General features: G+C 37.0%; 1 protein-coding gene across 2 annotated transcripts; it reads left to right on the top strand.

The window, feature by feature from the left end:
- The first annotated feature begins 39,564 nt into the window (after positions 1 to 39,564).
- On the top strand, positions 39,565 to 116,005 carry LOC106061613 (5-hydroxytryptamine receptor 4-like). Of its 2 annotated transcripts, none has more exons than XM_056018804.1 (2): positions 39,565 to 39,852; positions 112,753 to 116,005. In XM_056018804.1, exon 2 carries the CDS (start codon positions 113,019 to 113,021, stop codon positions 114,156 to 114,158), a length of 1,140 nt encoding a protein of 379 aa, XP_055874779.1. In that variant the 5' UTR covers positions 39,565 to 39,852; positions 112,753 to 113,018; the 3' UTR covers positions 114,159 to 116,005. The 2 variants fall into 2 exon arrangements, with proteins under 2 accessions (XP_055874779.1, XP_013075251.2); XM_013219797.2 differs by lacking the exon at positions 39,565 to 39,852 and adding an exon at positions 112,387 to 112,502.
- The last annotated feature ends 20,536 nt before the right edge of the window (positions 116,006 to 136,541 follow it).

Below are 136,541 nucleotides of genomic sequence, written 5' to 3'. Positions count from 1 at the left end.
TCATCTCTCCACCCCCACCGTTTTTTTTTTCTAAAGGTTATACATTGCGAGTTCCTTCATTCTCCCGTCATACAATATTGACATTCTTAAATGTACATTCTTAAATGGACATTCTTAAATTGACATGCTTAAATGGACATGCTTAAATGGACATTCTTAAATGGGCATTCTTAAATGGACATTCTTAAATGTACATTCTTAAATGGACATTCTTAAATTGACATTCTTAAATGGACATTCTTAAATTGACATTCTTAAATGGACGTTCTTAAATGGACGTTCTTAAATGGACATTCGTAAATGGACATTCGTAAATGGACATTCTTAAATGGACTTCAGTCTTTGCCCACTATTTCCTTGCCACTAGTTACCTTTTAGCTGCACTCCTCACTGCTCCCTTCAGTGCTTGCCTCATTGCGTGAATTCTTTGCCTCTTTACATTCACTTGCCAGGAACTTTCTATTTCTATTGGAATAAAATGTTCTACTTTTGAATATATATTTACTTTTGTTTTCACATTATGTATGAAGTCTCTCTACACACATGTCAAGACCTTCTTCCTTTACATCAGGACCCACCTCGCTTATATCATGACCAACCTTCCATATATCAAGACCCTTCACGCTAATGCCTTATAGACATTTCACCAAAATATTAAGACATTTCTTGCAAATAGCAAACCCTTTCTCTCTTATATGAAGATCTTCCACTCTTATAGGAAGACCTTTCTCTCTTATATGAAGACCTTCCTCTCTTATATGAAGACCTTCCACTCTTATATGAAGACCTCCCTCTCTTATATGAAGACCTTCCTCTCTTATAGGAAGACCTTCCACTCTTATATGAAGACCTTCCTCTCTTATATGAAGACCTTCCTCTCTTATATGAAGACCTTCCACGCTAATATCTTCGTTATTTAAAGACCTTATAGACATTTCACCAAAATATTAAGACATTTCTTGCAAATAGCAAACCCTTTCTCTCTTTTATGAAGACCTTCCTCTCTTATATGAAGACCTTCCACTCTTATATGAAGACCTCCCTCTCTTATATGAAGACCTTCCACTCTTATATGAAGACCTTCCTCTCTTATATGAAGACCTTCCTCTCTTATAGGAAGACCTTCCACTCTTATATGAAGACCTTCCTCTCTTATATGAAGACCTTCCTCTCTTATATGAAGACCTACCTCTCTTATATGAAGACCTTCCTCTCTTATATGAAGACCTTCCTCTCTTATATGAAGACCTTCCTCTCTTATATGAAGACCTTCCACTCTTATATGAAGACCTTTCTCTCTTATATGAAGACATTCCTCTCTTATATGAAGACCTCCCTCTCTTATATGAAGACCTCCCTCTCATAAGAGAGGGAAGACCTCCCTCTCTTATATGAAGACCTTCCTCTCTTATCTCATGACCTACTTTCCATATATTTAGACCTCCCTCGCTTATATCGTATATCATAACCTACCTTCCTGATATATCAACTTTTTACCTTTATAGTAAACCTTTTCTTTTGTATATCATGATCTTCATTTAAATCAAAATCTTGTTTAATATCAATACCTTTCTTAACATCAAGACCTCTCTATATATAAAGATATTCCTTTATATCAATACTTTCCATTATATGAAGACCTTTCTTTTTTTATATCAAGACTTTTTTGTTTTCATATCAAGACCTCCGAAAGTGTAATTTATCATTCACTCCGGTATTTCGCTTCCTGTACTCAAGAGTTTTACAAAACATACAAACGCATACACAATCTGACCTGCAAGCTAGTTTCATCTCTTCCCACGCGAATCTCTCAAACCCCTCCCCCCCCCGCCCCCTTGCTCCAGACCTATCCCTTGTCTATCCCTCAATCCTTCCAAAGTACTTTGTTGTGGCTCCATTGATTGCCGAGTTGTCAATGACTCCTTCTGTGTCCAGACTTTGACCCTATTCTGGCGCGTGTGTGTGTGTCTGTGTCCAGACATAAAGAAACTAGAACAGACACAAAATAGAGCAGTGAGATTTATAACAAACGAATATTCCAATTTGATTAGAGTAGCACCATTAGTAAAATCACTTAACTTAGACACACTTTAGGACAGAAGAATAAAAAGTAAAGCAGCTATTATACATAGAACCCAAAACCATAATTTACAAATAGAAAAACAAAACTTAATGAAATACTCAGAAAGACACAAAGATGGAAATGCATTACATATTCCTTATGCTAGAACAAATTTTTACAGGCACTCCTTTTTCCTTATGCCATTAGAGAATGGAATGGGTTGCCTGAATCAGCCAGGAAAACCAACGACTTAGCAGAGTTTAAGTCATTGATTAACATGCATGACTAGATTGACACATGAAATGCGTAGGACGTAATTATCTTTTTTTTTTTTTTGGAAGTAACGTCTGTAATATATAAGACTTAGACCCTGTGTTTGCACATGTGTGTATAGAGAGTGAGAGGTATAGATTACCGTGAGTTTTGTTTAGGAGTAATTGATGACTTTTTTTTACTTGTTTTATATTTGTGTAACATCGTGAGAATCTTTTCAGAACTAATTACAATACTACTTATTAGCTTTATGGGTGGACACGGTTTTCAAAAACGGCTCCAACCATCTTCGCTGAAATGTGACAGCTTATGTATATCTTTGGGAAAACAATTACTAGCTAATTGGCCACACAGTGAAATCTCTCATTCGTTATAATTTTTTCAAAATAAAAAAAATATATGCAATATTAAATTTGTCAACACTGTTTCAGCTGGTATTTCCGCACTTGACTGCAGTGTTATATTTGAATTTCGAACATGTTTCAGCGGAAATTCCCGCTCTCGGCGCGTAAACGTTTCTTTGTATTCAGTTAGGAGTTGATTAAATAAATAGACTTAATTAACGTTTTGCGCACCGTCTTATTTAGGAATTAGCTGGTCTGTACTGGAAAGACTCCTCGCAATGTAGAAGAAACAAGAAGTAACTAGAACGAGATAGTATAGACCACCATGAGCCTCGTAAAGTAGAGTTTGAGTTTTGAGTTTTGAGTTTAGACACATCGGCACAATTTAACCCATGTCGTGCCCGTAATCCTTTAAGGATCACTCTCCCTTTACATAACAAGGGCTAACTTCTATACAGTAGAAACAGATTTAAAAAAAAAATTATGTTACATGTTTTTATACTTTAGTTGGCAACACTTCTCTTTCGAATTAGCGTCCTTGACATTGTTTAGTCTATTTATATCAAACTCTCTCAATATCATTCTGGCTTTATGTCCTTACATTTTTCTTTAGCTTACCTTATATCGACCTAAATAGTTGTTTTTTTTCCATATTACTATTTACTGTAGTTTATTGCTTTAATAATGTAAACCTATCTTAAAAATAGAAAATTTAATATTTAAAAAAAAAAAGAACAACAAAAAAACAGATTTCGTTGTTTAAAATTTATATTAAAATTTCCAGATTAACAAACCGTTTGCATCTACGCATTTATACATCTTCTTATCTATCTAGCCAGCTTTTTTTTTTATTTCTGCTGAGAGTAGGCTCTTTAGCGGCCTGTGCCAAGGAAAAGTAGAAGGCTGTTGTTGTCAGCTTATAGCTATATTTAAATAGGCATACGAGGAAATGAATTCTTTGATTATACTTTGATAAGACATTGATGTAAGAAGAAATAATCTGCACTTATGGGGAAATTAATTCTTTGATTAGGCAATGGTGTTAGTGGGGGGGGGGGGGGTCGACCGAGTGGGGATTTATCACCCCTACCGCCCCCCCCTCCCTCCCTGGATCCGCCAGTGCTTTGATAGGACATTGATGTTAGAAGAAATACTCTGCACATTTTTTGTTAACTTATTAGTAAATCATCGTCCTTTTAGACACGATTTTACTTCGACATCATACATCTCTTCTGGTTACTGTTCCTCTTTCAATGTTTCGTAGCTTGTAATTAAAGTACTTTTGGCCACTTGAAAAAAAAAAGATTATAAAATAATGGTGACAGAAGTGGACCAAGAAATGAAGAGGGGAGGGATGCGGGTGTCCAGTGGCTGGGTCATGTCTTCAACTGGCTTCATGCCATGACATAAAATTGTGGAGTAAATGGTCGGACTCAGCAGTTAGCTGGAGCAGGGCCTTCCAAGAAACTGGATTAAGCCGGCCTCTCTCTCCCATTCAGAGTGAAAAGAGGGACACGGTCATAATTGGAGTCTACCATGAGAGAGATGATCAGAAAGAAGAAGAGGTGAGGAAGAAAAGGGGGTGGGGGGGGGGCTTTATGAGGAGGGAGGGTTGAAAGTGTGAGCTTTCTGACAGAAGAACTCACTAGACGTGAGTCTGGACAATCTAAATGTACTTCAGATGGCGCTCTGTCTTTCCCTCTCCCTTGTTCTCTCTGTATCAATTCTCTTTTCTCTTTCACGCTCTGTTTCTTGACCTCACAGTGGGGTAGATAGGGATTTGGGGGCCCCTGCATTTTGACATTCTCCCCTCAAGTAGGGCCCCGGAGGGAGGGATTTTCAAATTGGGATCCACCCTCCCCTAGCTACGCCACTAATCTCACTCTTACAAATGTTTTATTACCCTTTTTAAACGTTTTATCATCTTTCTCCTCTATTCTTTCAGCCCAGCTGGTTCTCTCTCTTTCTCCCTCTCTCTTTCTTTTTCTCTCTATCTCTCCCTCTCCCTCTCTCAATCTCATATTTCCTCTTTTTCTCTCTTCTTTTCCCATTTGTCTTTCTCAGTCTCATTTTCTCTCTATTATTCTGTTTCTTTCTCCCTCTCTACCTTACTATCCTCCTCCTCCTCTCTCTCTCTCTTTTGTTCGAACTGTATATTTTTCTGTTTCTTTTTCTCACTTTCTCACTTTCTCCCCTTTTTCAAAATTGTATTTTTTTTTAATTCGCCTTTGTTTTGTATATCCATTTCTCTCTCTCTCTTTCTCTCTATCAGTATCAATCTCTTCAAGCTCTCTTCTTTTCTATTTCTCACTGGCCATTTTTTTCTTCCCCTCTCTCTCTCTCTCTTTCTCTCTTTCCATCTCTCTTATCATCTAATTCATGTATCGATGTAAATAGGTCACGTGACGCAGACTTCACGGTTTTGTACTTGTGACTTGAATGTTATGTTGAATGTTATGTTGAATGTTATGTTGAATGTTATGTTGAATGTTATGTTGCTATATTTAAACTCTCCCTGCCAACTTGCACGGGAATTTCGCCAACACAGGAAAGGATCTTCCGGAATTCTACTGTCACATCTTTTAAGATCTCTCTCTTTCTCTCTCTCTCTCTCTCTCTCTCTCTCTTTCTCTCCTAGGGCTCTCAACTCTTCCAATATCCAACATCGAGCTCACGCTGAGACAAGCCATTAACTTTCACACACTGTCCTCTTTCCATGAGGCTGAGGGTGATGTGTAAAGGGTAGGGAGAGGGGGTGGGGAAAGGAGATGTAAAGCTGCTAGAGGGGGGGGGGGTGTGCGAACAAAACAGGGCAGAATTCATTGGGCTATTTCCACTAGCGGGTCCAATTAGTTCTCGCCTTTAACGTTGCTTAAGGCCCAAAGGGAATGACATAAATAAAATATTAAGGCTGCAGTGTTGCAGAGAGAGTTTGATATTATTTTTAGTCTCAGTTTCATATTGGCGTAAGAAGAGAGATAACTTTTGTTGAAACATTTAGACCATTGATTGATTGGAATGTAATATTAATTATATAAATATTAACCCGCACAATTCCAAAATTTAAAGTTTTTTAATTGAAAACTTGAGAGTCCAGTAAGTAGGTAAGTAGATGATCACAACTTTGTTTCCGGAACCTACATTCATCGACCTACTCACACACTTTTAACATCCATCCAGACGCAAGCATTTAATATACATTTAACACACACATGCATTTAACATCTATCCGGCCACATAAACATTTAATTAACATTCATTAACAAACACAACCATTTCAAATCCCTCAAAAACACACACTTTTAACATTCATACACACAAACGTTTAACATATATTAAAACACACAAACAATTAACATCTGTAATTACACACAATTATTTAACATCTGTAAACACACACAATTATTTAACATCCATCTACACACAAACATTTAACATCTGTAAACACACATACATAAACATTTAACATCTGTAAACACAAACATTTCACATATGTAAAAACACATAGACATTTAACATCTGTAATCACACGCAAACATTTAATATCCATTCAATCAGAAAGTCGACATCCGTGTACAATGCTACACACACACACACAAATGCACAAAAAAAACAATTTTCCTACTTAAAACCCAGATACTACTTTCGACTTTTACATACTCATATCGGACAGTCGTATTCTTTCTGAACCAATTACAAATTTAATCAGTTCTTGAGAGGCGGCTAAACCAGCAAGGAATATATGTATAATTATGCAAAAAAAGGGGAATAAAAGAAATAACTCTCTAACCGTTGGCCAAAGACACGGATGACCTTAACATCATCTGCCACCATAGATCGCAAGGTCTGAAAGGGGGAATTTTACTTGCTGAACGAGACGAGGTGACTTTATATTTGTTAGTGGAATATCAAAGTCGCTATTTTAAGTGTTGAAAATTATGTCGCAAACGAATAGGCCAACGCAAGGGGCCGTGGCTTATATCACATCAAATTGCTCATTCTGTCTGGAGCAGCTAGCGTCGACGAGATAATCTGGAGAGCGTTAAGAAGCATTGTCTCCCAGACGTTTTTCTTTCACGGGACACTTTGAACATTCTGAGTATTTAGAGGAACAGTTTGCTTATGTCTTTTACAAAGCTTATACCAACTCACTCTGTCTGTAAGTCTGTCGTATAGTAAATAGTCTGGACATGTTATTTCTCCTACACACAATCTCAGATTAAGCTGAAATTGTGCACAATTATTTCTTTGACTTTACAACACAAGAATCGATAAAAAAATAATAACCAATGATTTAATTAACTATTGGTAATTTATTATTTTGTTTACTATCTTGAACAAGGGAAAGAAATCGTATTTGACAAAGTAACCGCATTATACATAAAAAAAATTTTTAAGCATTTATCTTTAAATTCAACCTTGTTTATTTGAGGATTATATCAGAGGCGGCCTTTGGGGATGGCGAGTAGGGCAACTTTCTCAGTACGCGCGCCCAGGGGGGAACCCACAATAGGGAAATTCTTTTGACGCTGGTCTGGACCCCGAGTGCTGCTAAGTGTGCATCAGCTTGTATGGAGGTGTGAACTTATTATCATTGCAAGGGGAATAGAGCCTATGAAACAGAGAAAGCAGACGACACAGGGGGACTAACGAAATTGGAAAGGAGTTTGGTCCACAGAACACAAACGTATTTTACAGAAGATAAGCCAAAAAAAAATATTTTTTTTTTCATTTTAAATATAGAAGCTTTCTTTTTTTTTTTTTTGTCTTCTCCCACAAGTCTAATTGAAGGAATCACGCGTGTTTGTCACGTGACAGGATCTTGATGAAAAACAACAACATTAAAATGTTAACGAAACAAAACAATTCTGCTGATAAAGAAAATAAAAAAAAGTTGTATCTTTTCTTCCAACCCGAGTCAATTAACGAGAGGGGAAGTCGCACCTCGTCACCTTCCAGAGACATGTTTAGTCCAGCTTTTGTTGAGGCGTGGGTGGACTTGGACTAGACATACAGTGTTCACTTCCTTTCGTCTGAACACAAACATTTACTGTAAACATTCTTTTGTCCCACTTCTCCTTGAGGAAAAACAAAATGTTGCCATTTTCTTGTGGTTGTTTTTTCCTCGTTTAGTTGTTTTAAACTTTAATTACCGGAGAGTTACAGATGTTACATGTAATAACAATCGAAATATTTTTTTGTTTATATTTTTTTTAAAGAACAGCGCTTATATTTAAGGAAATAGCATCAATTAGTTTAAATCAAATATGTATTTAGTTGTTAGTAGATTTAGACTAACAAGAATAAATTGGTGGCATTGGAAATATTTTTTAAAAATTGTTTTTGGTTAGCGCAACTTTCAGGCTTATGGCATGATTAGTCAACTATGGCTCAATCACTTTTGTGCTCCCAAGGGCGGTTGGGGGGGGGGGGGTCCGTGCTCCCTTTTCTAGAACAATTCTCGAGTCTACATTTGAACTGGAGCCTCCACGGTGGAAGGTTGCCTTGTCAGCCACTGAGCCATCTCAACCTTAACGTCTACTTCATACTTATGTCAAAGTAAAGTCAAGTTCCCCCTTTCAGACCTTGCGATCTAAAGGGCAGATGATGTAAAGGTCATCAGATTCTGTGACCTACGGTTAACGAGGGTGTCATGTGGCCACCACAACGACCAACCGCCTTTACTTTTCCCCAACTAATGTCAGGTACCCATAAGAGCTGATTGGGCGTCCAAGGATCCCGAAAATACAAAAACCCTGTCTTCACCGGGATTCGAACCCGGGACCCCAGGTTCAGAAGCCAAGCGCTTTACTGCTCAGCAACCGCGTCTCCTCATACTTTTGTGATGTATCTATTATAGCTAGCCCCCTCTCCCCTTTTCTACTGTGTGATGCAAGCTGTCTAAGAAGCAGCTTCAGATTTTACCTTACAGTCGACTCTCAATGCTTTTAAGTCTTTCCCATGGCAGTGAAGGTTTGGATTCAGAGATTTCCTTCTCAGCCAGGAAACTTGATTAAATGTTGATTGCAGACTTGGCTACTTAAGAAACTATACTGAAGTGTACATTTTGTTACTTTTTATAAATTACAGACGTTTGGTCAAAGAGATAATTATGAATGCGCGTATCTATATGTTAATCTAATCCTACGAGTTAATTCCAGAATTAAACTCGGCTCAGTCACAGGTCTTACTGACACCGGGACTATTTCTTCTGTTCTGTTACTAGTATCTTCTTACTAAGGCCGCGGGATACACATTTGAGACAAAAAAAAAATCCGCTGCCGAGGACAGACGTAGACGCGAAAAGAAAATCTTAATCGACCACCAGCGGACAATGGTTCTGCTTGCCCTGGATGGGGCAAAATATGTAGGTCACATGTGATTTATTTCCACGTTCTGAAAGAATAGTTCTTTTTTCAACTTTGTACATTCTACCCTGTTATGATAAAACTTTAATAACATCTTTGTTTGTAATCAGGAAACGTTACTTTTGGTATAGAATTATAGGAGAATGCATGCTCTTTTTATGAAACACAAAATTAAGGTTAATAAAAATAAAAAAAATTATTGACTTTCATGGGTTCAAATCAATGATAGTATCGTTAATTAGGAGAGAAAGAGTTTGTCTTCGGACTCGAAGACATGCCTTAGCTATAAATAAGAGTTGTCAAATAAAAACTGTCATTTCCATTGATTGATATCTAGACAATAGTTCAGTTTGTTTGGACACTTCCGCCTGTTAATTAAAAAGACGAATTTAAAAAAATGTCGAAATAAAAGTCAAGTTCAAAAATAGCATTCTATCGGCGACTTTCATACATGGGGGAAATGTTATAAATAGATTCCTTTTTTTCTGGTGTATCCGGTGTTCAAAATGAAAGAAGTGCTGCTAAGCTAGGTGTTTTTTTAAAGATAGGTGTATGAACATTTTTGTGTACGTTTCAGGACAGCAGAATCATATTTTCTGAACTCTTTTGTTTGTAGCATGAAATAATCTTACAGCGAGGTAAGCAACAAACTTTTAACTTGATAATGTACAAATAATGTCGAAACTAGCGATGGCTATTGGAACAAAGATGAATGGTCGCGCTTTGAGATATTGTTAAAGTTAAATCTTGTTTTCTTTTGTAATTTAGTTGGCAGCAGTGAAGCTCAATTTGACGCCCTTGACATTGCTAGTTTATAGTAAAAAATCTCCCAATACTTGTATATTTATTTATTCCAAATAAAGGGAAGTAATTAACCCAAGCAAAAAAATATATTGTCCCCTTTTGTAAATACAAATAATGTTCTATAATATTAAGAAGACCACACAAAACAGCTGACTATAGTGCATTCCCATCATTCCTGGACTCTTACAGCGCATTCTCTTCTTCGTCATTTCCTTGAAGATAAGAACAGAGTGCTAAGAACAACAACGCCATCATTCCACTGCTGCAACACCTGCGTTCGTCTCTTTCAGACAATTGCTTGGCCAGGGTGGCGTTCAAGGCTGACACATAATATAGGTCTGCACAAAAATTGTTATGACTGTAACATTCATAACAAAGTTAGTTATAATCTTTAATAGAATGGGTAGAGTGCACTAAATTAAGAGAATATCGCTAAGCTAATGGGTCCTGATGAATTAAACTCTAAAATGGTAGTTGAGTACTTGTTTACTGAGATGGTTTGAACTCACTCCCCATTCATCTCAGACAGATAACATGCTACATTTACTGCTACAAGAAGAACATTGAGACCTATCTGTTAAAAACATTTTTAGATTAGTTGTTCATTCTAGCTCTCATGTTTATGTTTGTAATGTTATCACAGGCCCTCAAGCCTACATTTTGTTTGCTAGCAGCGCTTTATAAATTGAATTATTATTATTATGAGAAAAAAAAGCTGCCCTATGAGATTACCATAAAATAGATGCATTCACATGCACAAACTGAGACAAGCTTTGCCTCTCCACAATTGGCTGGTTAAATCCCATCATATTCTTCCGGAACTCAAAGAAACCAAAAAAAAAACCAGAGAATCATCTGGGCGTATCCATTGTCTTTATTGTCTATAGAGACAGAAGTAGCCTTAGAATGTAAAGAGATATAGTTCCACACTGCTCACTGATCCAACCACACATTGTAAGAGCATGTATTGATTTGTCACGTAAGCTTGAAATTGAATGAACTTTGAACTCCTCTTTATAAATGAAATAAGCTTCTATTTTATCAACAAATACATTCATGCTTTCGTTATCTGGGTAGGAGTATACAAAGTACACATTGCATCACAAGATGTTAAAAGATTTTAAAAATATATCTCTCAACTGTCTTGGAACCTACTTCTTCTCGCCATTTTGTTTCCATACGCATTTCCGTTTCCGTCCTGGCCCCTCCTCCACCAGCCGCCCCCTCTTCTTTTATACCAGGCACATTTAATCCAGTCAGGGCCTGCTTTAGGTAATTTGGAACGAGACCAATAGTTATAGAAGGCCTGAACAACCTACAACGTCACAACGTTTGGGCAGGTTAGACCAATAGCAGGTTGCCACGTCAAATGTCTGTACGACGTAGCAACGAGCTATTGGTCTAAACTACCCATAAGTCGCGCAGCTATAACGAATGGTCTCAATTAAAGGCCATAAGCGAAGTGAATAGGGTGGCCCGAATTGTAATTTTAAAAATTAAGACCGAAAAAATATGCAGTGAATTAAAAGCCTTCCAGTATCTATATCTAAATCTACAAATAAGTTAAATTCATATAGCGCTTTTTCCATGGCTTTCAATTAGTGTTCCGTAATCTACTTAACACATATTCCTACAGATGTCACAAACAGGTTCTCAGCTCAAACCAAGCAGCGATAGCATGAATGTGCTTCATGGAAGATTCACGATCACTAAACTAGAAATCACCTTTTGACATGTCACCAAAAGGATGAAGCAATGGTCTTGCAACATCTGTAGTCTAACAAGTAGGTCAAAACATTCGGGAATAAACATCGAAGCATAAGAGAGACTACGAACCAGGCTAGTGGACATAGAGCAATAGAGTTCTGCTATGGTGAAATTCTATCAATGTTTTGCATTTTTTCTCTAAACAAAAATTGAGTCCTTACGGAGGTCCCACCATTCGGAGGCTCTATGCGGCTGCCTAGTTTGTCTCTGCTTAAGACCGGCCCTGATCCAGTCAATCTTATCATTTAAATTACAGAAGTTACTTCAAAAAGAGAAGATTATTACGTCCTACGCATTTCATGTGTCAATCTAGTCATACATGTTAAACAATGACTTAAACTCTGCTAAGTCGTTGGTTTTCCTGGCTGATTCAGGCAACACATTCCATTCTCTAATGATATAGGGAAAAAGGAGTACTTGTGAAAATTTGTTCTAGCGTATGGAATAAGAAATGTGCCTCTATCTTTGTGTCTTTCTGGGTATTTCATTTGCGTTTCGTGAAAAAACATATAACCTTGAACATTTTTTCTAAATGTCAAAAGTAATCTTGAGCTATTTTTCTATTTTGGGTAAATGTCAATAGTGTGACATGTGTTGCTGAAATGTCAGAGACAAGACGTCCCAATTCCGTTTCATTCATTTTTAATCATTTCGCTAATTACAACTAATGAACCCACTTCCTGTGAAGGTGCAAGGCAGTTAATCATTTAATCTACTCCACAGACATTGGACTGAACAAGACACACACACACACTTTCTTTGAATGCCCTAAAAGATGAAGTGGCCACTAGAGTGCGCTGTTACGCAGCAGGACTAACAAATTGAATGACACGAGAGTTGGACGATTAGCCAATCAAGTGACACAACAGAAAACTTGAGAGTTACTGTTCTTGTTCAAGCACGTGTTTGTTCATGTCAACTGTTGCTTGGTAACGTGTTTAGTGTAGATGTCTCTAGTTGAAGCTTGCTACCTAATTTCTTAGTTGAAGCTTGCCGCCTTGTTTCATACAGATGTTTAGTTTAAGCTTGCCGCCTTGTTTCATGCAGATGTTTAGTTAAAGATTGATACCTTGTTTTTTCATGCAGATGTTTAGTTAAAGATTGATACGTTGTTTTTTCATTCAGATGTTTAGTTAAAGATTGATACCTTGTTTTTTCATTCAGATGTTTAGTTAAAGATTGATACCTTGTTTTTTCATTCAGATGTTTAGTTAAAGATTGATACCTTGTTTTTTCATTCAGATGTTTAGTTAAAGATTGATACCTTATTTTTTCATTCAGATGTTTAGTTAAAGATTGATACCTTGTTTTTTCATTCAGATGTTTAGTTAAAGATTGATACCTTGTTTTTTCATGCAGATGTTTAGTTAAAGATTGATACCTTGTTTTTCATTGAGATGTTTAGTTAAAGATTGATACCTTGTTTTTTCATTCAGATGTTTAGTTAAAGATTGATACCTTGTTTTTTCATGCAGATGTTTAGTTAAAGATTGATACCTTGTTTTTTTCATGCAGATGTTTAGTTCAAGATTGATACCTTGTTTTTTCATGCAGATGTTTAGTTAAAGATTGATACCTTGTTTTCTCATTCAGATGTTTAGTTAAAGATTGATACCTTGTTTTTTCATTCAGATGTTTAGTTAAAGATTGATACCTTGTTTTTTCATTTAGATGTTTAGTTAAAGATTGATACCTTGTTTTTTCATTCAGATGTTTAGTTAAAGATTGATACCTTGTTTTTTCATTCAGATTTTTAGTTAAAGATTGATACCTTGTTTTTTCATGCAGATGTTTAGTTAAAGATTGATACCTTGTTTTTTCATGCAGATGTTTAGTTAAAGATTGATACCTTGTTTTTTCATGCAGATGTTTAGTTAAAGATTGATACCTTGTTTTCTCATTCAGATGTTTAGTTAAAGATTGATACCTTGTTTTTTCATTCAGATGTTTAGTTAAAGATTGATACCTTGTTTTTTCATTCAGATGTTTAGTTAAAGATTGATACCTTGTTTTTTCATTCAGATGTTTAGTTTAAGCTGCTAGCGGGGTTTGAACAAGGAGCCACCGAGTTGACAGGTCGAAGCGTGTACCAACAAAACACTATTTTTTTTATTTATACATTTCAGGGCTGTCTTTAGAATGTAAATATAATATTTCACAACTTAAATTTCTTTTATTCCGGCTTGGGGCGACGACGGGGAAGGTTCGAATCATTGTGACGACTGATCAAAACGCATATCACACGACCATGGAGCCATTTTAAATGGGGCGCCACTTGAGCTTTTGTCTTGTAACGCTACTTTCGCTCGAGTTTTGGAGGAGGTCTACCACACTGTTCTGAAACAGCCAGAATAGGGCGATAAGCTTAGAATGTAGATATACAAAGTGAAAGACAAGACGTGGAAGAGAGAGAGAGAGAGAGAGAGAGAGAGAGAGAAGGAAATAGGAGAAAGTGAAAGAGGGAAATGAAGAGAATGAGAGAGAACACTTAGAGCGCGAGGCTATGAGAGAAATAAAGGAATTGCAAAAAATGTCTTGATCTTATTGATGTGTGATTTATTATTGGTTTGCACTTCGAGAGAGACAGGTTCAAATAGTATTCTGGAGTCAACGACAATTTTTAAAAGCACTTATATGCTTTTCTTGTCGTTTGTGCAGAACGGTAATAGATGTGTTAAATTATGTAGGTCAGAGCTGGGTCTTCGCATCCGAGAAATGCTGCACGCTTCATTAATGGTCCTACTGATAAACAATGTTTTTGTTTTATTGTTTTGACAAAGTGTGAATTAACAGTAGGAATAGAAAGAGAATCATTGTAGTATTGGGCACCTTGCACTGACAATATGCGCTTTCTACAGTTCTGACAGGATAATCTAGAATACATCAAATCACCTGAATATTTCTAGGAGGCTCTCTGTCACCAGCTCAATTGTGGACGATCATATTTATGTGTTAGTACACTTTCATCACAATGTGATATAATCATAATAAGACTTGTATTTTGCCACATCTAGCGTAGGCATAACCATTGTCCCCCGATGGTCGATTTAGATTTTCTTTTCGCTGTCTACGTCTGTCCTCGTCAGCGGATTTTCTTTTGGTCTCAAATGTGTATCCCGCGGCCTTTGTAATGCAACATGATATATGATTACATTATTCAAATTTGATTAAAAAGCAATTAAATATGCATGTCTTTTGACACCCAAACAATGTTTATTGTTTTGGATATTTTTACGCGAAAATTTTAACTTCGGTGGTAGCTCGGAAGCTGTGACTGTTATTAAAAATTTCGGTTCACAATGGCGCAGGCCTTTTAAACAACGTGATAATGACTGAGTGATGTACACGAAGAGCCTTAAGCATACATTTTTGGACATAAAATCATTTACAATAGGTATTCATGCTTTTCAGCTGGTAAAGCAGTTAAACACACCAGCAAAAACATTGAGCATTATGTTTCTCAGAACCTTTGGGCTTCCGAAGAAACTAAAGATAGTTCCTTTCGAAAGAATCTCAAAGTCATGTGCACGTATTTGTGTCTACAACAGAGAACAATAGACAATCTAATAATCATCAACAATTAGCAATGTTAACCTTAACTGTTGTGAAAACATGGAACTTACGGTTTGGTTTTGTCTTATGTGTTTTCGGCAATGTAATCTTCTGATTAAAAAAAAAGAGTAGAATACAGTAACATACAAATAGAAGGAAAAAAAACAATAGGGAAATGTGTGGGTATACTAGAACCTAAAGAAATTTTTTTAGAAAATAAAAGTTGAATATTGGGAAAGGTTTTTGACTTAGTTAAACTAAAAAGTCAAGTATGCAATATTATAACATCACTATCTCTATATATAACTTTCTTCGTAGCCCAACCATACAGGACACCACGATGAAAATGTCATGGAAAGAAAACTATTTTATTTCTGCAAGTCGGACTTGAGTTACCCCACGTAACTAGAGTTACCCCACGTAACTTTCGCGGTGACAGAGAGCGAGGCTCAGCCGCGTATTCTCGACGCCATTAATAGGCTAGAGCAGTGATTCCCAAAGTGGTCTATATAGACCCCCAGGGGTCTACGAAGACCTCCAAGGGGTCTACGAAAGTAAAAAACTAAATTGGGGGTCCATGAGATGCCCACGGGGGTCTACGATAATAGATTTCATTTAAGCACATTTAATATTCACATTCCACTAATGTAATTATTGCATACACTAATATATGATTTGTACCTTTGTTAATCCTTTAAATATTTATCCTGCTATTCAAATGAAAAATTGTTGTAATCAATTTCAATACTTATTTAAATAGCTTAATTTTGTCTACATCTACATGTAACTAATATTTAGAACAAAAAAAAAGAAAAGAACTGTAGACAGTACAGCATTAATAATTTAAAATTGGGATTCATTCCATCCTTGTCGAACAAGCCTACGTGACTTTTTTATGACGATATGAACCAGGTTCGCTGGAAGATCATCTGAGACTATGCTACCCTGACAAAAATAAAGATTTTAAACACTTTCGAACACTCAAAGTTCAAAATAGACCCGCAAAATCATAGTTCGACATCATATAGAGAAGATGATGTTCTTACAAGATTTCTTTTCTTATAGCAAAATACGGAAAACAGCAAAGGTCAAACATTGATTCTATCAGCCGTTTTGCACAAACCTACATCTGTTATTATTAAAAGAATTTCTTTAAGCAACAATACAGGTCAAGGTCGCTTCGGTGGCATGAGTTATAAAATTAAAAGCTTCTTATGCAAATCTTTGCAAAATACATAAATACAGTTTGGTCTGACAAGGTGTAGCGCTGTGTGCTACAAACTGTCTAATGGTCACCATCTCATCTCATCTATGCCTGTAGTCCCTTCTGGGCATAGGTTACCAACCAGCTTCCTCCAGGCATCTCGATTCTGGGCGAATCTCTCCAACTGTCGCCACGTCTTGCCCATCTGCTTCCAGATCGCGGAGACCTGGAGAACCACCATCACCACCATGAAAAAAATCCAGCTATTCATCAATACCTGCCTGATGAAAATTCTTATGATCCGCTGGCCAGACAAGATCTTGAATGAGGAACTGTGGCAAAGAACAGCCCACTGAAGTAGATATCCTTCAGAGACGCTGGAGATGGATAGTTCACAGCCTTCGCAAGCCTGCATCCAACATAACAAGGCAAGCCCTAACCTGGAACCCCCAAGGAAAGAGAAAGAGGGGACAGCCCAGAAATACATGGCGCTAATGGTCACCATCTCCTTATATTTCCTTAGGGACCTTTCCCATGTTTGGGTATAGTAGCAAGGCAGCAGAGGTTTGAATTCAGTTTTCCTTCTTCTAGGTGGGTAGCAAGCCAAGGCTAATGAGCCCTTCCTGCTCGAAGTTTACTGGTTTAGGCTCCAGTTACTCGCCTTTGACCCATCTCCTGTTAATGAAAACAGTTCAGCAGATTCAACATTTGAGCCACACGTGAAAGATCAAGAAATACACGAGAAACTGCTCTATGCGAAACCTTTTACAATGATACTTAAGGCATATTAATTAATTAATGTATTAATATTTAATGTTGGAAAGACTACTTCATAAAATTCGTATATTAAACATAATATCCTAAGTTGTATAGTTTTAAATTACTTTTTCACTCCTCAACTCACTACAGTTAGAAATTTGTTAAAAAAATGTTAATGAATTTGCAAAAATGTGCAAGTTGAGCAGGGGGTCTACCGAAAACCAGAAAACATGGCAAGGGGTCTACGAGACAAAAAAGTTTGGGAACCACTGGGCTAGAGGCTAGACAAAGACACTTTGTGCTACAGACCAAGGAGATGAAAAAAAAATCAACAACAATGAAGTGCTAAAGACTGCACAGAATTATTATATAATGTGAGAAGCGTGGTCAAGTACGCTTGAACTTGGCTTGTCTTGGCTTCCTATCAAGAGGGATCGAGGTGCAACATCCGACGCGAACAGAGTTGTGTTTACTGAGCGCCTAAAGGCAGCACGGAAAACCTTCTCCATGATACCCCCTCCCCTCCAAAGGTTTACTAGCATTCAGCATTGTAGATTGTACCATAGCGCTCTGAACATGCTATAAGCATGAAAAGTAGCGCTGTATAAAAGCTATAATTATGATTGTACCAAAAAACAAAAACAGATTTTTGAACTGTAATCTGTACACCACATAGTAGCCAGGCTGCCTGCTTATTGTAATCCTTCATGATTGAAAATCTCTAATTAATGTACTTATGTTCCACGATGATTTTTTTTTATTGTTTGTTGATAGTAATTATTCCCCTTTTAACAAACTAGCCTAATGGACAACATTATCTCCCTTGTTCTATTTTCGAAAGATTCTTTCAAGGCTAGAGGGGTACTTAATATTCAAAGAGAATGGTAGGCCCTGGGAGATGGGAGGGTGCTCACATTAAATCGAGTCTAGAGACCATTAAGCTATTGGCAGATGGTGGGCATTAATGGACTTAGGGCCGGCACTGGAAGTCGTACAGCAGAAGAGCAGCGGACCAGAGATTACATATCGCTTGAATGGTCGAAGTAGAGACAGAGCTATTTAACCATTACTTAGAGCCAGAGGTTCTCACGTTATTACGGAATAAACAGCTCCTTAACGGAGAAGAGATTGAGTTGAAGCTAAGTACATTAAGAAAGACAATCATGAATTTAAAAATTCGGTTGTTTTTACAAATTCCTGTATTCAGGTCTCATAGTCATAGTCAAAACCCAGGTGGACACTGCTCTCGAAAACGGCTCTAACGATTTCTCTAGAAGTTTGAAAGTAGATGTAATCGTCGGGAAAAGAATGACTACCTTGTTGGCCACACTGGGAAACCTCTTTGTTTGACCGTGAACAGACTATAACGTCGCATGCAGGTTTCATTAATTCCATTTTTTCTTGAGGGGGAGGGGGCGTTGCGGGGGTTACAAAATAATCTTTTTTTTTTTTAAGTTACTCATTAAGAACAAAATAATCGCTGTATAATTTGTATAAGGAGGTATTGTTTTTGTTTTTTGTTAAAGTATTTTTTATATTTCTCTTGTATATTTGGAATTTTCGGAAGTTTGAATTTGCCGTTGCGGGTTCCAAGAATGTATGTATTAATATGCTTTTTTTTTGGGTGCATTTTTTAATAAATGCAGAAAATAATTTTGTTTAACTCTTTTACATAAAGCATCCATCCATCCATCCATCAATCCATCTATCCCAGAAGCGCTACAAACTATGGAGGGCCCTGGCCTGCTTTAGCGCAACTCTACATTCTGATCTATCCTGGGCTTTACGTCTCCATGCCTGGACTTTGAGCTGTTGTAGATCTGCCTCTACGTCATCAAGCCATCGTACTCGTGGTCTGTCGGAGCATTGAAATGTCCTTGACATTGTTTATTTTCTCGGTTTATTTTAAAATCTTTGCCAGAAAACTTCACGCTCGCACGACAAGGATCACCCACAGACACTCTCAGGATCACCCACAGACACTCTCAGGATCACCCACAGACACTCTCAGGATCACCCACAGACACTCTCAGGATCACCCACAGACACTCTCAGGATCACACACAGACACTCTCAGGATCACCCACAGACACTCTCAGGATTGTCAGGTGGGTTTAGTCGCTTAAGTAGGGTATGATATGATGGTCCCGTATCCTCAGCCTGAACAGAGTAACACAAGAACCTAAAGGTAATGGCATGTAAAATACGAACATCGAATAACAGTTCTTCAACTGAACAGTTAGTGAATAACAACAGTTGTCAACATGAACAATATTTAATAATACGTAATTATAATTTTCAAACATATTTACATATACATCACTATCATTGAAGTCATCATTGAATTAATAGTTAATCTAATATCACGCCAATAAGTTTCCATAACACACCTTCACGCTCACACTCCATCTCGGCGCCCAACGTAACCTCACTCCCTACACCTCAACAACAATAATTACTGCACAACTCCAAGGGCGGAAAGACGACACACTTTCCCATAGCCCAAAGCCTAACACCCTGAAACGAAAAGAAAACCTAGATCTAGCGATGCCGCTACAAGAAAAAACTTTTCAATAGCGACACCGTATGGAAAGATCAGCTTACTTAATAAACTATGTACTTACGTACCCTTACAAGGGGGAAACAAACAACCCGCTACCTAGCTGACAAAAGAAGCTCTCTCTCTCTCTCTCTCTCTCTCTCTCTTGCGGGAACTTAGGATGACGTAAACACACACACACACACAATATTCTAGGCAACAAAACGCACTTAAAAGAAACTACTTCCTATACGCTAAAACACCAATATTAGATGCAAAGAAAACTTCACGCTCGCACGACAAGGATCACCCACAGACACTCTCAGGATCACCCACAGACACTCTCAGGATCACCCACAGACACTCTCAGGATCACCCACAGACACTCTCAGAATCACCCACAGACACTCTCAGGATCACCCACAGACACTCTCAGGATCACCCACAGACACTCTCAGGATCACTCAGACAACGTTCACGTTCACAAAGACACTCATACACACGACACACAGAAGATACAGATCACATTCACGTCACACACACACACACACACACACACACAGACACGTGTACATACACGTAGGTTTGAACGCATCAGACACAGTTCCAGAAGTGATTGCAATGTTCTAGATCTCGACATGGATGCCTCGGAATTGAAATTATTTCAGGCGAGTCATCTAACAGTGGACGAGAAAAAGTGCACTGGCTTCTTAAGATTCACAAGACAGCCAACAAACAGATGAGACAGCTGCAAGCCGAGACATCAATCTTGAATAAAGTAGCTCCTTCAGACAAGGACAGAGGCTGTAACCTTGTTATTTTATTGTCTCTTTGGTCCTAAAGTGTGGACTTTTCAGCTCTACGTACAGATAAGCTTGTCTATACAACCGAGCATATGCATATGTAAATGAGTTCCGTAACAAACAAAAAATAGGCCAAACCAAAAATGTAACAGATTTTAATTTTTTTGAGGCCGAAAATGATCGATTTCAAAGACTCATTTTCATAGATTAGATGCTATTGATTCTGTGAAACGGTTTGATTCAACCGATAATTTATCATACTCTTTTGCATTCTCATTTCATTAAAACTCATTTAAATACATCTATTTAATTAAAAAATCATTGTTTTAAATTGGCTTTAAGAAAATTCAGTCATTAATGTAGGAATAACGTAACTGCGGTTAAATTATTGAACCTTTTTTTTTTTTACAAAGCCTCTTTTTCAATTTTAAACTTCTGGCTGGGCTCAAAAACCTGGATTGGATTGACACGGACTTCGTAAACGGCTCTAACGATTTTCCTATAAATTCGACAGTTGAAATACTAAATCGTTTATCCCTCTGGGAAAACTCTAGTTTGACCGTCACTGTTTTTTTTAAAATGATGAAAAGAAATTAATTTAAATTCGACTGGAGAACTAGAAATATTAATCTTCAACAGATTATACATTTCGGGTATTTCCGCATGTAGGCCCTATTTAGTCAAGAGTTTAATAAATTAAAGTTCATGAACATTTCGCGCACCGTATTCTAGGTCTAGATCTAAAAGCCTATCATTAGAATATTATAAAGTGTAGTAGATCTATACATTCGCTTATTTAGAATTCTTTCTCGGGAGGAAAAAAGGGGAGGGGCGAATGGGTGGGGTAAAAAAATGTTCCATTTATTGAGTCTAACATTCATTAGATGTTATGAGAAAAACAAATTGCTCTATTAGCTGTATAGGAGGTTTTGTCTTTTTAAAAAGGTATCTTTAATTTTAATGTTTTTTCTAGTTTTAAAATAAAGTATTTTTAATTTTAATGTTTTTTTAGTTTTAAAAAAAAAGTATGTTTACTTTTTCTCGTTGATGTCTGTGAAAGGTCTTGAGAATGTGTTGGCAGCCTTGATTTAGTGTCTTGTTGTCTGGTTAGTGTAGACTGTCACGATCAACTCCACAATGTCAAGGACGATAGATTGCATTTCACTGTTGCCAACTAAATAAAAAGGATTCGAGCTATACTTTTAATAATATCTAAGGAAATACACAAACTGAAACTCTTAGGCCTTATTAAAAGGTCTTCGGGACTCGCAAATGTCTTCCTTACGGGAACAATACCAGGAAAAAAGAAGAAGAGGCAGACATAGAAAGCGATGGAAAGACAACATTGAATAATGGACGGCCTGCCATTGAAAGAGTTTCTATCCAAGACAAAAGACAGAGGGGAATGGAGAAAGACGGTCGACAGATGATGTGTGGTGCCCCAACGGTCCAACAGACTAAGGGATAGGTGAAGGATATGTATAATGAATAAGGTCTACATGCGGAAATAACCGAAAAACGTATAGTCCTCTAGCCAAATTTAGATTAATTCCTTCTTAGAATTTTCCTATTTTGGCCAAAGAGCTAGTAATTCTTTACCCAACGAAATACACCAACTTTCAAATTTCTAGGGAAATCGTTAGAGCCGTTTTTGAGAGCTTTGTCCACACAGGCTTAGCCACCCCGAATGTATGACCTGAATAGAGGTATTGTAATATATATACGTATGTCCCGCATAGTAATCAAAACCGTTTGACCAAACTTGATAAACCTTGGCATAAATGTCCCTTGGACACTAACTGGAACCGTAACGTATGTATAGTAGCTCTAAAACAAACGTAAGACCCTCAAAAAAAAAGTTGCCCAACTCATTGAAAGTATAACTATTTCATTGATCTAGCAATGTTTACATGACACAAGATAGAATGGATCTAGATCTAGATCAAATTTTAAGAGCTACACTTTGACACATGAAAACATAAAATATAGTCTATTGATTTCATTATTTAATCACATTAATCATTCAAATTTGTGTTTCAATAGCATTTTACATAAATTCGTTCCTTATATCTGCATATTTAGACATCCGGACGTACTTTATAATCCCATTCATCTAACAAATCGGGTAAACCCGTTTTAATTGTTCTTTATATTCCATTCATCTCGCGCTTCTTTCATTTTAATAGCTAGATGCATCTCTATTATATGGCCTTCTTCAGTCGCGAAGCGACTATGGATCATCTCATTGAGATGAGATGAATGCCTGGGCATTAGTTGTGGTCAGAACGATGTCGTCCACACATCAGTCCCCCCCCCCGCTCCACGCAGCTGATGTATCATAAGGAACGGCAGTGCTGATACAGCATGGGGTCAGCGGCGTCGCAGGTTCTACCAGGGTGTAGCACTGGGTGCTGCAAACTGCCTTAGGGTCGCCAGCTCCTGATTTTTCCTCAAGGTTGACTCCCGAAGCCTTTGCCATGATTGGGTATAGCTGCAAGGCAACAGAAGTTTGAATTAAAAGTTTTCCTTCTCCTAGGTGGGTAGCCAGCCGTGGGTAACGAGCCGCTCCTGCCCGAAGCTTACTGGTTAAGGCGCCAGTGACTCGTCTTTTCCCCTTCTCTGTTATTGAGAACAGTTCCGCCAGACTCAATATGTGAGCCGAAGGCCAGGAGTTGGACTGGTTGTCTGGGGCCATCTCTATTACAGACGCTTTTGACAAATACCATAGTATTTTATATTTGAAATGGGTGTATCGGCTTAACAGGTAAACCTTTTTTCGCAAAACGACTTTTATTTTCGTGGCGAATGAGAAAAACTTGAACAAAAACAACATTTGCTAATTTTGAAATAGATCTAAATCCAATCCACTAGATTAGTAATACACAAACTAAGACCCGCAGGCCGCGGGTAATGCACGGCTAGTACTCAATATAACATTCTGTAAATACGGCTATAAACTTAAGGGAAGTAACTCAATGAAAGGGAAACGTGAAGTTTCTTGATGTCTCTTTCTATAATGAAGTTGAAAGGTTAAACACACAAACACAATGGTTTTCTTTCTGCCCACAGCTTACTTCTTGGTAACCATTACTTTATTCAGGGATCTTATATAATACAGACGTTACTTCAAAAAATAAGACGATTACGTCCTACGCGTCATGCATTTAGTCATGCATATTAACCAATGACTTAAATTCTGCCAAGTCACTGGTTTTCCTGGCTAGCTCAGGCAACCCATTCCATGCTCTAATAGCGCTAGGGAAGAAGGAGTATTTGTACAAATTTGTCCTAGCATATGGGATTAGGAATACGCCTTTATCTTTGTGTCTTTCAGAGTATTTTATTAAATTTTGTTTTTGTATTTGAAGATTATGGTTCAGTGTTTTATGTATAATTGCTACTTTACTTTTGAGTCTTCTGTCCTGAAGGCTTTCTAAATTTGGTGATTTTACTAAAGGTGTTACTCTAGTCAAATGTGAATATTCGTTTGTTATGAATCTCACTGCTCTAGTTTGTGTCTGTTCCAGTTTCTTAGTGTTTTCTTGAGTTGAGGGGTCCCAAACGGAGGATGCATATTCTATTATTGGCCTTACCAAGGTTAAATAACATTTTCTTGGTCGGAACTCCTTTGAAACTCCAAACATAAAGCGAACAAGATAGTGCGCACCTTCTGTGGGTGATGATGTGCATGGCGGGTTTAAAAACTATACGCCCATATTATATTTTTCTTTAAAGCGCAATGGACCTCATTCACCACATAAACACATTTAGCCACGTCATAATATTGATAAAACAATGAAAAATACGTATCACGTGACTGCCTTTATGAATTACATAATTTGTATAGTAGATATATAAAATCACGTGGCTAAATGTTGTTTGTTTACGATTGGTGAATGAGGTCCGTTCGGAAACTCTTTATTTTGAAAAATTTGACAAACAAATAAATCATGCGCCTTGTTATCAAGCTCTTGAAGACAAGAAATGAAGAAAATATGTTTCTAGGTTAAAAACACCTTTGTTGTCAACTAAACAGACGGGATCGATTGCTGTCAGGCTGAAATATAGTTCTTTAAATGGGAAGAAACCACTGAAGTGATCGATAGTTATTAAGGTAGAGACATCAGTTTAAGGTAGAGACATCAGTTTAAGGTAGAGACATCAGTTTAAGGTAGAGACATCAGTTTAAGGTAGAGACATCAGTTTAAGGTAGAGATATCAGTTTAAGGTAGAGACATCAGTTTAAGGTAGAGACATCAGTTTAAGGTAGAGACATCAGTTTAAGGTAGAGACATCAGTTTAAGGTAGAGACATCAGTTTAAGGTAGAGACATCATTTTAAGAGAGAGACATCATTTTAAGGGAGAGACATCAGTTTAAGGTAGAGACATCAGTTTAAGGTAGAGACATCAGTTTAAGGTAGAGACATCAATTTAAGGTTGAGACATCGGTTTAAGGTAGAGACATCAATTTAAGGTAGAGACATCAGTTATAGGTAGAGACATCAGTTTAATGTAAAGACATCAGTTTAAGGTAGAGACATCAATTTAAGGAAGAGTCATCAGTTTAAGGTAGAGACATCAATTTAAGGTAGAGACATCAGTTTAAGGTAGAAACATCAGTTTACGGTAGAGACATCAGTTTAAGGTAGAGACATCAGTTTAAGGTAGAAACATCAGTTTAAGGTAGAGACATCAATTTAAGGTAGAGTCATCAATTTAAGGTAGAGTCATCAGTTTAAGGTAGAGTCATCAGTTTAAGGTAGAGTCATCAGTTTAAGGTAGAGACATCAGTTTAAGGTAGAGACATCAGTTATAGGGAGAGACATCAGTTTAAGGTAGAGACATCAGTTTAAGGTAGAGACATCAATTTAAGGTAGAGTCATCAGTTTAAGGTAGAGTCATCAGTTTAAGGTAGAAACATCAGTTTAAGGTAGAGACATCAGTTTAAGGTAGAGACATCAATTTAAGGTAGAGACATCAGTTATAGGTAGAGACATCAGTTTAAGGTAAAGACATCAGTTTAAGGTAGAGACATCAATTTAAGGAAGAGTCATCAGTTTAAGGTAGAGACATCAATTTAAGGTAGAGACATCAGTTTAAGGTAGAGACATCAATTTAAGGTAGAGACATCAATTTAAGGAAGAGTCATCAGTTTAAGGTAGAGACATCAGTTTAAGGTAGAGACATCAGTTTAAGGTAGAAACATCAGTTTAAGGTAGAGACATCAGTTTAAGGTAGAGACATCAATTTAAGGTAGAGTCATCAGTTTAAGGTAGAGACATCAGTTTAAGGTAGAAACATCAGTTTAAGGTAGAGACATCAATTTAATGTTGAGACATCAGCTAAGGTAGAGACATCAGTTTAAGGTAGAGACATCAGTTTAAGGTAGAGTCATCAGTTTAAGGTAGAGACATCAGTTTAATGTTGAGACATCAGTTTAAGGTAGAGACATCAGTTTAAGGTAGAGACATCCGTTTAAGGTAGAAACATCAGTTTAAGGTAGAGAGTCCATGTTAACACCTTGGTCGCAGAAACGAGTTGATAGTAAAAATACGCCAAAGACGTAGGAAGTTTGAGCAGGAAGAACAGTTTCAATGATAGACTCTGAAAAGCGTCTTGACACATAACACTTGCAAGGTTTAATGTTTAATACTTTTGATAAAACAGAACACACTACAATACCCTTGATAAAACAGAACCCACTACAATACTTTTGATAAAACAGAACACACTACAATACCCTTGTTAAAACAGAACCCACTACAATACTTTTGATAAAACAGAACACACTACAATACCCTTGATAAAACAGAACCCACTACAATACTTTTGATAAAACAGAACACACTACAATACCCTTGATAAAACAGAACCCACTACAATACTTTTGATAAAACAGAACACACTACAATACCCTTGATAAAACAGAACCCACTACAATACTTTTGATAAAACAGAACACACTACAATACCCTTGATAAAACAGAACCCACTACAATACTTTTGATAAAACAGAACACACTACAATACCCTTGATAAAACAGAACCCATTACAATACTTTTGATAAAACAGAACACACTACAATACCCTTGATAAAACAGAACCCACTACAATACTTTTGATAAAACAGAACACACTACAATACCCTTGATAAAACAGAACCCACTACAATACTTTTGATAAAACAGAACACACTACAATACCCTTGATAAAACAGAACCCACTACAATACTTTTGATAAAACAGAACACACTACAATACCCTTGATAAAACAGAACCCACTACAATACTTTTGATAAAACAGAACACACTACAATACCCTTGATAAAACAGAACCCACTACAATACTTTTGATAAAACAGAACACACTACAATACCCTTGATAAAACAGAACCCACTACAATACTTTTGATAAAACAGAACACACTACAATACCCTTGATAAAACAGAACCCACTACAATACTTTTGATAAAACAGAACACACTACAATACCCTTGATAAAACAGAACCCACTACAATACTTTTGATAAAACAGAACACACTACAATACCCTTGATAAAACAGAACCCACTACAATACTTTTGATAAAACAGAACACACTACAATACCCTTGATAAAACAGAACCCACTACAATACTTTTGATAAAACAGAACACACTACAATACCCTTGATAAAACAGAACCCACTACAATACTTTTGATAAAACAGAACACACTACAATACCCTTGATAAAACAGAACCCACTACAATACTTTTGATAAAACAGAACACACTACAATACCCTTGATAAAACAGAACCCACTACAATACTTTTGATAAAACAGAACACACTACAATACCCTTGATAAAACAGAACCCACTACAATACTTTTGATAAAACAGAACCCACTACAATACTTTTGATAAAACAGAACCCACTACAATACCCTTGATAAAACAGAACCCACTACAATACTTTTGATAAAACAGAACCCACTACAATACTTTTGATAAAACAGAACACACTACTGTCTGTCTGGTAAAACGTCATTGTCCCATCACCCAATCTCGAATTAATCTGAAATGTTGCACAATTATTTCTTTTACCTGACAACACAACAATCAAGAAAATATATTAACCAATTTTGTTTTGTATCGAACAAGGGAAAGAAATTGTACTGGGGAGATGTTGTATAAGTTTAATCAGTCCCCATGAGGAAGCTTGATCACCCAAACTTGAATTCAAATCGTACAACTTTTTTGTATAAAAACATTCCACCCATATAACTCCTTCTCTCCCCCCCCCCCCCCTTTTCCCAACTGGTCTTGACCAGTGGCGCATTAAGAGAGCTAAAAGCCGGAAATGACCTTAAGCAAAAACAATTGGGAAAAAAATGCTAATCACACAGTTTTATTTATGGTTAGTCTAGGTCTATAACAAATTTATTTACTAATGATCCAAACTAATTGATAGAATTACACTTAATATAAGCTTTGTTTATTAAAAAAAAGTGTTTTTATCTTTTTCTTGTTAGCTTACTAGGTCGCAATTTGTTTTTTTTTAAAGCGGGCCTCTGGCGCTTCAGACACACACACGTGAAAAAAGAAAACAACTTATTAAACATTTCAAATACCGAAAAAGTTCAGTGTAGGTAGGGGATATTCTTCTTCTAGCCAGTTTATTGCTGCAGAGCTGTGAGCTCTTTTGCAGGCTGTGCCAAGGAAAAATAGTGTGCTGTTCCTATCAGTTGTTAAGCCTTGTTAAGTCTGATGTTCTTTCTGAAAGAACTTCAAATCTGCCTTTTTAACTGCCTAGGTGGACCCTTCCGGGGCCGATTTTGAGTTTGTGTTTCCACACAAACTGTCTTTGTAACCTTGTTTTTTTTTATTTTTTACTGTCCCTCTCAATTGCAGACGACAGCAAATGACCGAGTACCCTTACGTTGTGCATATACACAGATACACACACACGCACAAAGTAACAGTCTTATTGTGATGAATGATTACCCAAGCTTTTTAAAATTTGCATAAAACGTTTTGCCAAATCAGAGAGAATACAAAAGTCTGTTAAATGGACAAAGTTTCGTTACTATCAAATTACTTGCACATTTCGTTATATACAGCCCCAATGCATTTATTTGTATTTTCAATATGTATCACTTATAGCCTATTCCGAAATAAAAATATTCATAAATAGAAGTAATATTTAAGTCTTTTCTGACCTAAAAAATATCGGAAATTTTATTTTTTTAAAACCTGTAGACTCACCTTTTCTATTGTACCATGTTTGAATACATGGCTTATACTTATGGTTAATATCAATTTTCAGTCTCTAGTGGTGTCATTAAATAATATTACTATTATTATATTTTTAAGGATAATCACTTTTCAATTGTTTATGATGTTTATGATTTAATACTTGTGAATTATTAGAACTTACAAATAAAAACCTATTAAAAAAAAAAGACCACAAAAGAAGCAAATGATCCATAAAAGAGGCACATAAAGCCCAAAAAAAGAGGTAAAGAAAAGAGGCCCGAGGATTCCTATGATGATAAAGCTAAAATTGAATAGCGCAAATTCTGAGGTTTCCTTTAAAAAAAAAAAAAGAGAGAAAAAAAAATATGTCTAGTATTAGAAATTATAAAATTTAGAAATCATAAAATTTTGAAATCTGGTTATCTCCCAATAATCAATTCAAGCTGATCTGTTTCTGACTACTTGCTAATACTCCTATATTTACGATGATAAATTTATAACCTATGAGCTGCGGCGTATCTATTACAATAAACAGTGTAAATGTTGATTAACTTTTAAAAGAATATATGCAATGAACTGTCGACATTTGTGCCTGAGTAACCCTTGTCCCCTGTGAAGTGGAGATTTTAGACACTCAGTCAGAATTACAACGCCCTTAGAAGTCCTTATCGCACTGTTCATTGTCCTCAGTGTTGAGTATAACAATGCTAATTTTCCTGGGGAAAACGAAAAGGCAGTTGGACTTCACATTATTAGCTCTACAATAAAAATAAAAATAAATTTGGCTCCTGTAAAGCACATCTTGACGAACAATCAACTATGATGACTGCGCCCTCAGAAGCCCTTATCGCTTTGTTTTGTTTTCCCTTGTGTATAAGATATTGATGTCATATGGCCTCCTTCAGTCGCGAAGCGACTATGGTTCATCTCATTTCCATGGAAATGAGATGAATGCCTGGGCATAAGTTGTGGTCGGAACGATGTCGCCCACACATTAGTTCCCCCCCCCCCACTCCACGCAGCTGATCTATCCAAAGGAACGGCAGTACCGATACAGTTTGGGGTCAGCGGCGTCGCAGGTTCTGCCAGAGTGTAGCACTGGGTGCTGCAAACTGCCTTAGAGTCTCCAGCTCCTGATTTTTCCTCAGGGTTGACTCCCGAAGCCTCTGACAACCAGTCCAACTCCTGGCCTTCATGTGTGGCTCAGATATTGAGTCCGGCGGAACTGTTCTCACTAACAGGAGAAGGGGCAAAGGCGAGTAACTAGCCTCTTAACCAGTAACCTTTGGACAGGAGGGGGCTCGTTAGCCATGGCTGGCTACCCACCTAGGAGATGGAAAACTCTGAATTCAAACCTCTTTTGCCTTGCAGCTATACCCAATCATGGGAAGATATTGATGTAACTAAGAAAAAAAATACTGAATATGAAAATAAAAAAAACCCACTCTGGTATGTACATACTTTAATACGTTGTAGATTCACATACGAAAATTGAGGAATATTGAGTCTTTACGGAATATGGACAATATTAAAAACGCTTCCATCACAGCGCAATAGCGCACTATAGAAATAAAAAGCACCGGAAAACATTTCCACAAAGATTTTCTTAGATTTGTTACACTGCATCTGTAGGCTGTCCTTACCACTTATGAAGAAATCTCTAAACTTCGTAAGCACGCTACGACACACGAGACAGGCGCCTCGAATGATATGCACTCCACGCCATGTTTGAAAGGGCGCTTCAGTTTGTATGTACCCTTTGAAGCATTTCATTATAAACCTACTTCTGCCCGGGCTAAAAGGCGTATATTTATTCTCCACCCAAATAAAAATCTTTTTTGAACTTTTGGTGACCTTTTACATCCCAGAATTCCCTCTCAGACCTAACTTCCGTCCACGTGACACACATCTTTAAACCCCTTCTCCAAACTTTTTTCCTCGTCCTACCTTTTCTGTCACTCTTTTTTTTTTTTTTTAATCAGCGGCAGACAAGCACGTACAAAGAAGCACTTGTAGTTCTTCTTACTTCCCCCTGGGCCGTGTTTCAGTCTAATTCTAGACATTTTCCCGGGCCGACCAGAAAAAGACTAAAATGTCTTCGTATGAAAGATGTCACACCTAGTTTCTGTTTGACTTTTTATCTTCAATTTGGGAAAACCCGTTCTAGATTTTGGGTCGTATAAAAGTTAGGAAGACGGAGACCAAAAAAATTCACCATAATGATACAATATAACACCATTAGAAATAATTTTTTTAATATCAAATAGCAGCACATAGAATGATAAAGTGGTAGAGATTCTGGCCTACGAATTGGAAGGTCTGAGGATCAAATCTCGGTGAAAGCTGTTATTTTGAATTTCTGGATTCCAAAGTCGCCCCTGAGTCCACCCAACTCCAATGACCCGATATTAGTTGGGACAATATAGTTATCAATCATCGGCCAATTTAAAGTCTCTTGGTCAAATTAGCGATTATGATAGCATGATGCTTAAGGGGTGATTGTAAGAAAAAAGTATCTAATAGAGAGGAACAGGAAAGGGAAACAATTCACGAAATTTTGAATGAAATAGAAAAAAAGTAATAATATTTAACACGACAATAGTTAGGGACACAAACTCAAGGGCGGACCCTGAGGGTTAGTCACATTACGTTATAAACAGACCCATTAAATCGCAGCAAAACAAGTTGAGGATTAATGTGGACTTATTTAAATTATTTTCTCTAAATAAAGTTTATATTTATTTGCATTAAACATAAATGTTTAGCGTTTTAGTAATAATAACTAAAAATATGGCACAATATATTGCGAAATTATAATATCAAACTTGACTCTTTTTCCAAACTCCGCCTATATACTTCTGAGGTATTTTATACTTCCAACAATACCCAAAACCGTTCTCTGGGTGAAGGAGTTTTTTTTTTGAGTGTTTTCGTAATTCGACTAGTTTTGCTTTGTTTTTTTTGTTTTTTTTGTTGTTTTTTTTATTAGGACAATTTTTTCAAAAACCTCTACTGCTTTTTACAACTATATTGCTGCTAAAGAAAAAGCACAGTGACTTTCCAGTGACTAACACTTCATAGCAGTATGTCCAGCCTGTCCCCTCTCAGAAAGCCAGTGTCCCTTTAATGGAACTCTCCTAACCGTTCGCTCAAATTCTAACTAGCTTAGTTCCAGATAAACAACTTCTCTCCCAAACTCCCCAAACGATTTTTTCCCGCCACTTTATTCTACTCTCTACTCCGTAATCTCTGTTTAAGGTCAGACCATCACTTCCTGGGCAGAATCGATCTGACCACTGGTCAATGAATAGGATCTCGGAATGAGTTAATGCGATTAGAGCCCCCAGTCTGCTTGCTTCATTTTCCGCTACTGTTTTTTTTTGTCTAAATATCTTTATTTTTTTCCCCTAAAACGAAATAGCGCCTAAATATTACATGTTGCTTCCCCCCCCCTCTCCCAGCAGAAACAGAGGGACAATATTTTCTAGCGTTATATCGATACTAAACTAAAATTAGTTGGTCGAATTGTCAGGCCGGGAGATGCTTTTGATGGCCCTTTTAATATCGATGTGAGTGGATGGAATGATTGTAATCGATACCAGACAGGTTTTTGCTGCTTTAAGTCACGGGATTTGCCCAGATTTTGTTGTTGAAGATTGGGCAGCGGTTCAGAGACCAATTTAGGGGAGAGATGGTGGTGGAATCGTTTCCTTTTATTGTTTTAATGTTTACTTTGAAGGTACAGATTAATGGAAGCGGCAGACATCTGGGTAAAAATGGTAGCAAAAAAAACATTTTACTTCGATTTTCAATTTTTTTTCACCTAAATAGTTGGGGGCTTTTTTCAGACAAGTTTGATGTCATCTTCTTTTCTTTTTTGTCGCCCCATACGTGCCAATGATTAAGTTACAACAATGACAAATTACAACAATGATAAAGCTACACCAATGATTACGTTACATCAATGATAACACCATAACAATGAATAAGGCACATGAATGATTGAGTTACACCAATGATAAAATTACAGCAATGATTAAGGTACACCGATGATTAAGTTACACCAATAATTAAACCACACAAATGATGAAGTTACAGTAATGATTTATCCGTACCAATGATTAAGTTAAACCAATGATTAAGTAACACTAGTGATTAAGTTATGCAAATGATTAAGTTAAACCGATGATTAAGTTACAGAGTATCTGTCAGAAGTGTGTTGAGTCTGCCATCTATCTATATATATATATATAGTTCAATCAAACTTCAATCCCAAATGATATACAAATCAATAAGTTCAGAAATCCTCTTCCGTTTTATTCAAAGTAGTTTTTTTTTTCTCCAGTTTTGTTTTGATTCGTGAAGGCAATACCATCTGTTTCCTTTTTCTCGCTCCCTACCAAAACATAAATTAGATACCATATCAAAACCAATGGCTTAAACTGAATGACCGAGAAAAAAAAAAACCTTTCGGCTGAATCAAACGACCAAAACGGATCGTAAAGTTCAATAAACTCGACGTGAAGAAATCTAACATTAAGTTCAGTCTAATTTAATTTGTTCCCACCCGACGTTTAATTAAATACTGGGATGTCGAACAAAAGATTTTTTACACTGACTGTACAAGGAAATGGTCTCATTCACACCACGGCTGTTGTTCTGATATGTTCTCCGTGTTGTAAGTGGATAATAATAGTGGGGGGAGGGGGGTTATGGAAAGGAGTATAATCACAAGAATCTTTGGTCCTGCTGAGCATCATAGGCATGGATAAAGCGTGGTAACGGTTCATTGATTATCGATGACTTTTTTTTTTTAGATTAAAGGTGGAGAAATTGATTATTTATGACATTAGATGAAGAAATAATTGACAATAATCGATTCTACAAGATGGGTTGTAAATAAAATATTGTGAATATGACGCTTTGGTGCCTTGAGCTGCGACCTGGTTATAGTGTCTTACTGTTTGCATTGTGGCAGTGTGTTCTATTAGACGCCATAAATTTAATTGTTTTGTTTTAGATTCATTGTCGGTAGTTTACGTTATGCATAAATTAAAATAAACTGGATATAAAATAACGCCATTTTTAAAAACATTCTAGTTCTTAAGATCTAAACGTGACAGATGGACAGACACACAACCGAAAACTAATAGCTGCTTCTCTCCCCTTCACGGACGCTGAAAAATCTCAAATACTTCTAAGAAAACAATTTGAGCGAATAGGCCATCTATACACACACAGACACACACACACACACACACCTACAAACACACACACACACCCGCGCACACGCACAGCCTGACCCAGAATCTGAATATAATTCGATATTGATATTTACAGAAAAAAACAAACAAAAAGTTACGCCAATAATTAAAATTGAGGAAATGGAACAAACATTTTTCTAATATTCTACGGTTTCAGATAATTAACTTTTTTTTTTGTTTCTCTACAACTTGAAGCGCAATGATTCGTTCCAATACAAGAAATACGCGGGATGGAAGAAATGTGAGCGAGTGAACTAACGGAATGAAGCCTTCAATGAAATGACCACCAGAACGTGAACAGCGTCCAGGAAATTGGGGGGGGGGGGGGGGGGGGGCTGGGAGAGTAAGGAAACGTCAAGTGCTATAAGGTTAGGCATTAATGATGGCTGAGTGTTAAGCGCTTGCTTCCAAACCCAAGGTCCTGGGTTCGAATCTCGGTGAAGGCTGGGATTTTGAATTCGGGATTTATGGGCGCCCCTGAGGTCGCCCAACTCTAGTGGTTACCTGTGTTGGCCACGTGACACCCTGCTTGTTACTTTACTATATCTTAAAAGCTAACAACATCACCGTAAACATCAGCTGTGTAAACAGCATCACTGTAAACAGCATCGACATAAGCAACATCAACAGAAACAAAATCTTGAATCAAAGCTTACTGTATGCTGTGTAAGCTCAACTTGAGTGAGGCTCTTGTACAAATGTACATTTTGTTTGGATTGTCATAAGATATATGTGTTTCTAAGATGTATGTATGTTTGTATGTATGTGTATACATGCATGCAGGCTATGTAGGTATGTACGTATGCATGAATGTATGTATTTATAATGTATGTATGTATGTATGTATAGTATGTATGTATGTATTTATGCTATTGTTACGACTTTGGAGTAGACTTAAGAAAGTTAACTCACCGATTGTCAGGTCGCCGATATCCTTCTGGCTGCAGAAGCACAATCCACTACGAACAGTCAATAATCCAAGTCATAGAAATAATTTCACAGTTCTCCTAATCAAATGTACATACAACTATCCACAAAAACCGACTCAAGAAAAACAATCCTCCATTGAAAAATCCGCGATCATGACTCCAGTTACTTTACACATCAACACACTCGCTCAGGTCAGTTTCGCCTCCAAACATAAACAAAATTTAAAAAATTCTCACGTGGGAACAAATGGTCAGTCGGGGGGGGGGGGGGGACAAGTTTACAACATATGTATGTATGTATATATGTATGTATATATGTATGCATGTATGTATGTATGTATGTATGTATGTATTTAGGCTGTGAACGTATGTACGTATGTATGTTTGTATGTATGTATGTATTTAGGATATGTACTTATGTATGTATGTATGTATGTATGTTTGTATGTATGCATGTGTATATATATGTATGTATGTATGTATGTATGTATGTTTGTATGTATGTATACAGCATCACTTAATTAAAAATAGAAGTATATTCTTACAACTTCCGGAACCGTGATGCAGCTAATTATCATTGTGAAGAAACAAGTCCTTTATGTTTAAAGTGCCTTTTTAAGTGTGTAACATTTCAACATAACATATATACACGATATATACACATCCCCAACTATACTAGCTGGGTTCCTCTCTTCTTGTTTACACACTCGTCACTTCCCGCAAGTCCCCTAACTCTCGATACTCAACACTTGACCGTGTGTCACGTTTGACCACAAAGTAACCGTGTCACAACATGCATGTATGTATGTATGTATGTATGTTTGTATGTGTATGTATGTATGTATGTATGTATGTATGTATGTATGTATGTATGTATGTATAAATGTATGTATGTATGTATGTATGTATGTATGTATGTATGTATGTATGTATGTGTGTATATGTGTATGCATGTATGTTTGTATGTATGTATCGGATCACTGATATCAATGTAAATGTATGAACACGGCCCAGCTCACATGCCTGAGTGCAGAAATTATCCTTTCATTTCTCAACATGTCACTGTAACCCCCAGACACATCCCATTACGCCCTAATTTAAACAATCTGACTTTATTGGGAGTTCTCACATTGTGGTGGCAAGTCACCGACCATTACAACCTTCTCATTTCAAGCTTAGTCAAATCCAGCGCATCCATATTTTCACAACTACCAGTTTCCAAAAATAGAAGTAGACTTTTTATGGTTGATTTATCTCAGTTCAATATTATGAGCCACTCAAACGACTAAGATCTACTGGCATGGTAAAAAGTAGGTGCAATGATCATCCTTGAATTATTCATTCACTTGAATAAGCATTTATAATTTATGCAATTCATTTAAGAAAAATAGAAATAAGTAACATTGTCAAAACGGGAATTCCTCAAAATTAAAAATAGAAGCATATTCTTACAACTTCCGGAACCGTGATGCAGCTAATTATCTTTTTTTTTTCTTGGGGGGGGGGGGGGGGGGGAGGGGTCGAGAAAGAAGCCCCCCAAAAAGTTCGGGTTTTGATTTCGTTTGTAGTCTAAAAATACATGCTGTTCTTTAAATAAATACACTGTAATGACATTTATATTTTTTTCCACTTGGATAATCAGCTGTGGACTCTGTGACAGTCTGTGCTTGTCTGTATTATAGATGTATTATTAAACTAATTAGAAAATCAAATATTTTTTTTCTTCTACCGGACTTCCTGTTTCTTTTTTTTTTAACCAGCACCGTCTTCAAGCGAGGAAGATGTCCCACATAATCTCTTCCCACGCAATGTGTTATTAATTAAAAAGGCTATATTTAATTATAAATAAAAGGTTATTGTTTTTTTTAAACTATACCAGGGGTAGTAGAGTGGACACCAATTGTGTCACCAAGACTGTGTTGAAAAGAAAGTTGTTTAAATAGGAAAGGACCCATATACTTTAAACATGACCTAATTCTGATTTCGTCATTATAATATTAATTATAGATAATATTAATTATAATAAAGAAAGATAATCGCGAATTATTCACATGTCACTCACAAGAATAGAAGTTGTGAGTATGGACTGTTTAGCAGAAGACACTTTGTGGACTAAGAATATTACTAATGTATTGATTCTAATAAGAATACAGATTTACTTGACATCCGTCTGCTGTATGAAGTCGAATTCTCCGTCCGGAAAGTTTCGGCCTGAAATGTGTAAATGTCCGGCTGTGCTGTTTACTGAATAGTAATAAAACAAAACAATAAAATATAATACTTTAGATCTTCTGGTTTAAACACACCCACAAAATATCAACTTAGGAATGATATTTTGACATTATATGACAGCATTTAAAGAAATGATGTATTGATGTAAATGATGTTTAGCTGTTGGACTGCAGCATCAAATCAGTTGCGGGACTAAAAGATGACACATTTATTTATTTAAGCATTTCGTGTAAAACCTTTTTCAAAACTCCTAAATATCTGTACATTTTTCTTTGAAAAAAAAGATTTCGTTCATGAGCCCCAAGCTTGTGGCACAGAGAACAAAAGAGCACAGCAAACGACACATTCTAAGAGCGTGGTCCAGAGGCTAAGTACGCCTAAACTTGGCTTGGCTTGGCTTGGCTATTTATGAAGGGGGCTCGAGGTGCGACACCCGACTCGAGCAGAGTTGTGTTTACTGAGCGCCTAAAGGCAGCACGGAAAACCTTCTCCCATATACCCCCTCCCCCCCACATGTCCACAAATAAGATTGGACCGTAGGGCTCTGAGCATGCTATAAGCATGAAAGTAGCGCTATATAAAAGTTATAATTTATTTTAAAGAAAGAAAGAGAGAGAAAGAAAGAAAGAAAGAGAGAGAGAGAATGGAAGAGAGAAAGAGAAATTTGAGAAAGAGAGAGAGAGGAAGAAAGAAAGAAAGAGAGAGAAAGAATGGAAGAGAGAAAGAGAAATTTGAGAAAGAGAGAGAGAGAAAAAAAAAGAACACGGAGAAAAAGAGAAAGAGAGAGAATAAGGGAAGGTATGAAAAAGACAAATGGAAAGAGGAAAAGAGTGAAAGAGAAAGGAAGAGAAAAAAGAATGATAAAAAGAGCGATAAAAAGGAAGAAAGAAAGAAAGAAAAAAAAAGGAAAGAAAGAGAATAAGAGAGGGAGAGAGGGTAATGATGAGAGTATGAAATGGAAAAAAATAGTAAGACAGAAAAAGAGAGTGAAGGAAAGAGAGAGAACGATAGAAAAAGAAAAAGGCATAGAATATTGAAAGTGATCAAAGTTAACTTTACAGATCTTATGATATAGTGAAAGAAACCAAACTCGCTTACAATTCAAGGACAGGCACAGTTACACAAAGACACACAGAGACAAAGACACACAGAGACAAAGACACACAGAGGCATAGACACCAAGGAATGAATCGTCGTTTCTTTTCAGCTTGATTAAACAAGTTTCCCTTTTCAAAGGTTGCTGGTGCACTTGCTTTGAGAACCACTCATCTAAACATATCAGCTTCTGAAGTAACTAGCCATGAGTAACTCACTCTAACGCTAGATAAAACCAAGCAGAAATTTTTGCTCCAGGCGGGACAACCAAATTGAATAGGAACTCTCTTGCGTCAAAACACAAACTCCTTTTGTTGTCTTTTTATTTCTCATCCTTTTAAACATCATGTCACTGACCCCAATATAAAGGCCCGTCTTTATGACCTTGACGTTATGAAAACGTGTGCATTGCTTTTGTTTAGGGTGGATGATCTGTGACGTGGCAACGAGATATTGGTCCAAACTGCCCACAGGAAGTGACGTTGCAGGGCAGTGTTCAAGCCGCCTATAACGATTGGTCTCGCTTCAATAGACCATACGTCGTTGATTTTCCAATGTACAGGCGGACGAACGGACATACAAAATGAGGAAAACCAGAAACAGTTTTTTTTTTGCACGTTCGTTAGCCGCTAAAAATTCGGAAACAGCTTTTTTGTACGTTCGTTAGCCGCTAAAAATTCGGATCTCTTTTCCTCTCGCAGGTCAGCGGGGAATGGCGGCGGACAGAGCTTGAACCCAGGACCATTAATATTTTTAAATACTGTATTCACTTTGTTTCGTTGCGTTTTCTAATACGACTAATGAGTAGTGGTTTTTCATTGTCAGGCTTAGGTCACCGGTAACATTGGCACCGACCACTTCCTTGCCCTGCCCACTCTATCATCTGGCTACAGCCACGGCCTGTCCACTCTGTCAACTGGCGATTCCATGGACGTACTCCACCACCCGCTACTTCAAGCTCGCTGTAAGCCCAGTTTTGGCGGTGGCGCGTGCCAAAAAAACAAAACATTCCATATAAACACCCACATTAGCATTCTGGGGGAGCCTACAATTCTCTGCCCCATCTACCCCACTCTCCTTAAAAAAAAAAGATGAACAAAGTAAAATGTAGATCTAGATCTATTCGTCTGCTATCTTCTCTCAGCCGTAGTAAAAATTGTAGCGAGGCAGACGTGGAGTTGTCTGCACGCTTATGTGCCCCTGCTACCAACACCACAACACGAGCAGACGATCTCTCGTTTCTATATTTTCATCTCTCTCTTTTTGTCTGTCTTTTATTCTCCCCCCTTCTCACCTCTCTCTTTCTCTCTCTCTCTTTCTCTCTTCCTCTCTCTCGCTCTCTCTCTCTCTCTCTCTCTCCTTTTTTTCTAGTTTCAATTCTTCTTAGTCAAAAATAGGGTTTCTCTGTCAACTAACTGGCAGTGCTGAATAAATCTGGCACAAGATCTATAGTGGAAATTTTTTTTTTTTTTTGGAAATGGTGTTTTAGTGTTTCTATTCTATGCACCCTATATCTTTCTGTAAGGATACATTTTGATAAACTCACCCCCAAGAAATGGATTTAGGGATTTAAATATGTGATATTCTAAGTGGACATGACAGCAGACGTGAGCAGGTAAGACTTAGAAGAAGAAAAAAAAACATGAGTAAAATAAAAGATTGAAGGGAACATGTTTTCGAAACGAAATAAAATTAATGATGCGATATAGTGGAACTATAAAGAAATACACGCGTGTACATTGGCGTAGCAAACATGGGGGGGGGGTGTCATTTCACCCAGCACGCGACCATTAGGGGCCCAGGGGAGCCTTTATAGAAAAAAATAAAAAATATTTTTCTCTGTAAGAATTTTACTATATTTATATTGTATATATTGCCATGACACAAATACTAGTTAATGAAGGTACATATACACAGGAATGTCTTTTTACTCAAAGGCGGCGATATATTGTCATAGAGTGTGTGAATATGTATATGTGTGTGTTTCTATGCCTCTATGGTGATGGTGGGAAGAGGTTAGCTATGCAATGTGAATGATGCAAGATAGAACAGACGACTCCAGAATGCCAGACTGAAAAGATGTGTTTTTGTAGTGAATAACATTTTGTTCAGAATTCCATTTTAAATTATTTCTTAAGTCTAGTACATTTATTTCATTTTGTCTCATGTTGAATCTGTCTACATTGTAATAATTTTAAATTTAGTATTTTTCACAAAGAAGTTATTCAAGTTATTTCAAATTTTGCAATTTAAAAATATGATACCCCTACACCGGTTAAGTTGTCTACCAACAGTCTGGTGCTACAAGTCAACGACCGTCCACAAAATAGATGCAGAATGACTGGTTTTTTTTTATTATACTCGAACTACAGAAGGAGGGGGGAGCCCTTTCTTTAGGACAGTGGCATTAGCAGTGCGCGGAGCCCTAGGCGAATGTCATATGCGGGGCTCTAAACCATAAAGGAAGTTTATATTTATCATACCACATCACGCTAACGGGATTGTCCGCCTCTAACGCTGAAGACTTTATATTTGTTACAACACATACTACCTTACGTAAGTACTGAACTATTGGCCCTTATACTACAGCAATTGAAAGTGTTCTCCACCTTAACTTCTGGATCTGATACGTCCATAAAACACTATGTAAAAGACATCTGTTCTTTGTGGCTAACATCAAGCGTGCAGTCAAGGATGACCGGAAAATCTGCCATCAGGTCTTTGCGTTCGTTTTAAATTGGTCGTGAGCCACGGCGTTCTTAATTCGCCGAAGATGTTCTTTCTGCATGGTTGGGCCGAATTTGTCTCAACCAAGCCTAAAAACTGACCATTGTTTGGCGCATACAGTTTCTCTGCTCTCCTACGAAATGCGCTATTTTTTTAAATTTATTTATTTGCACAGACAGACAGACAGACAGACAGAAAGATAGATAGATAGATAGATAGATAGATAGATAGATAGATAGATAGATAGATAGATAGATAGATAGATAGATAGATAGATAGATAGATAGATAGATAGATAGGAAGGTAGATAGATAGATAGATAGATAGATAGATAGATAGATAGAGAGATAGAGAGATAGATAGATAGATAGATAGATAGATAGATAGATAGATAGATAGATAGATAGATAGATCCACCGTTTTGGGTTTTATGACTTTTTGTGTGCATTTTGTTAACACTGCGGAATCAAATTGTCTAAGCACTTCTGTTTGAAGCTTTGATTTATTTTTGTAAGATGCAGGTGTCTATTTGGCGTCCTTGACTTTGGGTACTTTATAGTGAAAATCTCCTATTCTAAATAAACTTATCTTATCTGCTTATCTAAAATATAAAACAGACTTTACTTCAAAAGAAGATAATTACGTCCTATGCATTTCATGTGTCAATCTAATTATGCATGTTAAATCAATGACTTGAACTCTGTCAAACTCTACCAAGTCGTTGGTTTTCCTAGCTGTTTCAGGCAACCCATTTCGTCCTCTAATGGCACTAGGGAAGAAGAAGTACTTATACGAATTAGTTCTAGCGTATGAAATAAGATATGTGCCTTTAACTATCTGTATTTCTGAGTATTTCGTTAGGTTTTGTTTTTTTTATTGGTAAATTATGGTTCAATGTTTTATGTGGTATTATTTACTAAAGTTGCTTTACCTTTTAATTCTTCTGTCCTGAAATGTCTATAAGTTCAGTGATTTTACTAATGGTGCTACTCTAATCAAATTTGAATATTCGTTTTTTATAAATCTCACTGCTCTATTTTGTATTTGTTCTAGTTTCTTTATGTTTTTTAGAGTTGAGGGATCCCAGACAGAGGATGCATATTCTAATATTGACTAGCGAAAGTTAAATAGCATTTTAGTTTTATGTTCTTTTTGATTTGTAAATGTTTTGCTTGATTTTTTATTAATTTAATATAAAATTATTTCAATTTGTATGTACGAATTCAGTGCATAATACAAAAAAAAAAAAAAAAAAAATTATTAATGTCATCAATTGTTATTCTATTTTAGGTATTAGGTATTATGTATAAATACCATGTCATTATTGACGTAGCTGTCATCTTTTAATGTTCACCTCTTAATATAACATAATTTAGAAATGTAAATAATGTTTTTAACAAAGCTTACATTAACTGACATAATTTATCCATCTGTCTGTCTGTCTGGTCATAAGGTTGTACACGTTATTTCTCACACACCCAATTTCGGATCAAGCTAAACTTTTTCACAATTATTTTGTTTTACCTGACAACAATCAATAAAAATAAATTACCATTTAGTTGATTAGCTATTGGTAATTTGATTTTTTTGTTTGGTATCTCGAACAAGTGAAAGAAATAGTGCTTGACTTGACTGAAGTGGTAGTATAAGCTGAATAAGTCCCCTGTATAGGTCGCCCATAAGTATCTCACTAGCAGAGTGGTTAGCACGTCGGCCGGAGGAGACGTGAGCCACGAGTTTGAATTCAGGTCGTTCCCCCCGCATACACACACACCATTTTTTTTTTTTGTAAATGCTTTTAAAAGCCGGTAACGGAAAAAACAACAGATCTTTCTCTCCCCCCCCCCCTCCCATTTTCCCAACTTGTCCAGATCAGTGATAGGATCATAGCGTATTGAGAAAGCTAAAGGCAGGAAATAGCGCTAAACAAGAACAATTGGTGGCTTATTAATTGCACAGATCTATTGTTGTTGATTTAGATCTATTACAAATTTAATTACATGACAGGTCCAAACTAATTGATACAATTACACTTCACATAAGCTTTTTTTTTTTTTTAAAAGTATTTTCTATATTTTTCTTGTTTATGTATTACTAACGTACATTGTATTTAGGAACTTTTCACTTGATTAGAAACCAATGTCCGTACACAACACCTGTCACATGGTGTACGCTGTTCAGTGTTGTGATTGTACCTGCGACGCATCTCTTTATTTACTTACCTCCCCTTTCCACCAATATCTATTTCTAGCTAATCATGACCTTTATTTGCTTTGAAGGTACGCACTATTTGGCGCTTATTTGGCAAGTCGTCTGATTGATTTCCTCCAGCAGACGTGAGAGCGAAGTCAATATGTGGCTATAAATAGACTGTAAATGTAGACATTCTATAGATATAGACTAGGAAAGTCGGCGAAGTACTCATTACATACCCAGAACGTTTGTTACAGCGGCGGAGCTCTTTATTCTATTCTAGTCGAAACGAAATTGGCGGGAAAGTTCAATAGCCGCCAGAAATGTGATTCAAACTATGTCGTCGGGAATATTGATTGTGATTTTCGATAAATCTGGTTTGTTGTTAAAGTTTGAAATCGTATTGAACTAAAAATGTTGACTTGACTTAATCCTTCAGACTCTAGTTGGATCATAGGACTGCATCAGTACTTCGCCATTGGATTCTGTTTGTGGGCCATTCCCCTCAGTTGGATCCGTGTCAATCCTGCCGTCTTTGCTTCTTTTGTGTTTTTTTTAATTGAGTTCTGAGCCTTTTCTCTATTCTGAACCTGTTTTGTTATATATTCTGTGTGTTGTACTCTCCATGTTATGTCCAATCCATCTCTCCATTGGCGTCATTGGAGTTTTTGGCTCTATTTCAAACTACAGTCAGTATGGGAGCAACTCAACAAATACCCAATAAAGCAAAAAAAATAAACAAAATAATTTTCAAAACAAAAAGTTAAAAAAAAAAAAACTGGTATATATCTCAATACTGCAAGATTTAACTCCATTTTTCTTTATGTAAAATATATATAAAACTAATTAATAAACACTTTTTGATTAACTAATTTGGTTTTTTTTTAGATTGATTCGTATATACTATATTGTCATCGGCTAAGGATAATTCTGCTAAATTTGCTAAATGGAAGAAACAACATGTAAAATATGTTGTACCAACCAATCAGACTGAGTTCATATAAAATTAAGGCTTGTCTTCGAGTCCGGAGATCAACGAGGAATGACTGAGTTCATATAATATTAAGGCTTGTCTTCGAGTCCGGAGATCAAAGAGGAATGACTGAATTTATATAATAATAAAGCTTGTCTTCGAGTCCGAAGATCAACGAGGAATGAGTCCGTTAATATAAGCTTTGTAAAAAATTTTATTACTATTCTAGGGCCCACCTAACTTGTCTGAGCACTCTAAAATAATGGGCATCGAGGCGCGTCCTTTGGTAGGACTACGATAACTAATAATATAAAGTGCTGGATTTACTATATGCAATATTAGGTAATTGGTTCCAGAGATATTTTCAACAATTTTGAAGAAAAAAGAAAGGAAAAACCGCGTTAGGTTGATTACAATGGGCCCCAAATCTCAAATTTCCTTTGAGTCTTATCAAGCCTAAATCCAGTCCAAATATTTTACCAAGGAAGCATTTCTACACATGACACGTGATTTAAGACCATTGAGGGGAGGGAGAACAAGAATTAGAAAATCCGGAGCCCCCACTAGAAGGGGGCCCCCAAATGAATGTTCGAATTTTTTTTTTACATTAAATATTACGCAAATTGCAAGGGCCCCCAAAGAGGTCAAGCCCCCCGGTCCCCCAAAATAATGGCGAATTCCTAGCCACGCTACTGTTTAAGAGGAACAAGAAAAAAAATTCGAATTAAATTCGAATGTAAACATGTCAAGTTTTAAACTGGTGTGGGACATGTCACAATAAGGACACTGCCTTGTAAACAAATGTAAAATTAAGAAAAGGGGGTGGGGGGTGAGTTGTGTATGTTTTATTCTGTTTCACGTGACTTCTGATTGGGTAAGTACTTCCTGCTGTCTAGTTCATGGACTCGTGGTAGCTGCAAATGCTTTGTATGTCTAAGTAGCTTTTTTAAATATATGCTTATATAAAGTGGGACAAAAAGAGAAAGTTGTAATATTGCTGGCAAGCTACTGGTTGTGGTTGGAAAGCGAGCGCATTTTTTCCAATATTTTGTGGTATTCTGGTGTTTATTTAGTCTGCTGTTCTCCCCCCCCCCCCCATGCACACGCCGGCACTTTTGTTTTGTCCCAGCAATGATAGAATCTGATTATTTGTGCAATGCGCTAGTCATTTATGTTGATCTCAGCTAAGTTATAAACTTCCATTCACAAACTCTATGGCTACTGAACTGGTCGCACTATAGCAAAATAAGCCGTTGGTATTAGAATCGTCAGTACAAAATGCAATGTCATGTCGATTTGCTCACTATGACAAATCTTGCTGAAATAAGTGCTAAATTGTTTTTATGTTGGGGCGAGGTGGCCGAGTGATAGGGCGCTCAGCTTTTGAGAGGTCTCGAGTTCGAATCCTGATGAAGACAGGGGTTTCCGAACGTCGGGATTTTTCTGAGTTTCTCTCATCTCTAATGGGTACCTGACACCCCTGAGTCTATTCATATCTAATGGGTACCTGACACCCCTGAGTCTACTCATATCTAATGGGTACCTGACACCCCTGAGTCTACTCATATCTAATGGGAACCTGACACCCCTGAGTCTACTCATATCTAATGGGTACCTGACACCCCTGAGTCTACTCATATCTAATGGGTACCTGACACCCCTGAGTCTACTCATATCTAATGGGTACCTGACACCCCTGAGTCTACTAATGGCATGGGCGTAGCCAGGGGGGGGTTCTTGGGGTTCAAACCCCCCCCGAAATGAAATCCCCCCCCCCCGCAGGGTGGGAAAAGGAAATAAGTGACTGATTTTTGCTTTCATTTTGTTTATTATAGGTGATATTTTAATACTAAATCATCACTTACCACAGCTCAGCCGAGGGGGTTTTGAGTTAAAAACCCTCTACCAAGGGGTTTTGAGATTGAAAAAAACAACCTATCAGGGGGTTTTGAGATACAAATCCCTATACCAGGGGGTTTTGAGTTTAAAACCCCCTACCAGGGGGTTTTGAGTTTTAAACCCCCCACCAGAGGTTTTTGCAGTTAAATCCCCCTCTTCTATAAAACAAAACAAAAAAAATGCAAACAACAATCCCCAAATTCCAACAGCACAGTTAAGGAAGATTTTGATTTTAAAACCCCCTCCAAAATTTACGATAAACCCCCTCTTCAATATAAAACAAGGTTACAAAAGACAGTTTGTGTGGAAACACAAACTCAAAATCGGCCCCCGAAAAGGTCCATCCAGGCAGGCTCAATATTTTCAGAAAGAACATGCAAATGAAATTATATCAAAGACAAATGAGAGATAAGAATGGAGAAAGAAGGTTAAAAGATCTTGTGTAGTGTCCCAACGGTCCCACAGATCAAAGGATAGGTAAAAGTGAATGTAAAGTTAGATGTGAACCTGGCCTAACTAGTTCCCCTTTTAGACCTTGTGGTCTATATGACAGATGATGTAAAGTTCATCTGTTTTTGTGGCCTACGATTAGCGAGGGTGTCATGTAGCCAGCACAACGACCAACCGCCTATACTTTTCCTCAACTATTGTCAGGTACCCATTAGAGCTGAGTGGACTCAGATTCCAAAGTTGAAAATCCCAGTCTTCACCAGGATTTGAACCCGGACCCCCAGTTCGGAAGCCAAGCGCTTTACCGCTCAGCCACCGGTCCTCCCTTGGCCTAACTGATGTCTGTCTTATAATTGATCTCCAAAAAAAAAAAAAATCCTCAATAAAAAAAATGTTCATAAAAATGATGTTTATAAGATTACTATTTATTTTAAATTAGGTCTAACTTAAAATGCATACTAATTAGCTTTTTCTCTTTAAAAAACTGCTTGCGTAAGTGATTTTAAAAATTAGATTTTTCGCTTTCAGAAAAAAAAAAGTAGCCGTTGCATCAGAACTTTGAATGGTCTAAAATATTGTGATGTCGGATTTTCAATATCTTTTCTAGTTTACGAGATCTAAACGGGACGGAAGGACAGACGGTCAGACGGACAGACGGACAGACATTTCGCACAAAACTAATAGCGTCTTTTCCCCTTTCGGGGGCCGCTAAAAAGCAAATTACACATTCAAAATTCTATGAGCGTAGCCAACGGGGCTTTGAGTTTTAACCCCCCCCCCCTTCCATTTGGGGTTTGAAGCTAAAAAGTACCTCTTCAATATAAAAAAAAAAGCAAATTACACACTATAAAATCTATGAGCGTAGCCATAGGGGTTTTGAGTTGATGGCTTTTTCTTTAAAGTTTAAACCCCTCCAGATGGTTTTGAGATTGAAATTCCCCTACAGAGCGTTTAGAGTTGAAAACCTCTCTCTTCAATATTATTTTAAAGCAAACTAGTCACCAAATTCTATGATCGTATCTAAATGGGGTTTTGAATTAAAAAAAAAACAACAAAAAAAAATCCAGAGATTTTTTAGTTTAAACTCCTCAACAGATGATTTGACGAAAAAACTTTCCTTTTCGATATAAAATCTAAAGGGAAATACAGGCATGTAATTCCAAGAGCGCAGTCAAGAAAGTAAACAAATTTCTACTAGTGGCTTGGGCGCCATTAATAGGCCTAAAGTGTGAATAGTCTTCTGCCGAAATTGAAAACATTAAATGTGGCTCAACAAAGATGGCTAAGACAAATTTTAGGAGTCAGTCATAGAGATCGGGTCTAAATCAAAGAAATCATATGCCGAACTGGGAGTCGAATCCTTAGTAAGGTTGTGACAGAGCGTCGCATGAGGTTTTGCGGGACATGTTCTCCGACAAAATGAATTACGCAAAATAAGAGTTGCGAAACAGCTTGCCCGAAAATGCGCCGAAAGGCGCGAGAGGTTCTAAGTCAGTAAGAATAGCACATTAGGGTTTTTGAAATAAAACTTTTTAATAGCAAGATAATGCACTGTAGATACCTCAGAATATGCATTTTGTTGGCTTTCAATACCAGAAATAGTGCTCGGCGGCGGGGCTTCGCCCCGCGCTGGGGGAGCGCTGCGAACCCCCCTAAGACCCCCTTGCTGGCAAGGGCGGGGAGTCTACAATAAATAATAAACGTCTTCCGAAAGGGGCAGAATGTAATAAAGATTAATTATGTACACACACACACATATAATTTTTTCCGCGGGGGGGGGGGGGATCCCCCCCCCCAAAACCCCCCCTGAAAAAAAATCCTGGCTACGCCCATGTCTAATGGGTACCTGACACCCCTGAGTCTACTCATATCTAATGGATACCTGACGCCCCTGAGTCCACTCATTCCTAATGGGTACCTGACACTCCTGAGTACATTCATTCTTATGGTTACCTGTCACCCCTAGTCAACTCATTCCTAATGGGTATATGACACCCCTGAGTCAACTCATTCCTAATGGGTATATGACACCCCTGAGTCCACTCATATCTAATGGGTGCCTACGCCCCTGAGTCCACTCATTCCTAATGGGTATCTGATTTCTGATATCTGAGAAAAGTGGGAGATAATCTCGATATCTGACAGAACCAACTTGCTCATTGTGTCAGTCAAAGGTAACTATATTTCTGATCTACCTGTGGATCAAATGTCACGCTATGTAGATCATACAAGTTCCAGGTGTGTCTCATCAAACTTTGTATTGGTCAGGTTTTCGTGACTTGTTTTTTTGAATGAACATATTTAAAAGTATTCTTAATGTATTTAATGTTTGCTTCGTACATTATTGTTGGTGTCTACTAACATTTGAGACTCGTCGAGCGTTGAAGTGTGACGCATGTATCTTGATGAGGGCTGCTAGTCTAGAGCGGGGGATCTCAACTTGTGGTTCGCGACACACTTGGGGGTCGAATGACAAATGAACAGGAGTCGTCTAAGACCACCGGAAATTTTGATTTTTTGTCCGTTCATTATTGGAATATTTTTTGGGGGTTTCTGTCCATTCTAACGTGCTGTGACAAGCGGATTTGAACGTTACTTGGTATTCCAACTAGTTCCTAGTTCCTATCCCGTCCTGTTTGAGGTTGTGTTGCGACTTCTTCTTCCATTTCCAAGAACAAATCTTTGCAAAACAAGGTTTTCCTAGTTACAAAGTCCAAATTCAGAAGCAGACTTGATCCAGAAGATTTGTTGTGCTACTGATTTCCTGATCTGTTGGAACAGAAAAAAACTCAACCTTCATACTACCATTGGCGTGTTTGTAAATAATGTTAAAACACTATTTCTGTAACAATGTAGATTACTGTATCAAAGACTGTTTTCATTACTTTGCCATATTTGTTACATTGTCACTAAAGTTGGCAACAGAAATGTAAATAAATGCAAGTCTGAATAAAAACCGTTTTAAATTTTATTAAGAGCACAAATTTTATTAATCTGTAAACAAAAATAAATGCAGTTGGGGGTCGCCGCCTAGTGAAAAATTACATAAGGGGTCGAGGAACTAAAAAGGTTGGGAACCACTGCTTTAGAGAACTGATGTCGATTAGGAAACATTGGAGCTCTCTTTGGATCTCGTTCTTTATTTCTCTCTCCCTCGCAACCCCACTTCTCTCCCTCTCTCCCTCCCAACCCCACTTCTCTCTCTCTCTCCCTCCCAACCCCACTTCTCTCCCTCTCTCTCTCTCAACCCCACTTCTCTCCCTCTCTCCCTCCCAACCCCACTTCTCTCTCTCTCTCCCTCCCAACCCCACTTCTCTCCCTCTCTCTCTCTCAACCCCACTTCTCTCTCTCTCTCTCTCTCAACCCCACTTCTCTCTCTCTCTCCCTCCCAACCCCACTTCTCTCCCTCTCTCTCTCTCAACCCCACTTCTCTCTCTCTCTCTCTCAACCCCACTTCTCTCTCTCTCTCTCTCTCAACCCCACTTCTCTCTCTCTCTCTCTCAACCCCACTTCTCTCTCTCTCTCTCTCTCTCAACCCCACTTCTCTCTCTCTCTCCCTCCCAACCCCACTTCTCTCCCTCTCTCTCTCTCAACCCCACTTCTCTCTCTCTCTCCCTCCCAACCCCACTTCTCTCCCTCTCTCTCTCTCAACCCCACTTCTCTCCCTCTCTCTCTCTCAACCCCACTTCTCTCTCTCTCTCTCTCTCAACCCCACTTCTCTCTCTCTCTCTCTCAACCCCACTTCTCTCTCTCTCTCTCTCTCTCAACCCCACTTCTCTCTCTCTCTCCCTCCCAACCCCACTTCTCTCCCTCTCTCTCTCTCAACCCCACTTCTCTCTCTCTCTCCCTCCCAACCCCACTTCTCTCTCTCTCTCTCTCTCAACCCCACTTCTCTCTCTCTCTCCCTCCCAACCCCACTTCTCTCCCTCTCTCCCTCCCAACCCCACTTCTCTCCCTCTCTCTCTCTCAACCCCACTTCTCTCTCTCTCTCTCTCAACCCCACTTCTCTCTCTCTCTCTCTCAACCCCACTTCTCTAGCTCTCTCCCTCCCAACCCCACTTCTCTCCCTCTCTCTCTCTCAACCCCACTTCTCTCTCTCTCTCTCTCTCTCTGTCTTTTTCTGTCTGTATATATTTATATTCACATGTTTATTATCTTTAAGAATGTTTATTCTGAATTTTCTACGTTGGTAAGTCTTCGGTTGATTTATCCTTTATATTCTCAAATAAACCCATTCGAATGCCATTAATCAATTAAGAGCCGAGGCCTGTGTCGACTTTCTTTGACTTTAGGTATAAGTGAAATTTTTTTTTTTAAGTTTTTTTTTTTTTCACTTTCCAAAAGATACATTGCAAAAAAAAAACAAAAAAAAAACGAATTTTATGGTATCACAACAACAAATTTAAAAACTTTGTTCAGATATTGTTCATAGTTCTTGCGTTCATTTGCTTGTCCTTTTTTTTCCTGCCCTAGACACTTTATGTCGCTTTCAACCCACATGGGCTTACATATTTTTTTTTTATCTCTCTCTACACAGTTTATACTGGTTAACCAACTCTAGAACATACGCAAGCTCTATGTAGTGCGACGCAACTATTACATTCTTTTTCAACTCGGCTAATTCAGACTATACCTTCTTTTTTCTTTTTTTAAGGAAACCTCAGAATCTGCGCTATTCAATTTTAGCTTTGTCATCATAGGAATCCTTGGGCCTTAGGCCTCTTTTCTTTGCCTCTTTTTTGAAGCTTTATATGCCTCTTTTTTGGGGGGGCCCTCCAGCCTCTGTTGTGGGCTTTTTATTTTTTTATTTTATTTTGTTTTTTTAATTTAATTTTTATTTGTAAGTTCTCACATTTCAAAAATATTAAATCTTAAAGAATTAAAGAGAAAATTGAAACATGATTAACCTATACTTAATTACTTTACAAAATTGTAATAATAGTGATGAAAATATTATTTAATAGCAAAGACATACTGCAAAACTATTGAAACCATCAGAGACAGAATAATGATACAAGGATTAGCATATCAACAACTAAAGGATAACCAACCAAAATTAAAAGCAAATACACACCAACACGTACACACTAACACATGCATGGCCGCACCCACATGCCAATACCAAGTAAATACACAAATATACTTACACAATGATTAATAGATGCATAACCATACATACATAATCTTCTTACATATATAAACACAAGCAAACAAACATTTCTTTTCATCTATCATAAAACAAATAAAACAATACTTTTTTCCCTTTTTTTTTTAAATAGGAAACCTCAGAATTGGCGCTATTCAATTTTAGCTTTGTCTTCATAGGAATCCTTGGGCCTTAGGCCTCTTTTTTTGGTCCTCCTGTCTCTTTTGTGGGCTTTTCTTTTTAATTCACTTTCAAAATATTAGATTGCAAAAAATAATAACAAATGTAAAGACTTTGTTCAGGAGCTGCGCTCATTTGCTTGACCTAATTTTCCTCTTTAGACACATGATCTTCTGAGTCCTGAAGTGCAATATAACAACTTACATATTAGTGTAACCTTCTAGATCAGTGTAGATCAACACAAAATATGAAACGGAGGTTTATTTAAATTTACTTTTATTGTTTTAAAAATGGTAATATCAATGTCCCTTTACAAAATTTCAGCAGATAAAAATCTCGTACATCTAAACTAATTCTTAACTTACATTAAAAAGCGATATGTCTCGCATTAATTGCACGCATTTAAATCATTGTAAATACAGCTTCATTATTCAAAAGTCCTTTTTGTTCATCATTGACTAGAAAGCTAAGGATTTTATGTGCGTAATTATATTTGAAAATGAAGGAAGCCCACAAAAATGTGATTTTAACATCGACAATATGATGTAATCAACTTTTTGCACTCATCAACATTTCTCCACTATTTCGTGTAGACTCGCAAAGGAAATCCATGTAAATACAGACATCGATCTGTAGTTTTTGAAATTGTCTTTTGTGTGAGTTAGTTCGCCCAACCGCGGGAATCGCCTCTGCATTGACTCCAATGCTTATCGTCCTTCTTACTCTTTCCCGTGCCTGCTCCTCTTACCCCTCTCTCTCTAGCTGAGGAGGATGGAGGAGGCTGGTGAATCGTCCGATCAATGGCGCCCGTCATTCAGTGTGAAAACAAGAGGGGGGATGGGGGAGCAAGTGTGTAAAACGGAGGGTAGGGGTGGGGTCAGCGATGATGTGGAGAAAGGGAGAAGGCAGTAGAGTAATGTCCGAAACATTTTCTTTTTTAATGTGGAAGTTTTATTTCTGCCTCGTGGAAAAGTCACGCCAAATAAGAGTGAATCTAATAAAGAAGGGCTAATGCCATGAGCTCAAAGGTTCTCAGATATGTATAGAATGGCCACGTTACAGACGCAGCCCATTGATAAGATAAGATAAATCTCAACCAACCTTTTTTTTTGTATCTTAAGTCATCGTTAAAGCCGCCCCCTTTTTCAGACCATGTCGTCTGTAGGGCGGAGGATGTAAAGGTCATCTGTTTCTGTGGCAAACTACTCACGAGGGTGTCGTGTGGCCAGGAGAACGGCCAACCGCCTTTACTTTTCCCCAGCTAATGTCATGTCACCATTAAAGCTGGGTGGACTCAGGGGCGCCCTAAAGATCCCGAAATTAAAATCACAGTCTTGGTCAGGATTCAAACATTAATTAGTGTTCAAATCTTTTCCAGGCCCATTTTAGTAGCTTGATCTATTCAAGACAATTTGCATCCACAAATAAAATGTAAGAACCATTGATCTTTTTTTTTTTTGGTGGGGGGGGGGGGCGGGGGGAAGGTCAGTCTGACCTACCTTCCGCTCCGCAATGTCTGTGGTCTCTCTTTTATTATATAGGCCTACTACAGTGACTTAGGTCTTTATAGATTATTTAGTTAACCTTTCAGGGGGGGGGGAAGTATTATAATGAAAAAAATTTACAGTTGTTTTGAAGGCTGTTATTTATAAAGTTCATAAATATTTATTGTCTCGTGGCACTGAGCTTCTCTCTCATTAATTTTGACAAGTCTTGTCATTGAGCGAGACCAAGTGTCATAGAAGGCCTGAACACTGACCTGCAACGTCGCAGCCTGTGGGCAGTGGGAGACCAGTAGGTCGTTGCCACGTCACAGGTCTGTACGAGCTATTGGTCTCCACTGCCCACGGGTTTCGACGTTGTAGGTCAGTTTTGAGGCTTCTATTAATTAAGAATAGTCTCGCTAGTATAAGTGCCAAGGTTAAAGAGGGGTGCGGTATATTACGTGGCTACTCAGTCCTACCTGTGACCTACATATTTTGCCAAACACAACGAGGACAGTAGTCAGTCCGATGTGGGTATATCACTTGGCTACTCAGTCCTACATGTGACCTACATATTTTGCCAAAGACAACGAGGACAGTAGTCAGTCCGATGTGGGTATATCACTTGGCTACTCAGTCCTACATGTGACCTACATATTTTGCCAAAGACAACGAGGACCGTAGTCAGTCCGGTGGTCGATTAAACTTTTCTTCTCACCATCTACACCTTATCTCATGTAATGTCTTTCTATTTGCTCTCAGACGTGTAGCTCACTGCCTTTGGAAATAGTTCTGAGGTTAATTTAAGTGTGTGTCTGTTGTTTTTTTCATATATTCAAAAAAAAATAGAATTCTGAGTTTTTAAAAAAAGGCAACAGTTTTTCGTTACTATGACTAGTCGTTGTGCTGGCCACATGATATTCTCGTTTGTCAAAGAAACAGGTGAGTCTTAAAGCATGTGTACCAGTGAGCGCCATTTATCCAAGGTAAACTTTTTGTTTCCTAAATCTCAAGTAACGAATGAAAATGTTTCCCTTTTAATAGCGCTAAGGACTTTTTTTTTTAAAGCTAATGGTAATTTTATGCTCGCTGAGTCTGTTGTTAGGAGCTATACTTAAACTCTTGAGTGTCGTCTGCTTATTCCCGCCATAAAGTTTGTTCATGGCAACCGTCATTACGTTGTTGATATATTTTTGTTTCGTAGCTCACCAAGAGGAAGACTTGGTATTGAAAGAACTGTTATAGTAGTATAGCCAAATAACATGATACATTTTTAGTCATGACCTTGTACCTTAAGCAGAGCAGGTGGAATGTAGCTGTATACCAGAGTGTATCGTGTGTTCACGGAAAATGAACAATTGTTCAAAGCCCTCTGTTAACTGCCCTGAATACAAACACACACAAATCTATACATATGTACGCTAAGTTATAAAGTATCATTCATTCATCTACCAAAAGATCTTTGGAACTGCCGTACGGATTTGCATGTATCCAGGTGATCGGTAAGGCAATATTTCTTTGATAGATTCGCAATCTGAGCGTGGACACTCTTGAACAATGGTAAGATTTCTATTAAACCTTTGTATTTAATTTTCGGTATTTCCCCAATATGGCCACACTCTTTCTATAATGCTTAAATATAAATATTTAGTGGCACAAAGTAGTCATTCGTTTTTATATAGTGTGAAGAAAACAAGTCCTTTTAAGTATGAACTGCCTTTTATTGTGAAGCATTCAAACATAACCTATTTACAAGGCGAACATTATCTACAGATAACCAACTCCACTAGATGACTTCCTTCTGCATATTTTCAACACACTCGTCACTTCCCGCAAGTCCCTTAACACTCCGATACCCAACACTTGACCGTGTGTCACGGTTGACCGCACACAGTAACCGTGTCACAACATATAGCATATTTTCTTTTTTTTTTTCCTTAATAGAAAATAGCTGCGCGAATGCTTGTGGTTGGGTAAACAGATACTAACATTAACATGCTAAAAGTATGTGTGAGTGAGCGGCGGGGTTGTTGTTGCCGGCCGTTGACCTGTAGCACCAAACTGCTGGTAGACAACTATACCGCTGAAGGCGTAGGCGAATACTATCTAATCTAAAAAAAAAAACAACTTCATATAATGTATAATATAGACAAAAATGATTTTAAAAAACAACTTCATATAATGTATAATATAGACAAAAATGATTTAAGATCAAATGAAATAAATGTAGACTTTAGTAATAATATTTTTCACAAAATCTAACTCACTACAATATACACAAAAGTTCAGTCTTATTCTGGAGTCGTCTCCCCTAACTAGCACCCAACTACGACAATGCCACCTATGTTGCATCATTCACAACCATTCGCTAGCCTATTTCCTCCGTCACCATAGAAACGCACAAACAATAAACCGGGCCGTTCTACTTCAACGCAAGAAATTAATAATCTTGATATATGTATACGTGGATAAACAAAAAAATGCAGTAAAACTATTTGATTGCATACCAGATCATGCTATGTAAACAAAGAGGCTATTTCTCTAAGACTATTTGATTGCATACCAGATCATGTTATGTAAACAAAGAGGCTATTTCTCTAAGACTATTTGATTGCATACCAGATCATGCTATGTAAACAAAGAGGCTATTTCTCTAAGACTATTTGATTGCATACCAGATCATGCTATGTAAACAAAGAGGCTATTTCTCTAAGACTATTTGATTGCATACCAGATCATGCTATGTAAACAAAGAGGCTATTTCTCTAAGACTATTTGATTGCATACCAGATCATGTTATGTAAACAAAGAGGCTATTTCTCTAAGACTATTTGATTGCATACCAGATCATGCTATGTAAACAAAGAGGCTATTTCTCTAAGACTATTTGATTGCATACCAGATCATGCTATGTAAACAAAGAGGCTATTTCTCTAAGACTATTTGATTGCATACCAGATCATGCTATGTAAACAAAGAGGCTATTTCTCTAAGACTATTTGATTGCATACCAGATCATGTTATGTAAACAAAGAGGCTATTTCTCTAAAACTATTTGATTGCATACCAGATCATGCTATGTAAACAAAGAGGCTATTTCTCTAAGACTATTTGATTGCATACCAGATCATGCTATGTAAACAAAGAGGCTATTTCTCTAAGACTATTTGATTGCATACCAGATCATGCTATGTAAACAAAGAGGCTATTTCTCTAAAACTATTTGATTGCATACCAGATCATGTTATGTAAACAAAGAGGCTATTTCTCTAAAACTATTTGATTGCATACCAGATCATGTTATGTAAACAAAGAGGCTATTTCTCTAAAACTATTTGATTGCATACCAGATCATGCTATGTAAACAAAGAGGCTATTTCTCTAAGACTATTTGATTGCATACCAGATCATGCTATGTAAACAAAGAGGCTATTTCTCTAAGACTATTTGATTGCATACCAGATCATGCTATGTAAACAAAGAGGCTATTTCTCTAAAACTATTTGATTGCATACTAGATCATGTTATGTAAACAAAGAGGCTATTTCTCTAAAACTATTTGATTGCATACCAGATCATGTTATGCAAACAAAGAGGCTATTTCTCTAAAACTATTAGATTGCATACCAGATCATGTTATGCAAACAAAGAGGCTATTTCTCTTACACTATTAGGTTGCATACCAGATCATGCTATGTAAACTGGTTTTCCTGGCTTTCTCATTGTTACTATACCAAACTGTTCATTATGATAAACTTTTGTATGAAAATCTGTAAGACACACAGACACACGGAAGCATAGACACACGGAAGCATAGACGCACTCGAGTGGAAGAAATTCCCTCCATTTTGAATTTTCATTCCTTAAGACAATAATCCTCGTTCGACCATCGCCATGTTCACAGGGTCGATAACCGTGGTTTGATATTTACGAAGTGAAACAAGATGCCAGGGGGAGAGAATTACGGGGATTTATTTATCTTTAACACTGTTTGCCTGGGAGACAGCGGTATGTATGTTTAATGGTAACATAACTAATGGGGAAGATATGGCGCCAGTGATTCTCAAAAAGAGATGGATTCGCCCCACAGAGTTGATAGAGTACAGATATTCACATCTTATATCTTATCTTATCTTATATAATACAGACGTTACTTCAAAAAAGAAGATGATTACGTCCTACGCGTCATGCATTTAGTCATGCATGTAAACCAATGTCTTAGATTCTGCCAAGTCACTGGTTTTCCTGGCTAGCTCAGGCAACCCATTCCATGCTCTAATAGCACTAGGGAAGAAGGACTTTGACTAGCCACTAGAGTAAAACTTTAGTGCCATAATTAAATTTAGAAAGCCTTCAGGATAAAATACTTTCAAGTACATTGCGAAAACAGATGCATATATGAAATCTACAAAAACAAAATCTTAATAAAAAATACTCAGAGAAAGACACAAAGATAAAGACACATTTATTGTTCCATGTGCTAGGACAAATTTGTACAAATGCTCCTTACCTAGTGCTATAAGAGCATGGAATGGGTCGCCTGAGCCAGCCAGGAAACCAGTGATTAGGCAGAATTTAATTCATTGGTTAACATACATGACTAGGTGCATTTTATAAGATTACAGATAGTCTAGTTGGCCCATGAATCTGTAAGACTGTAAGGCAGGGCCGGACTTAAGCAGATTTGACCGATTGTTCCAAATTGGCTCCACGCCTGCTAATATTGTAGCAATTGAAAAAACTTAATAAATTTTTTCTGTTCATGTAATGATTTCTACGTATTTGAATAGTTCGGTTAATTGCACAATAAGGGTGCGCATGGCAGGTGTGCAGTTAAGTGGGTTACACTTGGAAACTATTATTGCGTAAGTCTTGTCTTGTCTACTAGTTTTATTGACCGTCAAATTGATGGATGGGGAAAAATGTGTTGGTATCTCGGCTCAGTAGACTATATCTTAAGACTAGCGACTTCGTGTATGTGTATGCATATCTGTGTGTATGTAGTTAGGAGGCGTTTTGGGGGAGGGGGGGGTTCTTACATGGTTAGGTTGGAATACTGATTTGAATAAAGGGACAAGAATAGTAAAGTTAGAATAGACGATGGTAGAATGTGAGAGAGAGAGAGAGAGAGAGAGAGAGGGAGAGAGAAATTCGGAAGAGGCAGATGCGTTAGAATAGAAAGAATAACGAAAGTGAGGGAGTGAACAAATGGAGAAGTGTATAATGACAGGATGACAGACAGAAAGAGAGAGAGAGAGAGAGTGTATGTGTAACAAAAAAAAAGGTATAATGGGGAAAGTGAAATATAGGAAATAACAAACACAGAAGGAGACAAATGGAGATTAGAAGAAGAAAGAAGAGAAATGCAGGAAAAAGTAATCGAGAAAAATAGAAATGGTAGAACATGGTTGCAGACATATAACCTCTCTCATGTTATTTTTGCTGAACAGCCTGGGCGATTAAAGGCGTTGACGATACTCCATTCTTCTCATTGCAACTGCAGTTCATTATATCGCGGCATCCGCTGAAAGAAATCATAACTTGCTGGATTAGTCATGGGATGAAGGGAGACGACGAACGTAATGAGACAGACTCCCTAATGGAGAAAACAGGGAGACAATGCTATTTGTCAAGCCTTGGACCAAGACTCTTTGGGCCTGCAATTAAATACCACACTGTTCCATGATCCAGGTTTCTACATCGTTAACTCCTGTATGTATTGTTACAAATGAACAGTGATAGGTAGAGGTCAACGTATGACCCGGCGAGATAACACAGCAGCGGGTGTTCTCTGGAATGTACATGTATAAACAAAGACAGGATGTGACGTGTCCTTACGTGTTATTCCAGAAGGTAGTAGCAATGTCCAGTGACAGATAGAGGTCGCAACTTGTGACCCCGGCAAGATGACACTGCAGCCGATGTTTTCTGGAATCTACATGTATAAACAAAGACAGGATGTGACGTGTCCTCACGTGTTATTCCAGAGGACGGTACGTGACGTTTTGGCGCCGCCGTTTTGGCGACGCCGTTTTGGCCCCGCCGTTTTGGCGACGGGACGTTTTGGCGCGAGCCGTTTTGGCGACGGGACGTTTTGGCGCCAGATATCATTTGACGATAATTTAATAAGCACGTAGCTTTTATAGCAATGTTTATTTCACTCTACCATAATATTGTATGTATAGTATGAATTCTAACACCGTTCAGCGAATTGTTTTTTTTTTAATTATAAAGGTTTTGCTTATTTCATGAATATAGGCCTATAATAAGTAAGATTCCTGAATGGTAATGACATGCTATATGTGAGTTCTGCTAATCGCACTGGATGACATTTTTGGATTTCTTTCCAAAAGATTTTTTTAAATTTAGTGTAATATACGAACTAGCTAAGTGTCACACTTTAAAATAACAAAAAAACATGTTAACACCTAAAGGTCTATTACGCTGAATGACGACAATAACTCCACACATAGTAAAGATCAAGACACGGAATGTGGTCAGTACAAACTCTAACGTGAAAAAATATATTTTGAGAAATTGGGTAGGGGTGGTTTGGGTGACACATCTCGCATTGACACAGGTAGAGTTAAACAAATAAAGACAAGACCAGCACCGAGCACTGGTCGTTGGCGTCATGCGTCTGGCGATTATCTCCTTGGGAATGGTCATTACATGCGACACCTATCCCGCCCCCTCTCTTCTGCTCACCTTTCACTCCTTGTATATACTCTTTCCTCCACCCCTCCCCTTTCTCACTCGATTTTTGTTTTTAATTTTAAAGTAATATCTTAAAAAACGTTTTTGAAAATAAAAGTGTGCCTCTTAATACATATACATACACAAGCCAAAATGTTTATTAAAGAAAATGATGTGAAAAGCAAACACATTTAGTACCTGAAAAATATGTCTTAACACAAACACTCATGCAAAACATAGACATGAATAATTCTTTTAAAAGAAATAATACAATAAATGTACATAATGTATTTCGCGCCAAAACGTCCCGTCGCCAAAACGGCTCGCGCCAAAACGACCTTCGCGCCAAAACGGCGGGGCCAAAACGGCGTCGCCAAAACGGCGGCGCCAAAACGTCCTGCTTCGCCAGAGGATACTAGCCGTGTTTGTGCAACTTTGGACAAGCGATTAGGGACTCTATATAAGCCAGAGAGTTAATGTGAAGTCAGTCGTATGGAGTCGTGAGTGAGTCGTCGGTACTGTTGTCTACTGTGCGAGACAGTAGAAGAGAGATGTGTACGACTCGATGCAAGTTAACTAGGGTAGAGTTAACTGGAGTGGACTACTGTCGTTAAGGTCTATACAGCGAACTACAGTGGACTTGAGTCGTGACAGTCGATACAGACAATGTAAGACGTGTGCGGCTCTGATTCGGTAGACGAGTACGACTTGGTTCAGCTTTGGGAGACCTGGAGCGACACTGGGAAGTGTGTCGTTGGTCTGTTCTGTGGAATACGGCTCGATGCAAGTTGAGAAGAGATGAATTGCAACGAAGTGAAGAGATGAATTGCAACGAAGTATAGCTAACTGTAAACTGACAGATATTGTACAGTCTTCTACGCTACATGTTACAATAACGAATTGTTAGAGTTAATAGTCATTAAAGTTATATGAAACTGAAAGTTTAGTCGTCAAGTTCTTTACAGTGTTTTTATTTGTGTGCCAACTAATACATCTAGCCAGAAGATTCAGAAATACGTGACAGTATCTTCGATCAATAAATAGATGGTTAGATAAGTCTATTTTTATCGATTCTAAGAACGCTTCCATAAAAATAGATACAAGATTAAAAAAAAATAAACTTCAATTCGCAAAGGTTAACAAAACAAAGGAAAGATTACAAAGACATTTAATCGTATTAATTTACTAAGAACCCGGATATTGTTTAAATCAAATGATTGTCTCTTTGTCAGACAGGCGAAGTGAAATTAGATATTAGTAGATCTGTGTATTTCCGCAGTGCAAATATTAGCTCATGTGTTTACGGCCTCCACAGGTCAGCCTTTGTTTCTGAATGGCAACATTCGAAAACTAATGGAAAAACAATTCTGGGTTATTTTAGTCTTAGAGTTGTGTTTTTTTTTCTCCCTTTCCGTGTTTGTATATACATCCGGTCTGCCAGGAAAGAAAAAAAAATGTCAGACTAAAAATATTTTCAGAGTAAATAGACAAATGACAAGCTTGCCGTTGAGGATAAAATGAAATGGAAAAGAAAAAAGGTGAACAGAAAATTTTCTCTTCAGAAGAGAGACGTGAGAGTTGTGTTTTCTTAATAACGTCGACAATGTGTTGATTGTTGTAAGTTGTAAGTACTGCATAGTGACACAGTCAGCACACATTAAGCCCTTAAAGTAGCTCATCAAACGTGATACGTTTTTAAACAGTCGTAGTGAAAGACTCAAAGACTTGTTTCTCAGTCCTAGTTAGATTTATATGAACTTTCAAGGTCTTGAAACTGTCAGGCACTGGCGCATCCAGGGGAACTGTGGGGGCGATCGCCCCCCCCCCATTCGGCCCACCCACCCCTCTGTAGGGGGGGATGACGAATTTTAGTAAAGAAATCACACAATTAGTATACGAATTTATTAGTTATGTTAATAATATATACTAATTATTTATATTTCAACCTATTTTTAAATTATTTCGCCCCCCCTCTCTAGTATGTTGACCGTTTTGGTGGGATGGGGAGGTGGCAATGGCATATATATATATATATATATATATATATATATATATATATATATATATATGCTGTACGAGCGTTTATGCTTAGTGTTAACTGGGCGTTAGGGTTAGGGTTTGGAAAAAAAATCACCACCCCCCCTTCCAAAGTTCTGGATCCGCTAGTGCTATTATGTAGTTTTGAGCCTTCGGCTCTTGGAACTCTAGGCCAGCAAAAGCGAACAAGAGATCCCTCTCACCGGCCTGAATGAGAACAGAGTACACTATTCTGTCTCGCGAGGGGTCAGACTCGCGGCCAGAGGCCGCAGAGACAGGGACACTCGCCATTTTCATTTTCTATACCATTCTAACCGTGCAGGACACGCCATTTATGTAACCCTTGAGGAACAGCGCCAGGATTGTTGGCAAGGTTGTGGGAGCTTTTTTAAAACTCCGCACAATGCAATGAGGATGCTCTCGCACCCCTTTAGGCACCGCCCACGGGAGTCTTGTTTTGCAACCCATTGGCCTAATCGTTTCCTCCTACGATCGTTTTCAGTTCTGAAAATGGGAAAGTCTATGTAAATACGAGTATCTCCAATATTATATAAACTTACATAAAACTTCTATAAAACTTCTATAAAACCTCTATAAATAAAATCATTTACATTAATTAGAAAGTGCAGATATCGTCAGAGGAAAAGCAACAACAACATAATAACCACTAATAGTTATTCTATATTAGGTATTACGTATTGCTATAAATAGCATGTCATTATTGACGAAGCTGTCAGCTTTTAATGTTAACAGCTTAATATAAACATACTTTAGTAATGTTCACATTTTTTTAATACTAATCTTATATCAACTCACCCTGACTGTGTTGTAAAAGCTTGTACACGTTATTTCTCCCACGTCCAATCTGGGATTAAGATGAAATTTTGCACAATGGACCTCATTTACCAATCGTAAACAAACAACATTTTGCCACTTGGTTCTCTATCTCTTCTATACAAAATACGCAATCCATCTTATCTTATCTTATATAAAACAGACGTTACTTCAAAAAAGAAGATGATTACGTCCTTTCGCGTCATGCATTTAGTCATGCATATTAACCAATGACTTAAATTCTGCCAAGTCACTGGTTTTCCTGGCTAGCTCAGGCAATCCATTCCATGCTCTAATAGCACAAGGGAAGAAGGAGTATTTGTACAAATTTGTCCTAGCATATGGGACGAGGAATGTGCCTTTATCTTTGTGTCTTTCAGAGTATTTTATTAAGTTTAGTTTTTGTATTTGAAGATTATGGTTCAGTGTTTTATGTATAGTTGCTACTTTACTTTTGAGTCTTCTGTCCTAAAGGCTTTCTAAATTTAGTGATAAAGGCTGTCAACATTCACCAAGATACCCTCTTCTTCCTTTCCCCTTCCCAACTGGTCCAGACAGTTGTGATAGGATCATAGCGCAATGATATAACTAAGGGCTGAAAAAAAAAAATTGGTAAAAATATATCCCAATCGCACAACGTGGTTATGTCAAGGCCCATAATGAATATAATGACAAGACTGATTCAAACTGGTTGAAACATCTACGCCTCATTATTTTTAAAGTATTTTTTTTTGCAAACTTAAATCACTGGTCATTTGATTGCATGGGTCAGTTAAGGAAAGACAAGTTCCAATGGGATCCTAGCGTTACATCGCCTTTACAAAAACTTCAAGATAGAAAGTACAGCTGAACTTTAAAGAATCATTTTGAGTGTATGTTTATACGTGTGTGCGTGTGTGTGTGTGTGTGTCTATTCAGACTTGTATATGGCTGTTTGTTGAGATATTGAGTCTAACTGTAAATGTATACAGAAAAAAGCTTATCCTAGTAAAAAATGATACGAAAATCTTAAATGTCCACATCTATCCAACTGTTACTGATACGAAGATAGATCACGTGACTTCGTGCGTTTAAGCCGAAGTGAATTTCTGAGTTCTTATCTGTTCAAGAATGTATTTATAAACCTTTTTTTTTTTTTTCTATTAATTTTATTTTGAATTCGGTGGTTCTCAAAATGTGTAAAATAGTTTCATTCCTCTGTATGTATTGGAGGGTGACGTTCTCAATGGACCTCATTCACCAACCGTAAACAAACAACATTTAGTCACGTGGTGCTTTATCTCTTCTATATAATTTACGATCTAATGTTTAATTCATGATGGTTGTCACGTGACAGTTTTTTTCCATTGTTTTATCAATATGATCACGTGACTAAATGTTGTTTGTTTACGATTGGTGAATGAGGTCCATTATTTGGTATTCTTAGTGAAGCAGATACACGGAGTCTACTTGAGGTTTTGTTTACACAAGACATGAGACAGGATCCTAACTTTAGCATTCAAAATAGTTTGTTTTTACAAAGCTTAAATCAACTCACTGTCTAGTAAAAAGTTTGTACACGTTATTTCTCCCACACCCAATCTCGGATCAAGCTGAAATTTTCGCACAATTATGTCTTTTACATGACAACACAAGAATCAATGTTAAAAAATTTACCAATTAGTTATTTAACTATTGGTAAATTACTAATTTGTTTGGTATCTCGAACAAGGGAAAGAAATGTTACTTGACTGGTGGTATACGTTCAATTAGTCCCCTTTAGTGTTTTTAGTGTGAAAAGTTTATCAATAACTATAAAACTATTTTCATAAGCGGCTCTCTAGCACAGTGATTTCCTATTTGCATGAGGAGGCCTTAGTCCTCGAGTTTAAATTCAGATAGCTCACATTTTGTATATAAAAACATTTAAAAAGCGATCACCGAGACACCCCCTTCTTTATAACCCCTCCTTTTCCAACTGGCCTAGACAAGCGATAGGATTAAAGTGTATTGAAAAAGCTAAAAGATGAAATTGCTCTAAGCAAAAACAATTAGGAAACATATTTCTAATGGCACATATTTATTATTGTTGATCTAGATCTATTAAAAATTTAATTACATGACTGACCCAAACTAATTGATACAGCTACACTTAACATAAGCTTTGTTGGTTTTTTTAAGGGTTACCCTACAAAATAGCGCTAGACAAAATAACGCGGACTTGTATGATATATATCTAAGTACCGGATCCTAGTATGTAAAGGTCCTGGGCTGCATTTTTTTTTTGAGGTCTCTGTCTTCTTCAATATTGATAGATCTAAAAGTATGCCAAATTTACATAGAAAGAGAGTACTTTAAAATTTTATCCCATTCTAATTTTTCACCAAAGTTTAAAATGCATAACTTGCTAAAAATATGATTTGAAATGTGGTGACCTCGTTCAAGAGTCAGGTATGATCATTTAGAAATCCAACACTTCAAGATACTAAGACAAAATTAAACAACATCAAACAAGCAATTACTATGTATATAGTTGAATGAATATCCCAAACGGGCCAGAGGATTTCACCCGGAAGCATTTGCAAGTATAACTAAAACAATTAAAATTAAAACCAAGGACCGCAGTCAAAGACAAGTGCATATAACTCTTATATCAACACAATACTAATGAGCAACTAACAGCAGGCGAACAAGGGCATCAACTGTAACTTCTCCAGACGTTGACACAGCGCAGGGAGGATAATCACTTGATCACAAGAAACCAAAGACTAAAGTTATTTGTTTGTAGAATGTTGATTGCTTGCAGGTATGTTGTCGAGGTGGTAAAAAACTTTAACTCAACTGTTACCTGCATGTAACGAGCTCAATATTTTTTTTTTTACGAACTTATTAGAGAATTGTGATCTTTTAGTTCAGATTACCTCCCTTGAGAAAGAGTTTCTAATAAAGGGAAATTTGTGGCATTTTCACTTAATATTCGCATATGTTGCATATATTTTTTATAGTTGTTATTAATGTATTTAAGAGATGTTTTTACAAAGCTTATGTCAACTCTGTCTGTCTGTCTGTATGTCTGTCTGTCTGTTTGACTGATACAAATTTGAACATGTTATTTCTCACACTTTCAAATTATTCATAGTTCAAATTATTCATTGTTCGAATTATTTATATGAAAGTATGAATCAATAACCAAAAAAAAATTCAATAAGTTAATTAAATAATGTAAATTATTTAAGTTTCTGGCATATATGCATGTGGACTTCTTCCATTAGATAAGCTTTGTTGTTGTTGTTTTTGTTGTTTTTTTTTGTGTATTTTTTAATAGTTTGCTTGTTTTTAAACCTCGTCTCACCGATGTGTGGTAGTGTACACGTCATAGAGGTTCTTAGATCTTGTGACACTGACACCCGAGTGTGATGAGGGTCCGTTTGAATGGAAACCAGAAACACAGTTTCTTCATTCGAACATTGCATAATTTCATTGCACAAACATGATTTGTAGAACAAACAGGCTAAGGAAATTTTTTAATATGCACACATTATATTAATAGGTCAACACTGCGATAAGTGAAATAAAATCCACATGAATAACTGACTGCCTGAATCTCCATGGCAACCCTTATCTAGAGTCCAGATGTAAGTTTAAATCTAGAGAATTTGTGAACGATGATGAGTTGGGAAAAATTTTGACTCTTGTCTTAAAAGCCCGAGATAATTTTCAGATTTCTTTCTAAAGACTGTTAACTAGCGAGGATTTCTCTCAGGGAAAAAGCGTGGACCTCTTCCTCCCTGTCTGAAGGTTCCTCAATGCATGAGCTAGGAAGCCAGAAAAATGTCAAACCAGTCGGTTGCCAGATTGGCTTCGTGGATGATCATTTCACCAAACCACTTCCGTTGTTGTTAGAAACAAGCGACGCGCGTCATTAGTCCACTTACGTGACTTCATATTGAATATTGAGCCACACGTTTAGAGACTAGACATATATATAGGTTGGACATTTAGAATTTAAACAGATTTCTTCGATAGGAAGGCAACATTAAAGAATGCACAGGCATGTCATTGAATGAAATTCTATCCGAGGCAAAAGACCGAGGAATGGAGAAAGACGGTCGAAAGATCTTGTGTGATGCCCCAATGGTTCAACAGACTAAGGGATAGGTGAAGGTGAAACAGATTTCTGATTTCATATTGGAATTCGGACAAAGCGCCTGCTGAAAATCTGTTTAAGTGTTTTGTTTTAGAAATATTTTTATTATGCCCTCGGACGGCAAAACGTGTCGATAGGCAAGGTTCCAACTCGAGTCTATCGTGACAGTCCAAAGTGGACACCTCACTGTCATCCTGTATTGCACAAATTAACTCTTTCTCTCCGTATTATTTTCCGTGTTCCGACGAAATTCTTCATTTTTTACTTCAATAACGTTTTCGTTGGTTATCAAAAAATGTTTTATTTGGTACAGAATTAAAAGGGGGAACGCAGACTCTTTTTATGTAACACAAAGTAAAGTTTAAAAAATCAAACGTTAATTTAATTTAATGAGGTCAAATCAACGATGGTATGATGGTAACTTCATATAGGAAAGAAAGAGTTAATTCATTAATAAAAAAAAAAGAAACTAGAAATCTTACGCTATGTAAAACGTGAAGTGTCTGTAATAACCCATAAACAAGCTCAGCGTCTCACTGAAGATGCTAATCAGGAGAAGTTAACTTGTGCATCAGCATGTCAGGAGTGGAAATGAGTTAATTCAAGAACGAACTTTAGATAATTAGCATTGTGTTGGGTCTGACATATGGACGTCACATGTGACTACCTTATCATCGGACTACGTTCTTTGCAAGTTTAAAAAAATCTTATTTTTTATGACATTATGATAATAATGTAACTGCGATAATTTGTGTGCATTTCTGTCTAAATCAGAGCTCAGTTATATACTAAGGTCATGGAGCGAATGTAGGCTTCTGTATATATTTATCCTATATTAAGGGATAAGAAAACGGTTTTTATTACTTTTTTCCTGCCTGTTTTTAATATATATTATACAATCGATCGTGGTATGTACATAATAACATGATCGATGTCGTTCAGTTTAGTTCCTTATGCTATTGCATTATTGGGGCACCACACATGATCTGTCGGCCGTATTTCTCCATTCCTCGATGTCTTTTACCAGGATTAGAGTCTCTTTAATTGATAAGGCCTTTAATTTCTTCAAGTAATGGTTTTTTGTTAGCCCCGAGGCTCTAGAGTAATGACCACACATGAGTTCTTTGACAATGGTCAGGTCATCGCCATTTCGAGCATGTTTTGGATTTCTTCGTTTGTGATGCCAAACAGTTTTGTGTTCAATGAACTTCTTGAGACTCGGCCTGGGCTCCATCACTAGTAGGATGCCAAACAACATTAATGTAGACGTTCAGCCCCTGTGTTGACACATCATTTGGCCAGATTTTTAGCGGCCCCCCGAAAGGGGAAAAGACGCTATTAGTTTTGTGTAGCCTCTCTGTCCGTCTGTCTGTCCGTCCCGTTTATATCTCAGAAACTAGAAGAGAAAATGAAAATCGAACATCATGATGTTTTAGATCATTCAAAGTTCTGATGCAACGGCTACTTTTTTGTTTTCCGAAAGTGAACCATCTAATTTTTTAAATTATCTATGCAAGCAGATTTTTTAAAAAAATACGCCACTAACTGACAAAAACTTCAGGGGAGGTAAGTTTTTTAAAAATGTCAGGGACTTCTTCATTAATTGTTACAAAAAAAATTGCATCTAAAATCTAATGTCCATAATGGTAAAAGTGTCATTGGTGCATTATAAAATATATTTTTCATTTGTACTAATTCAAATGTTAAAAAAAAAAAATTTTGATACAAACTTCATTTTAGTTATAAGTTTAAAAAATAACAAACTACTTTTATAGCGCGCTGTTTTGACATATCCTCATTATAGGGGTCTACACTTGACGGTCCGAATGAGACTAAATAGTGTCCAGATCTAGATATATTTATAATATATGTATTTTATGTATTAATAATTTGACCAAAATTTTAATTATTAAGGCAATAACTTATCTTCTGACAGCTTAGGGGTGCTGATGTACTACATGTGTAAACAATAGTATAGTATCATATCACATTAAGAAATGAATCGGATATATAAGTGTACGCTAAATGAATATATGGAGATGCTGTGACTGAGTGGTAGAGCACTTGGAACCGGAAGTCCCGTGTTCGAATCTTGGTGAAGACACTAGATAGACCACTTCGGGGGCCGGTTTTGAATTTGTGTTTCCACACAATCTGTCTTTGTAACCTTGTTAAATTCATTTTTGGCGGTGTAAGGAATTTGGCAATTAAGATGTTATTGTTTTTTTGATAATTTGTAGCCCTCTTTGGATAAAATCATTATTTTTAATTGAAATTTTATATAATGTGATAAGGTAAACTTTTATTATTTTGTATCAACAAAAATAAATCCTGAAGTTTAAACGAAAAATTTTGATTTTTGTTCAGTACTTATTTTCAATGTTCAAAGCACTATCATATATCATATCCTACATGTATAATTGAAACAAAATGGCGAAAGAACAAAAACATTTTCTTATATTATGATGGTAAGGTAGAGATTTCTTTTTTCTTATTAATCAGAGTAATGTTCTCTTTGTTTACATTTTGATTTTTTTTTCAATTGTAAAGATCCCATTCACTTTTTAAAGCAATAAATTACAATAATAGATAAAAGTGGTATAGAGAAATGTTGAGGCGATGTATTTAAACCTAAAAAAAAACCTAAGCAGATACAACAAAAAATTAGGAAAGGTTTTTTCAACGGCACAATTTTGATTGACATCTCCAGAAGATATCCTTGCGCTAAAACGTGTGACATCTCAAAAAGATATCCTTGCGCTAAAACGTGTTTCAAAAAATACATCGCATATCATAACTATTTCTTACACCGGATACACCACAGACTTCTTGTTTGAAATTTCCCCATATTCGCCATTGTAAAAGCTAAAGTGTTCGTGACTTCTTTGTTTTGTTAGTTTATTTTTTTAAAAAACCGAACGTGTGAACTTGTTTTTTTGTTGTTCTAGTGCCGGGCTAAATCAGGAACTCGGCAATCAAAGATACAAGATCTACAAGTTCACAGCTCACCTCTCAAACTAGGCTGATACCAAAAAAAAATAAAACCAAGAAAAAACGTGAGCTTGTTTCTGGAGTCAATTAGCTGGGGAAATTCATTAACAACATTCTGGGTGTCACGTCATAGCTGAATCCTTTTATAGCTCACGCACACACTCCACACAAACACACACGCGCACACACACACACACACACTTGTTCTCTCACAGACCTATACAAATAGTCCCGGGATACGCTTCGATTCTGACGTAATCCTGAAAGTAGTTCAAACTAACTAGACAGGACTTGATTCGCCAAACAATACTCTGCTAAACAAGCCTGCACAAAAGTTGTGAGGATAGATGATAAATGCCGTGCGCTTAGCGATGACCTACTAAGTCTTTCAAAACAAAAACAATTTTACTGCTTGAACTGGTTTCTAAATATAAACACATTCAATGTTTTCCCAAGAGTTAATTACTGTAGTACTCCTAATGGTTTCGTTTTTAATTTGCTGCTTTTTTTGTTTTGTTTTGTTTTTTTAGACTGGATGTGAAATGTTTGTTTAAAGACGTTTTACTTTTAAATAGCATCAGAAGATTTTTGGCTTTCTGCCGCTAGCTTCTCACATCTAATCAAGCCACTGTTGTTAGTTAGGATAGAATAACTAAAAATAAAAAATATTTAAACCAGAATGCAACCAAATCTAAACAAATTTTATTCATCGCTAAATGCTAAGCTGAGAGCTGAGCCGAAATTACCATACACCTTACATCTGAACACGGACCTTCAACTTCATACTCAGAGCTCATTGCCAGGTCGTACAGGCTTGAGACGTGGCTAAGAGCTATTCGTCTAAACTGCCCACAGGTTGTGACGTTGCGATTCAGTGCTCAGGCCTTCGGTAATGAATAGTCTTGGCTGAGATATATCACTCCATTGTACAGTACTAAACTGAAGCCAGATCTCTCTGGAACTAGTGTGTAAGAGGTTAAAATTTAGTGTTAACCTCTTATAATAAAAAAATGCTTCAAAGTCTACTAAATGTAATGACGATGTTTAGTAAATAAAGTTACACCATCTCCTGAATGTAGCCATGCTTCTCTTTGTTAATAATACATACTATCTGGGGCTATGTTTTCTACTTCGATCTAATACATCTATTGATAAATCTGAGAGCCGTTTTCTTTCACTACAAAGCTTACATTAACTGACTCCTTCTGTCTGACCCGGTGAATTCTTTGACACGATTTGTTCTTCCATTTTCTATTCTCGGATCTAGTTGAAATTTGACACTATTATTTATTATCAAAGACAATACATGAATCATTAAGAAAAAAAAATTCGTTAATTAATCAGTGTTAATTAATTAATTTTATTTTATAAAAAAAAGGGGCGACAAATATTGCAGTATTGGGAGATATATGGCAGTGATTGTGTGTTGCTTGGTGCATGTAAGACAAATTTTCTTATGGATAATAAAGATTGCTATTATTATTATTATTAGTAGTATTATTATTATTGCGCGCAATTGTAAAAATAGATTATACATATATACACACATTCATCCGTGACAACCCCCATGGGAAAAAGCACATCAGTTATGTTTCTAGATTGATACAAAAAAAAAACACATTCTGTCAACTCAAGTGTCCGTAAAGTGATACAGAATTGTCTGAAAACTTTTTTTTTTCGGCACTTATCTGAACAAGGTATGAAGCATGTAATTAATGCAACACTAATTAACACATTCCATAGTATGTACAAGTGTCAGTGTTAATGGGATTCTCAGTATTTCCCCAGCTCTGTTCTAGTGACATCACTAGCGTGATCCAACGTCAAGACTTGCACTGGATTATTAGCTTTTTAAAAAAATGCATTCTCCTGGCGTCTACGGCCTACTATATCTCCTAGAAAGAAGAGCGCAGGTCGAAAACAAGTTGAGAGGGTTCAAAGATCCGAGTATGGAGTGTGGTTGACTTTCAAGGCAGTAGATGGGCTTGATGTCATAAAATCATCCTCCTGTACAGCAAGATGTCATGAGGCGCGGTGGCTGAGCGGTAAAGCGCTTGGCTTCCGAACCGGGGACCTGGGTTCGAATCCTGGTGAAGACGGGGATTTTTAATTTCGTGATCTTCGGGCGCCTCTGAGTCCACCCAGCTCTAATGGGTACCTGACATTAGTTAGGGAAAAGTAAAGGCGGTTGGTCGTTGTGCTGGCAAGATGTCATGAGGCGCGGTGGCTGAGCGGTAAAGCGCTTGGCTTCCGAACCGGGGCCCGGGGTTCGAATCCAGGTGAAGACTGGGATTTTTAATTTCGGGATTTTCGGGCGCCTCTAATGGGTACCTGACATTAGTTAGGGAAAAGTAAAGGCGGTTGGTCGTTGCGCTGGCCCCATACACCCTTGTTAACCGTAGGGCACAGAAACAGATGACCTTTACATCATCTGCCCTATAGACCACAAGGTCTGTAAGGGGAACTTGACTTACAGCAAGATGTCCAGCTCGCAGCAGAAATCAACATAACGATGTTTTGTACTATAAATTATATATTTTATATTTTATATATTTTATAAATAGGAATTGGGTAGCTCGGTGGCTGAGTGGTAAAGGTCTTGAGGTCCTGGGTTCGAATCTCGGTGAAGACTGGGAATGTGAATTTCGGGATTTTTAGCGCGCCCCTGAGTCAACTCTAACAGGTACCTGGCTTTAGTTGGGGGAATTAAAGGTGTATGGTCGTTGTGCTGACCAATGACACCCTGCTCACTAGCCGTTGGCGAAAGAAGCAGATGCCTCGCAAGGTCTGAAAAGGGAACTTTTACTTTTTACTGTTCTTTATACACCTAACCCGACCTACAAGTGCAGACTGAGTCCTTACATTTTAACTATACATTGGTCGATTACATTGTCACAATTCTTTACCTCTGGGCTCACGGATACCTTGCGACGCATCTAGCTATTGAAGCCGACGTATTTTTGCAGCCATTTTTTTTTGTTTTGTTTTTGTTGTTGTTGTTTTTTTGCCCAGAATTGCGCCAGACGTTTTTTGGTGCTAAATGCCTTAGATAAATTATATGTAATTATTAGATGTCTTTGAAAAGAATGATATATCTCTAGGCTTGTTTTGTAAGTGTTTTGTCTTGAAAAGTATTTTTATATAAAGATGCATAGTCCTTTTCACCCATTAATTTTTTTTTGTATCTGTTATATCACTAATTGACTGACATCATTATGTTATGTCGTATTTTTAATGATGTCCATGTGACATCATTTTATGCATCTCTAAGCTTTTGTGATTCGCATTATTCTCTTTGATTTGCATGATTATTTGGCAACTGTATTTATTTAGTAATTTTATCATTTTAAATATAATCAATACTGAAGTAATTAGATATTATCTTTTTTTAATTGTATGCATCATACAGCCATACTGACCAGAATATTTATTCATGATGAAGTCAAAACCCTTATTACAATATTTTGTCAGAGGGGAGGGGGGGGGGATATTGTATAGTATCTATCTATAATGTAATCTATATATAATATGATATAGTATGATCAAACATGAACGTCTATTGTAAAATGTTTCGTGGTTTGGTAGGGTTTTTTTTTTATTACTTTTATCATTGAGAACTTTTGGCGACAAAAACGTCCAGCGCTAAAACGGCTGTACTAAAACGTCTTCAAATGTTTGTTTGTAAAATGTTTTACATTTTTCGGATGTTCCTTCCGAGTTGAAGATAGTTTACTTCCTAGTCCAAACCTCCCGCAGGACGGCGGGGGATGGGAGCGGGCAGGGTTTGAACCCGGGACCCTCGATAAATACAAACGACAGTCCAGCGCTGCAAACCCCACGACCAGGCAGCCATCCAATGACAGAGTTGTGTCAAAGAAAACTCCGAGATTGTGAACTACATGGACAAAAGGAACCTGGTGGCAGTTTTCTATGAATAGTGACTCTGTAGTCTTTTAACTGTTGCTATGTTGTTTCAAGTCTCAATTTTTATTTATGCGGTACTATTGCTTTTACTTCTTACCTGAGACTAGATTGTTACCGTATCTAAAAACTCTTTGTTGCTCAAATGTTGCATATTCTTCAGCCCATATCAGTGCATTAAGCATTGCTCTGTCTCGCCATTAAATATCTATTGTGGCTAGTGGTACGTCCGTCTCTCCCTATTAAGACATTAAGTCATTAGGGCATTCATTCTGAGAAGATGATCTGTTCTGGAACTGAACTCAAAATTTGGATTGATGTTTTATCCCTCGTAATCTGTACGCTCTTTTCTCCCTCCCCCCCCCCTCCAAACCACCTCCCATTTCCAAACCATAATTGTAAAATGTGATTATTGATTAACCATCACGTGAATTGGATTCCCAGACGATACAATTTGTGTCAACGGACATCATGATATCCGTGGCCTGGGCCAGGGTAATGGTGATACAAAATGACGATAATAGCCGAAACTAATCAACTGTTACGCCAATCTGCACGTGCGCTCCGATTAAAGATGTTTTACTCTACCCCTGCCCACTTCGCAATCAAGCCTAACAAGGGAGGTAATATACTACACTGCCTAACAAGGGAGGTAATATACTACACTGCCTAGCAAGGGAGGTAATATACTACACTGCCTAGCAAGGGAGGTAATATACTACACTGCCTAGCAAGGGAGGTAATATACTACACTGCCTAGCAAGGGAGGTAATATACTACACTGCCTAGCAAGGGAGGTAATATACTACACTGCCTAGCAAGGGAGGTAATATACTACACTGCCTAGCAAGGGAGGTAATATACTACACTGCCTAGCAAGGGAGGTAATATACTACACTGCCTAGCAAGGGAGGTAATATACTACACTGCCTAGCAAGGGAGGTAATATACTACACTGTCTAGCAAGGGAGGTAATATACTACACTGTCTAGCAAGGGAGGGTAGTTAATACATTGCTTGGTTGGGGAAATAACTTAAAATACTTGAACTAAGTCTGATTATTGTTTTGAAAAGTTTTAAATGTAAAGAGAAAAAAATGCATATATTCATTATAATTAAAACCAGTAAATTAATTATTTATTTACATAAAGTGGATGACCAATGAAAGTTTAGACATACATAAACTACACTCTGTCCTACTTTTAAAAATATGCACCGTGCACGACCCACACCGAAGTAGCAATCATGAACGCGAAAGTATTTTTTCTCATTTTAGCTGTACACTCGAATGTCTTATGAGTTGTAGTGGTTCATTGCTACGCGTGTTCCCAAATCCTCCTAGTTTTACATAATATGATTTTATTAATGTAAAAAAAAAATACTGTAGTTTTTAAAATAGTAGTATTTTGATACCAGTGTGGTGTAGTATTTATTCCAGCCTTATTTTAAATCAAATCTCATACAAGTGTCGAAAAAAGTCTAGAAGTTCTAGCGTAAAAAAATGTCACACTCTACAACAGTTACCTGCTAAACAAATGATCACGTTTGATACACCGCTCTCTAGCATCCTCGGACTGTTCATCCTACTCCTGTTATCTTTTAGTTATTAGTGCCTTGGTTATGAGAAGTGTTTAGCTTCAGTATTCAGACTTCAAAATTGAGTTAATCCTAAACACTGTTTTCATCTCTTAAATGCATATTTAAAAAAAAAAGGATTTTTAAATGAATCGACTAAAAAATTCAGCTGATTTTTATTATAACGATGCCTTTAAGCCTCTTTCACACTTTGCATGTCCGACCCCTCGACACCTCTGTCCCCAGTGTACAAAAAGGCCACACAGGTTTGGTCCTTGTGGGCTTCGCGATTTTTTTGTTTGTTTGTTTGTGAGAAATGTACATGGCCCTTAGTTGAAAGGTGACGGACATCGCAGGAATTAGGTTATGCCGACTCTTTCATTTTGAATTTTAATCTTCCAAATCATAGCCCTAGTTTCGCACACCTTCTTTCTCGGAGTTTAACTTACTCCTGGTGAACTCAGAGCTAGCCAGGGATAACTTACGCATTACCCACTGACATGAAGCTACACAATTACGGATTTATATGGGCTGTTATATGTCTTCGGGTCATCGTCTGAGCAGCCATAATTTCTAGAATATTGCCAACGACAATTCGGCAAAAAACGCACCTCGAGATTTTACAATGAGCCAGGATTTTTTTAACAAGGCAGTCTAATCAAGGCAATTTTCTTCTAGTCTCATACTTCTAGCAATGTGGTTTTAAAAAAAACAACACTCCTTAAACCGCGAACATATTATACGAAATAAATTCACGGAAATAGAAAGAAGCAAAAAGGATCCTCTTGAAGAAGGATGAGCTCTGGCCTGCTTAGGGAAAGATAATAAGTACAATTAGCTTGTCGTCCTTGTTAGTGCCATGGTGGCAACGCGATTTTTTTCAGTACGACAAAAATCTGTCCACCAAGACAAGGACGAGAATTTTTTATTTTCTTTCCTGAAGAATCTAGATCAAAATATATGAATGAAAAATAATATTGAAAAAAGCAAAAGCATGAAGTAGGTTTTCAACCAGTGGTTCTAAAGTTATGAATTTAACAGAGGTTCAATGAAGTGCATAGAGCTGGATAGACCAAAAAATATTCAAATTTAAATTTTTGTAAGATATTTCGTCTTAGATTTTTTTTTCTTCCCATGTGTTCCCTTGCAGGACATCATATGAACCCTTGCAGGACCTCATATTAACCCTTGCAGGACCTCATATGAACCCTTGCAGGACCTCAAGTGATTGACAAGATCAATTCCAGTAGGTCTAGTAACAAGTACAATATGACCTGTTAAAGTTCTTTCTTTCAGACCTTGCAATCTATGGGGCAGATGATGTAAAGTTCAACTGTTTCTGTGGCCAACTGTTAAGGAGGGTGTCATGTGGCCAACACAACGACCAATCGCTTTTCCTTTTCACAACTAAAGTCAGGTACCCATTAGAGCCGGGTGCACTCAGTGACGACCTAAATATGCCATAATTAAAACTCATAATCTTCACCAAGATTCGAACCCATCATTTCAGAAGCCACTCAGCATGAAGATCGCAAGGTCCGAAAGTTGTACTTTTAGTTGTACTTTTAGTTGTACTTTTAGTTGTACTTTTAGTTGTACTTTTAGTTGTAATAGCTTATATACTACTAAAAGAGGACTTTAAGACTTATTTACGTTTACGGGACAACTGAAAGCTGCAAAGCAAACACGCGGCTTCTTCTATTCCGTCAATTCAATATTCCCACGTGTTTGTTTGTTTGTTTCTTTCATCGGCTGTCTCCCCACCCACCCAGCCACCCACCCAGCTTTTTTCTTATACACCGGTAATGCCATCAGTCTTTCTAAAAAGTTGCATCAGCCAATGCACTCCATAACAGACCGAAAACACAAATACAATAATCTCGCACTGCTTTGCGGCTTGTTTCTCAGAACGAGGTTTTTTGGTACATAAGAAGAAACTCACAAGACATTTCAAATCACACTCGGGAAGTGGGAAACGTAGTGCCTGCATCTCCAGACAAAGGCCAATTGTATTTTCTAAGTCAACTGAGTTGCAGTTATTTATCTAACTCTGAACAAAACAGAGATGGCATCACCTCCGCCTAAAATTACGGAGAACTTTCCTTCAGACTGTCTCGATTTGTTTAAAAGCCAAGAAATATAAATACAAAAAAATATTGGCTGTAAAAGACACAATATCTGCCAAAGCGCTCAATACTACAAGAGTTATCTCCCTTTCTCGATAGGAAAAACATATTAATCCCCACTTATTAATTAACTGATTTTATTTTTTAAATTTTTATTGACAATGAACAATTGTGCAAGTTTCAACTTGAGAATAGAAAGTGGAAGACATGACGTGTAAAAGACTCCTCCCAGACAGACTGAGTTAATATAAGCTTTGTCAAAATGTGTGAATTTAGAATTTAGTTCCCGAGAGTTACTGCCTTTTATTATTCCATTGTAGTGATTCATAGAGTCTCGTTGGGGCAGAGGAACGATGACTTAACAAGAAAAACATTTTACAAATACTTTTTTTTAAAACAAAGTTTATACAAAGTGTAATTGTATCAAGACATTTAGATCAGCGCAGTAATAAAATTTGTAATAGATCTAGACCAACAACTTCATAATGTTGTTAGCAATTATTTTTTGTTTAGCGCTATTTCATTCTTATAACTTTCTCAAAACGCTATGATCCTAGCACTTGTCTGGACCAGTTCGGAAAAGGAGTGTGTGTGTGGGGGGGGGAAGAAATGGATGTGTGGGTGAATTTTACTGTTTTTAAAAGGATTTATAGACATAAAAAAAAAAAAAGATAGGATCCAGAAGAAGAAGAAGAATCACTTCTCTGGACCAGTTGCGAAAATCAGGAGGGGGGGGGGGCAGAAGAAAGAAAGAAATATCTGGAAGGATTTTACAGTAAATGTTTTTTACAGGCAAACGCAAATATATATATATATATATATATAAAGGTACGACCTGTGTTTGATCTGGTGGCTCAAGCCTTCTTGGACTATCCACTTTTTACTAAGGTACCAAGGAATAAAGAAAATAGTATAGTTATATATTGTTTGTTTCAATTTAGAGCGGCGACCTATAAAGGGGACTTATTCAGCTTATACCACCCCTTCAGTCAAGTACAATTTCTTTCCCATGTTCGAGATACCAAACAAAGTAGTTAATTACCAATAGTTAATTAGCTAAATGGTTTTTTTTTTTTAAATTGATTCTTGTGAAAAAGAGATTATTGTGTAAAATTTCAGCTTGATCCGAGATTGGGTATAGGAAAAAATAATGTGTACAAACTTTTTACCAGACAGACAGACAGACAGGGTTACTTGATATGAGCTTTGTAAAAAAAAAAAGACTAGATATTCAAAGCATCTCAACATAGACATTTAATTTTTTTGTTTAGAAACTAAAAATAGATGTGGCGAAGAATAGTTTACTGTGACATATAGCAAGCGCACACATATACATGCACACAAGCACACACATACACACTCATGCACACTTATACACACACACTCCGTTTTAAAAACAAAACAAGTACGAAAAACGAAATAATTCTGCTTCAATGTTTCTCGTAATTATTAAATGCTGGCCTCTGAATCATGTTATTAAGTTATTTCTTTTCCTCACACACATACTCACACATGCACACACACACCTACACGCACACACACACAATTACACGCACGCACACACACAGACACCTACAGACTTACACACACACACACACTTACACACACACATGTAAAATCCTAACTTTGTACCATGCTTGAATGAACCGGCCCCAATAATAACATGCCTCGTTCTGGAAGGCATTGATATCATGTAATTATAATTATCCCGAAGCTTTTTCTCTGCATCCCATAATTTTTAGATCATGTTCCTTACAGAAATGGGAAGCATAAAAACGAGAAGGAAAAAAAAATGTTTATTTTATGAGATGGCCTAATTCCATGAATGGCATTGTTAAAACCTGAGACTTGGCAGGTTAGGTGTCGTTGAAAGGATTCTGGGTTTGAGCAAATTTTATTTCTGGGTATTTTAGTTACAGAATGTAATGTATGCCGAGAATAGATCTTTTCAGTTTCTTCTTATTTATTGTTACTCTTTGGTGGTTTTGAGAGTCTTAAAGACAAATATTTTTTTCCGATGGATGACATTTTTAAATAAACATGTGACGAGTTTCAGTTTGTTACAGAATACAACGGAAGTAGTTAAGTCACATAATATAATAAGCCAACGCATCAGTCTAATATGACTTTAATTCAAGCTTTATCGGGCTATTTTCTAAGAAAGTTAACAATAGACATGACAAGTACATAAAACAACTTCTGCCTTTAGCACAGTCTCTTCAGATCGGCTCTAGACTTGGGCGGAAATCGTTCTCTTCCTTCTCCTGTCAACACCCTTCTCTTTCTAGTTTCTAGCAGTGCGCACCTTCTGCACTAGTTTGGATTGCGGTGCGCATTGCAGGGTTATAACAGTATAGATAGATAGATAGATAGATAGATAGATAGATAGATAGATAGATAGATAGATAGATAGATAGATAGATAGATAGATAGATAGATAGATAGATAGATAGATAGATAGATAGATAGATAGATAGATAGATAGATAGATAGATAGATAGATAGATAGAGATATACTGAAACCGAACTCGCTAGTACGTTCATATATACATATATATTATATATATATATATATATATATATATATATATATATATATATATATATAAATATAAATAAATAAATAAATATATATATATATATATATATATATATATATATATATATATATATATATATATATATATATACTTGAATGTTGAATGTTAAGTATTCAGCTGTACATTTGTGCTTTATTTTAGAATTCTAATTCTGCGTCTAATTACACTATGTATGTATGTTTTTTCATAATAGTAGAGCATCAGGTATGAGCTGCAGTCACCTTGGCTGACTTAAACATGTTCACAAACTGTCACAAGGTCGACTCCCATAACATATTCTGTTACGGTGATCTAATTGAATGCAGGAGAGCCGCTGGTCGCACACTTATGAGGTATACTGATATATGCAAACTTGACATGAAGCTCTTCAAAATCGACATTTACTATTGGGAGAAAGAGGCACTGCACACTGCAACAGATCCACATGGAAAGCAGGAATAAGGAAAGGATCCTGGATTGCAGATGGCTTACAAGCCAGAATAAGACAGAAAAGTGAAAAATGCTAGAGCTGGTGATTACAGATGTCCACGATGTGATCGCAGCTGTGTATCAAGGATTGGCCACAAGAGAAGTTGCAAAGGGAAAATATCGTCACACGAGATGTAAAATGCAACATTCTCTACTCCAAATTGAGACAGTGTTCTGTGACCTAGTGAACAAAATAACAACAAGAAACGGATCCTCATGAAATTAAAGTGTTAGTGTCAGTAGATTTTAAATCTAGAACCTAGGTTTTTCTAGATCATCGACACATCACCTGTCTCAAGTCCAGACCCTTGTCCTACATATTGCTCGTTGCTTGTGATTCTCAGCTCTTGTGCGTGATTCTGAAAAGCAAAGTAAACTCAATTTGAAGCTTACATTATACCCGAAATAGACCTCGCGCCTCAAATCCAAACCTTTTTTTTATCATTGAAGAACGCAAATATCTATATGTAAAATTTGGCACGTGACATGCCGCAACTCAACGTACCAGTATGGGAGAGTAAGTCAACAATTAGGTTTGAAGGCAAGAGGTTTAGGCATGTCTCTGCCTCCGTATGGGCTCGCTTCTCCTTGGATCTTATCACTTTTTTTTTAATCTCTCTAACACTCTCTCTGTGTCTCTGTCTTTCTCTGTCTCTCTCACTCTCTCTGTCTCTCTCACTCTCTCTCTCCCTATGCTCATGAATTGAATCTCATTCTCTCTCTCTGAGCCTGACTTTCTGCCTTTCTCTATGCCTCTGTCTCTGTCTCTCTACCTCTCTCTTTCTCTCTCTCTCTCTCTAACCATGAATTGAATCGCATTCCTCCTCTATGTACTCTTCACTTTCCTCATCTCCCACTCCCTCCCTCCCCAATGAATTGTTTGCCACGCCGTATAGGAAATTGGTTTCTTTTGTTAGTTTCTAGAGACCAAGATGGCGCGTTGGTAGCGTCACAGTCTGCGTGAACATGCCACACAAGGTTGTGTTTTAGTTAGACGTCTTGTCTGATTCAGTGTTTTATATCCACTGTGAAAATATCTGATCTATATATTCTGAATGTGGATGTGATGTGTATGTACATGAATGTGATGTGGATGTGACATGGATATGATGTGGATGTGTGCGATGTGGACGTGGATGTGATTTTGATGTTATATGGATGTGATGCGCTCTGGGTGTGATGTGAATGTGATGATTTGGGTGTGATGTGGATGTGATGATTTGGGTGTGATGTGGATATGATATGATGGGGATCTCTGGCTCTACTTTATGTTTCTGTTTTGTTTAATTAAAAATTAAATAGTAGGGATAAAACGACGTATACCTCAGTAGTGTGACAGACTACAGGTAAAATAGGAAAAAATATTAGCATTACCTTACCTGACAATCTTTGATGGTTTTAACATTGCATTAAGTGCTATGGATATATCTATCTGGTGAAGATATCGCTGTTGTATTTCATATTAATATTTTTTAGCGGACTGACGAATATATAGTGTATGAGTTGGTGTGTGTTGGGGGGGGGGGTCTCTAGTGGAGTGGCTTGGCAACATAGCTATTATTATACATCAGAATTTCATCTCAGAGATGATCGCTGATTATAATTTTAGAGTCAGAACTCTGAATCTAATAATAATGTTTCCTTGATGATGCACATGTTTGTTTGTTTTTTTTCTGTTTACCTTCTGTGACGTGTCATGACTGGATTGCCTTACATATTACCTGGCTCCAGTTCGATGCCTTGAGGACGTCCCTGAGCAGGGCCACTCTTTATAGTGGCCCTCCACACTGACCTGTGACGTCGTAGCCTGTGGGCCGTGGCGATCAATAGCTCGATGCCATGTTTCGGGTCGTGACGTCAAATGGGCCTTAGGTTGGCTAGCCCATGTTCCGCTAGCAGGAGGAGCAGGCTATATGGACATTGGGGCAATTGTGTGCCGTCAGCCAAATGGGCGGGAGAGTTTACTTCGAAAAAGTTGCTTCGATTCGCAGTAAGGCTCGATAGATACTTAAGGATTGTATAATTTTTTTTCTTATAAAGGGAGACCTCTGAGCGTCGCAACCGGCCCTCGCATTTCCAGTCCATTAATGGGATGCCTTGAACTTTACAGCGTGATATTGGCTTAGCGCGAGTTCTGCAATATGTAATCACCTGCATTCATATACAATTCTTTTGGTGAGATTCATTCTCTTGCAAATACTGACGGTAAGGTAACATAGTGTCACTATTTCATAGGTCATATATTGTTATACATGAAATTTGAGTTGGTCTACTGTAAGCTTAGTCGGATCATAATGTAGGATATTGGGGGCTGCAGTTTGTGCCCTCTACCAGGCTATCAGAGGCGGGGGTGTGGTACGCTACCTAGGCCCATGTAATCATATGGGATCCCTGTGAATTATCAAACAGACATTATGGGGGCAGATGGGTGCCCATTATGATCGTATTGCTCGCGATATGTAGGTCGCATTTGATGGCGGAGCTGATGCCGATTCACTCCCCAGAGCGCTAGTAGTGTATTTCTGTGTTGTTTTTATTGTGATGAGTGCAGTTTGAAGCATCCTTACAATCAAAATTACTCTTATATCTACTGAGTATGAAGGTCGATTGGTGTGAATGGAATTACATTTTAACACAATATATAATCTAAATTAGAAACCGTTCGAGTTTCCATAACCTATTCATAAATTACTGAGAGGAATGGATTGCTTCCCTTTCTTCTCCTTTGTAGAAGTGATAGCTTGGCGAATTCCTTGTGCCATACATGATTAGAACAAAGGGAGACGAATGTAAGTTATGTCCCTTTCATTAACCTGTTCATCTGTTTCCCGCACTTTTTTTGTGTGTGAGTAATTTTCTTGTAATTCCATCGTTTGTCAGTTTATTTGTTCCTGGGATTATCTCTCTTTCTTGCTGATATGTTCTGAGAGACATGTAAGCTATTACATATATGTAAGGCGAAGACTATTTTCTGAGAGACATGTAAGCTATTACATATATGTAAGGCGAAGACTATTTTCTGAGAGACATGTAAGCTATTACATATATGTAAGACGAAGACTATTTTCTGAGAGACATGTAAGCTATTACATATATGTAAGGCGAAGACTATTTTCTGAGAGACATGTAAGCTATTACATATATGTAAGACGAAGACTATTTTCTGAGAGACATGTAAGCTATTACATATATGTAAGACGAAGACTATTTTCTGAGAGACATGTAAGCTATTACATATATGTAAGACGAAGACTATTTTCTGAGAGACATGTAAGCTATTACATATATGTAAGGCGAAGACTATTTTCTGAGAGACATGTAAGCTATTACATATATGTAAGACGAAGACTATTTTCTGAGAGACATGTAAGCTATTACATATATGTAAGACGAAGACTATTTTCTGAGAGACATGTAAGCTATTACATATATGTAAGGCGAAGACTATTTTCTGTGAGACTTGTAAACCCCTATCACATATATGTAAAGTGTAGACTAGATATGTTCTGACAGATATTTTCACTATTACATTTAAACCAGACATAGACTATGTTATGAGAGATATGTAAGCTATTACATATAAGAAAGATGTAGACTGGATGTATTATGAGAGATATCTGAGAGATATCTATAAGTAAGACATAGACTATATATGTTCTGAGCGATGCACAGGTTATTAGATACAAGTAAAGGTTGTATGAAGCTCTAGAAGACTCAAAAGTAAAGTAGCAATTATACATAAAACACTGAACCATAATCTTCAAATACAAAAACAAAATTTAATAAAATACTCTGAAAGACACAAAGATAAAGGTACAGTCCTCGTCCCATATGCTAGGACAAATCTGTACAAATACTCCTTCTTCCCTAATGCTATTAGACCATGGAATGGGTTGCCTGAGCCAGCCAGGAAAACCAGTGACTTGACAGAATTTAAGTCATTGGTTATTATGCATGACTAAATGCATGACGAGTAGGACCTAATCATCTTCTTTTTTTGAAGTAACGTCTGTATTATATAAGATAAGATAGCTCTAAATATATCTGATCAGCAAAATATTTGAGTCAAAGGTGTGGTTGACGGAAAGACACATTTGCGAATAATACCTACACAGACATTACTGTCAACAACGAATTTATCTGTGTTAGGTATGGCAAATATTGTAGGCCTCTCAAAAGGCTGCACTATTCAGTCTCGATTACTTTCGCCTTATTACAAAGCTTATATATATATCTACTCACTCTGTCTGGTAAAAAAGAAAACTTAGCCACATCCCATTCTCAGATCAAGATGAAACTTCGGAATTATTCATTGTCTATGAAAACACATGAAACGATTACTCAATTAATTATTGGCGATTAATTAATGCTCTTGCATATAGAAAAATGATATAAATCTTACAGCACTGAGAGATATTGCAGTTTTTTTCGGTTCTTTACCTTCTATAAGTTTAGTGTTTTTTTTTGTTGTTGTTTTTTTGTTGTTGTTTTTTTGTTGTTTTTTTGTTGTTGTTGTTTATGATAATTTTTTTTTATCTTTGCTTGTTTTTACAAAGTCTGTCTGTCTGTCTGTCCTCATTTTTTACACGTTATTTCTTCTTCCACTTCACATTCTCGGGTAAAGTTGAAAGTGCGAAATTATTCATTGTCCTTAACAACATATTAATCAATCGAAAAATGGACCAAGTATTTTATCAATTAGTCGTAATTAATTATTTGTGTATTATGTAGATTCAGTACTAGCTAAGGGGACATAAGCCTTTGGTAGAGAATTAGGTCGTCGCCTAAAAATGTGATAGCTCTAAAATCTTCTATTTTCATAAGCGCTTGTCTAGTTCAGTAGCAAGCGTGTCGGCCTTCCACCAAAGAGGTTTGAACCCTCGAGTTCTAATTCAAGTTGAGCTACTTATTTTGTTATATTTCTTTTGAAAAGCCAGCATGGAAACCTTCTCCCATATACAGCGCCCCCCCCCCCTCTTCCAAACTGGCCCATTTAAATGAATGGACCTTAGCGTATGCTAAAAGCATGAAATTGCGCTAAACAAAAAACAATTGGTAAAAATATTTCCAATCTTACAGATTTATTATTGTTAGTCTAGATCAATTTCAAATTTGTTACATGATTGATTCAAATATAATTGATACAATTACACTTTATATAAGCTTCGTTTATGTTGTTGTTGTTTAGTCTCAAATAATTTCTCTATATAATTTACGTTCATCCACCCCCTCCCTCAAGGGTTCTCAAGTTGATGACAGTGATGATGTGAGTCGACTGCAGGGGCGGACTGGCTATATAGACGTTCAGGCAAATGCCCGGTGGGCCGGTACCCAATTGGGCTGGTAGGGCCATCTAAAGGGCCTCATGAATGCCACTATAGAAAATATTAAATTGTCAAATGTTTTATAGTATACTGTTGTAAAAGGGACCTTCTGAGTATCTTATTAAAAAACAAACAACCTTTGACTGACTCTACAGTGTAATGCTAATATAATCTATTACATTTTCCGAAATAATGTAATAGCCTACACACGTATGCAATGCTACTAGTAGGATTCATCCTTTAATGGCCTACACGCTTAGCGATTAAAAACCAGCATGACGCCTATATTCTTTTCTTGTAGAGATATCAGAGTTCACTGTATACATGTGTAAAGTCACCGATACATTATTAAATTTAACAAAATGATTTTGAGGACAGTTAGAACTAGAATAGGATGATCATCATATGATATACAAGTTATGGGCTGAATGGTATAAAAATGCCCGGCCCGATTTTGACACCCAGACCGTCCCTGGCCGACTGGATATCACGTGACCACACCAAGCACTTCCAGGTATAATATGTGTATAAATATGGCCCCAAACACACACACACTCCGACAAGCACACTCACGTTCGCGTGTTTTTTGTGGAGCTCGGTGTTGAAATGACAAAACATATTTATTTCCTTTAACCCACCCCCCCTGCCCCTTCCCACAATGCCTCACTGTTGACCGGATGTTCAGGTGTTAAGCCACTCACACTAAGCGTGGATTGTTTTTAATTATCTCCCCCTTCATCTTCGCAGTGCACGTACTGAAGTGCAACTCTGGTGGGCTTTGAAGAAGAAATGAGGCATAACTACAGATGAAGTTTATTTCATTGACACCTTTTCCATTTAGACTATAACAGTATTTCGTTTGTTTACAATTGCCAGCCGATAAATGTTTAATTTTTTTTAAAGTACTTTTATTTGTCATAAAAATGGTCGGCTTTAATTGGCATACATCCTAATGATCTAAACTGCTCATGTCAAATTATTTTCAAAACAATGTGAATTGATATGCCTAAACATATTTATCTATTCTGTAGTTATTGTTATTACGTTTAGGTTTAAAGCGAGACTGAAGGCCACAAGATTGGGTTGGGCTGGGGGGGGGGGGAGAATCGGAGTAAGTTTGCTAACAGAGAATGAACTCATTAATTCCACCGCATATTACCTTTGCAAAGGGGGGGGGGAGAGCAGGGATAGTAAAAATATTGTTTACGACAGATAGTGATTGGTGGGAAAAAAATTTGTCTTTCTCTCTCTCTCTCTCTCTCTCTCTCTCTCTCTTCGGGTTATATTTAGCAATGGATGATGCTAAAATGTATGCATTTTAATTGACGGAAATAAAACATTATTTTTTAATTAAAATACAACAGATTTCGCCTCTTTCAATAAAATTAACTAACTTCTAACTTCTATTTTCTTTTCACATTCTGTTACGTTTTAAGATGTTATGAATAAACCCCACAATGTGCGTGAAAATAAATTCCCACAATGCTCGTGAAAATAAAATCCCACAATCTTCGTGAAAATAAATTCCCACAATGTTCGTGAACATTAAGTTTATTAATGAAATTATAACGTGTCTCCTATCAGTAATCTAGTTCATTTCATTAATTCACACAGAACTCGCTCACATAAACCTTTGTACATGAAATACGAACTATAATCATCTTCAGAGCAAGACATAATACAAATCTTTTATTGTAGTGTTTTTTTTTTTTCTTTCTTTGTGTTCCGTCTGGGTCTCTGTCATGTTTAAATGTCAAAGATTATTTTATTATTATTTGTCTGTATTCAGTAATCAAAGGCGTGTAATAAGAAGTGAAATAATAAACAATGCTTTGTATTGGATACAGAAATTTTACAAAGAGAATTAGATGAAGTACAGAAATGGGAATCAAATTGGAGCATGTCTCTCCACCCAAAAAAAAAATCCAGTTGTTAAGAGTAGCAAAAAACAAATAAATACCACTTTTTGTGTTGTTTTATAATTATTATTAGTTGCTTTTAACTTTTACGTTACAACTCATAATTATAGCATAAAATGGTCCAATCTCCTTTGTAGACCGGGGGGGGGTGTATCTGAGAGAAGGTTTCCGTGCTGCCATTAGGTGCTGCAAGCACAGCTCTGCACGAGTCAGTATTCGAACACGAGCCCCCTTGTTAGGTGGCCAAGCGGTTTGGGCCTATCAGCTACACATCCCCCATTTTTTAAAAATAATATTTGTTTCTACTCTACTCCATACTATTTCTTTATGAATCTGTAGGTGCTCTTTATATTTCTTCCTACTGATAGGCTAGGAGTGTATACACATACACATGGCTCCTTCTGTCTTGGAAGACAATGGATGCGCCCAGGTGAGTCACTGGCTTTAAAGCCGCTTTGCAGTAACACCAGAGTTTCCTCTCCTGGGCCTTAGATAAAGAAGTCATGGTTCCTCTATCGACTGTTGTGGGCTAATCTAATCTGATTTCGACTATGTATCATTTATTACTTAACATTAGCCACAGAACATTACAAAATAGATATACTTGATAACAACATTCAGTTCTATAAAATGAGATTTTATTAACCACTGGGAAATCCGTCCAGTCTTCCTAAAACGTCGCTATATCTAACTACTATTCAACTACTATTCAAAACACAGCCTACTTCTAGATGAACGCCATGTTGGTCTCTTGTTCGCCCTAAGTCTACTACGTCATTAGTCTGTCTTTCTACGTCACTACTTTTACCGTCGCTAAAACTATGCACAATATATTTGTCTAACAAAACTAACCTACTCTCTAAACTAGTACATTACACGACCTTGCTGATGAGATACAAAGGAACATTTGGCGTTACATTTGGCACCAACTCAGTTGCAGAAGCTGCCGGAGGAAATTTCATAGTTGATACCCCCCTACGCCGAAGGGGCTTCACTCCTGATTTTTTCCTCGAGGTTGTCTCCTGAAACCTTATTACCGCAAGGCAGCGATGGTTTAAAGTCAGAGTACCCCTTTTCTAGATGAATTGCCTTGCTAGGCTGACGAGCTCCATCTGCCCCAATGCACATATGTACTGTTAATATTTATCTTTATAAAAACAAACGCAGTTACAACACAAAATAGTGTTTACTTTCATGTCATAGTTAAATGACTTTAAGCGAAACAAAACATCTAGATATTTTTCGTTGACTAAATACCTATAGTCTGGGTATTTTCTGGAGTAAAAAAGCATTAGCTGCCACCGTTTTAGCTCGAGACAGTTGCTGCAGACAGTTCTGTACTCTCTAACACATGTCAAACCCAGGCGTTATCTCTACACTCGCTTGATGGGTAGGGTCAAGTATTTTTTTGTAGTTGTTAACCGCTAAATTGTAGGCTGGAATCCAGTGCAGCTGTAACACAGCAGTTTTAAGGCTACAGAGAGAAGTACGCAGATTGACGAGTCGGAGAAAATGGATTATGAAAACCTTACCTAAAAACATAAAGGAAGAAAGAAAAAAAAAACACTATATCATATGGCAAAGTCTATAAATAACTCACGAAGGGACACTACCATCTCAAAAATTCTTCACGCGGAGTAACTCTGGATGGTATCTGAGAAATGTGATGAATTGTAACGCTGTGTTCCCGGCATTCAAGCGAGTATACGCGAGTTATGGGACCTTTGTTCACTTCTGTCTCGTAATGTCTCGTAGGAAGTGAGCGGAAGTGGAATAAGGATGCCGGGTCAACGGGGCGTAGCCGGAATGTAAATTTTAGATTCATGGCTTGGTAATATATATTTAAATAAGATCCCTTCTAAAACGGATAACAAATGAGTACGCTTATACGAATGTATAACTCTGGATTTGTTATGAAAAGAGTATTATATTATTACAGCCTGGAGCAGAGAAGACTGACTTATTGTAACTTATTGTTAATGTCATGTAATATTATCTTCAGATGTATCATTATATATGATAAAGATAATTATGCAGGCTTATCTTATGATAATGCAAAACACAGTGTAATAAAATAATCATACACAAAGATAAAGGCACATTTCTTATTCCTTATGCTAGGACAAAGTCTTACAAGTTCTCCTTTCTCCACTAATGCCATCATAGCATGGAAAGGATTGTCTGACTCAGCGAAGGAAGACCAATGACTTAGTAGAGTTTTAAGTCTCTAATTAACATGCACGTCTAGATGAATACATGAATACGCGTTTGACTTAATTGTCTTTTGAAGGAACATCTGTAATTAATAAGAAGTTTTTTTTAATCGCTCATGAAATACGAGGCTAATATCATCTTCAGAGCCGGACAGATTGAAATTGATTAGTCATCCTTTAAACTTTTCATTGGATCTACTTTCTTTCTTCTTAACCATAAGAATAGAATTGTGTTCATGTCGTTCACTCAGGCCATGTCTCGTGTTAGTCCGCATGGACAAATAGGCCGAGTCATTCAGACTGTATAGTTGGTCAATTACATTTCAATCGATTTGGAACTCTCCTATCTAAGTATGTTAGGTTTAACTCTTTCTCTTCTAATTAAGGATACTAACGTTGATTTGACTCCATTTCATTGAAATTATTTTTGGTTTTATAAACTTTAATTTGTGTTTCATAAAAAGAGCATGTATTCTCCTAAAATTCTAGACCAAAAGTCAAACGTTTTCTGATTACAAACAAAAAAAATGTTATTGAAGTTTAATCGTAACAGGGTAGAATGTACACATGTGGAAAATGAACAATTCTATGAGAACGTGGAAAATAATCACGCAGATAAAGAGTTAAAGTATTTTAATTAGCGAACGTTATGTTTTATATTCATAACTATATCGTCCTTAATGTTATAGTTATGTCGTTTTTTTTGTTATTTTTAGGTGTTGTTTTTTTTTAGGTTAAATCCTATTTGTACTTCATTCCTTTAGATGTCGCCCGGGTCGTTTGGTATGCACTTCTGTCTACATGGCGATGGAAAGTTTGAACCTTACATGGTGTCATCTTCTTCCTGCAAGTTGTTTGAACTAGGTCGATTCTTCCTTCAAGTTGTTTGAACTAGGTCGCAATCATCTTCAGTTTTGATATGTTTTTTATAAAGTGTATACCCAACCGCGCCCCTAACCCATTCTTACACCCTCTAAGAACAAAATGAAGAGTTTATATCAGAAATATTTGTTTTTGTACTGCTATTGTAATGATTTCATTCTTTGTAAACAAGACAGGCGAAGAGTTAGCCCGTGTTCGTATGGCTGGGTGATATTATACGGCTTGGTGAACTACCTGAAGTAACTCAAGTTCGAATCCCGAAATTTTAATTCAAGATTGAACCGTGGATGTGTGTTCTAAGCGCCTCCAGAAAGCAAGATACTTCCTCCCACATATTCACAACAGCGACGGGAAAAGAGCACACTGGGCGAACCACTTGGAGTTGCAACAAAAATAAATATTGGTGTGCATTCTTGACTTGAAATCTGTCAGTAGACGACTTAGCACCGAATGGCACCAGGCTTGGCTGTTTTAAATATAACATATGCTTGGCATTTTTTTTTTATGGAATACGATATTGTTTCTCACCTAAAGCATGATGGGAGAAAACTAAATATAGATCTCTCATCTACCTTTTTTTTTAATTTTTTTTATCTGGGTTAGGCTGTTAACTCGGGCTAAAACTGAAGATTTATTTTTATTTTTTTTTACTATTATTTCCCAACATTTTTGATTGACCAAACCTATTGGATTTCTAGAGTTAGGTACTCCAGGGTATATGGCAGCAAGCTCTTTTCACAGTTACGAGACAAATGGTCTCAGAAGACTTGAACACTGACCAGCAACGTCACACCCTGTGGGCAGTAGAGACCAATGGCACGTTGTCACGTCATAGATCTTTACAGGTCTAAACTGCCAGGGGCGGACTGGGTGTCAAAATCGGCCCAGGCATTTATATACACACCGGCCCATACGATGGGCCTCCAATTATTGGCGTACCTTTCCTCAAAATCATTATGTTACGTTTAATAATGTATCAATAACTGTACGCAAGCTCTAGATCTATAGCCTTATAAGAAATATAGGACTTATGTTGCTTTTTCATCGCTAATTGTGCAGGCCCTAAAAGGAGGAAGTCTACAGTAGCACTGTCTACGGATGTAGGTTATTACATTATTTCGGAAACTGTGTTTAAATTAGTATTTTAGTACCTACAATGTAAACGATTTTTTGTAATCGTGACGCTCAGGGGGGGGGGGGCTACTTTTATAAGAGAATATCTTAAAACCTTTAACAATTTAATACGTGCCATAGTTGCTCTCATGGGGCCCTTTAGGTCGTCCTACCGCCCCATTTGGGCACCGGCCCACCGGGCATTTTCCCGAATGCCCATATAGCCAGTCCGCCTCTGTAAACTGCCCACAGGTGGTGACGTTGCTGGTCAGTGTTGAGGCCTTCTCTAACGATTAGCCTCGAAAGATATCGGTTCTTGGCGACTTCGACAGTTTCTGACCAGCTAGTCTACTCGGAGCGTGTAATTCTTAAGTTCTATGTGGCAAAGGCAAAGTGAGATTTTTTAAAAAAAGGTTTGTTGAAGAGTTATAGAAGTTTCTTCCCTTATAGCTCTTGCTCTACCACAGTTTGGACACACCCAGAGTAGAGGTTTATGAATGAAACGGAAAAAAAAATTGTCAGACACATTCTTACAGCGTCCAGATCAATCGATTGGCCGACGTAGATAATACCGATCTGTCTTGATCTGTCTTGATCTGTCTTGATGAAGAGAAAAGTACAGAGCCGCTGAGAGATGGAAATTTTTTTACTCGAGAGAACTCGGTAAGAAACATCCAGGTTGACACGGCGTGGATCTAGACAAGTTGTTAATATAGTGAAGAAATGAAGTGTATAATTAAGTAATTAATTATTTATTTTCATTTTTAGCGGCCCCATAAAGGGGAATAGACGCTATTAGTTTTGTGTAGTCTGTCTGTCCGTCCGTCCATCCGTCCCGTTCAGATCTCGTAAACTAAAAAAGATAGTGAAAATCCGACATCATAATATTTTAGACCATTCAAAGTTCTGATGCAAAGGCTACTTTTTTCTTTTCTGAAAGCGAAAAATCAAATTTTTTACATAAAATATGCAAGCAGTTTTTTCATAAAAATACACCACTTTTACAACTATTCACTATTAATAGTAACAAACAAGGAATCTTTATTTTTCTGTCGGATACTATCGAGGCTTTGAACAAGAGATTGGATTACAAAACAATTAGATAATCATTATAAGACATCCGTTAGGCCAGGTTCACATGTAGCTCTTACCTATTCCTTGGTCTGCTGGACAATTGGGGCACCACACAAGATCTGTCAACCATCTTTCTCCATTCTTCTCTGCCATTTGCCTTTGATAGAATTTCATTCTGATATTCTTTCTGAAAATATTGAAGGCTGCATTTTTACCTGCCTGGGTGGACCACTTCGGGGGACGTTTTTGAGTTTGTGTTTTACACAAACTGTCTTTGTAAACTTGTTTAAATAGTTTTTATATAGCGCGACTTTCATGCTTACAGAATTCACTATGGTCCAATCTCTTTTGTGGACCAGTGGGGAGGGGGGGGGGAGTCTGGGAGAATGTTTTCCGTGCTGCATTTTGGTGCTCAATACACACAACTTTGCTCGAGTCGGGTGTTGAGCTCGAATCGAACCCCCATGATAGGTAGCCAAGCGTTTTAAGCTTCTCAGCCACACATCCCGACTTTCTAGAAAGTACATCAAGGTCAAGCAAACTAAGTCAGATGGCTGTGATTGGCCTGACATAAATTAGGCACATTTTTAGATTACGATTCTCACGAAGCAAAGATTAGTTAATTCTTATTTCTTTTTAAAAAAACGTGTCTCAAGTAAAGTGTAGCCTGTTGAAGTTTCGAGATTAAGTCAGGTCAGAAAAGATTTTCAAAAATAAAAGTGAGTATTATGTTCATCTAGTTCTGTCAGTAAAAAAAAAATAAAAGATAATTAGTTTAACTAAGTCTTGCACTAGATATTTTATAAGTACTGATTGTATTCAGCAACAACAAACTTTTTATGAGAGGAATATATTTACTTAATAAAAGTCCAAAAGTTAAGCAGCTAAAATTACGATGAATGCCAGATTATTTATTGAACAACTTCAGTCCTGGCAGCCAAACACTCTTTTTATAGCTGTGTCTCAAAAAAAATTCTTAATTGGCAAGCTTAAACATATACTTCATAGACATTGTCTGTGATGTACTCATACAAGTTGTAGCCAGATTTCATCATATTTCCAAACCTTCTTTGAATAGATACTCGTCACCAACACACATGACCTGCAGTTCATCCGTACTTAGATGTGATCTGCCTCTTTGACTTCACTAGACTAACATTGCTTTAGAAATCGATCGTTGGAGAATAGAGACTTTAAAGAATTTAATATATATATATATATCTCCTCTTATTTTTATTCCTATTAACTTCTGTTTGTAAAATGTTTTACATAATTCGGATGTTCCTTCAGAGTTGAAGATAGTTTACTTCCTAGTCCAAATCTCCCGCAGGACGACGGGGGATGGGAGCGGGCAGGGTTTGAACCCTCGACCGTAGATAAATCCGAACGACAGTCCAGCGCGCAAACCGCACGACCAGGCAGCTATCTATTTGAAATATGTCAAAATATAAATGTTCCTATTTCTTCCAGCAAGTTAGTAAAATAAATTAATCGTTTCTATTTAGTGATAAATAATTACATCAGTAGACACTTTAAAAATCCTGCAAACATCCTTTTGTTTAGTACTTGAGCCTAATAATTTCAACAACAACGTACCCGTGGGGCTAATTTCAACTGGTCTTTTTTTTTTTCAATTGCGTGTAAATTAATTTGGTCTCCTAAATAGAGATAGGATTCTTTATATATAGCTATATATTAACTATGTCTGTCAGGTTTTGTGCACGTTATTTCTCCTACTTCCTACTTCCGGATTGAGATGAAATTGTGTACAAATTATTCATTGTTCCTGACAAAATATGTATCAATTTTTAAAAATAACCATTTAATTAAAAATTAGTGGTGATTAATTAATTAAGAGAAATAAATCTTACAGTATTGAAATATATATTGCTATAAATACACAGTTCTTCCCCTTAGACAAGCTTTAGTTTGCTTTTAAAAGTACTTTTTTTATATTTTGCTTGTTTTTTGTTGTTGTTGTTGTTGTGTGAGTACTTTTATAAATCTTGTTTTTTGTACTCCTCTGTTGCTGATATCAGCCCCTGGGCTAAATAAGTTCAGTATTGAGAATCCCTTTCTTTCTTTCTGTCTTTTCTTTCTTTCTTTTCTTTTAATCTCTCTCACTATTTTGACTTCGGGCTGTACAATAAAAACAAAGTATTTTGATGTTGACTACTACAACTGACTAATGCCCAGCTAGAACTGTGGGGAAGGGGTGACAGGGCATTTATTTAAAAAATTGTTTTGATGGGAATCTAGAAAATTTTTGCAAAACAAAAAATAAATATTTTTGACTCTAACCAGAAAGTTGGTCTAGCAGTTACTGTACAGCCGTTCTCAGAAATGTGAAGAAAATGTGAGACGAACTTTGAGAGCCAAGAGTGAGACTAGTGTGTATAGAAAGTGAGACTAGTGTGTATAGAAAGTGAGACTAGTGTGTATAGAAAGTGAGACTAGTGTGTATAGAAAGTGAGACTAGTGTGTATAGAAAGTGAGACTAGTGTGTATAGAAAGTGAGACTAGTGTGTATAGAAAGTGAGACTAGTGTGTATAGAAAGTGAGACTAGTGTGTATAGAAAGTGAGACTAGAATTAGGTGTTAGGGAAAAAAAATCGAATTCGAATCTTTATGTTCAAAAATTGAGAGGAGAAATTGTTTGGATAACTTACTCGGCATCACCCCATGTTTTCAAGACTCAATATTTTTGTGTTGATAGAACAATTTCATATCTGTCTGCAGGCTCAACTTAAAAACATTCATTCACCACCTACCCCTTAGTCTGTTGGACCGTTGGGGTACCGCACACGATTTCTCCATTCCTCTCTGTCTTTTGCCTTTGATAGAACCTCTTTGAAAATGGCATGCCCGTCCATTCTTTTATGTTGTCTTCCCATCGCTTTCTCTGTCTGCCTCTTCTTCTTTTTCTGGTACTGTTCCCTGAAGGAAGGTCTTTGCGAGCCCCGAAGACCTTGTAATACGGCCAAAGAGTATTAGTTTGCGTTTTTTTTTTACAACCAGAAGGTCATCGTAGTGTCCAATCGCTGTAGTGACCCTGTCTCTCATCTCTTCGTTTGTGATGTGGCCTTTACATGTGGTACCTCGGATCATGCTGTACATTAGATTGCACTACTGACTTTTAACTATGGTGTCACTAGTTGTTGCCACTTGGACCAGAAAGCATTTAGAAGGGTGTCTGAAGCAGAAACAGACACTTAAGTCAAAAGTTCTCCTACAAACACGAAATTTGTCCTTAACAAAAGGAATGTTCTATACACGATGTGAGTTCTATCTGTTTTCTCTGTACATTCTGTATAAAACTTCAATTCAAGAGAAACAAATGTATATAAACTAATGTTCAAAAACGACCTTCTATGTTTAATCAGTCAGACTGGATATAAGATACATTGTATAATAATCATTAGCTTTACATCAGATAAGACAGCACGCTTTACAGTGTATAGATTTACACCAATTTGAGTACTTTGTATAATAGTCATTAGCTTTACAACTGAAAAGTCAGCACGGTTTACTTTGTATAGATTTACACCAGGAGGACGAATACACATTCCTGACCTTCTAAGCAAACAAGGTGAATGAGGGAGGTAAGCTATTAAAGGGAGGTAAATCGTTAGCGCTGATTTATTGCCCTTGGCTCAAAATGTGTTAATGAGATGTGCTTATGATCATTATCGATAGGGCGGGAGAGGAAAAAAAAAAATCCAACCCAAAACAACAAGTATCTGAAACCAGTGTTCAAGCCTGGAATGTTTTCTGGTTCCGGGTCATTGGAATCCTTCGATTCCTCCGGATCGTTAGTCTGAAGTGCAAACCTGGTTCCGTGAAAGCCGTAAAAGTAACGGGGGAGGGGGGGGGCCTGCAAGCTGATCCTCCCTCACCCCCGACCGCTTGGCCTTTTTTTCGCTCACGTAAACACTTGAGGAGTCTCATGGTACAGTGGCTTTTAGTGGTGGCAGCACTGCACAGCTTCACCTTGTCGCGGGGAACTTAAAAGATTGGAACTTTGAGAGAAATGTTTTTGTTTCGTTGGTTAAAACTGTTCGAATCGGTTTTTTTTTTTGTTGTTGTTTTTTAAGATTAAATGTTCGATAATCTATAAACTATTAGGGTTTAAGTGATCGACAATCTATAAACTGTATCCTGTACAGGACAAAGTAAGGTACTTCTTACATATTGAAGTCGATATTCGATTAACTAAAGTTAGAGTTTATTATCCAATGCTCAAAATCTCTTTTAACTTGTTTCTATTTGTTAACTCTCTTTCTCTCTCTCTTTCTCTCTCTTTCTCTCTCTCTCTTTTTCTCACTCTCTCTCTCTTTCTCACTGTAACGTTCTCTTTCTTTTACTTCCATATTCTTTTTTACTGCCTCTTTATGCCTCTCACTCTCTCTCTCTTTCTCAATCCTTTCTCTTACTGTCTCTTTCTTTTAATGCCTTTTTTTTAATGCATCTCTCACTGCATCTCACTTCTACTGCCTCTCTGTCTCTCTTTTACTGCCTCTCTCACTGCCTCTCACTTCTACTGCCTCTCTGTCTCTCTTTTACTGCCTCTCTCACTGCCTCTCACTTTTACTGCCTCTCTCACTGCCTCTCACTTCTACTGCCTCTCTGTCTCTCTTTTACTGCCTCTCTCACTGCCTCTCACTTTTACTGCCTCTCTCACTGCCTCTCACTTCTACTGCCTCTCTGTCTCTCTTTTACTGCCTCTCTCACTGCCTCTCTCACTGCCTCTCTCACTGCCTCTCTGTCTCTCTTTTACTGCCTCTCTCACTGCCTCTCACTTTTACTGCCTCTCTCACTGCCTCTCACTTCTACTGCCTCTCTGTCTCTCTTTTACTGCCTCTCTCACTGCCTCTCACTTCTACTGCCTCTCTGTCTCTCTTTTACTGCCTCTCTCACTGCCTCTCACTTTTACTGCCTCTCTCACTGCCTCTCACTTCTACTGCCTCTCTGTCTCTCTTTTACTGCCTCTCTCACTGCCTCTCTCACTGCCTCTCTCACTGCCTCTCTGTCTCTCTTTTACTGCCTCTCTCACTGCCTCTCACTTTTACTGCCTCTCTCACTGCCTCTCACTTCTACTGCCTCTCTGTCTCTCTTTTACTGCCTCTCTCACTGCCTCTCACTTCTACTGCCTCTCTCACTGCCTCTCACTTCTACTGCCTCTCTCACTGCCTCTCACTTCTACTGCCTCTCTCACTGCCTCTCACTTCTACTGCCTCTCTGTCTCTCTTTTACTGCCTCTCTCACTGCCTCTCTCACTGCCTCTCTCACTGCCTCTCTGTCTCTCTTTTACTGCCTCTCTCACTGCCTCTCACTTTTACTGCCTCTCTCACTGCCTCTCACTTCTACTGCCTCTCTGTCTCTCTTTTACTGCCTCTCTCACTGCCTCTCTCACTGCCTCTCACTTCTACTGCCTCTCTGTCTCTCTTTTACTGCCTCTCTCACTGCCTCTCACTTCTACTGCCTCTCTGTCTCTCTTTTACTGCCTCTCTCACTGCCTCTCACTTTTACTGCCTCGCTCTTTTACTGTGTCTCTCTCTTTCTCACTCATTTCTCGTACTGCCTCTCTCTTTTTTACTGCCTCTCTCTTTTACTGCCTCTCTTGCAGTTACCTAGTTTCAACTCCTTTTAGTTTGTACATCTGGAAAATTCTGGCTAGTATGTACAAGAAAAATCATTATAATTAAGTAAGTGTTAGCCCCTGTGCCTGTGAAATCTCAATTTTTAAAAAGTATACATCTCTGTGCATACAGAGTGCTGAATTCAAGCAAAAAGTGCAAGACTTTCAAAGACTTTAGATGCCCGCCAAATAAAAGATTTCCTAATTTTAGAAATCAATGTCTATGTCAAGGAATAAGCTCAACGTCATTTCAAAAGCTTGGACTTAACTTAGTTCCCAAAGATGGTTGTACAAGTATTATTTAATAAATGGATGTTGTTCTGGGTTAATCAGTAAAGAGTAGACTTTTTGTCACGCTGTACTGTGTGTTGGCCACCTGTACTCTCTACACTGGTTTGACTCCACAGGTGATCTTGTTTACAAGAGATGTCATGAATATAATCAGTTAAATTTCTGTTGTCACACTTTGAGTTTCAATTATAATAACACTTACAATATTTACTACAAAACACTTACAATGTTGACTGAAAAACACTTTCAATGTTCTACAAAACACTTTCAATGTTGACTAAACATACACTTACATTGTTGACTACAAAACACTTTCAATGTTGACTAAACATACACTTACATTGTTGACTACAAAACACTTTCAATGTTGACTAAACATACACTTACAATGTTGACTACAAAACACTTTCAATGTAGACTAAACATACACTTCCAATGTTGACTACAAAATACTTTCAATGTTGACTGCAAAACACTTTCAATGTTGACTACAAAACACTTTCAATGTTGACTACAAAACACTTTCAATGTTGACTGCAAAACACTTTCAATGTTGACTGCAAAACACTTTCAATGTTGACTGCAAAACACTTTCAATGTTGACTACAAAACACTTTCAATGTTGACTGCAAATACTTTCAATATTTGTTGCAAAACACTTTCAATGTTGACTACAAATACTTTCAATATTTGTTGCAAAACACTTTCAATGTTGACTACAAAACACTTTCAATGTTGACTAAACAAACACTTTCAATGTTAACCACAAAACACTTTCAATGTTAACTACAAAACACTTTCAATGTTGACTACAAAACACTTTCAAGTTGACTGCAAAACACTTTCAATGTTGACTACAAAACACTTTCAATATTGACTACAAAACACTTTCAATGTTGACTACAAAACACTTTCAATGTTGACTGCAAAACACTTTCAATATTGACTACAAAACACTTTCAATGTTGACTACAAAACACTTTCAATGTTGACTGCAAAACACTTTCAATATTGACTACAAATACTTTCAATATTGACTGCAGAACACTTTCAATGTTGACTACAAAACACTTTCAATGTTGACTACAAATACTTTCAATATTTGTTGCAAAACACTTTCAATGTTGACTGCAAAACACTTTCAATGTTGACTAAACAAACACTTTCAATATTGACTAAGACTAAACAAACACATATACATTGACTTCACTTACTTCTGCTGACACCCAGTGGAACATGGGACTCTGGGCGATTCTGCGCAGTTGAATCCATGTCCAAGCTGCCATCTTTGTTTTTTGTTCCACTGATCACCCTCGTGTTTGTTTTGATCTTCCCGCCTTTCTGTCCCCCTATGGCCTCATTCCAGAACAGGTATTGCAGTATTTTCTATTGTTGCTTTTTTTTTCTTTTTTTTTTACAACTCTCACCCAGTCCGTCTGGTAAAAAGTTTAAACATTTTTTTCCCCACTTCCCATTCTCGGATCAAGTTGAAACTTTGCACAATTATTAATAGTCGATGACAATGCAAGAGTCTATTTTTTAAAATTGTCAATTATTAATCAATTATTAGTAATTAATAAATTTTGTTTTGCATAGCAGAAAGGGAGTTAAATCTGCCATCTTGAGATAAATGACAGTAGTTAGCAGTTCTTTCCCTTAGATAAGCTTAGCTTTTTTTAAACATTCTCTTTTCTTTTGCATGTTCTTGTTTTTTATTATATTTCCAATCCAGCCCAATTCGAATCTTTTCAGTTCTTGTCTTATTGGTGTATGCTGGGTTGTTTCCCCCAGACTCTAGTTTGAGATTTTATTCGGCTATCTAAAACTAATAAATAAATATAACTGAGGTATTTAGAATAAATAACTTTCGAGAAATAACACACTCACTCTTGGAGGAAGAAATGTGTTCTCTTAAAAGCACCATAAACAAAGAGAGAGGAGCTTTGTAGAGTGACTATAATACTATTTAGGTGGTAGTGAGAAAAGTGTTACTTTGTCCACAAACTTAAGAGTGCACGGTTCTGGACTGACCAGTGGGCAGTGTTTAATCTACTCATCAACTGGACGCGCTATTTAATTCCTTCTGTCTGATACAGGCGAGGACCTGGCGTCTATTGATTGAATCTATTTTTTTTTAACTGGTAGCTTCTGAGTCACGCTGACCATTGTCCAAGAAAGATCAATTACAAGAGAGTCTGACCATTTGGGAATACCTTAAACCGGCTGACCAGAGAAACACACTAAGTCTGAAGTCTGTCCATTCGCCATTTAGCGGAGAGACGAACAGAGCAAACGTGTAGCTGAATAACTCATGGACAAATTGGACAAACAAAATGGACAAACAAAATGAACAAACAAATTGGACAAACAAAATGAACAAACAAAATGGACAATCAACTTGAACAAACAAAATGGACAATCAACTTGAACACACAAAATGAACAATCAACTTGAACACACAAAATGGACAATCAACTTGAACACACAAAATGGACAAACAAAATGGACAAACAAAATGGACAATCAACTTGAACAAACAAAATGAACAATCAACTTGAACACACAAAATGGACAATCAACTTGAACAAACAAAATGGACAAACAAAATGGACAATCAACTTGAACAAACAAAATGAACAATCAACTTGAACACACAAAATGGACAATCAACTTGAACAAACAAAATGAACAAACATAATGAACAAACATAATGGACAATCAACTTGAACAAACAAAATGGACAATCAACTTGAACAAACAAAATGAACAAACAAAATGAACAAACAAAATGGACAATCAACTTGAACAAACAAAATGAACAAAAAAAATGAACAAACAAAATGGACAATCAACTTGAACAAACAAAATGGACAATCAACTTGAACAAACAAAATGGACAATCAACTTGAACAAACAAAATGAACAAAAAAAATGGACAATCAACTTGAACAAACAAAATGAACAAAAAAAATGGACAATCAACTTCAACACACAAAATGGACAATCAACTTGAACAAACAAAATGGGCAATCAACTTGAAAACACAAAAATGGACAATCAACTTGAACACACAAAATGGACAATCAACTTGAAAACACAAAAATGGACAATCAACTTGAACACACAAAATGGACAATCAACTTGAACAAACAAAATGGACAATAAACTTGAACAAACAAAATGGACAATCAACTTGAACACACAAAATGGACAATCAACTTGAACAAACAAAATGGACAATCAACTTGAAAACACAAAAATGGACAATCAACTTGAACAAACAAAATGGACAATCAACTTGAACAAACAAAATGGACAATCAACTTGAACAAACAAAATGGACAATCAACTTGAACAAACAAAATGGACAATCAACTTGAACAAACAAAATGGGCAATCAACTTGAAAACACAAAAATGGACAATCAACTTGAACAAACAAAATGGACAATCAACTTGAACAAACAAAATGGACAATCAACTTGAACAAACAAAATGGGCAATCAACTTGAACAAACAAAATGGACAATCAACTTGAACAAACAAAATGGGCAATCAACTTGAAAACACAAAAATGGACAATCAACTTGAACAAACAAAATGGACAATCAACTTGAACAAACAAAATGGGCAATCAACTTGAAAACACAAAAATGGACAATCAACTTGAACACACAAAATGGACAATCAACTTGAAAACACAAAAATGGACAATCAACTTGAACACACAAAATGGACAATCAACTTGAAAACACAAAAATGGACAATCAACTTGAACACACAAAATGGACAATCAACTTGAACAAACAAAATGGACAATCAACTTGAAAACACAAAAATGGACAATCAACTTGAACAAACAAAATGGACAATCAACTTGAACAAACAAAATGGGCAATCAACTTGAACAAACAAAATGGACAATCAACTTGAAAACACAAAAATGGACAATCAACTTGAACAAACAAAATGGGCAATCAACTTGAACAAACAAAATGGGCAATCAACTTGAACAAACAAAATGGACAATCAACTTGAACAAACAAAATGGACAATCAACTTGAACAAACTAAATGGACAATCAACTTGAACAAACAAAATGGACAATCAACTTGAACAAACAAAATGGACAATCAACTTGAACAAACAAAATGGGCAATCAACTTGAAAACACAAAAATGGACAATCAACTTGAACAAACAAAATGGGCAATCAACTTGAACACACAAAAATGGACAATCAACTTGAAAACACAAAAATGGACAATCAACTTGAACAAACAAAATGGACAATCAACTTGAAAACACAAAAATGGACAATCAACTTGAACAAACAAAATGGGCAATCAACTTGAAAACACAAAAATGGACAATCAACTTGAACAAACAAAATGGACAATCAACTTGAACAAACAAAATGGGCAATCAACTTGAAAACACAAAAATGGACAATCAACTTGAAAACACAAAAATGGACAATCAACTTGAACAAACAAAATGGACAATCAACTTGAACAAACAAAATGGGCAATCAACTTGAAAACACAAAAATGGACAATCAACTTGAACAAACAAAATGGGCAATCAACTTGAACAAACAAAATGGACAATCAACTTGAACAAACAAAATGGACAATCAACTTGAACAAACAAAATGGGCAATCAACTTGAACAAACAAAATGGGCAATCAACTTGAACAAACAAAATGGGCAATCAACTTGAAAACACAAAAATGGACAATCAACTTGAACAAACAAAATGGACAATCAACTTGAACAAACAAAATGGGCAATCAACTTGAACAAACAAAATGGGCAATCAACTTGAACAAACAAAATGGACAATCAACTTGAACAAACAAAATGAACAATCAAATTGAACAAACAAAATGGACAATCAACTTGAACAAACAAAATGGACAATCAACTTGAACAAACAAAATGGACAATCAACTTGAACAAACAAAATGGACAATCAACTTGAACAAACAAAATGGACAATCAACTTGAACAAACAAAATGGACAATCAACTTGAACAAACAAAATGGACAATCAACTTGAACAAACAAAATGGACAATCAACTTGAACAAACAAAATGGACAATCAACTTGAACAAACAAAATGGACAATCAACTTGAACAAACTAAATGGACAATCAACTTGAACAAACAAAATGGACAATCAACTTGAACAAACAAAATGGACAATCAACTTGAACAAACAAAATGGACAATCAACTTGAACACACAAAATGGACAATCAACTTGAACAAACTAAATGGACTATCAACTTGAACACACAAATAAATGGAAAACAACATAAACAAACATTATTAGTAATCACCATAACCAAAAATAAAACATAGACAATCAACATGACCAAGGATAGAAGATGAAACATCAACACTACCAAAAAAGCCAATGAACAATCAACATTGCCAAAAAAAAACCATGAACCATCAACATTGCCAAAAAAAAAAACATGAGCCATCAACATTGCCAAAAAAAAAAACATGAACCATCAACATTGCCAAAGAATGAAAATGGATAATCAACATGAGAACAAAAAAGACTTCATCAATACAAAAAAAAAAAAAAAACATAACCACAAATAAAACATGAGCAAATAACATAACCATGTAAAAAAAAACCATGGATAAGCAATCGATCAATTAGCATAGTAAATCAGTTTCAAAACAGTAACATGGGCAAATAACTTGGACAAAACAATATGGACCACTAACTCTCTGTAAACAACATTGACAAACAAAAAGCCATGGAAACAAAAAAAACCATGGACTAAAAGCGTGAACGAATAGCATAGGTAAACAGCCTTGACTAACAAAGTGGACATAATAGCATGGGCTAACAGATTGGACAAACATAATGGACAAATATTATAAACAAACAACAAAGACATTCCAAATGGATAAAAACAACTGGCTACACAGCTAAAGCCCTTTACCCGATATTTGTTTCTTTGTTTGCTTTGTCTTTTTTTTTAGGGTTAAGAGTTTTCTTTGTTTTTAAGCAATTATGTTTTTCCAGAAATGTTTGTCTTTGTTTATATTTTTTGTTGGTAAAAAAAAAAACTAGCGATTTTTTTTTTTATTTTATTTCGAAAAAAAAAAAAGAGGTGGGGTACTAGGTTAAAAAAAAATACTAACCACCTGCTGAGTAGAATCACATTTATATAATCATATGTTGAAAAAAATATAGATGGAAACTACATTAGTCTATAATGGAATTATGGCATAAACACGCGACTAATAAAAAAAAAAAAGAAATTTAAAAATTCCAGTAGAATAGAATCTCGTAAAACAAGATGGCGGCATTGTAATGAAATCACGTGACGGTTAAGTAACCTTAGTCTTTTCTCTCTTTCTCTCTCTCTCTCTCTCTCTCTCTCTCTCTCTTTCTCTTTCTCTCTCTCTCTCTTTCTCTTCTCTCTCTCTCTCTCTCTCTCTCTCTCTCTCTCTCTCTCTTACACATTAAAGCGCTACTTCTCAGGCAGCAGTTTGTCGTTAATGTAATGTTCACCCAAAAGCTCCCATAGAGACACCACCCTCCCAACCCTACCCACACACAAACATTTTAGATGATTTTTAACATGAAACTCAGCTGTCGCTTCTAATCCCAGAATGGTGTCTGAGATGAACAACACATTAGCAAAAGTACAGAAATATTTCACAAACCTCAACACAATTCATTAGAATGTGTGAAAAACATTACCATGGTTCAATAAACATTTGAAGTATAGATCGCGTATAGTCTTTAAATGCTAAGTGTAGGGTCTTTCAAACCTTCTGACACCAATTCTGTCTTTGTTCAACGCCTCATTGAAAGAACACACAAGGACACATGGACTTGACAATAAGACCTGTTCATACAGATATGACGCAGTTAAACAGTAAAGGTTAATTTCATGTTTTAACTCTTTCTCTCCGTAACTAGTTTCCACGCTCCGGTGGAATTCTTCATTTTGCTCATTTGTGTTTCACGACCCTGTTATGATTAAACTTCAATAACGTTTATGTTTGTTATCATGAAATATTTTATTAGGTATAGATTTATAAGAGAATGTGTGCTCTTTTTAATATAACACAAATTAAAGTTAATAATACCAAAAACTCATTTAATTTAATGGGGTCAAATCAACGTTGCTATCGTAAGTTAGGAGAGAAAGAGTTAAAAGTCTGGAAATTCCATCTACAAAATGAAAATTATTGGCAAAGATGCTAGAAATGCTATTTTTCAGTATTTCGATGGGCAAACAGATTCGTATGCTTTTCTGTGGTAAAGTATTTAGGTTACAGATGGGTCTCCTTAACCTTAATCTTCTGATTAAGAGAAACTGTCTCTTTAGCCTTTGTAAAGCCAAGTTTTAAAATAAGAAAAAGTTTAAAAAATAATAATTTCGACTGTACAGAAGATAAGAATACATATAGGTAGAACCGTGCTAATTACGTTTGAGAATAGGCCACGTGACATTATGTTTATATGAGTTCTGACTTCACATTTACCTGGACTTGTTCAGATCTGCTACTTACATTTCTGCTGTGCGCCACATTCCCATATAGTTCAGAGCTATGCAACCTTTTCCACCTGAGGGTCACATAAAATTCCTAATAACATGTCACGGCCCACAGCACTTAGACACATCGTCTGCAACTTCATAATTCAAAGAAATGTTTTTATTTTATGTTTGACGTTGTTGTTGTTTTTTTGCCAAGACAGCACTGTGCCACGGGTCCTATATCGTCCTCGTTCCGGGTATCGTCCTCGTTCCGGGTATCATCCTCGTTCCGGGTATCGTCCTCGTTCCGGGTAGAAACAAATAATTGAGTTTTAAAATGTCATAAAACTAACTTTAAGGCAAAAATATTTGTTAGCGAAAGAGAAATAAATAGCTTTCGATTATCAGAAGAATATTAAAAGTGGTCGCTAATCAAAAGAAGTGCTTAAAAAGTATTCGATTTTCAAAATAAATGTGAAAAGTATTCGATTATCAAAGAAATCATGACCCAGTTCGCAAAATGGAAACCTTAGACAGGCACCTACTCAAAACCAAAAATTCACAAGTCTGGCACTCGAAACAAGCTGAAAATAATTTTATGCAATAATCTCTGGACCTCAAAAAAGAAATAGCATTAGTAAACATAACTATTGAATCAACTACTTTATACAACAGACAACTGTTATCGACCTAAACTCTCTTCCTTCTATAAGAGACAGTCTCGAAAATATTGCAAAAAAATGTACCCGCAACCGAAAAGAACTCAATGAATTAGAGAGCCCTTCTTTAACTACCTATTACCCTAACAAACAATGGGTCAGAGGTCACACAGATGGATCATCTAAAAAATCCAACACAAACGGACGATATGGCATATTAATTGAATAGCCAAATAGAGAAAGATTAGAAAAAACCATTGCAACGGCGATCTCTACTACAGCCACAGAGCAGAAAGAGTAGTACTCTACCAGGTTAATAAACCACCCAAGCACGTCAAACAGCCAGGTGGTCTTCCTAACTGACGCCAGATTGGTCCCGCAAAGCCTGAAACACTCTGTTGCTTCCTGTCTACAACTCTGGACAGCTCTTGGAAATCTCAAGAACACGGAAACTCCTCTTCAATGGGTCCCAGCACACATTAACATAGAAGGCAATGAAAAAGCAGACGCATTGATCAAAAACTGGGAAAATGACCAAACAATAAAAAAAAAGTTCCTCTCTACCAGAAGAAATGTACAAAAAATAAAGAGTAAAATAAATGAGTAATGGACCAGCTCTCAAGAAGTTGTAAGAAACACATCGCCTATTACAAGCTATTCCGACACGACCAACACGTATTATTTCGTAATATATTTCTTCTCAGAATAGGACACAGCAGAATAAGACAATATGTGTTCCGGTAGCTAAAAAATAAGGACCAGAGAGACTTTCCCTTGTGAAGCATCACCAGAGAATACTGAACATGTAATATTATGTTAATTTTTGAACAAATAAAAGGTTTAAACAAAATTCCGCCATGCAGCTACCATTTTCTACAGTATGGCTCTGCACTGCAGATTGTTCAACTCTTTCTCTCCTGACCGACGATACCAACGTTGCATCAGAATGTGGTAAATAATTACGGAGAGAAAGAGTTAAGAAGTAACTGCTTCAAGTTTCGTCACAGCTTGTGTTTAAATCTGTTGACTAGTTACGCTCTTTTATCAAGATGGCTGCTTTTTGTAAAAAAAAATACTCCTTCTCTCCTAGTGCTATTAGAGCATGGAATGGGTTGCCTGAGCCAGCCAGGAAAACCAGTGACTTGGTAGAGTTTGAGTTTTGAGTTTTTGGCACATTGGCACAATTTAGGCCATGTCGTGCCCTTCACTCTTTCTCTCCTAACTGACGATGCCAACGTTCATTTGACCCAATTAAATTAAACTAATTTTTGGTTTTATAAACTTTACTTTGTGTTATATAAAAAGAGCATGCATTCCTCTATAATTATATACCTACTATAACATTTCCTGGTTATATACAAAAAAGTTATTGAAGTTTAATCATAACAGGGCAGTGAAACACAAAATGAACAAAATGAATAATTCCTTCGGAACGTGGGAAATAATTACGGGGAGAAAGAGTTAAGTTAAGTTATTGTTTAACATGCTAGACTAGATGCATGACGCATATGACTTAATCATTTTCTTTTTGAAGTAACGTCTGTATTTTATAAGAGAAGTATTGTATGTTAGGTTTTTTTAATGGAGTTGAAAAACAAGAGAAGAAGAAAAAAAAAACAGAACCATTATTTTCGCCTGTAGAAGTTGTATGTTGTGTAGGGTGCTTAAGGGCTTCAACCACACCATGGTTACACCTACGTGCTTTGCCACCCGTGAGACTCCGCATACTCTGCAACCGCAATAACGTCACTGGCTATCGAACTCAAAAGGTGAGATCAAAGGTCAATCGTGATACTTACCAAATATATGAAAGGTTATCTCTGACCATTTGGACAACATTAGTTCCGGGGAAACCAAAATGTTTTTGATTAGGTCACTAGGTTAGAAAGGAAGAAAAGATGTAGGTTTTTATTGAGTTTTTGTTTTCCAACTTGGAGGATAATCAACACAAGTCTCAAATGTTAAATAACATCTTACTGACGCTAGTTTACAGGTTGTTATAGACAAATAGAATTAACGTCTGTGATATATAAGATAAGATAACAATAAAAGTGTCCTGGGATACTTTTAGATAGCGTTTACAGCGTCACAAATGGGCACCAGGAACTAGCATCGATCATGATCTTGTATATATAAGTTTGATGATGATTGGATGAGCAGAAGTGGTCGAAAAATTGGCTGCAAAATCTAAACAACATTCAAGAACTAAACAGAGGTTGTTGTTTTGTTGTTGTTGTTGTTTTTGCTGTTGTTGGCCTCTTTCCGTCGTAACGACTATGGATCTTCTCCAAGACCACTTTTTGATGTGGATATGGAGGCCTATTCTCGAGAGACATTCCCGTCCACATAGATTACAGATTAAGATGGCAATCGCTTTGGTGGCAGAGGAGCCAGACAATTTTCGTTTGACACGCTTTTCTTCCAGAGCTGAGGTGTTTTTCGCTGTCCATAGATCTCTTGGTCACCACCTCTGTCCACATAGTGCGGTCTAGGGCTACGTCTTACCAGTTATCGACATCACTGTCCACTGCTTTGGCGTCCAGTTTGATTACGTCCACATGTAGATGGGGACCTCTGGTTTTTCTTGAGCCAATCGCGAGTTGTCCATAAATAATGACTTTTCGGGAAACCTAGCGAGTTAATAAAAGCGTTGTAAAAAAACATCTTGAAGTGATACACATCTTGAAGTGATACACATCTTGAAGTGATACACATCTTGAAGTGATACACATTTTAAAGTGATACACATCTTGAAGTGATACACATCTTGAAGTGATACACATCTTGAAAGGGAGCTCTTGTTCACTTTTGCTGGCCTGGAGTTCCAAGAGCCGAAGTCTCAACTCTACCTGACAGTTTCAAGAAGAAGTGATACACATCTTGAAGTCGACAACTATCTGAGGTCACGTTGACCTTTAGACCCATTTCAGTGACATAGTTTGAACCAGTTGGTTGGTTTGACTTCATAAACACTTTATTTACGCATGAGTGAACACCTGTTTCTGTAACTACACGTTGGACTCCACCCCTTTTTTTTTTTTACTTTTCAGTCATTAAAAAAAAACTGCAGAGATAAACAATTATACCTACACATTAATTAACTTACTGGGGACCAGTCAATCCTACGTGGTTGTCACGTGGTTGGATACTCATGAGATCATTAAAGACATATGCCATTCGATTCTTAACTCTTGCTCTCCTAACTGACGATACCAGCATTGATTCCACCAGAATGTGGTAAATAATTACGGAGAGAAAGAGTTAAGGCATTTGTAATAATGAGTGTTTTATACCTTGATAGTTTTTTTTTTCCCAGACCTACTATTGACTTGAATGAAATGTCTGCCTAAAGAGAATGTTGTATAGTTAACTTCTTTTAATTTGATTGTGAATTTGGTTCAATAGTTTTTTAATATGTCTATGTCATTCAGTTTGTCTATGTCATTCAGTTTGTCTATGTCATTCAGTTTGTCTATGTCATTCAGTTTGTATATGTCATTCAGTTTGTCTATGTTTTAGTCCAAGTAAGAAAATTTTCCCTTTCAGATCTTACGATCTAAGGGGCAGATGATGTTAAGGTCATCTGTTTCTATGACCAACGGTTAACGTGCAGGATGTCATATGGCCAGGACAACGCCGTTTCTTCCCCCAGCTAAAGTCAGGTACCCATTTAGGTGGACTCAAGGGCGCCCCGAAAATCCCGAAATTCAAAATCCCAGTCTTCATCGAAAATCGAACTCAGCCAGGCGATTAACCACTCAGCCAATGTGCCACCTTAGACTAAGTCCGTATGTCTATAGACAGGCCTAGAAAAAAAAATGTTTCTTTATCTTTACAAAGATTGCGATTGTTCTATTCTTAAACATTTTAATAAATCTCTTTATCCGATATCATCGTCTACTACTGCTTCGACGCTTTGAAAGAGAGAGAGAGAAAGAGAGAGAGAGAGAAAAAGAAAGAGAGAGAGAGAGAGAAAAGTTTACTGCATTCTTTCGGAGTATAAAACTGATTATAAAAGATTTTATTGATCTTTCTGTAATATAAGTTTTAGTTAATACTAAACTACTGAACTATCCACGATATTATTTCGTGTATAAATATAAATATAAAGGATGACATCTTTTTTTTTTTTTTTTTAAGGAAAGGATGACATCTTAGTTCTTTCTCTGTATACTGTATTGTTAGCAACTATTTTTTATCCTTATGAATAAATTCCTCCTAAAAGATATATGATAATAATTTGGTGAAGCCTTATCTGCATAAAGTTGTCTTAAATGTTCATTGACGAATATTATTTAGACATCAATTTTAAAGTTTGATATTTCCATTTTTATTTTTTTTTTATCTTCTTTTTTTTGCATTAGTTACATCAGTGTTTCCCAAACTGTGGCTTAAATTGGTGTTCTGTGATTAGTGTAAACTATAAACTTTGAACTGACCTAAATTCTGTCTTTGATTTGAAGCAAAAATACAAACACCAACCTTTAAATGATTTCTGGTCGATTTTTTGTCTGAAGAGTATCTTATTGTTTCAAAACAAGCCAATGATATTTTACTACAGTCTACTACTATCTATTTGTGAGAAGCAGGATTTTTTTTTATGTTGAATCAAAGTCCATGTATATACTGGTATATCTAGATACAGGCGCTTGATGCCCACCAGAAGTCAAGCTCGTCAAGAACACAGTTGCATCATAGTTGATGAACTCTAATTTCCCAGGATGCTTATGTTAAGTATTTTGTAATACGGAAGTGTGTCACTTCCGTTATGTATGTAGCAATCTATTAGTACTCTATAGTAATTGTATTTCAAGGTGTATATAAGTGCTAAAATGGAAATCAAAAGTTGGTTTATATCAGTTTACATATTATTTTTTGAAAAAAAATGAAGGGCTGATAGGGTTGAGCTTTTACATAAAAAGATAACTTCCGAATGGGGCTCAGTGTCCCAAAAAAATTGAGAATAGTTGCACTAGAGGTCTGTCCACTAGCCCGTGGCAGTGACGCAGAGTCAACTCAATGAAACGTGACGATCTGACAGCTCTACGTATTTCACACCCTGAATCTGTTGCTTCAAGTGTCACGGCCACGTCGCGTGGGCCCAGTAGCTGACTGCGTGACACACATCCTGACAATATGCCCCATTCGTCGCGTGCACTTCTGTGATTTTCTTGATTGATTCATGCGGTCGGTTCAAGATGTCGATTGGATGTATGTGATTTATCGATTTAGCGGCTAATCGAACTTATCGTGATAGTTTTTTTACTTTCTTATTTTAATAGAATTGTACGTGTTCGCTTTAAAGGAAAACCGTATGACGGATGTGTACATTTGTGATTTACATATATCACATTGCATGAACTAATAAAGATTTTTTTTGCTTTGTTTTATGTCGATCTATGTATTTCACAATAGTATTTTCTGTGTTTATTTATATTCTTTTTTCTTGTCTCCAATACAGGTTTATTCTTTCATCAATTCTTCTGGGGATTTCAGTGCAGAAGTCAAGATACGTTGCGTGAAATTTCATCTCGGCTCGCTCATGTTTTGAAAGCAGACACTATGTTGACAGCGAGATATTTTTACCCACAGACATCATTTCCGCTGACCTAAAAATAGAGGAGGATGAGAGATGGAATGTTGTGACATAGGTCATGTACTGATTCAGAAGATGACCTGATTGTTTGTTCCAAGGCGTATCTAGCACATACAGACACTAACTGTTTAATGATGGCCACTACAGCGACACAGACGAGCGCAGCGTCCTCGTCAATTAGCAGTTACCTCTTGTACGATGATGACTCGAACGTATCCACCTTTCAAGATAACGTCACGGCCTGCGACGAGATATTGGCCAGCCTGCCGGGACCCCCTCCACTGTACTCGGCCCCTTCCAAGTACGCCATCAGCGCGGTGCTTATCGTGGTGCCCATCTTGACCATCTTTGGCAACTGCGTGGTCATCCTGGCCGTCATCACGCACCGGAAGCTTAGGACGATCACCAACGCTTTCGTGGTCAGCTTGGCCGTGGCGGACATGTGCGTGGCCCTGTTCGTCATGCCGTTCTCCATCTACCAGCAGCTCAACAACAAGGTGTGGATGCTAGGTTCCGTTCTGTGCAAGCTCTCTTCCAGCCTTGACGTCATGATGTGCACTGTCTCCATCTTCCACCTGTCCTGCCTGGCAATCGATCGCTACCTGGCCATCTGTCGCCCGTTCCTTCACGAGCGACTCACCGTACGCTGGATTGGGTTCATGCTGACCTTTTGTTGGGTCACCCCGATATTTATCTCGTTCATCCCCATCTTCAACGGATGGAACCACATTGGAATAGAGGATATCATCTCCTGCGCTTTTCCGGTTGAGGCCGAAGCGTGCGTTTTTGTCGTAAACATACCCTTCGCCATCATCTGCTCCCTCATCGCCTTCTACATTCCCGTCATTTTTATGGGCGTGTGCAACGCCAAGATTTACATGGCCGCCATCAAGCAAGCTCACCAGATTCGAACCCTGGAAGCCGCGGGGAATCACAATCATTACAGCCACTGCAAGCGGAAGAGCAAGTTCAAGCAGGAGTCCAAAGCGGCTAAGACTCTGGGGATCATTATGGGCTGTTTCTCGGTCTGCTGGTTTCCCTTCTTCATCATGAACGTCATCGACCCCATCATATCGTATTCCACGCCCTACGTCCCAGCGCAGATTGCGCTCTGGCTGGGGTATATAAACTCACTCATGAACCCTTTATTGTACTATTACTTCAATCGGAACTTTTACTACGCGTTCCGGCGCCTGCTTTCCTGCAAGGTCTGCAAGGGTGTCAGGGACTACGAAGAGGACGCCCTCAACACCACCCAGATGTCCGAATGACTAGCAGCGTCCCACCGTGACGGGAACCACCGCCGGGTCAGCGGCCACAGCTCGGCCGGCAGCAACACCACGGGCCAGCTGCTGGTCGCTAGGAGCAACGGGGCCAACGGCATGGGCTCGCGGCACGTGGGACGCAGCGTCAGTACCGGCTTCAAGGACGATTCTGAGGTCATTACCAGGCTGACCGCCAGCCTCACGGCAGAGACAATCGCTGACCAATCAGGATACTCCTGACAAGAGCTTACACCTAGGGCTCTTTATTCAATTTCCTTCGATGACCTATTTATGTATCAGACATAAATGTACAAATATCTACACAACAAACTCTACGTATCAAACAATACCGGTATCAACATTTTAAAACAATGATATTATTACGTAATACCTCAACATTTCAAAGATCTCAGTTTTTTTTAAATTTCACTCATCTCAATTTTCTTTCTTCATTTACTACAACGGATTCTCTCCCTTTAAAGCATCCATTCTAAAAATAACTAAATATTGTATGGTATTCCAATCTAGCCTTTCTGTGTTTTATTCACTCATATTTTAACCAAAAACTGAATCAAACCTGTGATTTCCCCTCTGTAAATGTTTACAAAAATCTGTAAAAAGTTATGAATTAAATGTTTCTATTTTTATATGCTTACATTACAAACTAACGCCCAACACACGGAAATCTATTTCTTTTCATCACGCACAGAAGAGCCTATTGTTCATCTCTATCTCTACAAGTAATTGGATATATGTATATAGACTCTTATGATTCTATTTGTATCATATCACATACAACTTTGTTTTTTTTTTCTGTTTACTTGGGCTCAATTACAAGCTTGTGAACATGGAACCAACAATTGGATATATTGTTTCCTAATTCTGACTGGATAGCTTCACAGTTTTGTTGATGCTCTTTGTTTGTGATGGGTATATGTACATTATATCTCTTCAAGCCACTACATTACTGATATTAATTGTATATATTTCAAGCCACTACATTTCTGGTATACATTGTACTAATGTCAAACCACTACATTACTGGTTTTCATTGGACTGATGTCAAACCGATAAATGTGTTTTACATGTTACGGATGTTCCTTTAGATGCTTAAGATGATTCATCCTAGCTCAAGTCTCCCGCAGGACCACGGGGGGGATGGTGACGTTCAGGTTCGAACCTGGGACCACGAAGACCATCGAACGAAAGTCCAGAGCACATACAACACGACCAGGTAGTCAGTCATTACTGGTATACATCGTACTGATATCTATGTGCTACATTACTGGCAGAGTTGGTTATTTACATTTATTTGATACATGAAACTTTTACTTAGTCAATTTAAAAAAAAAAAATGATGACCTAGATGACCTTACAAAAGCTAATCCATGACACAGTTCATTGAAAACATTTTTTAAAGTGTTTAGAAATAATTCAGAACTTTTACATTCATAATGGTGTGTTGTCTGTGGGTGTTGGTTTGGTGTGTTGTCTCTGTGTCTTGGTTTAGTGTGCTGTTTCTGTGTCTTAGTTTGTGTGTTGTCTCTGTGTCTTGGTTTGTGTGTTGTCTCTGTGTCTTGGTTTGCTTATTGTCTCTGTGTCTTGGTTTGATGTGTTGTCTCTGTATGTTGGTTTAGTGTGCTGTTTCTGTGTCTTGGTTTGTGTGTTGTCTCTGTGTCTTGGTTTGCTTATTGTCTCTGTGTCTCGGTTTGATGTGTTGTCTCTGTATGTTGGTTTGATGTGTTGTCTCTGTGTGTTGGTTTAGTGTGCTGTTTCTGTGTCTTGGTTTGTGTGTTATCTCTGTGTCTTGGTTTGATGTGTTGTCTCTGTGTGTTGGTTTAGTGTGCTGTTTCTGTGTCTTGGTATAGTGTGCTGTTTCTGTGTCTTGGTTTGTGTGTTGTCTCTGTGTGTTGGTTTAGTGTGCTGTTTCTGTGTCTTGGTTTGTGTGTTGTCTCTGTGTCTTGGTTTGATGTGTTGTCTCTGTGTCTTGGTTTGTGTGTTGTCTCTGTGTCTTGGTTTGTGTGTTGTCTCTGTGTCTTGGTTTGCTTATTCTCTGTGTCTTGGTTTGATGTGTTGTCTCTGTATGTTGGATTGATGTGTTGTCTCTGTGTGTTGGTTTAGTGTGCTGTTTCTGTGTCTTGGTTTGTGTGTTGTTTCTGTGTCTTGGTTTGTGTGTTGTCTCTGTGTCTTGGTTTGATGTGTTGTCTCTGTGTGTTGGTTTAGTGTGCTGTTTCTGTGTCTAAGTTTGTGTGTTGTGTTTTTATTTCATTTTAGTGAAAGAATCGAACAATCGAAGAATCGTACCCTGTTCCTTTTTTTTATGTTTCTAAAAGATGTATCTGCGACTGAAGTGTTTCTCTTTTATCACACAAGATTCATAATTACAGAAATACCCAGAGTTTTAAATTTGTGAAGATTTTAAAAGGGGGTTATATCATATGAACGTGAACTGACCTTGAATGACATTCATTATCATCTTTCCTTGACTTTTGTCGAAAGGAAGATGTGAAGCTGCTCTTAGCACGATATCCAGAGAGAGGCTGGTCCATTCTTTTGCCTTGTCCAGCCAGCTTTTCTTTGGACGACCCAACCAGCTCTAAATCCGTCTCATCACAGTACTAGAGACCTTCTCCATTTTGCCAGCCAAATTATTTTACTTGTAAGAGTATAAACTTAATTGTCTTCTTTTCCTGATATCTGGGTATCCAGCATTTTTCTGTAGTTTTTTTTTTCTCAAAGGCTTGGATTCCTCTTTCAGCCTCAGCGTTCAGGGTCCGAGTTTCACAAACATATAGAAGTAGAGAGACATGTAGCGAAGAACTCTCAAAGTCTGTGATGCTTAAGTGTGTGTCAAGTGTAAAAAAAAATAAACTTTGATTCAAACTAAGTATTACAGTAATGTCCAGTTGCAGATATACTAATATGTCGTATTAGAAAAAAAAATTTGAAAGACCTTGTAATTGTTTTTGAGTGAGATTTTTTGGTAATCAAAAGAATGCATAATGGAGATATCGCTCGGAATTCAACGTTTTACTTACTTAGCAGCAGTATGGTATGTCCATGTCAAATGGTTTATCACCGGAAGATACAACACTTGGCAATAATTGTACTGTCATACCAAGACGTAATAAGTAATACAGCTCAACTCTTGCTATGGTCTTAGCACAGTTTTTATATCAACTCACTCCCGTCTGTCTGTCTGTCTGTCTGGCTGGCTGGCTCACACATCTTACACGTTATTTCTCCCACTTCCCATTCATGGACCAAGATGAAATTTTTCACAATTATTCATTGTCCCTAACAAAACATGAACCAATCAAGAATTCAGTAATTTTTTAATCAATTAGTAGTAATTAATAAAATGTGTTTGATATGGGGAAAAGGAAACAAATCTTACAATATTTAGATATGTGTATGTAATGTGTACAGTTGTAATATAAGCCCACCCCCTATTTTTTTTTTAGTATTTTTTTATGTTTTGTTTGTTCTTTATTAGTCTTTCCCTCACCGACAATATTTAGTGTTTCGATCCCACATGTGTCACTCAAGAAAAGTAACATTTTATAAATACTTTTTAAAACAAAAACAAAGCTTATATTCAGTTCTTTATTTCTTTATTTAGTTCTTTATTTCTTTATTTAGTTCTCTATATATAATATAAAAAAAAATATTTTTCAATAATTGATTCAATAATTATTGAAGTGGTCTTTCTAAAATTGTAGTATAATGTGTTGTCACGAGGCAGAAAGTTTCATCTCAATAGCACAAAAAAAAAAGTTTGTTTAAATAAATGTTTTGTCGAATTTCTAACAATGTGTGCCAATAGAATTAAATAGATGGAATCAAGCAACAGGCATAGAATAGCTTACATAGATCACTCGAGGACAACGGCTTGGCCTGCGTTAGATGTGGCAAGATATGTAGGTCGCAAGTGGGTTTGTTTGGTCATGTGAAAAAGTGCACTCATCCTTCGGAATTGAAGGCAACGCCATTGTTATAAAGTGAATTAATTTTTTTCAATCTCTGACACTGCCAGGGTTGAACTGCGTTAAAGGGAAACAAAATTCATTGTAGTGTCCACTGAGATATTTTCTGGTGATGTGGCGGGACTGCAGCAGTGCTGCCCTTTCACGGGTAATAATGATCCTTTTAGGAATGCTTAGGGCTTGGACTGTGTCTGCGAGGTTACTTTTCATTATCCCCTCGGTTGATACAACAACAGGGTATATTGTTACTATAGACAGCTTCCATGGTCACTTGCAAGCTTAGATTTTCATATTTTCTTTGTTTTGCAATTTCAAATATTCTATATATTGTGAGATAGTGGTACGGCGATGTCATTGATATTTGCAGATTTTTCATTTTTTGTTGATAAATAGTAAATCTGTAATATATAAGTTAAGATTGAAATCCACCGTCTTGTCAGTTAAAATAGGTCTATCCCAGTATAATAGGTAATCGGTTGACTCGTGGACCCCCGTGTGGCTAGTTTTTGTAGTAAGGAGGCGTATCTTTCTTGATCAGACAGATTGTGTCAAACCCAGGTATTATTATTATTATTTTTTATTAGATGTCCTATGGGCGAATAGTGTAAGTATGTCAACTTTTAACTTAGGAAAGGATACAGTGGATATCGGTTTGAAAATACATCGAGCTTTCATTTATATGATTTGTATATATGTGTGAATATTTTCAGTGTTTGTATTCAAAATGTTACCCACTCATTTTATGTTTAAAATATGTCGCAACATAAAACAATTAAAACCATCTCTTTCTTGTTACCGAGCCAGAAGTCTTCTTTGTCTTTAATCGATTAATATTAAGGACTTATGACAAACAAGCGCTTTTAATTAAAACCTGTAATAGGCTATTGGCTTGAATCCATAGTTAATACTGTAATTAATATCGCCGCCAAATACTAAAACCTGTGTTTTGTATATATATATATTATATGTTTATTTACTAAACGCATTCTGTGTTATTATTTTTTGTATTAATTTTAACATTTCAAAGACAAAATTTCCCTGTGATGAACGTTGGCACTGAATAAAGAATAAATATGACTTTAAACATTGTTTTACAAATATTCATTCAGTTGGGTTTATTAACATAGGTCTATGTTGTCTATCAAGACTTTATCAAGTAAAATCTTACTGGAGAAGTGTAACAGTAAAAACCTAGATTCAGTAGATTAAACTTAATGTCTGGAACTTAACACAAAAATACGATACCATAAAACATGAAACAACATAACAAAACATGATACAATATAACTTGACCCGACAAAACCAAAACATGATACACTATAACTTGATCCGATAAAATAAAACATGATACAATATAGCTTGATACGACAAAACAAAACATGATACAATATAACTTGATATGGCAAAACAAAACATGATACAATAGGACTTGATCCGACAAAACAAAACATGATAGAATATAAAATGATACAACAGAACAAGACATTGTACAATATAACATGATTCACAAAAAACAAAAACATGATACAATTTAGAATGATACAACATTACAAAAAATGATACAAGATACAACAGAACAAAAATTATATCATATAACATGATAAAACAGAACAAGATATAATGCAATATAACATTATACAACAAAGCAAAACATGATAATCCATAACTCGATACAACATAACATGATTAGATTTTAACACCAAACATTATTCACTATAACAATATACAAATTGCCAAATAAATAGGAAGCAACACAGAGTTTTTTTGTCTAGCGCCGAGTCCACTGAAGAGTCCACTGAAGAACGGACGTTATGGACGGACCCAAGATGAAAGAAAATTGACCACTCAGGACACAAAGCATACCAATGAATGATGTACCTGAAAGACGAGGGATTGCCTTTTCTTTAGGCACTGTTATGATCCTAAAATACAAAGTAAAATGGCGCCCGCTTCTGCTTCATTGGATGGAATAACAATAAAGATTTCATAGCAGAGTAAAACTTTGACATCTTTATCATTAAGATTTATTTATTATGAAAAATATATAAATTATATATTGAGGTTTAGTAGGTCTTTTTTTTTTCTTTAAAAAGCAAGATTACAAAGTGAGGTTGTGTTTTCACTCAAATTCAAACGGGCCCCTATGAGTCCGTTGTTTTGTCAGCTATTCAGGTAAAAAAGCAGACTTCGATATTTTTTGCATGAGTTTCAGAACTACAAAATCCCATCTCATATGCAATACGAAAATGACATTTAAAACAGAATCGTCTGCTATCACTCACACCCAATGCATGATGTCTTCCTTGTGGCCAGACGAAAGACGGCAGACGTGAACGTTACAATGACATTCGACATAAAAAGACTTGAACCATCTAATGACAACAGCCAATAGACTTCATTAAATATAGTGTTATAATTTCCTGCCTGACCGGCTCACACTCGTGAAAACGTCCATAACAGAATATAACAATTCACTACTTTCTTTCAACAAATTGCTTTTAATTATGTAAAGAAAAATGCAAATTCAAAGAATTTAAAGACAGATTAACGCCCAATGCGCCGAACTCCGCAGGGGGGACTAACTCCACATAAGGCGCAGGAATAATTTGCTGTCAAAAGTTGTAAGGGAAAGGGGGCGTTTAGTGCTCCCCCCCCCCTCCTTCCCCACCCAGGACGACGGAGTAATTAACGCCGCTACCACAGTGACTTCATTTAAGTGTTGACATTGATTAAATCTCATGTTTCTATGCAATATCACATTTCCTGACATCTATAAACGTAATGTTTGCCCCTGGTGCGAGGCTAGAATTACTCAATTACTCGGTTCTCTCTCTTGGATCTAGTTACACTCCCACAATGTTTTTTAGATAGTGGTTGTACGGTGTCAATGCAATTTATTAACCGATAAAAAAAAATTCTTTAGATCTACAAGAAAATACCTCTTTTTATTATTTTAAAAAAAACCTAGATGCTACGTTATTTTAAACACATCTTACTACTATCTCTATGGCCAGCTTACTATCTCTATGGCCAGCTTACTATCTCTATGGCCAGCTTACTAACTCTATGGTCAGCTTACTATCTCTATGGCCAGCTTACTATCTCTATGGCCAGCTTACTATCTCTATGGCCAGCATACAATCTCTATGGCCAGCTTACTATCTCTATGGCCAGCTTGCTATCTCTATGGCCAGCTTACTATCTCTATGTCCAACTTACTATCTCTATGGCCAGCTTACATATTTCTGAATGTCTACTGTTACGTTAGAAACTGTTGTTCTCCTTTTCTCGTTAGGATGACTTCTTTAGTTCGGTGAAAGTACGGACTCCCTCTGCTCTGTCTACCTGAACTGTGTAACAAACGCTTATATAAGCAAACACGCTTCTACATCTTATGAGAAGGATCGGACATTGGGAAGCTTGTGGTGTTTTATTTAACAGTTCCGAATGTAATTAAGGAGTAAAAATAAAATAGAGTACCCCCCTTCCAGACCGTGCGATCTATAGGGCATGAGGAGGATGATGTAAAGGTCACATGTTTTATGACCGATGGTTAACGAGAGTGTCATGTGGCCAGCACAACGACCAACTGCCTTAACTTTCCCCAACTAATGTCAGATAGCCATTAGAGTAGGGTAGACTCAATGGCGCCTTAAATATCCAGAAATTCACAATCTCAGTCTTCACCGAGATTCGAACACGACCCCCTCGGTTTGGAAGCGCTTTATCACTCAGCCACAAACCACTCCCTTTATTGTATCAAGAGCAATCAAGATTTCTGGAAAATTGAATCATTGATGACTCAACGCTATAATTAATGGAAGTATCCAGTTTTATTGTTGAAAGAGAGAACTCCACATAATCATTTTCTCATTGATAAATTTTAAAAAGGCTGAAATTATAGTTTAAATATAAATCCTCCTCTATGACCAGCCTATAGATTCATGCCTACAGTTTTGACTTTCTGTACTCAGTCAGGATAAAGTCTTAAAATCGGTGCATGTACAGACTCCCGCTGCGCACTGACAACTCCAACTGTGTAAGATACGCTTATGTATACAGAGGCGGCTCATACAGTTTATAAGAAAGGTAAGGAAATCGAGGGGTTTTGTTGAGCTTTATGCAGCGGCCGCCACTGTTCCGGTTGTTATTAGCAAGAGATGTGTGTACATTAACTTTTAACACTGAACGTTAACTCGGAGCATACAAAATGGCGCTGTTTCTCCTTAAGTTCCTCCTTACGTCTGCATCTATGTCTAACAGTTTGTGTGTGTATGTATATAGTAGGGCAAGAAGATGTGTATGTGTGTTTTGTGTTTTAATGTCTCTCTGCATATGAAAATCGAGGTGTGAGGGCCAAAGATATATTTACGACCAGAAGAACAGTTTTGTTTATGTCTCTAGTTTTGCTGTGCTTCCTGACAGCTTCTGAGTATTTATGTTTGTTTTCTTTGTATATATGTGTGTGTATGTGTATATGTGTGTATGTGTAAAGCACGTGCATGTTTGCTAAGGGTCGTGTATGGTTTTTCTTTTCTTTACTTTTAAGCGTCAGTAATTTTTATTGACTTGACTGGGAAGTATATATATATATAAAAAAAAAAGTTAACCGCTTTTGGCTCCAGGAGGCTTTGACGGAAAGCTCCCCTGTTTCTGTGTGGAAATCCCCTTTTTACCATCCGGGTTCTACTTTCGTTCCAGAAATCTGATGTATAGTTTGTTGATAGTGACGTGTGCAAAACAATTAGTGTTATAAAGTTTGCCTGTAGAGACGTGTGTAAAACAGTGATGTATAGTTTGTTGATAGTGACGTGTGCAAAACAATTAGTGTTATAAAGTTTGCCTGTAGAGACGTGTGTAAAACAGTGATGTATAATTTGTTTATAGTGACGTGTGCAAAACAATTAATGATTTATAGTTTATTTGTAGCGACGTGTGCAAAACAATTATTGGTGCATAGTAAGTTTGTAGTAACGTGTGCAAAACAATTAGTGACCTATAGTTTATTTGTAGTGATGTGTGCAAAACAATTAGTGATGAATAATTGGTTGGTAGTGACGTGCGCAAAACAATTTAGTGACCTATAGTTTATTTGTAGTGATGTGTGCAAAACAGTTAGTGATGAATAGTTTTTTAGTAGTGACGTGTGCAAAACAATTAGTGACCTATACTTTATTTGCAGTGATGTGTGCAAAACAATTAGTGATGAATAATTGGTTAGTAGTGACGTGCGCAAAACAATTTAGTGACCTGCAGTTTATTTGTAGTGATGTGTGCAAATCAGTTAGTGCATACCACATGACAAGTTGGCTCATTTCCAATATCCGCCTTGTCTTACAGCTACCACACCACGTTGCCTCTCTATTTCAGTTGTAGGAGATACTGTAATTAAATGTGAAGATATTTATATTAGTTCTTTGTTTTTGTGTTTGTTTCTATCAGTTTGTCTGTGTTTGTGTGTGTGTGTCTGTGTGTGTCTATGTTTGTCTCAGTTTGTCTGTGTGTGTGTGTTTTAAGGCTGGGTAAAACTATTTAACGGAACCTATAGTTTATGGATCTCCACGATTCTGGAGTGCTAATCAGCGGTATGGGTGAGGCTTTCAGACGATTTCCTTTCTTTGTTCTGTCGACTAGATCTCACGGTCGGCTTGACCCGCTAATGTAGCAGATCTCGACGTTTCAGTATTGACATGTCAAATGCCAGCCCACAAGTGTAGCAGCAATCATGTCTGCTGGGTAATGATATGTACAGAGTCATCAAGACTTTTTAAAAAAATTTTAGAGAAACAAATTTTGTAATATATTTCTCTCTCTCTCTCTCTCTCTCTCTATCCCTCATCTCAATCTTTCTACCCCTTTCTTTCCTCTCTCTCTCTCTCTCTCTCTGTCTCTCTCCAAACTCTCTCTTACTTTAACTCTCAATATCTCTTCCCTCTGGACGCTTTTTCTCCATCTCTCTCAGAAATGATAAAGGTATTTATTCCCATTCCGGTAGATAGCTATGTTAGCTTTTTAAATAACTGCTGGGTATTTTTTTATAGCTATTTTAGTGGTTACTGTAGTCTCTCAAAACTACTTACAGTGCTAAAAAAAAGCTCATTATTTTAGTGCTGTTAAGTCCCTAGTGCTCGGAGTTTTATAGTGAAGGTTCTCAGCATGAATTTTTGAGAGGGCCTCTACACTCTTGATGCTCCAATATAAAATCACTTAACAATATTAATTAGCCTAAAAGTATGTTCCAGTACATCCCCCCCCTTGTCTTCTAGCTTTTACTCTATGTTGCCTTTCTATTTCTCTATCTATGGCCATGTTGAAAGGTCTTCGAGGCTCGCAGGGACCTTCCTTCAGGGAACAGCACCAGGAAAGGGAGGAGGAGGCGGGCAGAAAATGCACGAGTGGACGGGCCTGCCATTGGAAGAGGTTCTAACTAAGGCAAAAGACAGAAAGGAATAGAGAAAGAGGGTCAACAGACTAAAGGAAAGGTCAAAGGTAAAAAAAAAAAAAAGAATGTCAAAGATTGAAGAAAGAAATGAAACACTTGTACATTTAATCTCATTTACGTTTATTGTCTTTGATTAAGTAGAAATATTTTGTTCAAATCTGGCATAATTTTTTATAATTAAGGTTGAGGCTGCGCAGTCTTTCACTGAATCCTGCCGTTAACAAACACAGTGTAGGATCAAAGCGTTTTGAGAAAAATATAAAAACATAATGAGGACTAAAACTAGTTCAACAGATAGGTCTTGAAAGTGGTGGTCCGTGTGGCCTTTGTGGTCCGTATGGTCTTTCTGAGCCTAGTGTGGAGTCTTGTGCTACATGTACCAAACTTTTGGTCCATGTAATGAAAAGGTTGAAAGTTTTGAGGGGAAAGAGCACAAGAAGAACCTTTTCTTTGTCTTTATAATTTTTTTTTATTTAAATTAGGCCAACCTTTCTTAGTTTGTTGTTGAAACACGTATAGATTTATAAGCATTGCCATAGGAAATGGGTATAACCTTTCCCAAAAAAAGATTTTCCAATATCTTCGTTCGTCTACAACAGAGGACAATGGACAACCTAGTGATCGTCAAGTTTGGACAGTCCATGAACAATGTAAACCGTGAACTTACGTTAGTGTCTTATGTGTTGTTGGCAATGTATTCTCTTCAGTATGAATGAAAACAAAAATACTATACGAAAACTTGATAAATCTAAAAAATAAAAAAAGCCCAGTATTTCACATGACCACGCAAACCCAGCTGTGACCTGCCTATTTTTACAAGTCTATTACAAAGACGTTGCCCGCTGGGGTCTACTTATGTTGTCTTTTAATCATAAGTAGTCTGCGCCTGTTTTCCTCATGGGTTCATCCATGAGTCTCAAATGTGTTTACGGCGACCATTCGTGAAAGCTCTACAGCTTCTCTTTGAGAGGCCCTTCTCTTCCAACCGGTTCTTTCTATGCCAGGGAGAACAGAATGTCGCAAGATTTGATTTTTATAGTGCTTCCGTGGGGCAACTCTGTTACGCAATAATTCTTTAAGCTCACAAAAAAAAAAAATATCGCCTTTCACAGCGGTCTTACCCCATACGGTATAGGTGTCTGACCTAGCGCTTTGTCAAATGTAAACAGTTCATATTTTATGCCGCCCAAGACTAACATATAGAGATGTCTTCAAGCGAGACATGAGAGCCACAGGCATCAGCGAAAGTATGTGGGAAAACATAGTCAAAAACCGGAGTGCATGGAGACAGACTGTGCGTGCTGGGACAACCCTTGCTGAGAACAAAAGAATTGAAGCGGCCTTAATCAAGAGGGGAAAAAAAAGATATCTGCCCTGTCCGCTAGCCCTGAATCAGAGGCATACACATGTATGAATTGTGGCAAAGTCTGCCGCTCTAGAATTGGCTTGATTAGCCACACCAGATTCTGCCCCGTCTCAAGATTAAACCAAAACCAGTGACTCATTTGGGCGCATCCATTGCCTTTCGACACAAAAGGAGCCATTTATGTATATATATATATATATATATATATATATATATATATATATATATATATATATATATATATATATATATATATATATACAATTGCAACCAATAACTTTATGTACTGAATGAGACTTGAAAAGAAAATTTTGTAAACGGAAGAGGTGAATTCCTTAACTCTTTCTCTCCGTAATTAGTTACCACATTCTAGTGGAATCAACGTTGGTATCGTCAGTTAGGAGAGAAAGAGTTAAGATGTTAGAGATATTATCAAATTTAGTTTATCCTCTACAGTGTAGTCCCGCTTCACCCACAGACTTGACTGTGACACACACAAAGATGTATTATAATTCTGGCCAAATTCCAAATAAGTTTGACCAACAACTTTTTTTTTGACAGAAAGCAAAAATCCTTCTGCCTGTATGTCATTTGATCGATTTATGTTATTTTCACACGGTGCGGTGACATGGAAGGTTTAAGCTCTATTGCATTAGTTTTGTATTGTCATTGAATTCTACTTTTTGTGTAATCTGATCGTTGTTTTTCCAAGAAGATTTGCTCAAGTGAAAAAAAAAAAGAATTAGCGTGAAACGAAATAAAGGATGAACGTGTTTTAAAACAATATCGATATATCGATCTGTTTTGCCTATTGATGTGTACTGAACTATGACAACGGACTTTTGATGTAAAACTAAAAACAAGTTTTGATGGGATCGCATGTAAAATAAACTATTCCTCCCCCAAATAAAAAATAAAATTTATTGATTTTGTTCCATTGCCAGATTTTTTTAAAAATTCAATCTTTTGAGAACATTCTTTTTTAAGTCAAGTAAATCAATGAGCAACAAAAAATGAAGCTAACCCTCGAATAACCCAAAAATATTAAAATATATCCAAAAGTCTTTGTTGAATTCTTTGTAAGTATTAATTATAAGATATGAAGCCAAAGATTTCTAGTTCTCTCCTTCTTCCTCTCTCTCTCTCTCTCTCTCTCTCTCTCTCTCTCTCTCCTTCTTGAGAACAAAACAGCGGAAAAAGTTATCAGAAAAATGAAAATCATTTTCCCCAAACAGTTGAAATCTCCAGTTTTTCAAACCAGTGTTCAAAAGTTTCACTTTTTTTTTTGATAAACTCTCTGATTCTGTCTGGCTGTCGTGCTCGCTGAACTGATCCCGGGTTCATACCCTGCCCGCTGCCACCCACTGTCGTCCTGCTGGAGATTTGGACTAAGATGTAGATTATCTTTAACTCTGGTGAAACATCCGAAACATGTAAAACTAATAAACAGTGTTTGCATAAGGTCAACAACAAAAAAAGAAAGAAACGAATTTTGAAACCTTTCTTTTATTGTCTACAGTAACTTCTTCATATACTTCAAAAGTATTATAGATATCTCAAGCAGGTTCAACAATCAGGTGAAACAATAGAGATTTCTATATTGGTTCTGGTTTCGTGTTCTTTTTGGTAACAATCACAAACAGTTCAAAACTTTATCTCCACCTTTTCCATCTCTCAGACATATTACCGTCTAGTGGTAATAGTTTAGGAGGATCGAATAATTCCATTATGTATAGATCTATGACAAACCTGACTCTGGATTAATTATCTAAATTCACTTGAAGCAATTCAAACATCATGATCTGACACCATCCCACTTTTGACACCATTTTTGTTATTACAGAGAAATAAACTAACGCAGACTTATAAACACGAAAATGAATGGATAGAGACTTCCTCTTTAGTAAGAGCAGACATTAAAGTTCTATTCTTATTACGTCACATCCTGAGTAGGAATTTTTACTAAACATCAACAACAAATAATGACGTAATCTAAATATAGTCTCTCTCTCTCTCTCTTTCTCTCTCTGATTCTACTCTCTAAATTTTTCATTCCATTTGCCTTCACCTCTCACATCTTGTTGACGTCTCCGTGGTCAATAGCAGCCTTTTAAGCACTTAAAGAAGCCGTGGCTATATATAGACCCATCTACTCAGCACTGACTGCCTCTATTATTTCCCGACAAATCAACACTTGTGGGATTTTCCGAACCCTGCAACAGACACGTGAATTTGGTGGTCAGTGCAGTCCTTTCAATAATTCTATTTTTAGCCAGTCAAAAGGAAGTGACATTGTTTCTCTTTTAGTACACCTTTTTCAAATAAACAGAAATATAATTTTTTGAGATTCCTTTTTGAGATTCCTTTCATTTAGTTTATATTTATGTTTCTCGGATTCTTTTATACTTTTTAATATAATATCTGTTGACTGAATTAATACCTTATGCGTGGTTTTTTGGGTTTTTTTTTGTTTGTTTTTTTTTTTTGGGGGGGGGGTAGTTTTATTGGCAAATTATTTCTGTCTGTTTCTGTTTTAATAAAAAGTGATTGGTTGAAGTTTAAAACTGATGCGCTAATGATTGGTTGTCGTTCGATTATTGGGTGTTGACATGCTTGTCATTTGACCAAACCAAATTACGGACGGAGGGGGGACTTGTTAACCAGCTCTTTGGGGGACAGCTTGTAAACCAGCTCTTGTGGGACAGCTTGTAAACCAGCTCTTGGGGGGACAGCTTTTTAACCAGCTCTTGGGGGGACAGCTTGTAAACCAGCTCTTAGGGGGACAGCTTGTTAACCAGCTCTTTGGGGGGGGGGGGGGACAGCTTGTTCATCAGCCAATATAGAGAACATTTCTCAGCTATGAAGAAAGGAAAGTTATTTGACAATTCTATGATGATATCTTTTGGCCAGGATACATTTATGTCAGTCCGTTGGTAACTATGAAGAGAGAGCTTCCATGACAATATCTGTTAGTCCAAAGTTTATGTTTCAACCCAAGACCACAACCCATAACTTTAAAAAAAAAAAGCTCGTTATAAACAGGTCTCTTGGAGCTCTATATAATAACTCAGATTTAAAGTCGGATACTGTACCAACTAAACTATCCGAGTTTATTTATATCAGAAGAAATTAAGCACAAAAGTCAAGTGCTTAAAAACGGAAGTATAATCCTGTACTTTTTAAAGTGTCGCCCTCGTTAAAAAAAAAAAAAACTTGTTTGATCAAAAATACGAATAAAGAATCTGATAAGGTTTTAATTGTAACCCTGCGGATTTGATCCTGAAAATATCTTAGTTATCCTACATCAAAGTTATGAGATAAAAGGATAAATATTCGTATTTTTTCTTCCACGGTATGTGGTAGAATTAGGGATAGGTGAGTCAGTGAATACGTCAGGGAGGATACTGGAATGACATGGGAGCAGATAAAGAAAGCAGCTCAGAACCGAGTTCGGTGGAGAGGTGTGGTTGCGGCCCTATGCTCCCCTGGGTGTGCATAGGATTAAGTCAGTAAGTCAGTGAATCAATCAATCAGAGCCCTTCTATATATAATATAGATATATAGAGAGATATACATATGAAATCCAGCAAAGTTCTTTGTGCACTAATGTTTGAATACTTAATGTGCAAAACATAAGCCTTGCTCAAAGATATATCTATGTCTATGCTCAAAGATTAAAGGGTATTTAATTCGTTTACGTCTACATCAGGAGTGAATGCCCCTGACCAATCATTATGTCACATTATCAAAAGCAAGTTGCGTGCTAGTAAATAGGCTTCTATGTGTACATTGCGTGATATTTGAATTTGAAAAAGGAATGTTCTGATTGGTCAGGTTCATTCTGCGCTATCTGTATGTAATAATACTACGGAAGGCAAATAAGATCACTTTCTTTACTTTTTCCAAATAGATAAATGACTTTATCTCGTGCGTGAAAATAAAATAGAATAAGGTCTACAATTTTATTAACAAAGTTGGAGCGTCAAAAAATAATTGACGGAACCGAAAATAAATTGTGTTGGAATGTTTGCACGTTGGAAAATAACATACGATAGGACTATAAGTCACTATCTGACGGTGTTGATTGGTATGGACTTCTTTGTTTCTCTGCTCTCTGAGTGCATAAAAGGATCATGAGTTGCCTACTTGGATCATGTGTTGTCTATTTGGATCATGTGTTGCCTATCTGGATCATGTGTTGCCTATTTGGATCATGAGTTGCCTATCTGGATCATGAGTTGCCTACTTGGATCATGTGTTGTCTATTTGGATCATGTGTTGCCTATCTGGATCATGAGTTGCCTACTTGGATCATGTGTTGTCTATTTGGATCATGTGTTGTCTATCTGGATCATGTGTTGTCTATCTGGATCATGAGTTGCCTACTTGGATCATGTGTTGCCTATCTGGATCATGTGTTGCCTATCTGGATCATGTGTTGTCTATCTGGATCATGTGTTGCCTATCTGGATCATGTGTTGCCTATCTGGATCATGTGTTGCCTATCTGGATCATGTGTTGCCTATCTGGATCATGTGTTGCCTATTTGGATCATGAGTTGCCTATCTGGATCATGAGTTGCCTACTTGGATCATGTGTTGTCTATTTGGATCATGTGTTGTCTATCTGGATCATGTGTTGTCTATCTGGATCATGAGTTGCCTACTTGGATCATGTGTTGTCTATCTGGATCATGTGTTGTCTATCTGGATCATGTGTTGTCTATTTGGATCATGTGTTGCCTATCTGGATCATGAGTTGCCTACTTGGATCATGTGTTGTCTATTTGGATCATGTGTTGCCTATTTGGATCATGTGTTGCCTATCTGGATCATGAGTTGCCTATCTGGATCATGTGTTGCCTACTTGGATCAAGTGTTGTCTATTTGGATCATGTGTTGCCTATCTGGATCATGTGTTGCCTATCTGGATCATGAGTTGCCTATCTGGATCATGTGTTGCCTATCTGGATCATGTGTTGCCTATTTGGATCATGAGTTGCCTATCTGGATCATGAGTTGCCTACTTGGATCATGTGTTGTCTATTTGGATCATGTGTTGCCTATCTGGATCATGAGTTGCCTATCTAGATCATGTGTTGCCTATCTGGATCATGTGTTGCCTATCTGGATCATGAGTTGCCTATCTGGATCATGTGTTGCCTATCTGGATCATGAGTTGCCTATCTGGATCATGTGTTGCCTATCTGGATCATGTGTTGCCTATCTGGATCATGTGTTGCCTATCTGGATCATGTGTTGCCTATTTGGATCATGAGTTGCCTATCTGGATCATGAGTTGCCTACTTGGATCATGTGTTGTCTATTTGGATCATGTGTTGTCTATCTGGATCATGTGTTGTCTATCTGGATCATGAGTTGCCTACTTGGATCATGTGTTGTCTATCTGGATCATGTGTTGTCTATCTGGATCATGTGTTGTCTATTTGGATCATGTGTTGCCTATCTGGATCATGAGTTGCCTACTTGGATCATGTGTTGTCTATTTGGATCATGTGTTGCCTATTTGGATCATGTGTTGCCTATCTGGATCATGAGTTGCCTATCTGGATCATGAGTTGCCTACTTGGATCAAGTGTTGTCTATTTGGATCATGTGTTGCCTATCTGGATCATGTGTTGCCTATCTGGATCATGAGTTGCCTATCTGGATCATGAGTTGCCTACTTGGATCATGTGTTGTCTATTTGGATCATGTGTTGCCTATCTGGATCATGAGTTGCCTACTTGGATCATGTGTTGTCTATTTGGATCATGTGTTGCCTATCTGGATCATGAGTTGCCTATCTAGATCATGTGTTGCCTATCTGGATCATGTGTTGCCTATTTGGATCATGAGTTGCCTACTTGAATCATGAGTTGCCTACTTGGATCATGAGTTGCCTATTTGGATCATGAGTTGCCTATTTGGATCATGAGTTGCCTACTTGAATCATGAGTTGCCTACTTGAATCATGAGTTGCCTACTTGAATCATGAGTTGCCTACTTGGATCATGATTTGCCTATTTGGATCATGAGTTGCCTATTTGGATCATGAGTTGCCTACTTGAATCATGAGTTGCCTACATGAATCATGAGTTGCCTACTTGAATCATGAGTTGCCTATTTGGATCATGAGTTGCCTATTTGGATCATGAGTAGCCTACTTGGATCTTGAGTTGCCTACTTGGATCATGAGTTGCCTATTTGGATCATGAGTTGCCTATTTGGATCATGAGTTGCCTATTTGAATCATGAGTTGCCTATTTGAATCATGAGTTGCCTACTTGGATCATGAGTTGCCTATTTGAATCATGAGTTGCCTATTTGAATCATGTCTATTTGGATTAAGAGTTGCCTATTTGTCATGGTCCCGCCTTCTCTCAAACTTGCTGTTCTGACCGAAAGCAATGCCTTGCATTACATTTGGCACCAACTCCGCTACAAGAGTTGTTCAATGAAATACTACAGTCAAAACTATATTTATAGTAACGTTAATTGTTCTGGGCTGTCGGTGGCCCTGGGTTCGAACCTGCCCACCGTCATTCTTAACCGTTCTGCGGTAGGTTTGGGCTATGTTGTAATTTATTAATTCTGAAGGAACATCAGAAACAAGTATATCAAACTAAAAACAATGGGGGGGGGAGGTTTGAGATCAGAGCGTTACCTCTCCGAGATATATGAAGACCTATTGTAATTAACATTGCTTGTACAGAGGAAAATTTGCTCAGTTAGAGCTATTAATGGTCTTTAGACAATTAACAATTTTTAAAAAAAGACAAGACCCATCCTGTTTAATTTTATATGAGGTAAATGTTGCCAAATCTTCACATTAACATTTTAATCACCTTTATCTTTAAAATAGATCGTTCTTTTTTAATTAGAATTTTTTTTTTTTTTTTTTTGCATTTTTACGAAGCTTATATTAACTTTGTCTGTCTGATACAAACATTTGTTTAGGTCCTACTTCCCATTCTCAGATCATGTTGAAGCTTTATTGTCCCTAACAAGACACGAGATTTCCTTGTGTTGCCAATTAACTTTAGTGTCCCTAACAAGACACGAGATTTCCTTGTGTTGCCAATTAACTTTAGTGTCCCTTGTTGCCAATTAACTTTAGTGTCCCTAACAAGACACGAGATTTCCTTGTGTTGCCAATTAACTTTAGTGTCCCTAACAAGACACGAGATTTCCTTGTGTTGCCAATTAACTTTAGTGTCCCTTGTTGCCAATTAACTTTAGTGTCCCTAACAAGACACGAGATTTCCTTGTGTTGCCAATTAACTTTAGTGTCCCTAACAAGACACGAGATTTCCTTGTGTTGCCAATTGTTTGTTTGTTTGTAAAATGTTTTACATGTTTCGGATGTTCCTTCAGAGTTGAAGATAGTTTACTTCCTAGTCCAAACCTCCCGCAGGACGACGGGGGATGGGAGCGGGCAGGGTTTGAACCCTCGACCGTCGATAAATCCGAACGACAGTCCAGCGCGTCCAGTCCAATTAACTTTAGTGTCCCTAACAACACGCGAGATTTCACTGTGTTGCCAATTAGCCAGTGATTCGTTTCCCAAAGATATGCACAAACTGTCAAATTTCTTGTTAAAATCTTTAGAGCCGTTTTCGAGATCCGATGAAGAATTTTCAAACTGTATAGCGGCATCGTTATTTTGTTTTTTAAAAGAAGGTTACCGGATAGACATAGAATCAAATAGCAGGCCGAAATGTTATTTTAATAGTTTTTATCTCGAGAGGGTTTCTGTTTCATCCTTCATCCATCACTGAATGGCCATTAATTTATGAGATTCTCATTAGTACAAAACTTTTTTTTATCTCTTTCTCTCGTTGATGAGTTTTGCTGGTGAAATGTTTGCACACGGCTCGGTCTAGAAAAATGAAAAACTTGAACTCTAAAGAAAAGATGAAAAGAAAAAAAAATAATATATTTTTAGCCTGGGAGAAAACAGGAAATGAAGAGGGTACATCTGAAGGCCAGTTCTTTAGTCACGTACTAGCCATCCCCTAGGTATTTGGTCTGACCAGATGAGATATCACATGACCAAACTTCACGCGAGGTGCTCGCGACATTCGCGACAGACATTACTGCTTCAGCAACAAAAGTTATAGGGGGGAAAAAGAAAAAAAAAAGGGTAAGGGTGGGGGATAAATTCACAGGGGTAGTAGCCAAGTAAAGGGAAATAACACGACAGGACTCAAAATGCTAATGGCAGTGACACTGGAAGATTCGTATGCTGGAAGGGAAGCGAATGTGAAAACACAAATTAAATGTACATGCTTTGAACAGCCGACAAAAGGGGGAGGGGTGAACATCGTTTTTTAGCGGCCCCCGTAAGGGGAAAAAGCCGCTATTAGGTTTGTGCAAAATGTCCGTCTGTCCGTCTGTCACACTCAGATCTCGAAAAATAGAAGAGATATGAAAAATATTATTTCATCATTAAATCCGGCTTGAAAAGTTTAGGTGCAACGGCTACTTTTGGTTTTCTAAAAGCAAACCGTTTAATTTATAAAATTAATTATGCAAGCGATTTTTTCATAAAAATACACCAATTCTAAAACAATTACGTAAATGTAAGGGAGGCAATGTTACAATATGCTAACAAAGATGGACAATTTTTGTGTATTTTCAGTATCACTAAGTCAAATATATTTTTAAAATGTACAGGAAATGTTTACAACAAATACAAATAATAGTTAAAGACGTTTTTTCTGGTCAACTAGCTGCTAAAATTAAAAGAAAACATTTCTGTTTGTTTATAAAGGCTAATAATGCACTTTGTATGTAAATATCACGCACATTTTTTTTAATGGACTTTTTATGCAGCGATTTTCGTGCAGTAGCGTAACGTCGCAACATGACCAGGTGCTAAACCAATTCCTTAAACTTTTTTAAAAAATCAGATTTTATTTATTTTTTGTTTAGTGCCCCCATCCGAATAAAAGAAGCTTATTTTTGTGCTTTTTGTCTGTTGGTCGGTCTGTACGTCACGATTAGATTTAAAAAACTAGAACTCTAAAAGCTATTGAAAATCTGATTTACCCTTTAATGTTCCTCCCATAACATCTCAATAGTTTTAAGTATCTAAAATTGATTGTTCCGGATTTTTTTGTGCAAAACTAATCAACGCCAACAAATGTTTGTTTGCTCTTCTAACTTATATTACATTCAATTTCCATGCTTAAACGTTGCAAAAACACATTATCAATAATATGTTGTTCCGTTTTTTTATGTAAATAGCATATTAATGCTAAATCAAAATCTCCATACTGACTTATATTTCATTAAGTGTAAAAATGTTCCGGATATTGTTTTATAAAACATGAATTATGCCTAATGATTGTTTGAAATCGCATAAGGCTTTAAAAAAAAGTAATTTACTAGAATTGATTACTGAAAATTACTTTTTAGACATTTTATTTTCTTGTAAAACATAACATAGAAGTTTTGTAATCGATGAAGAAAGTTCCGGATTTTGTTTCTTACAAATCGTCGCCAGAAATTTCCGAATTTATTTTAAAATCTACTAACGCCAAATAATTACAGTACATTTAACTTTCTACCTAAAACATTAAAAAATCTAATTATCGTTAATATTATGTTCCGATTTTTAAGGAAAACAGAATCCAAACACCAAAGTAAGGTATGAAAATCTCTCCACGTGGCTGTAGTACATCTAATTTTTATACGAGACCATCCAAAAAATTTAATTAACGGTATTACATTTATCTGAAATTCTCTTTTTCTTTTACTATTTATACAAACATCCGGAACAATCTATTATATAAACTTTTCAATTGTGTTCATACCTAAAAATTATTGCGATGTTTTGAAACGTAAAATAAAGGTTAATCAATTTTTAATAACTTTTAGTTGTTTTTTTTATATCAAGATGACGGACAGACCGACTGACAGACAAAACGCAAAAACAATGCGGCTTTGATCCTTTTTAAATAAATTCTATTAGAACTCAGTGCACCAATGTCTATGAAACTTCGTTAAATATCTCGTGTAAATAAAGACATTTTTTTTTTATGGTACCGGTACTAGCCTATTGTGAGGTAATGGAATTTTTTTTCTTTGACGTCATATGAATGGACTCTTTAAATGTAATGTTAAAAGAACGCACTCGGTGCACCAATGTCTATTAACCCTCGAAAAAATTGCTTGTATTAATGAAAACATATTTTAGTCTAACTAAGCCGTGTGACGTAGTGTTTTTTTTTTCCTTTGACGTCACATGGAATGAATTCTTTAAATGAAATGCTAAAAGAACGCACTCGGTGCACCAATGTCTATGAACACTCGAGAAATGGCTCGTGTTGATAAAGGTGATTTTTAGTCTAGCTAGGCCTTGTGACGTAGTGTTTTTTTTTTCCTTTGACGTCATATGGAATGAATTCTTTAAATGAAATGCTAAAAGAACGCACTCGGTGCACCAATTTCTATGAACACTCGATAAAAGGCTCGTAATGATGAAGGCGATTTTTATTCTAGCTAGGCCGTGTGACGTAGTGTTTTTTTTCCTTTGACGTCATATGGAATGAATTCTTTAAATGAAATGCTTAAAGAACGCACTCGGTG

Source organism: Biomphalaria glabrata, chromosome 1, assembly GCF_947242115.1.
Source record: "Biomphalaria glabrata chromosome 1, xgBioGlab47.1, whole genome shotgun sequence".
In the NCBI taxonomy this organism is placed as follows: Eukaryota; Metazoa; Mollusca; class Gastropoda; family Planorbidae; genus Biomphalaria; species Biomphalaria glabrata.
Note: the sequence above shows the minus strand (reverse complement) of the source record. Positions and strands in the feature narration are given on the sequence as shown.

Excerpts from the sequence above, each read along its gene's own strand:
- LOC106061613 (XM_056018804.1), top strand. The coding sequence starts at position 113,019 with ATGATGGCCACTACAGCGACACAGACGAGCGCAGCGTCCTCGTCAATT.